The sequence below is a fragment of the Argiope bruennichi genome, chromosome 1, assembly GCF_947563725.1.
Source record: "Argiope bruennichi chromosome 1, qqArgBrue1.1, whole genome shotgun sequence".
NCBI classification, from domain to species: Eukaryota; Metazoa; Arthropoda; class Arachnida; order Araneae; family Araneidae; genus Argiope; species Argiope bruennichi.
The window spans coordinates 33,009,088-33,111,369 of NC_079151.1; the positions used below are offsets into that span (position 1 = coordinate 33,009,088).

A 102,282-nucleotide genomic window follows, 5' to 3' on the forward strand; every position below is an offset into this window, starting at 1 on the left:
GATAATTCTAAAAATGTTTTTTTCAATTATCTTTTTAGATGTAACTGATATATTATATTTTAGATGTAACTTTTTATATGTAACTTAAATTTCTCTGAAGTACTAAAGCAACAAGAAAATTTCGTGGCATTTAATGAAATAATTAATTGTTTATTAATAAACAACAATAAAATATTTTCATCTCGAACGAAGATGTGTATAGCAACCAGTAAAAAATTAAACGGAATATTTTCATTTATTATATATATATATTTCATATAAAAGTAATGAAAGAGATTTGCCATTAACATAAGTTAACGAATCACTTAATTTCACGTAATTTTGCTTAATAAAATAAAAAATAAATAGCAAATAAAAATTTTTAAAGAGAATTTTTTAATACAATAATTAATAATAACATTCCAATTTCTAATACATCAATATGTCTATATGGTCATAAACCATTTTTTAGTAATTTGTTTACTGAAACCAATTCTCTCTTAATAAGTAAAAATTGTATTTTCCTTCTTAAAAGTTTATATAATTTTCAAGTACGAATTCCTTATTTCATTTGACTGAAGGCACTAAAATATTCATGTATTTTTAATGAATTTCATGAATGCATCAGCTTTATTCTTCGCTAATGCTATTTATTACAATTACGAATTTTATGCATTGCCTCAATATGATAGCGAAGCATTTCAATAATATTTACAAATATTACAATTTGATGTTTTTATTGTGTAGCGCATATTTGAGAAACAAATTTAAATATTATTCTCTTTTACAGGAATTTATGAGCTAATTCCTATGCAAAACCGAACATAATTTATACGAAAATGGCTTTCCGTCTTCCTAATGGCAATGTAATCTAAGCGTAGAGAACTACACTCAGGAACGCACCAAACCATTTCTTATTTTTAACATATTACCTGCAAAACGTTTCGAATTCACTTGGCAAAACAAAAAATTGACTGTATTGTTGCATCTTCCAAACGTAAATAAACAAAATGAGAGAAATATGGTGAAGAGAAAGTGATCTATCTGGCCGGCATTGTTTGGCCCGTCTCAAATTATTCACGAACCCGGAGACGAAAACGAGCCGTTGAAAACCTGAATTCCATTTTTACGTCGTCTGAGATTTGAAATTCGCGTCCGTCGCTCCCTGATTTCGTCGACCCCGAGCGCTCTTCTCATGCAGCGGCACGTGAAGGTCACCGGGGGTAGAACGACCGGTTTTTCAGCCCTCCCCTTTCTTCTCCCTCCCCCTTAAACACCTCTCCCTCCTTACCTGCGGCCAACAACCACCAAACGAAAGTTTTTCGTTGTTGTGCTTGAATGCTCCTCTATGATGACGTCACTCGCTTCTCTTCCAACACACAACCGCCATTTCATTTCAAATAACTATTTCTTTATTCTTTTCTCTTTTATTTTTATTTTTGCAAACGATTTTTTTTTTCTTTTATAACACTGCACGTGCCTCGAGCTTTTAGCTTGTTGCTGTATTTTCTCTGCGAACAATTGAGTTTTCATGAAAAGAACTGGTCCTTTCGAATCTCAGGGGCACCTGTTCGTTAGAATGAATTGTACAACAGGTTGTTGCTCAACAAATTCGTTCTCGATTTTTATGAAGCTTCCTTTTTGTATTTTAATTCGAAATGATAAAAAAAAGACATATTTAAAACTGAATAACGGTTATTGTTTCTTGTGCTGACTAACCATTGTGACCAAACCTACCACACAAATTCATTTCTGTTTTTAAAAAAATGGCTCTGAAAAGAAATAGCCCCAAAGGGCAGTTGCACCTGTTACTGTGCCCTTTTCTTTGGGGCCACGGATATTGAGAAATCAGTTTTTCTCGAATGAAATCAGAGAATTTTTGGTGATGAAATATAATAGTCTTAAAAGTAAGTATTAAATGCTGCCATGACACAGGACCGGTTTCAGGTAATTGATCTCTCAAACTGAAGAGGCCTTACATTTTGAGTAAATTTCACATCAGCGTTAGGATATATTTAAAATAATAATATAAAAGTAATATTTAAAATCTTGCAGATGCAAACGTCAGATTATATTTCTATGTGAGTCAAAAGTATTGCATTTCTTTGTTTCATAGGGCAATAAATTATGTATTCCAGTATATTATATATAGTATTATTATCTATTTTGAACTCTTTCTCTCCTGAACAAATAATTTATTTTGCCTAACCTACAACTTAAATGGTTCAAATTCATGAAGGTTTCTTAAGAGAAAAGGAACCTTCATAAAAATATTCAAAAATGGATAGCAAGTCTATTTAAAGATAAAAATAAAATGAATTATAAGAAAAAAATAAGAATACGCCAATGAATATTTACTTTTTCGTATACAAAGTACACAAAGAAAAAGGGTTGTAACTAAAAAAAATAAATAAATAAAGTTTCAGACCTTTCCAAGTCCGAAAAAACACATTTTCAGAAACATATCTGCCCATCTGTGAATACAATAATTCAGACAGTTGAAATTCGGCAAGTGAATTTTACACCAAATATTGCGATTTTTTTAAAAATTTTGAACGGAATCCATTCCCATGAAGCTTGCCTCTCTGTCCAAGTGCAAATAAATGCAATAGATTTAAAATACAAAAAGTTACATTGATAAGGTTTGACACACAGTTAAAGTTAACATCTAAAATATGGATCCATATCAAATTTTGAATCAATTCCGACAAAGGGTTGACTGTCTGTCTATTTGTGCGTTCATATACTTGTAAACGTATTCAATAAAGTACTGATCTATATGGAGGAAATTTGGTTTGTGATGAAACTAAAATTGTAGTTATGTATTATATTTTGGTTTCAACAAGTCAAAAAAGGTGGGTTTGTTTGGTTTTCTGCGTTATACTGCATAAATTACAATTATAGTATGTAGGAACTTTGAAAATAAAAATTTGAGCATTCGAGGTGTTTGTATATTGCCCATGATCCCAACTTTTTATGTTTGAGCAGGGCCAGATTATCACGTAGGAAAAGTAGGCAACTGCCTAAGGATCCCGCAGCATTAAGGGCTCCAGAAATTTCTGTTTATTACTGTACGATATTTTCTGAGTATATTAATTTTATATTTTCATTTAATTGACAAACATCATGCACACAGATTAATTCAAATCAAGTGTCTATTAACACAAAAATATTATTCTAGTATTCCTAATTATTATCTTTTACACGTTTTGTATTATACATTAAAAAAAAATTTTTTAAATCATTTTAATTTATATTAAAATGTCAGATTCTCTAATTAAATAGCATTTGAATTATCTTCATAAGATTTTTGTTCACAGTTTTGCTTAAAATTTGAATTTTGAAATTTTTTATAAAGAAAAATATTGCGGCCAACATTTCTGAAAGAGCCTCATAATTAAATGTTTTGTCATTTTATCAATAAAGATCAATAAAAATTATTTGGTGTAGAAAATTAGAAACTTGGAAAGAGTGTCTTTGTCTTACCTATGGATCACTAGAGGGCTTAATCCAGCACTGTGCGGGAGGGAGGTATGACATCACTATATTAGGAATTACGCGAGAAAAATTAGGGGGGGGGGACACTTCTGACGTTTATTATTCGAAATCAAAGGTAAACATGAAAAAAACTTATTTGGAAATTGGCATTAATAGAAGTTATTCCCAATTGATTAGTTCGAAATTTTTTTCTTCAACAATTGGAGAACTTTGACAAGTGCGGAACGTTACAACTTCTAACACGAGTAGTTTATTCTACTAAGTTTTTCGTTTCTTCCTACTAGAGGAGTTCTCTTATCTGTCTGTCCCTCTGGTTAAAAAATGTATACATTGTTCAAAACTGTGAATGCTCATATTTCAGAGTCCAAAGATGAGCGTTCTGTATTTCGTAGTATAATGGAGGAGACAGAGCATATATTTTAGATTCCTTTTTCTCGGCCGACTGTAACCAAAATTTGACGCAGAATTACAAATGACAAGAGTAGATATTAGATTTCACTTATTTGAATCGTTGCATTTTTGAGTCTGAAGTTTACAGCCGTTTAATATACTGAACAACAGACGGTAGACCCATTAACGTTTTGGTTCGAAGCTCCATATGCTAACACTGAACATCAATTTTTATCCGCTCAGCTCTTCACTTTCAATTGTGTTCACTTGCATTTGGACAGACAGATAAATCTCGTATGAATGTATTTCATTCAAATTTTGATAGAAATCCACAAAGTTAGCGCAGAAATCCCGTACTAAGTTTTATCCGTCCAGCGCAAAGTATTTTTGAGTTATCGAGCTCAGATACAGACAGCGATAATCAGACATTATACCAAGAATGTATCTTACGAACTCAAGGACGTCTGAAACTTGGCGTCTGGAGTTCGATTGTATTAACGATTATAATACTTTTTTTGTATGTTTTTTATAGTGTATACGAAAGTAAAAGTGATTCATTTGAAATGAATGAAATCCTCGAATAACACACAAATTAAGAGCAATAAATGCATTATAGAAATCAGGGAGACACGTTATACAATAAGAAATAAGCGTGAGTTGTCTTCACAAAACTTTCTCACATATTATCTAATAAACTTGCCATGTCACAGAACGCCTTACATGACAGTGGTGTACAATAGTTACGAAATATTGGCGAGAATTTACCACTTTTACTGAATCTATCGTGCCATACTTGGCGAGTTATTTGGTGATTAATCTCTGCCATCTGCTTTAATAGTATTCAAAAATCGAATTTGTGTTTCAAATTCGTTTTTCTCAACCCATTGAAACATAAATTTGATACAAAACTGCGCTTGTAGACACAAAATCCCATACCAAATTTGATATATTTGTCATTCCGTTTTTGAATTATCGCGTTTACAAGTTTCTGAAAATACAGACCGACAGACAGTCAACCTGTAGTTGGATTTGGCTCAAAATTTGACGTGTCTTCACTATATCTGTGTACCTAATTTTATCTATCTAGCTCTCTTCGTTTTGTAATTATCGTGTTAACTTATATTCGAACAGTCGGTCAGATGGACTTTCTCAGAACAGAGCTTACTCAAAATATGATCGAGATATGCACATTTGGTGTAAATACCGTATACCAAATTCCAACCGTTCAGCTCAAAGCGTTTTTGCATTATCATTATCACAAACGGGGGGGACATTTTTCAAAAATGTGTTTTTCGAACTCAGAAGGTCTAAAACTCGGAGATTCGTCAAAATATTGAAACAAAAACTATAGTAATCGTCATACTTTCTCTATATTACGTATTCGAAAAAATAAAAATGCCTTATTTGGAATTAGAGAAATTTTAAATAGTGTTTACTTATATTCCGTTTACTTATATTTATCCGTATATTTTCGTTGCAAAAGATATTTCATACGTGGATATCGTATCCGATAAGATTGCAGAATCTTTAACTTTTTAGATTTTTAAATCTCTTTTTTTCGATGGATTTTTATAGACATATAAATTTAAACTTTGCGATTTTTTCCCTTTATATTAAACGTGTAAAAAAAAAATGTGGATATTTGAAACGTTTTTCAAATTTTAAGTTCTAACTTTATTAACAAAAAGATATTTTTGTTTCTAGTTTTCATCTATAGATTTGAATCTGAATTGTTTGTAACATTAATGAATAACTTTTTAAAAAAATATTGCATGTGATTATACCAAAAAATAGTATCAGTGATCAATTGTAGTCATGAGTAAATAAATATCTTGAGTAAGTTAATGATGCTAATTCATGATGAGAAAAAGGAAAAACATCATCACAATCCGAAAATGACCGATTTTCTACTGTTTGGTCCAGACTGAAAACTGTCTGACTTTCGGAGCAAATATCATTTATTGTCCTAATTTTCACTTTATAAGTAAATAATTAGTCTAAAAAAATATATTCATAGGAAAGATAAACTATAGTTAAAAAAGTTTAGTTTCTGAAAAAGAAATTTCCTAGAACATAGAAAAAAAAACCTAGTAAAGTTTCTTTCCTACTCAATTTACAATTTTTTTAAAGATTTTTATGGTTATTTTTACTATTTTATTTATAATTTTTTTTGTGCTTCCGGGGGGGAGGGGTAGATTTCGATACGCACGTGTAATGATTACAAGTGGTAGACGGATAAGAAACTGGAAAGTGAGTAGACATTTTTTCTTTAAAAAAAAAAAGAAAGTTATTTTTAAAAATGCATATCTTTCTAGAATTTTCGTAACGAAACGATCTGATGAAAATGATTCATTCCCAATTTTTGACATTTTGAGCGGAATTCAGATTTTTTACCATTATCAATATTTTAAAATATGTAAATAGTTCATATTGGAAAATTAAAAGAACTGAGACTCAAATTTAATTTTAAAAAAAATCATTTCTTTTGAAAATTATTCATTTTTGTTATACTTAGGGTAGACCTGTCTGAATGTCAATGTAAAATGTCCAACCGTTAAGAATAGTCTAGACTTCTCTTAATATCTAGAATACAACTTTTCATTGACCTTCCTCACCGCCCCCCCCCTTCCTTTGTTCCAAAAATTTTTTTCGAGACACCACTCAAGCGTGCGAATGTTTTACAAGATCCCTGAGGCATTTAGGAAAACAAATAGGAGAAAAAACATTAAAAAATTGCAGTAATTAAGATAAATGTATTAAATACATTTACTTGCAAAATGTTAATGAAACGCTTGAAATTAAGATGTTTATTAAAATCTAAAAACCAATATACATCAGTGCTAACAATCCTTTATAATAAAAATACCCTGCACTCAATCTCTGTTGGTATCAGAGACCCATGATTTCAAACTTAGCATCCTCAATTGATTCAGAAAATCTGATCAATTGACGAAAATATTTCAAACATATCAATTTTCCGTAATTTTGAGAAAAAGTAATTATATATAGATATATAATTAATATAAAAACTATATAGTTATTATTATTATAAATTATATATAAAAGATATATAGTCATCATTATAATTTTGGAACAGAGTCTCCTGTTTTATATTCGTTCTATATCAAACGGATTCGTTAAAGATACTCTTAGGATCTTCACAATTGTGTAATATGGGCTACAAGTTCCCTTTCAACCACAAACCGAGAGTTCCTTTCAAAACTCTTCCTCGCTTCTGACGCCGACTTTCGGGCGCCGTCACCTGTTCTTTGCAATTCTTCCGGCGGGCAGGTGTGATCCTCCCTCCTTTTTCATCCCCCTTCTGCTTCTTTATGGGTGGCGGGGATTTTGTCTACAATGTTTACAGTCAGCATTGGTTTTTGGTTGTGTTCAGTATTTTAAAGTGAAATGAAGTGAAGAACTTTCTATAAATATACTTTAATAAATGATATTGTTACTGTAATATTGAAATCCTGAATGTAATGTTTAATTGTTTATTAAGGATGATAATTCATTGAAAATTTAGATAATTGACTGAAGCTTTTAAAATAATTTTCGTTTTATTCATTCTCCGCTTTATAAATAGGAATTAAAAAATAGCGAACTTTTCCAACACCAATCCTCCCTTTTTTTGGGGGTGAGGTGGGTACATTTTCTGAAAATTAGCACTGTGATACTTTTGTTTTCATTTTTATTATAATAATAATTAAATAAATATCAGCATTTACAAATAAATTGTTAATTTGCTTGTAACAGCAAACAAATCGGAATAATTTTAAGCATTTTCTTTTTATGGTTAGTTTTACTTTAGTTTTCTCATGTAATATTTAGTTATAAATATAAAAAAGATTTCTCGGTCATGGTTTGCAAAATTTTCTTAGTAATCAAAATCTACATGAGGAAATTCTAGTTATTCAAATGCATGCTATACAAATATATATAAGTCATTTTTATTAAAAATGCTGCGTTGCTATAAAATAAAAGTTCTGTTATTTTCTTCTTAATGAGTGCATTTAGTTCAAAATTAAGATATCCTCATGATATTGCTCAGCAGACAGAGTATCGTACAGCATAGTAGAGATATCGTATAATATCTTGTGATAATAGGGAAGATTAAGCTGTAAAAGAAAACTATATGCATTAATTTCTTCCAGATTCGAATAAAACCATCTTTTTTTTTTCTTTTTTTTAAAGATTCTAAAGACTTCGAGTTAATAATTATAAGAAGAAGAAGAACAATAGTTTTTTAAAATTCTCATCAATATTGAGTAATTTGTAATGATGCCCAGATCACGTGTCTTGTCTGCCCCATCCCTCCTCCAGCAATGTCACAAAATGGAGCCACAAATACTGAATGGCACTCTGACTAGGGTCCTTTAGAAACAGAGCCCAATCGGGGATATTCAATCCAAGCAGCGAAACGCATGTTTACGAGAAACCCGTATACTACCAAGTGTTCAGAACAATCCATGTCATATATAAATAAAATTCAACGTGACATGGCAGAAACTGTGAACTTAATTAAAATTGTCTTCGTGCTTTCATTTCTTATTAATTTAAAGAAACCTCCGAGGAATTTCTTGGAGAAGTCGTCTATCTGTCAGTCTTTTTAAGGCGAAAAGAAAAGGCGGTTGAAGCAGCGTCTCTCCTTTCATGTCTGATTGCGTGGTTTTACGACAGGATATAGATTGAGAATTCTAGTCATAAAAACGATACTTTCGTTGAATCAGAAATTCAAAGTAGCTACCGCTTCTATTGTTTTTTGCTGGAATATACAACATTTTTTTAAAGGATTTATTAGTTAATTTTGAAATAAAAATTAATCTCTAGGCCTATCAAAATAAATTTATTCCTAATGTGGCTGAAGGATTGGCCAGATTATAAAAAACCGGAGAGGCCGGAGTTCTATAAATTCATTTTTTTCCCCACCAATATCAGAATCTTTTGATCTTTAGATCTGTACTTACGCATGCTTATAAAAACAATAATTCAAAAACGCAGTAAGTAAATGAAATTTGGTATATAATCTTCTTTTTGAAATTATAATTTTGTATTAAAATTTGGTTTCGTTCGATGGGAAAAATAAGTCGTCGAAAATGCATAGTTAATTTTCTATACTTTATTACGAAGCACAAAACTCTCATTTGTGAGACTCTTGAAATAAATATCTAAATACTCACGGTTTTGCCTAAGATTCTCTATTTTATAGGGTGAACAATAACACCTTTATACATATCTGAGTGAATATGCGAGAAAGTTTCGATGAGACTTCTACCGCTGGATTAAATTAATTTCATACTTTTCATCTTTTTTAGCTGCAATTTCGAAAACTATTATCTGAAGAAAATTATTTCCTTTCGCAATCATGAAATTTATTTTCTGTTTAGAATTTCTAAAAATTTAGTTCATTCCAAGAATCGTGCGGTTTTTCTTTCTTGTAATGTTTTGTAAATTTACTTATCATTATGGCAGTGATAACTTGCTCACAGATAACTTACTCAATAATTTGTTGGATAGATTGGCAACGCACATGTGAATAAACGCAGTAGCTAAAAATGTGACTATAGGAGGTATAAAAATGTGACTATCCTGGCTATTCTTGGACATCAAACTGGCTCCATACTTAAACCAAAAAATGAAAAGAAGGATATATTCTACAATTTACAATGAATTATTTTAATCAATTTTTAAAAAATATCCGTCTTGTCAATATTTTTTTTAAAATATGAGCTATTTGCTTATAACTAAAATTTGGAACTGTGTGGAATGTTTAATTCACATTCGGTTCAAATCTCTTATACTTTTTCAAACCATGGCAAGCTCTCGGAATTCAGGATTGTTCTCACTGATTCGGAAACTTGTGTTTGCCCTAATCCAATAGAACATTAATAATTATAAATGCTATTAACTATAAATTTAAATAATAAGGAAAAACAAAAAACGAGTCTCCCAGCATCAAACATTGGCCCGATTTCGCCGATTTTGTTTCATATGAAAGATTATGATTTCCATATATGTTATTAAGGATCGGATGCCTTCAACCGCCCTCTTGTTTCGAGAGAAATCGAAAAACGGTGTCTCGCAATATATTCTCTATGGGGAAACCCGCGACAAAGTTTGCCAGCAAAATCCATTGAACTTTCGAAAAATTTCAATTTTAGATAAAAATTCGGGGTTTTAAATATATCTACCCCTCCAATTAACTTCTGTTTTCAGGAGATATCTCTAAAACATTGATCCTCCACTTTTTATAGGGAGAAATCACGGCACAGCTCCCCATCCATTGTATCATCTCCTACTCTTTCTTATCCATCATCAGCCCTATAGAAAAGTTATCGCTAAATAAAAGATTGACAGAGCACGGTAGTTGGTTAGTTATATTAGCATTCCGTTTTAAAGCAAAACTTAAAGCACATTTTGAACAGCTGTCAGATGACTTCTGAACTGGCACCCCACTCTCCAAACTTCCACACCGCACCAGCGGGAGGGCGTTTGTCTCCGAAGGATTTAACGTGCACCAAACCCTCTTACACGACGGTTCTTGGGAAGAATTGGGTCTCGAACCAGAAACCCTCCGGTTCCGAAGCCGTGCCCTTATTGCCAGGCTACCACGGCCCGTGGTAGGCTTGTGAGAATCAATACTTGGATCGTCTTCATCAATTAATTTGACCGTTATGCAAATATAGCTGGTAACATTTAACATTTATTTTTAATAGCAATTTTGTGATGAAATGCAGTTGGTTTGCATGACTAGATTCATACTATTAATATGATAGACGAACAACAGGTCGCTTAAGGTAGTTAGTAATTCATAATTATAGGACAATCAAAAATGATTCTTATTTTCTTATTCGATCGTCGATTCAAATAAAATGAAGCGTCTAAATTTGACAGTCCCATCATCCCACCGAAGATAGGATCTTGCTGAGACATAAGCAACGAACCAAGACCTGAGACTGTATCTGTCTCACGGTTACCAAAGAAAGCCAAAAAAGCTGAGAGTCTCTTTCAAGAGTGTGAGAATTCAGTCTTCAATCCTCATTAACGCGACTCGTCAAATGAACCTTTTTATTTCCGTTGCACTTGAATGAACTCATTTAAAAAAAAACTGAAAGTATCATAACATGACGATTTTCTGTTTATGAACTGTGTGGCTACGTGGAACTCAAAATCGCTTTAATCAATTGTAATGATGCATGTCATATAAAGGGGCATAATTCTGTAACTGCAGTTTCATGATTTAAAACTATAGTTTTATTTTTTAGGCAGAGACACATTACTATCGATTTAATCCATGAAGTTTGGAATAGGAACAAAGGTAAAGTTCTGTCGCTCGTCTTTCTTTTTTTTTTTTTTTTTTTTTTTTTTGCATATTTCGCTTTTGAGTTTAAATTCGTCGTCGATTTAAAATTTGTTGATTTTTTTTTTTAATGCCAATGTGAATTTTCGTATTTTGCAAACTCTGAACAGAGAGAACAGAAACTGCATTGTGAACCCTTCTTGTAATAAATTCGTAAATTGAATTTCACATTTCAATGCATTTTTAACATGCTAATGATTTGTTTTAAGTTAAAGTTTTTTACTTTATTAAAAATGCATTTATTTTTATTTAGATATTACGACTCCAGACTGCATACACGTTTATATATATATTGAAACAGACATTACATTACATTATCAACATTACTAATTCAATAAAGCAGCTTTATTTAAGGTAAACATGGTTTATTATATATTCTTTTAATTCAGGGCTCAATGGCTAATTTGTAAACGTTTAATAATAAAAATATATGTGTAAAATGGTCTAAACGAAGTAAATAATTATATTTCATGTAACTTGAGTCAATAAATGCTCTAATAAATTACAAATATTAAACTTTTATCTGTATCCTTTGCTCTATGAATCATATTTAACAAAATATTCTTGAGAAACTAATATTTTAAATAAAAAGGGCTGTAATCCAGTCAATTAAATCAATCAGTAAAACTGACTGGTTTTTGAAAATTTGAATAACACTATTCTATAAAAGCGGGTGATTTTAAACCACTTCATTGACCATCTCAAAGAACATGCACCAATAATCTCCAAGGCTTTCTCAGGAGTGATTGGCCAAAAATTATGAAAATATTGTTTTGTTTTAAAATTGTAATATGCCAACTTCATAAATAGGTCAGATTTCACCGCAGAAAATAGAAACATTTATTTATTTAAAAGCTGGAGTATCAAGAATATTTCGGCCAAAAGATGTTTAAAATTTAAATTTCATAATTTTTTAAAGTATATTTATAGACCGGTTCAAAATAATATATTATTATTGACATCATATAAATCCTTTTGAAAATAAAACTAAAAACCGAATTTTACGATAAATCAGAGAATTCTTCTTAATTCAATAATTCTTTGAAATAATAAATAAAAGAAATTATTCTGTAATGGTTACAAGACTTCAATGCCAAAGGACTTTGCTTTCCGTTCTTATATTTTAAAAAAAGACATGCTTGGTTTCAGTAAAAATGTTTTTATATTAATTGCAATTTAATCATTTTCACTTTTATTTAAAGTAGAAATTTTGCAAGCGCTGACAAAAAATGAAAGAGAGATACGCAGAACGTCTTAAGGCCTCCATAATAATATGACTGAATTATATGATTATCAAAATTTGAAGCTTAAAATGTTTTTCTGAAGAATCTATTATGAGATCAAATTACATAAAATATTTTATTGAAAATTTTAGTGAGCATTTATACTAGCGAATCGGCTAGTCGCCAAAGGCGGCTAGTTTATAAATATTTTAGAAATCAGACCAAATATACTTGATAAATATTAATAGCAATCGAATAACTTATAATTTATAGAATTTGTATTTTTTACAACCTTACGTTTTTAGCAACTAAGAAAATAAATTAATTTCTTGTAATCGATCTTCTTGCTGCCTTTCTCAACTGACAATGCTAGGCAGCTAGGCCTTGTCTGCCTAGTCAGAAATCTGACACTATTTATGGTATAACCAAGTCCACAGCCTATTCAACCACAGTTTCAACCTATGAGCTAGCTGCACATTGACACAATTCCAGTCGTTTAAAAATAACTTTCCTTGAAATAATTAACAAATAGAGAGATAATTTTTTGGAAAAAATTTCTTCTTCCTTACCAAACGCGGGCAACACTTTATCCGGAACTGGCAATAAAATCTCAGTTTCATCCTGCCGTAGAAAAAAAAAACAAGAGTTTCTTTCATTTTAAAGAAGAATTCGCCAGTGTTGTAGAAAAAAGAGCATATTTAACAAAATGAATGCAGCGGAAAAGGAGTGTACAATCGGTTCTTTTATTATGACAACGTAATTTATTCTATCTCGATTGTGCATCGTAAACTGCTGTCTCATTTTATTAGAAATACTCGTGTCATATGGAAAAGCATCCGATACGTCAACAGGGACGAGTTATGCGTTTATTCAGAATTCAATAAAAATGAGATTCATTACTTTGGTAAAAGCATTTTCACCAATGTAATGAATTATGAAGGTCTTTTAATGTATGAGAAGTGTAAAAGAAAAGATGTTAAAATGTTTTTCATGCTTTTGATGTTCAATTCCTCAAACTGTAAGCTTATGTCTGCAGATGGTATTGGGTTATATAAAATTCCAGAACAGTGGAAACTCACACAAGGCCTTTTTATTCGTGGATATTTATTTGTATATAAAGCAATCAAAAAAGATATTTGAATTTTTTTTAGCTTCAGCGCGAGTTAGAAAGAGAGAAAGAGTGAAGGGGATTTGGGCAAAATTTAAAGATGTCAGTAAATAAAATAAAAAATTCCTTATCAATAGATAATGTTAAAAGGCTTCAAAAATGCAAAGTAAGATGGATGATTTTTAGCATGCAATCTTACCATCAAAATTGATGATTTTTAATGCAAATTTCGGACGCCTCTTTTCTCTTCCAGATTTCCAAAACCATATATATATTTATTGGTTTTAATTTATTGGTAAGAGGGATAATTTTTAGTATACTATCTTACCATTAAAACTGTTGGTTTGTAGGCATAGATTAAGATCTATAGGAACCCTCAGGCAATGCAAATTTCGGACACCTTTTTTCTTTTACAGATTTTTCGAAACCATATATATATATATATATATATATATATATATATATACATATTATTAGTTTTAATTTATATAAGCAGTTCTTAAGCTACAAATTTTAGTACAAACTGAAATAAAATATTTCATTCTGAACCTTTGAGATAGTTGGTTTCAATATCTGGCGTATAAAAAAATTAAATTAATTATAAAATCCTTTTTAAAGAAAATGGCATACTAGTTAGAAAGTTATTTTTGGTGCATTTTAAGAATTCAAATGTAAAGTTTGTTAAGAAAGTTGAGTTATAAGTTAGTCAGAAAACTGCAAGAAAATTGTATTTAATGATTTGAATAGGAAAGCATTAAAGGAAAATCCTAAAAATAAATTTCACATCATAAAATTTAAATTTTTACCGTATGCTTGGCGCAGTATAACCAAACATGGTTCTTGCGCCATTAAACCACAAACAAACAAACAAACAAACATAAAATTTAAATGATATTTGATTTTAATTTGAATATATTTAAATGAATGACTCTTGTCATCCAAATGAATAAAAAGGATTACTTTATAAATGATGCAAGAAAGAAAAATTATTTGTGCCTTTGGTCCTCCGCAAAACTGTACTACCCTTAGGCAGTTTGTATATTTGATATTCCGGTTCAGTAGGTTTGAGTTAAATTTTCGTTATAATCATAGAAAATGTCTGTCTATTTATTCATCTATGTAATTTGTAAATGGCAGGTCAAAAGCACAATGAGCTACTAGATGAATAACTACCGAGAAAGTAGATAAATGAAGTTTGGTATTCTTTTCACATCATGCAAAGGCACCTGAGATGTAAGCATTATGACATACCTGACGAAAATCTATTTATTAAAACCCTATTTTCTGTTCTTACCCTTTATTTCAATCCACCCCCCTCCCCCTCTCAGCAAATGCATTCGTTTTTTTTTTTTTTTTTTTTTTGTTCCCAAACTTTCGAAAGCAAATTTATTTTTATATATAGATTTTACTTTAATCTCTCTATAAGACAGTTTTAAACAGCAAATTTTTACTGATTGAAATAATAATAACAACAATAAATTAATGGCCTGAGATTTTCAAGATAACTGATTAAAGTTATCTCTAGCATTAAAAATCCAAAATTCAATTATTTTATTAGCAAAATCTAAATATTATTTAAATATAGGATCCGAAATTTTGTTTGAACAGTGAAGTAATATATATATATTTTAGAATCATAAAACAACATAATATTAAACGTGCAAAACGAATTAATTAGAAATGCTGTTAAAATAAGATTTCTAAAATTTAAACGATACTTCATTTTAATTCCAAAAGATTCGAGTGTACCGCCTTCCTAAATTAATAGAAAGCACAAAAATTAAATTACCTTGAAAATGTTTTTAAAAAGTTGTCAAGGCTTTGGGGGTCCCTAAAGTTGCTGTCCCCAAAGTAGTTGCTTGCTTTACTTATTTTATAATTCAGTCCTACTTATTATTTCTGTTTTAATTCACTGTTTCATAAAGCGCGGATTTATGTAACACAGCATTTGTTAAAAATGTAGCCGCAATGCCGTACGTGATAATAGGGCCAGGCTTAGGCCTATATAAATGCTATCCAAAAAGAAAAGTGGATTCTCGTATTTGAGCGTTTTGTGCTTTCCAATATACAAAAGAAATTTGTGTGAAATTTTAGATATCTTTGATTCGAACATTTAAAACCAAAATTTTACACAAAACTATCATTTTAATAACAAGATCACATATCATATTTCACTTATCTAAATTTTTGCGTTTTTCTCTTCTTAGGATTCGATATGAATTTATATTTTATATGCTAAAAAGATAGTGCAGATGTTATTTAAAATATTTTACGACTATTGCTTAACTTGCAATTGGACAGACATGGAGACTTTTTTGAATGAATTTCATTCAAAATTTGACAACCCACAAATTTTGAGTAAAAACTCAAATTCCGGATTTCATATATCTAGCTCAAAGCATTTGTGAGTTATTATATTCATATACAGACATAATTCCAGAAATGTGTTTCTCGGATTCTGTTAAACCTAAAACATAGAAATTCATCAAAATTTCAAAAGTAGATTTTTTTTTTTTTTTTTACTATATATATTATGATGCATTCTCTTTATATTATATTTCGTATATGAGAAAATAATTTATTATTTAAAAAATTCTATTAATGCAAAATTTTAACATTTGGGACAAGGTCTTGATCGAGGTACTTAGGAGAATGGTTCGAATAGGCGCAATTAGTTCAACTGGCTAAAAGGTTTACGCTGCAGTGTCACATTTCTGCATGGAAACAATTACCAATTTTTTTTTACAAGAATTCAGATGTGTTAAATCTAACTTCTACTCAGCTGAATTGTTGGAAGTGCATTTCTGGAAGATCTGGGTTCGTGGTTAGAGAATCACAAATCCGAATCCAATTTTTATCGAAGTTCTAACATTATAAAAACCTATCACATAGTGAATTTAAAAAGGCTAACAGGTCGCAGTGGCCTGATGGTAAAGACTCTGCTTCGAAACCGAAGGATTTCAGGTTCGAGACCCAATTCCACCGAAGAACTGTCGTGTAAGAGTGTAAATCCGTCGGGGTCAAATGTCCTCCCACTGGTGTGATGTAAAAGTTTGGAGAGGGAGTTCCGGATCAGGTGTCGCCCTCGTCATCTGAACGCGGTTCAAAGTTCCAAGTGCCGTCCTAAAATAGCCCTAGTGTTGCTCTAAAATGGGACATTAATGTAACTGAACTTAAAAAAATCTAAATGTCAATAGCAGGATTGTCAAATGTTCTGGCTTGTAAAGTGCTCACATATACATACATGAATATGCCCACGTACTCCACATTTTCTCTTATTATTTTAGAAAAACTCTAGTATATTTTTAGTATTATTCAGTATATTTTATGAAATTAACATACGTAAAATGCTAATAAAATGAGTTTTTTTTTTACACGAAACTCTATAATTCGGCATGTTTGTTCATTCGAGGGTTTTCTAATCCAATATCTGCTGGCTCACAAAGGGACTGCCGTAAACGCAAACGTTTGGAGTTTAATAGACTGATTGAAATTAGATCGTTTTGTTGAGTGCTAGTTCAAGTGTGGAACCGGATTGGAGAGACCTGGGAAAAAGAGCGCAATGCGATTCAAATTTGTCATGCGACCGAGTGAGGTGACTATGGTATGTGGATGTTATATAAGTAGTTATAATGCGGTGAAATGATTAAGCACAAAGGTGGATAAAAAAACTCGGGTAAAAAGACAAGAACGTTAAGGTAGTTTGAGTGGCAGTGACCATTTAGTGGTAGCATAAGGGAATTTGTATTTGCTATTGCAGTGTGCGTAGTAAGTTCGTTGAGCAATTGTAGGATTGGCGTGATCTTTTATTTTCATAAACAAGTTTCTGGATAATTTGGATATGAAGGTCTCAATATCCTCAATTTTGAGATCATTATGAATGACGTCGTTACGAACATACCAAGGTGCATTAGTTATCCTTCTTAGAATTTTGTTAAGGAGTAATATTTTGAATATCTTATGCAGCACTGCAGGTTTCTGAGTTGACGAGACACCACTTGTTAAGAGTTCCAATTATTCTTCGTCTTTATACCTAATCCTTTTATTACCATTTTTCTCGGAACTCCACCGTCGAAATCTCTTGATGATCCTATCTGATTCTCGTGATCTGGCGAGCAGACGTAGACTAATAGCCTGAAATATGCAGTGCGTGGAGAACAGACAGGTGTACGCACGAAAACTCTCAGAAACTTTCTCTCGCTTTCTTTCTTTTAAAACTGAGCAGAAAGCCTTTCCTTTTCTATTCATTTGTTTACACCAGAGATGTCCGATAGCAGGCCGTTGAGCCTCGGTTTTACGCACCTGATTCATTCATGCGTTGAGCATTGTCTTATGCGTTCGGTGATGAGGGGTGGCAATGCACCCCTGCATCACAATGAATGCTGGGAGATTTCATTGTTTTTTTTTTATATTTTTGTTTGGGCCTGAAGATGAGAGATCTCATTAATTAGTCACTCGTGTACATTAGGTTGCACATCACTTTTTAGACAAACGTCCTATTCGTATTTGAAGGACAGTGGAGTAGCTAAAGAGAGGTAAGGGATATGAAATTTCTGCGTTACTGGCTTTCGAGAAGAAACACGATTACAAAAAGCAGTCGATCCTCTATACTTTGAATATAAAATTTTCTGGGGAAGAAATTTTTCATTGTTTTTCTTGCTAAATATAGTCATTGGTAGTTAACTTTTTTTAGCATTAAAAAAGATTTTTAAAAAAATTGAATTGTTGAAGAATTTTATTTAAAAAAATATACAAATTTGTATGCAATTTACAGATTGACTGATAAATGTAATTTCTAGATAGTAATTTACATTCGAAAATGTATGTTCGAATACAAAAAAGAACTTAACTAATCAGGGTAAGTTTTAGTTTAGATAGTACAGTCACAATTTTTACAATTTTAGCCCCAGATGTAAATAAAATGGTTCCGATTCTCTCTCTCTCTTTTTCTTTTCTTTCTTCCTTTTTCTTGTGATTATATATTTCACATTTACAATTTCAGAAAAAGACTATTTAAACTTCATTCTTTTTTTTAATGAGTTTCCAAAAAAAAAAAAAAAAAAAAAAAAAATTCTTTCCGGCTTTTACTGTAAGTAGAGTATGGGCGTTTTCGCCATAGAGCTGATATATCAGTATCTCAGCTTTGTGGTTTTCGTCGTATGTATGATGTAAGTTGAAAAAAAAAAAAAAAATACTGTTGCGTCAGAAAAAAAATTATCTATATTCATGTTTTTGATGAACATGTTCGGGGAAAGTTAATTATCTATTGGATATGCTTATTTTATTATATTCGAAAATTCTTTAAGAAGCTGTGTAATAACCTTTTCTACGTATTTTTATAAGCAAACTGCCTTTCAAGTTAATGCATTCTACTCAGTAGCGTAATTAAATATTTTGCAATGAACATTATAAAGTTTCTCTTTTAAAAATTTTGATCAAAAACTAATAGTCAATTTAATTTCACATTTCTATACATTGCTAGCTTAACAACATATAATTATTTATTTGAGATCGTAATTATTTATTTTGGAAAATATTTTTTATTTTAGAACTTTGTGAAAATATGCTTTTATTTATTAATTATAACAATCAGCATCTATCAGCAAATATAGATCTGCCGATGTAGCAAATGTAGATTCATCAGCAAATTCATTTCGTGATATTCTCTGAGATATTCCCTCTTCTGTCTGCATTTTAGCTTTTATCATTATCTCTAAGAGTTGATCTTAAATGACTGATTACCTTTAATGTTCTTACCACCGGTTGAGATTTTTTTTTCTTCAATAATTTCATTCTTGCATTTTTTTGCAGATGTTTTAGATAAAATATGTATGAACTATAAGTATTATTTTGAAGTATATTGCTGATTTTAAGTTGCATTGAGAATTTTTTAATTCTAACAGCCATTTATTGATTTGGATTAGAAATAAAAAAAAATGTTCGAAAGATTATACATAAATACTAATACTATTAGTACATTCTATAATCCCGACATGAATGGATAAGAAATATATATTCACTAATCACTTACAGTTGAAATATAATTATGGATACCCAAATTATAATCCTGGTATTTAAAGAATTTATCAACTTTTTGATTTAACACATGCGTGATATATCTACATTCTTCCGATTTATATTAAACTATATTTCATCAGCAAAGCGAGATTCCATTAATTATTCGCTGATCTCATGTACTTCTACTATTTTTCATGTTTTAATGCGCTTTCCACAAAAATCCATAATTTACAGAGTATCATACTTGCATTTCTTGATGATAGAGTTGCTTCAAGTGTTGCCAATGCATTTTTGAAATCCATTTGATTCTTTGAAACAATTAATTATTCAGCGATGAGTTATTATTCGTTCATTTTACTTTATTCTCAGGGTCAAATATATAATTCTGAGTTCTTATAAATTATTAAAGGGCGGGGTAATATGAATAATAATAAATAATAAAAGCTTGCAGCTTTTTATTTGAGAGTATTTTGATATTTTCTGTTCTAGAACATTCCTGATATACAATATGTACGATTGGTTAGTCTGATTTATTCGGGAAGTTGCTTGTCTGAAGGAGATTCTAATTGTATACTTTCGCTTCTAAAGTTTGACTGATTTATCAAACATTTTATTGGATAACCGAAATAATTCATTTAACATAATTTCCTAATTGCCTCCAGAAATGATGCATTGTGTTAAAATTTGACTTTATCGGAATTTAAATATTTTTCGTGAAAAAGGTCTGTTATAGATCAGTTCACTGTGAAAGCGAATATCACTTTTAGAAATGTTCGGAACTAATTTATTCCCTATGGTATAAGCTGGGAACTTATAATTAGTACACCTGGAGAAAATTGTTATAATTTAAATGTAATGAGAGCCTTTATCAGGTAAGGTATCGGGGATCAAATGATATATTGTCCATTCTTCTATCTTACTGATACTGATGAATCAAAGCCAAACTGTGATTGTCGAAAACCTTTCTCTTGAAATCAAAACTCCGTTGGCTAAATTTCTGATTATTAGCTCGGGGCACTGCTAAATTAAAACACGCAACAGTTAAGCTTAGGTGACATTTTTCATCTTCTTGTATATTAAAAAACAGTCATGCTAAAAAAAAATTTAGTCTAATGTCGAGATTTTGATGCATTTTCACGTTTCAGACGGGAAATCAAATTTTTGGAAGTCTATTTGTCTGTGAATACAATAATTCAAAATTTTATGAGCTATCTAATGAAATTTGTTATGCAGTTTTTGCAACAGATTTGTAGATTTCTGTTAAATTATTGAATGAAACTCATTTGTCTGTTTGACCAAATGTTTGTAGATACAAAAACGCAAAAGCTAGACAGATAAAATTAGATGCGCAGATTTAGAATCTTAAATGTAAATCTATATTTAATATTCATCTATATTAATCTTTCAACGTATTGACCAATCGTGTTCTGTATATTCTCATGGATATAAACGCGATATCTCAATAATGCAATAGTTTATATAGATGAAATTTGGTATGTGCTTTTATTGCCAAAATGTTAGCCCTTTGTCCAAATCTAGTTAATCGAACCTCTGTTTTCTTCATTATACACGAAGCACAAAATACTCATGCGCGTGATTCTAAATATAATTCCTCTTGACATTCACGATTTTGCTCAAGATTCCAAGCTTAAAGTCGCTACGATTCTTACATTACCTAATCAGTGGAGTACCGAGGATAAATGACGCCCGAGGCATAATATTCTTATTTGGCCACCTTGGTGAAATTCTCTTTAAAAGATCATATGAAAACACTAATGTTTTGCTATTATAGCATCCCCTCCCTCCTATGGATAACTATACGCCCTTGTCGCTGCCTCTCTGCAGCTAATGTGTGAGGACGTGACCAGGATAAAAATTAAGGAACTGGGCAGAATAATAATAAAAATCTGAAAAACAGCGAGAAAAGTGAAAGGTTAAAAAAATTTTAATGAAGGAAGGGAAAAAAAATGAAGGAAGATGTGCTTTAACACTTTAAAAGCTTTTTTTGCAGATTTGTTTTTCCACAAAGAAAAACGTTAAAGGTGGATGATATTCTATGAATGAAAATTTAAAAAAATTCTTCAAAAAATATTTTGAAATCATTTTTTTTTTTCATATTTTATAGGTTAGGTGACTTATAAGTAAAAGCCGATGTACTGGCTTATCTGGTGCATCAATTTTGTTGAAGCATCAATCCATATGAAAGAAAGGGCAAAGAAATCATCACAATCATTTTAAACAAGATAAATGTATAAAGAAAAGCATTTGCAAGAAAATTTTATATACATTATTAACTTATGTTTTGATGTTTAATTTTGTATTGAATTAGACATTGTTATCCTACTTTTAACAAATCATAAAAATTTATTTATTTTAAAATAATATTATACAATAAGAATATATAAAATACTATTGGAAACAATGAAAGAAACACGGGGGTGGTGGATTCAAACATTGAAGAATATTATAAAAAGTCTTTAAAAACAATATAGATAAATGTACATAAGTGCTCTAATATGCACCTCGGAAAGATCTTTTGAAATTTTATTTAAATAAAAATTGAGTGAAATTTTATCAATTTTCCTCGATAAGTTTAATAAATACGTATTACAATACAAACATTTTTTAGATCATTTATAAATTTAAAAAAATTGAGTTTCCAATGGTGCTAGTTTTTGTGTGTGTGTGTGGGTGGGTGTTATGTAATTTTTTTTAAATATTTAATCTAAAATATTTTTAAGTAAACTAAATTATTTTGAAATATTTTATACGTATTTAACAACAAAAGATTATATTGTTGAAGCGAAACTCAAATCACTTTCATTGTTACTCCTAATATTTTATCGTGCTTTTTTTTTTTTAATTGTTAATCAAGGTTTGGCATATTTTTGTATATTAGGTTTCAGTATATGGTATGATTTTAATAAAATTTTTAAAAATTTGTTGTACATTCTATCAAGGTTTAACTTTAGAATCAAGCAATGGTGAAATTTTTTTTTTTTAAGTGCGCCCATTTTTAAATACAGTTGCTTTTTCCTTTGATATAATTGGGTGCATAAAGATATAGACGGAAAATTAGGGAGATGAAAAGCACAATAAACATATTGTTTAAGGCTTGTAAAATAATATGCGATATGTCAACTAAAATTTGAAGTTTAAACATATTTTGCAGATTAGTTTAGTTATATTAACGTCCCGTTTGAAGCAACACTTGGGCTATTTTGGGACGGATCTCGTAATTTTGAACCGCGGTCAGATGACGAAACACATATTTTGCTGAAGAAACCATTAGTTACGCAAAATATTGTATTGAAATTTTTAGCAATCCTTAATCCAACTGATATTTCATTAAACTAGTCAACAAATGAAAGAATCTCCATTTTTGAGTTTAGAAACTATGAATGTTAAAAAAAGATACAAAAATCCACTAGATTTTCAGAATATTTATTATGAAATTCTTACAACAAAAAAACTGACAGTGTAATTAAATTTAATAAAAGCACTCTGAAATAATATTACGTTTCAAAGCTCTGATTGGCACGTCAAAAAAGAATGCAATTAAATATTCCAAGACAATCAGTCATGGCATTAATAACTGAAGATAAAAATATTTTAAAGTAAATAAATATTTTTCGGAATTTTCATTTATAAATATTGGAAATATTATGCCTATTAGTGGAAGTTATATTCTAAGGAAAATTATGATTAGTTCTAAAATTAAACCATCTTTCGTTTGCAGCACAAACAACTATTAATAATTTAGTAACTGATTTTGGAAAAAGTATGCATTAGAATGTTTTTATAATGTTTTTCGAAAGCAACTACATTTCGAAAAATAATTCCTTCTTGCGTAACCGTATCTAATTTGCCTTTCATCGGCAAGACTGTAAATGAATAAATTTTGCTGAGTGCGCGGATTCGATTTTGATTACAGCAGAGGAAGGCTAAATGTTCGGTAAATATCATAATCTAAATCTGTTAATTGACATTTAGCAGACGATTCCTTTTCAGACATTTTATAACTGTTACTATTTTTATTTCTGCTAAAATATTATTAAAAGGTAAAAGCAAATGATTTTTCTTTGATAAACATATTTTGTTAATATTATTTGGTTTATTTTTTGTATAATAGCTGATGATCCATTGTAAACCTTCTGGAATCTGGCAATGTTTGTAAGATATGCTGTTAAGTTGAAAGAATAAACAAGCCGATGGAATTCTAAAATGCTTGGAGTATTATTTTAGTTTTAAGAATTTAAGATGCTCTGCAAGCTATAGTTTGAAGCTTAAGAAAACGGACAGTTTTCTAGAAAGCATGCAAAAGCTAAACCTAGATATTTTTAGAGGAAATCTGCTAGAAATATGTAATCTGTGTATCGATTTCGCGAGTATTTATTTAACTAATTTCTCTTGTGAAAAGTTCGAGAAATTCATCACAAATATGGCGAGCCTTTTGAGCTAAAAATGTATAAAGAAGTCAACTAATATCTATTTATGAATTTAAAAAATTTACAAATTAATTAACGATTAAAGTACTATTTTCTCGAAAGCGGCGTTACTTTTCATTCCCTTTTGCGAATTAAAAGTACTGTAATTGTTTCCTTTTTTTCCCCCTTATTTCATCCATTTTTTGAACACAATATTAAAGGATGAAGAATATTATCAAAAAAATTGGGAAATATCCTTTAGATTTAAACACATTTTTGCAGATCACTATGGCTGATACATAGAATCTGATTTGTTAGCCATCTGAAGCTATAAAATTTTTTTTAATGTTTCAAAAATTCAAAAATTTTGATAGAAATTCTGAACTGAATTATGGAATATATCTCTAACGTTCGGAAACTTCTATAGTCATCGAACGAGAACTTTCAGTGATAATTTTAATTAAAAATGCTTTTCACCCAATACGATACTTCTGTAAAAGGATTTCGCATATAAAACCATCTGTAATTCTGAGCGGAGTTAAAAAATACTACCGCCCTTTTGACCTTCGTTTTTTTAGGATACGAAATTTAACTTTTACTTTCCCATCTATCAAGCGGGAAAAAAATTTATTGTTTAAATTTTTTTATCGGTGTGCAAATAAAGTTAAACATGAATGAAAACCAGGTATGCGATTTCATTTACATTTTTTTTTTTTTTTTTTGCTAGGTTGTAACTTAAGGTTAATGAGTTGAGATCTGCAATTTGTATTATTTTATATTCAAATCGACTTTACAGATTAGTTTTGATTTGAGTGTTAGTGAACATGATAGACTGAGAAAATCCCATAGATAGAAAATAAAATATTTCAGATTACTATATAGGTATATATTTCCATCTAAAGTGTTCTACAAATATACATTTATATATACTTTTATTTCTTAAGCATTCTGCCAATGTGCATGAGATTTTCTGTAACGAATTTCATTAATGAATCTATGGCAATCATATCCAGATATTGCTAACAAAATCACAACCCGTAAAAAATGGACACATAATCTCTTGGTTTGAGAAATATGGAAAACCTTTGTAAAACACAGTATCTTAGAGTATGTAAGTCTAATCTTATCTAATCGCTGATTCCCAGACTGTCATAGGACTGTCGCCAAACAAGGTATATAGTAAATAGTAATAGAATATGGCAAAAGTTTAAAATTAGCTATTTGCGATCCTTCCAAGCCAATGCATGCCATACCCGGAAACTAAAACAAGGTATGGGTGTCAATTTTTTAGCCATTCGAAAATGTATATTTCCCAAATTCTATCATTCCATTTTGGTGTGGTGCGAGTTCTTGGAGCTATCATAACTGGTCGGGAAAAAAAATAAAGAAAACGAATTTTCTGGAAAAAAAAATTGAATATTCTTGTCACCTTCGGTGATCAACTGTTTGTTTTCCCACGATATTAATAGCATTAATTTAGTAACGTCAACCACCTTTGATGTTCACATTTTATCACATCAAATAAAAACACTATTTTAAATTATATTTCCCAATACATATGGAGCATTCTAATAGATTAACTAGACTTGCAAAGTAGTGAAATTCATTGACGAATTCAGTTCGGTTGTTGAGCCTGGTGACAGTGTTTAAGACTTCATTTAGAAAGTGGGTGGAATAGTTAAATAGCAGATTTGTATCTAGAGATAATCAGCTATCATATGAAATAAAAATTAATGTAATCGCTGCAGTGATTGGATTTGGAGATTCTATTAAACGTTTTCTTTCTTTCTTTTTTTATGTCAAATCTGCAGGGAAGTTGTACTTTGAGATTTCGGGCGAAAATGGAGGGTGATGAGGGATAGGCGATCATTGATGAGTTATCTCCAGAGATCACGTACTTTCAGAGGATTAAAAATCGACGAAATTGGATCAGTGATTGGGACTGTAAGACTAGTTCTTTGACATTCCAAATTGTTTTTAATATAAAGATAGAGTTCTAGACGAGTATTAAATTACGAAATTTATTACAGTTCTGTCTACTAAAGACTTGCATTATGAGTAAACTTTCTTTATTATTATTTACTTATATAAAAAATGCATTATTAATATTATATTTAATGATAGATTGAATTCCGACATTATGTATTTTATTCAGAATGACAGCCAATAGTAGAGAGCAAAAACTGCAGATACAATCAGTGGCGAATATAGGCATTTTGCGCCCATAGACCAAACACTTTATGATGTTTTCTTTTAGTAAACTGGTCAGTTCAGTTTAACAATTCGACATATTTTTTTTACTAAATTAATATTTTAATGACTCACTTTAATTTATTTTACTCATTGGATTGTGTGGTATCCATATTAACATACAATATTATTTAGTAAATGTTTGGTCTTTATAGTTATTATTGCAATAACTCAGCAAACGTACTGAAATCGATCGGAACTTCAACTATTATACTTGATAATGTATTAATAGTTTACCAGTATTTTACAATTCAGGGAATTTGTATTATTTTTTAACAAGTTTGTATGGAACTAGGCTAATAACATTTTTTAATCAACATACATGTTGTGCCTTTCAACGCAGTGGGTCAATTTTTTATAGTTGGTATTCGTCACTAGATACTATTCGTTTTTAAGTGAAAATATTAAAAAAAAAAAAAAAAAAAAAAACAGAAGTTAGAATAATGCTGCAGATAATGAAAACCATGAACATATCTTATCAAAAAGAAAACACTTTCGATTAATAATGCTTAGTATTATTAACTATTAAGAAAACATTATTTAATCCATATCAATTTGGCATTCTGTTAATAAAAAATTGTATTTAATGAAAATGCTTCTTTTATTAAATACAAATAATTTTTATCGTAATAAGTATTTATGTCCTTTTTTATATATTAGAATTTTTTTTTTTTTAAATTTTGACGTCTTACAATTTTTTTTATACCAATTCTTTATTTTGTATATTATTGCTAGATTTCTTTAACATGCAAATTTTTAAGAGCCTAAAAACCATGTCATTAAATTGTTACCAGCATATACTTAAAAAAAAAAATTAGAAAGTGTCAATCATCAGTTGAAAGCAGTGTTGTAGCCAATACAATTTCCCGCGCTTTTTACTACCGAAAACAACTATGTGTGGAATTGCCATACTTTTAATACTCAAAAATCGTCAACTTATATTTCCTACATAATAATCGCGATTAATAAGCTGCATTATCACCCACAGCCAATGTTACGTTTCTCAATTTCAGAAAAAATAGAAGATGGCAAACCTATTTAAGAAGGGGGGTGGAACACTAGTCTGTAACCATTGCTTCATAATGTAATGAGCACACACTAGTTGGTAACCATTGCTTCACAATGTAATCCTTATTTTAAAAAATCAGCATGCACCGTTAGCTTGACATTTGATGAGCGACGCCTCTACTTCTATTATTTTTGTCTCTATTGTCATTGTAGTGCGAGGGTGGTTGACGTAGAAGATAATCACATTATGAAAAGAAGACATATGAAAGAAAAAGGTTTTGAATGGGGCCATGCGGGTTAGAGGAGTATCATCCTAGCCGGTTTATTTATGTTGACGCCCAAAGTACAGTTTTTTTTTATATTGTATAATGAAAAACAACATACATAATATTTTTAAGGGTGATCTAAGAAGAGTCGGCATGTAACTAATTGGCATGATGTATAAACATTTGTCTTCACCCCTGTATAATTTTCGAATTCCTGCGAATTCCAAAGCAATTGACCTATCTCTTGAAAATAAGAAAACCGCGATACTTGTAAAAAAAATGTATAAAATAATTTTTTAAACCAAGAAATTATTTAAATTTCTACTAACAGTTTTTTTGAAATCGGAAATTTTTTTTGAAGCTACATTTCATTAAAAAAAAAACAACTTATGATTCCACAATTGGATAATAAGCACTGTAGACTTTAGACTACCTGGATAATCTAATTATTCCTTATTCCGTACTATTCAGTTTCGTTCTTTCCCGCTGGTGCGGTGTGGAAGTTTGGAGAGGGTGTGTACCAGCTCAGGTGTAGACCTCGTCATTTGACCGCGGTTCAAAATGACGAGGTTACCTTCCAAAATAGCCCTTGTGTTGCTTAAAAAATCCCGGGACGTTAATATACTAAAACTCTTTACTATTCAGTCTAACCGTGCTGTAATTCCTGAAAAATTTGTTCTTAGCGAGATGAGGAATAATCTTTTTTGTAAGAAATACACCTATTGGTTAGGCTAATGTCTGTTTAACACATATTCATGCGTTCATGATTTCATATATCCGGCAAACTAGTTAGATAGCATAAAATTTATCTTTAATTGTGTACAATATTTTTGTACTTATGGGATTTTTTTAAAAAATCTTTTCGCATGCGGATACAGTTACAATATTTTCTCTTTAACCGAGGAAGTATTGTTTCCGTTAAAATAATTCGATCTTGAAATTTTGGCGAATTTCAACGTGGCAAACTTTTCCGAGTTCGAAAAACGAATGATTGGAAATATGTTCATCTCCCCCTCTGCTTATGAGTTTGTGAATACGATAATAAACATTCGCAGAAAGTTTGTCTTGCTGCCTGAGTAAAGAGGAATACGTTAACTATAAATCGTAAAGAACTAGATGGATAAAATTTGGTGCGAAGTTTTAGCATGTAAAATTTTGAATCATATCCATCAAGGAATTAATTGCCTATCAGTGAATATTCTTAAATATGTAAATGCGACATTAAAAATGCAGCTACTTATTAATAAATTGAAATAAAATTTGAAATATTACATTGTTACGAAAATTATAATTCTACGTCAAGTTTTGGTTACAAAAGGTCGAAAGAAAAGCATACAAAATGCATATTCGGTTTTCTCCGCTTTATTATGGAGCATATACACCCATGTGCAGAATTTTGAAAATAAAAATCTGAGCACTCATGATATTTATGGCCTTGTTCAGATCTATTTTTTTATGCTTGTCGCAGGAAGATAGAGAACAACTTTAGTAGGAAATATGCAAGAAAGATTCATGGTTAACATTCCCCTGATTCTGTTTAAAAATTTTAAAATATTCGATCTAGAACGCGTCAGACAGTTATAAAATATTAGCTACGCCCTCCTACATTAGAAAATACGCAAAAGTTTGGTCTTCAATGCAATAAATGTATTCTTATTAGTAAGGGTAGGATAGGAAATCTCTAGCCTCCTAGCTTTTTTGTTATTCGACCTACTTTCGGCCATATTTGGGCAGAAATGGAAACCTATTACTGCTATAAAAATGCTTTCATAAATGATAAATGAAAAATTGAATTTAAACAGTGTTTCAGGAAATTTTATTTAAATTTCTGAAATTAGAATGCCTTTTATGAACTAATTCTAACTGTGCATCGAGATGCAAAAACCAACAAAACTTACATAAATTACTTCAACTTCCATGGAATTACTGTGGTGACTCGTGGAACAATTGCCGCTTCAATATCAAAATGCATCCGGTTCGAATCTCGATTTCACAGTAAATCCGCCATCCATATGCTGCTAGAGCTTATTAAATGTGTCTTCATCAAATGCGATCTTAAAGAGGGGCATCCGGTTCGAATCTTAACCTCCTTGATTTACATTAATGTTTTTTTAATCCTGTCTTTGCTCTAAGTAGAATAATTTGTGACTGTTGCCACATTCTAGCTGCTAAAATATTACATTTAAAAATAGTCAAAAACAAGTATTGAAATAAAGAAGAAAAAACACAACAAAATAATCGTTTTCAATTAAATTTGCAATTACTTACGTAATATAATATTCAATAAATATTTTTTTAAAAAAGAAAATCTAAATTCAAATTTCGACTTTTGATAAAATTTGAATATACGTAGTTAGAATCGTTCTCTTGTGTTTTTCGAATATTGAGAACTTGTTTATTTTTCATGTTTTACAAGCCCAATCCAACAAAACTTTTTAAGAAATTTATTTTATAAAGACGATAGCTTTAATTTTATTTTGGGTTATTTATACTTTTCTCAAAATTTGTCCAAGTATTCTTACTTTTATATTTGCGCTCTCTGTTTTTAAGTGATGTCCATTGATTTTTAACATGTAACTGCCGTGATTAGTTGCTTATAAGAAAATCGGATGGAATTAAATAAAGCGACCGATAGTTACAGAATAGTCCAGGATAATCACGATTTAAAACTTCTTGCCCCGATTGTAATCGTTAAAAAATTAGAGCTAGACATTTTAACGAATCTTTCAGACTTCTCTGAATCCGAAAAATATCTTTCTGGAATCATGTCTATCTGGCTGCGAATACAATAATGTTTTGAGTGTGACGCATGATATTTGGTTTGGGGTTTTTACACAATTTGTAGATTTTTTTCAAATTTTAAACGAAATCCATTCGTTGGAAGTATGTCTGCCTGTTTATTCAACTGAGCGCAATAACTATCAAAGTCAAGAAATAAAATTTTGTAAGAAGTTTTAATATCTAAAGTTTAGATCTGTTTTAAGCCATATTTGTAAAGTGGTCGCCATATTTATCGTTTGTCTCTTTGTATATTTTCTTGCAAAATAAAATTCTAAAGCAAAATATAGTTTTGCCAATATTCACAACATCTTTATTAGGGAATATTAGAAATAATTGCGAGCATCATTGCCACTGTTTTTTTATGTGATTTTATATAATTCTTAGACAAAACTAGTTAGTTAAGTAAAATTTTTTGTGTGAGCTTGTAATTAAAATTGTAGATTTTAGTCATATTTTTTTTTCAACCGGTGTAAAAAAAATTCTTCAAAAATTCTTCCATTCACTTTTTCTTACAATTTGGTGAGGCACAAAATGTTTCATATGCAGGACTGAAAAAAATTCTCAGCTTTGCTTATGTCCATGACAATTTTATTAGGGAATATGAAAAAAAACGCGCACCACTCCCGCTGTTTTTTTTTTTTTTTATGTAAGTATTAAAGCTCAAAGTAAGTAAGTATTAAAGCTCATATTAAAAAAAAATTAAACCAAATTGAATTAAACTTTAAGTAAAGATTTTTTCTGTCCAGTTTTACTTTGCTTAGAATATAGCAACTCTAAATTATTATGACTAATGTTGACGGATTTGCCTCAAATCTGATAATAATAATAACAGTAAAAGTAATTGTTAATCTAAATTTCTTGATCTCTACCTGTTTTGTTTATTGTTTTCATAATTAATTCTTTTGTAGTTTCTGATATTAATTAAAATTCTGATTTTGATTCCAGTGTAAACCTGATCATTTGAAACGCCCCGGATTAAATCGAAAGGATCAGAAAATATGATGACATCAGACTGATAAACTTCCTGTGGTCAGTGGTAGAAATCAGACTGGTATAGTGGTGAAGTCACTATATTTGTTTAAATGGCGTGGGCAATACGCTGAAATCTTCTGAACTTAGTGTAAACAAAAGAACAGTTTGCTCAAGAAGTAACTCGATTTGAAATAGTCGTGAAGGCGATAAGATAGAGTCTCGAAGGGATAAGCACATATTTCATGTTTAATTTGAATGGACAATGATGACCATTTGTGTGACATCAGAGACACGTGACAAACATAATGGTGCATAACATCGATAAAATTTTTTCGTTATGTTATGCTCTACTGCAATGCTGCATCTCTTCTTTTTTTGTTTCGAATCGTCGTCACAAAGTAATCGGTGAAACATTCAGCCTCAAGATTTTGACGAATCTCCCCACATTGGGGACCTTCCCTAGGAAGAAAAACACATTTTTAGAATTGTCTGTCCGTCCGTCTGTGAAGACTTTTAATTAAAGAATATTTTGAACTGGACACATAAGATTTGGTATACGGTCTATACACCAAATTTGCAGATTTCTATCAAATGTTGAAGAAAACTTGAATTTAACTGTTTGAATCCAAATGAACATGATTACTACAAACTTAAAAAACTATATCAATAAAATTCAGTATGCAGGTTTAGCATCTAAAATGTAGATCTATTTAAATTTTTTAATTGGATCTACCGTCAAAGGGTCGACTGTCTGTCGGTCTGTACATTCGGATTTATCGCAATGTATACGCGATAAATCCAAAACATAATGATTTTGTGAAATTTGGTACATGTTTCTAATTTTGTAGCTCTGTGTCAAATTTGGTACATGTTTCTACTTTTGATACCTCAATGTAAACATACAACGAACTTTAATCGTGTAACTTTAAACGAGTAATTCTTGTATATATATATAAATTTTTTTTTCTTGTATCTCGGAAAGGTTCTAACATTGTGGATCAAATTTTATATTTAGATAAGGTTTTGCTTTTTAAATTTTTCTATAAATGGGTGTCTTTCCTGAAAAAAAGCGATTTTACTCAAAAAAAAAAAATTATTCTTTTCTAACTATATATTGGCATATAGCTATACATGAACTACGTATGAAAGATGTAATAATGGTCTCCCATGCATTTTGCTCATGCCCCATCCCGCATTTGCAATTCAATTAGATTTCGCTTGTAACTTTAAACGAGCCATAGAATAGGATATTATTTACGATTATATATATATATATGAACTGCTGAACAAAGTTTAATCTCACAAGTACTATTTTATAAGTCATAGAATTTCTAAAAAAAATTTATATTTTAATCGTCTTATCAAACGGTCCCAGACAGATGTCTAACTGGAAAAATATTATTGGTGATAAATCATAATCTGATAATTCAAAATTAATAAAAAAGAAGAATTAAACCATTTCAGAAATATTTATTTTAATATAACCATTATCTAATATCACCAATCTTTAAAATTGCAACAGTCATAACAAAGATATTTAACTTCGTTAACAAGAACAAGTTTGCCGTATATTCTGGTAACTTTCGATTAGAATGAATTATCTTTTACGCTGAATTATCAAAGTACGTTGCTTATCGCCATTTTAGTTACATTTGTTTAATCAGTTGTGATGATTATCTCTTATCTTAATTTTTATTTCAAAACCAGTGTGATTTTGGCTCCTTACTGTTTTAATTATATAAATACGTTTATCACTTCATAATGAAATTTAAATATTTTTAAAACGTATTTCCGTTAAGAGAAATCTAAAATGTGTATAAAAATCAGTAAAAGAGTATAAAATTTATATTCCAAATGTACTCTTTATTATTTTATTTTATTATTATTATCTGTAATGTTAATTTAATATTTTTTAAGTATATTTCATTTCTTTTAAAAAAATTTATATCTGTGATAAAACAATGCCCACAGTTAATACTTTCTCCTAATTTTTTATTAATACTTCTTTTAAAGAATGTAGCTCACATAAAAATCAATATTAAAAAAATTAAATAAGGACATTTTAAATATTTCTTCCTTAAAAAAAATCGTTTTCTATTTTCCAACGTCTTCCAATTTCTGTTACACAGATAAGTGTGATTGAGGAGGAGAATTCCTCCCCCTTAGCCCTGCTTCTATTTTTGACCTAGGAATTCTATGGTTGCATTCCACCCCTCAGCCATCCCCCGTAGCCTCCAGGAAACTACGCAGCCGTTGGAAAAAATTTCCTAAAGTGGTAACGATCTTTCCTTGCAACGAGTGGGAAGAAGTATTGGAAGCCACCCCTCCCATTTTGGGGACAAGTTCGTAAAAGGAGGGGGGAGGAATAAAGGGAGCAGGAGATTGTGAAAACACCGTGACCTTGAGTCTTCCCCCTCTTTCACCTGTAGCTCGTAGGTTGCCAGAACTTTGAACTTGATATGAGGGAGAAAAGTTTTCCCGCCATTTAGTTTCCAGGAAGAGGCAACTAGAGTAAACATTTTATCGCCAAATAAATTCTCGCCAAATTGGCTGCACATTTCGTTTTCGCAAACTGAGCGTGGAAGGTTGATTCACATCTTGATTGAATTAATAAAAAAACCAGATGAGACATGAGGGTTATAGTATGAGTCAGCTTATATCCGGAATAATTTGAAACCGGGAAAAATAGATTATTCGATGAGTAGTAGAACAGTTTTATAGAAAATTAAATTGATCTTTCCGTTTTCTTATTTTCTTTTTATAAGTTAACTGTTTTAGAAAAATGAATTCTGTTTCCGCAGGATGGCACAAATTAAAAAATAAATGGTAGTCTTACTGTTAGAAATAATTTTGATTTTATTGAAAATAATTTTTGAAACAATGTTCCATATTTCGTTTAAAACAACTTCATTTTAATTTCAGTTCTAATCACTTTCTCGTATACGAACAGAAAATATTGTAAGTATCCAAAATGTTTAGGTTTGAATACTTTGATTCATTTCTTTTAATGAGGCAGAAAAACATATTTTTGGGATTATGTCTGTGCAAACATACGATTAAAACTTCTACAAAATTATGAATTTTATAAAAATTTGCAACACACATTATGCAAAAATCTACATTGCTGAAATAATATATAAAACTTTGCGGAAGTTTTCACTGAAATTCGGTCTCTTGAAATTGAAAACTCATTGCATGAAAAGTAGTCATACATTCAATATTCCGTACTCTTTTATTTCAAAATTTTTTATGTCGTATTTTTTTCACAAGACTTATTGCAGGCAGTGTGATTAATCGGTTATTAATAACAACCATTAAAAGTAATTTATCGCTTTATTATAGTGATAAATTATTATTCTTAATAATAGAGTAATCACATTGACAATAGTATCTACAATACAACTTGGATAAAAAAAGGATTAGATGAAATTTCTTGAAAAAAATAGATATTTTTTTTAAGCCGTGAATTTCAATGAATTCTGAATTGCTGTTTCTAAATTAAACATTTATTTAATCTTGTTTTGGGCGTTTGAAGCAGGAACTGTATGTTTGTAAGTGAATTATGGATTGCAATTTCTAAATCAAATATTAATTCAATCTTGTGTAACTTAGTGAGAATTTTAGTAGATACAGAATAAATAATGATTGAAACATTATTTCTCCTAGTTTTAGGAATGCAGTGATCTTTTCAGAATCGAATTTCTACATATAAGAAAATATATATATATATATTGTTTTTTTGACACATTCTTTTTATTCTATTAGTAAATGAATTTTTTAAAAATACGAATGCATTTTCAAGCTCATGTTATTGTTTACTTTTATGATTTCTTAAGCGGTTAAGCCTGTTTTTGTTAGTACTAATACAAATAGCATTGAAAAAAAAAAAATATGAAATTTGATTTTGCTAGGATCAGATTATAAATATTCAGTTGCCTAAAGGTGTCCAAGATTTTTTGCAGTATTTTAAAAAGTTATTTAATTATAAATGCCTTGCAACTGAACTTTTAAGATCAAGCATTATTTAAATAAATTTTGGTATATTAATTTAGTAACATTCCTACTTCCTTACGATTTGCAATTTTTATATTATATTGTAATACTAAAACACAATCGTAAAGAGCTTTACAATTTAAAAAGATGTCCGATTCTATTACTAACCCTTTGCACTCGAAAAAGTAATTCGATGCATAATTATTCAGCTAATACAAAGACTTGTTTATTGCTCCGAAATATAAATATATACCATTGTTTTATGTTGAATCCCCCCCCCGTTTAATTAATTTATATATTCTTACTACTCTGCAGGTATTTTTAACGATCAAAATTAAATATATAAAACGTCAAAATGACACACCCTCTTGAATGGTGACTTAGAGTTCACCATTCGTGTGCAAAGGATTTAATATCATGTAGATTTTATTCAGAAAAGTTTTGTCATTTTTATGCTATTTTGCTTAAAATTATTTTAAAGTTTTAGTTATTAATTTTCTTTATACTCGATATACCAAAAAAAGCTTTTTAGAAACTAGTCTACAACTAAGCATTTTGACGAAATTATCAACTTGCATAAAGATTAAATTAAAATCGATTAAAGAAAAAAAAATTGGTTTTGAAAACTGGAAAGAAAAGGGATCTAGAGATTTGGATTGTCTAAGGAAGGAGTTTCTCCATCGCCTCAATCCATATTAAATTTTTACCATACAAAATAAATAAAAAAAACCCGTCGTCAACAAAATTTTATTCACCTTAAAAACCACAAAGTTAGAACAAACCGGATATGAACTTTTCCGACATTTTTTTTTCCTTCACTCCTCCCACTTTGTACCGAGGAATTCAAGTCCGTTGGAAGGTTTTATCGTCTGGTTCGACGTGCTCAGGTTATGCAGGAGTCGTTTAACCGTCTTTTGAATGAGACCAGAGGCTTATATTTGGGGACGTATCTATTGCAATGGCTCCAAGCCTTGAAGATGTCCTGAGAGGGCTATTTAAGGTGATATTACCAAATCCGGAGTCTTGACTATTTTTTGAAAGTTTCAACTTTGCGATGATAATATTCTTAACTCTCGATTTGGGAGGTAAATTGAAATCGCGGAATTCGAAACTGCATTTCACTTATAAAGAATTTCGTAATTAATTTCATACAAAAGAACAGGGAACATTCATTCGCAAGCAGACATATATTCTAATGAAACAAAATTAAAAATTAATTTTAGAATTAATTAAAAATTAGTTTTTTGGCACCATGTTACAAAGTTACTTTTGTACTATTTTAAAATTGCTTAGTTCAGTTTTTTTTTTTTTAGATACAAAGTGAGGTGAGATGAATCAGTTCTTGAGAGTTCTTTGCTTAAATTTGGAAGCTCAGAATGATCAGTAAAACATTTTAATATTTTTTCATTTTAATTTTCAATAAATGGATGAAAAGCATGTATAATATTAACAAGCATTCAAGATGAGGAACTGTAGTAAAAGTGGTCCATGGAATGTAAATCAGTAAATTAACCCTAAGGTATTTATCAATAGGATCTTGTTCAAGAATATGTTCAAGAATATTTTATAGTTTACAATATCCTCTTTTTTTTGCACATACTATGTAAAATGACACTTGCTGTAAAACAAAACTTGAGATGTATAATGAGTCAATATTTCACAAAACTAAACTAGGAGAAAAAAAAAACCTGCAGTGTCCAGACTACAAATACCTAATTTAAAACATTACAATTTAAAGTAAATATTCATTCTTCACTACTATCGCATTATTTAACTTTTATTTTAAAGTTCAGATACATGCACCACAAAAATCTTAAAACTTTATGACAGAAATGAAATAAAAAGTACTGCTAATGAGCTGACACACACAAAAAAAAGCCCCCAGAAAGATGATTTTAATATTTGGAAATCACAAGTAAATTTTTGGAATATATCGATTTGAAATGGATTCTTATATCCTGCACAGATAAAAATGATTACAAACAACTATTTTTCATCAATTTACATTGACTATAAATCATAATTCTAAGATTTTTTTAGTTCTCTATTCAAGTTTCAACAAGGAACTAAATTGGTCTTAAATGAAAAAAACTTTAAATGAAAAAAAAAAAAAAAAGTTAAATTGTTTTTTTTGCAGTTAAATTTTTTTCACCTTTGTTGAATTTTTAATGAATCAGAACTAAATGTTTTAATTACTGAAAATATATATTAACTAAATTATTATTGCTCTCACTTTCTTAGTTTGTATAATCAAATTTATTGAATCTGAATTTTTCAAAGATAAATATGACAATGAATGAAAAATTAATAACTGGGATCTGTTAAATTGAGGATAAGAGATTTTTGAAGACTCAAGATGGTTTAAGCTATGTAATAATTCACCAAAATGGAGATTTCATTTTTAAAATTATTTAAACATCTATTAATTTTGAATTCTTCTATGACAGATAATATATTCCTTTATATTGTAAAAAATCATTTTCACATCATATCAAATATTAAAGGATTTGTGAATTTTAACAGAAAATTTTATGGTACTGGTTGCTAAAAATTACACTTCTTCATGCACTTTTGGATTTATCCATTGCAAATATATGATGTATTTAAATGAAGAAGAGGCTTCATTTAGCAATGGTATTCCATGTAGTAAAATTCTGAGTTTCTTTGGTACATGACTATGCATATTAATTGAAATATAGTATAAATGTTTAATAATAACTACTTTGATAAAGCAACAAAACAATGGTGTGCAATGGATTCCTCTGAACATGATCAAAATGCAGTAATATAATTTCTGTCAGCAGAAGCATCAAGATGTTAGTGGAACCCACATTTATTATAGAAAATGTATAGGATTGCATATAGGCTAAGAAATGCAGTTTTTCTGAGTGTAAAGTAAATTTTACTTAAGTGAAAATTGTACACTTAAGACATACATTCAGTTTTACACGTATTTACGGTAAATATCAGTAGCACTAACAGTGGCTGACAAAAATTTGAAGAGCAAGCTAGCAACAGAATAAGAGACATTTTCGCCAACAAAAATCTATTTGTGCAAGTGTTATTTTAAGGAAGCATGTTGCATTGATGTTGGAAAAAAAAATGAATGCCAGCTAAAAAGTTACATATGAATGAACAAATTTAAAAATATATTATTTAGAGTGAACTAACCAAATAATTTATTATGATTATGAAATGATGTTTCTTTTTTTTTTTTTAAAAAATTTAGATAAAGGGAGAAAGGACTTCACAAAAATAAAAACAATTGTAAATACAATAAACAGCTATAAAATTTTATTTATCTTCTTCTCCGATTGCCTCCAACATTTTGTCTTGATTTAAAGTTTTTTGCACCCATATTACGATTAAATTTTAGTTGGTTTTTCTTTTTTTGATGTCCCGTGAATTTTTCTTTTTGGTTTTTAGATTTTATTCCAAATTCATCTTTAGGTTTTCGTCTGTTTTTATTCTTTTGATGATCCATTAGTCTTTCTTTTCTACTTCTAGCTTTATATATTTCTTCTGTAGTTTTTAATTCTCTCCTGGGTGGTCTGTGAGACTTCTCTTGAGAACCTGGAAAGAATAGTTACATTTATTTTTCAATACTACATAGTTTAAATTGTTGAATTAAACCTTTGAAATTTCAGAACAGCAATCTGTGAAAAACAGTGATCTTTTAAAGGAAAGCTTACAAATGACGAGCAAATAGGATCCCTACACAAAGCTGAATATAAATAAATTAAATGCTCAACATAATAAAATGAAATTTCACAGTTGTCTTCTTTATAATCCGTTAGAATAGACAATAACTATTGAAGTCGAAACATTTTTGCCATTGCATAATCCCCTTCCTCCTAGGATGCTTGTGATTATGAGTATTGAAGATTTGTACAGCTAATGTTACGCTTAATGAAATTTAAAAAACACCGAAAACAGCACTCAATATTTTTTTGAGGTCACAGAAAACTACAAAAGGGAACACATTTCAAAGTTTGCTAAACAAATTAGTTTAATTACAAATTTAATTACGGAATTTGCAATTTCAAAAAAGAAATACACTTAAGTATAAGTTTTTATGCAAATTTAAAAATAGGGCAAGATTTCATATTTACTCTTTATTGCCATTGTTTAGTTTTATATTATTAGCAATATTTTTTCATTGTAGAAACTATAGTTTATCAGGATTTATTTATTTTTACCTAAAAATTTGTTTTTGAAACTTAATATATTATGGATACTATATAAAGAACTGTATCTGGCTATTCATGCTTGCATATATTTCATCTTTTTTCCCCCTTCTTTCTTACTTTCTTTTTTTTGAGTTGTGTTTTTTAAAGTTTGTATCTCATTCAAGCACCTTTATTTTATTATTACGAAATGTATATAATTTCTTGTTTTGGCCTTATGAATCTGTTTAAATTGACAATTGATACAAACTACTGCATTTTTTTAAATTAGAATTTACCTTTTGATCAATGTTTAAACAATGATCAAACAATGTAATTTTAACCAATTTCTTTCCATTACTGGAATGAGATTTTTTTTGCAATATCTGTTTAATATGGGGAAGATTTGGAACTCATATTTCGGATCCTTACAGATAACAAAACCTAAATCTTCAGAAGTGTTAATATCAACATGGATCGGCAGGATATCATTTATTGTCTTATGAAAATAAATTCAGATTTCTGAACTATAGTTCTGGACTTCCCATTCAACTATGTGAGCTTCTTATATTATTATTAAATGTGTCACTATAACAAAACTTTTGTCAAAGAATGCTGATACAAACTTTGAATGGAAGATGATGATAAAAATAATAAGCCAAGCAAGTGATATTCAAATACTTTCAAAACATTTTCTATTAACAGCTGTTCAAGTATAATATCCAATAAATCAACTATTGCAGTTGAATGCCTGATGTAATTGCAACTGAAGTAAAAAAAGGATGTTATTAAAACAAATGGGAAACAACAGCAATCTGGTTCAATAGACAGTTTATTAGCCAAAAATTACTTTTGGTTATATTAAAAAAACAGCTGCAATTTTTGTTTTAAATATGGTCTTGTATTTTACAAATTAATCAAATTCATAATTCTATAAAAATCAAAATTAATTCCAAACATTAAAAGGAACTACTCTTTACCCAAAAGTATGATAGGTCACATTAATGAAATAACTTTTAGAAAATTCTATAACATTTTGTTCAATATTTCTATAGCAGTATATCTATTGCATTAATTATTAGATTTTGGAGAATTTTATATCGAAATACTACAGCTAAAGCTTGTCATCTTAACAAAACAGATGATTCATCAAAGTAAGTTAAAACCAGTAAAATTGTGCCATTACATGGAAAAATACATGGAACATTTTATTTTAGATACATGATACATTTTATACATGGTTAATCCTTAAATGATAGAATTTCACCATAAAAATATAAAATAAATCTATTCTATATAGAGACTCAAATGCAATCTCAGAATTCAGTAAACTTTAGTGACATTAGATACATCTTAAGCTTTTATTTGAAAATAATAATAATAATAATTCATCAATTTGACCACAAACACTTCATAACTTTTTTATTTGCCACTTGATTTTCCATCTTTTTTTGGTCCGTTCAATCTATATAAAAACTAAATAGGTATGAGTTTTAATTTAAAAGTAAAGTGTTTAAGCATTAAGTGTTAAGCATAACGGTATTAATAGCAACTTCTTGATATTTTTAATACTGAAATGAAAAATAAAAGACATTTTTTGGAGAAATATCCTAAGCAGCAGACAAGATGATAAATTGGCACAACGATTTTAAAGTATAGAGAAATAGTAATACCATACCTTTGAACTGACGGGGCATACGATGTTGTCTACCAAAATCACCTTCATTTTCATCATCATCACCATTTTGTTGGTAACGAATCTTATTCTTCTCTTGCCATTTTTTGTATCTAATATTTTGTTAAGTTGATAGTAATGCACAAAATAGCAAACTGAATTACTGCATGATTGATAGATATTTTTTTTTCTCCTTTAACAAAATTAAATCTTTCTGAAATTTCAAAAATAATGCTCACAAAATGTAATACTTATGAAAGTGAGGAAGAAAAGTACAAAAATTTATTAAATATTGATAAAATGCATTAATATATAATAATATTAAAATATTAATATAATAATATTAAAATTATTTCTGAAAAGAGGAATAAAAAAAATTAAGATAGTAATAAGTTCAATCTATTCACTGAGATGAATATTCATGAATATGTATGATAGTAAAAACATTCACTTATAAAAATAATATAAGTTAAAAAAATGTTTGCAAGGAGCCAAATTTGAGAAGAAACATGAATCATTATAATTTGTTGTTCACTGGCACAAAGGAAAAAAAAATGTAAAATCAAAATATCACATTTTTTTTTGTTTTGTTTTAATAGGTTTATTATATATTATTACGATTTTCTCAACATTTTTCATGCCATAGGCAAGGTTGCAAAAGTATTACTAGTTCACATAAAAAAGTTCAGTGGTATTAGTAAAAGAGTAATATATATTAATGCAATCAAAATCTATTTACACTCAATAACAACAGAAAAATTAGCAAGATTCAGAAAAGTAACAGTGACTGTAGCACCAATGAATGATGTATTACATTCTAATACATATTATATGGAAGTATATTTCAGATGGCTTTAAAATGCATTATTAAAAAAAAATCGAATTTTTCAATTGAAAATAGATATTGAACAAGTTCAAGGAATATAAAAATTGCTGAAGAAAAACCATTCATAATTTAAAACTGAAAAGAGAGAAAGAAAAGAAAAGAAAAAAAAAAAAAAAACCCTAAAAGGATACATGTCAGATTTGTAAGTCTTTGGAATCCAAACTCCACTTTCTGTCTTCATTTTCTTTGATTTTTCATTATCATTGTCTTGGACAAATTTTTTCTTTTTCCGATCCCTATAAAAATCAATATGAATTATTTAAAACTTTTCTAAAAATTTATGATTGGAGAGGGAGGGGGGAAGAGTCAATTTTGTCTTATAATTATTTCTTTTATCTATCTGCAGCACAAGGGAAATAATTTTGAAGCTGAAAAATGAATATAATGTACTTTTTTGTGTGCATTTTATTTAAATTTCCAAGCAAATACGAATAACAATATATGCACAAAGGATTGTATTAGATTATATTTATTTACAATGGTATCCATTTTGAAATGCACAAGAACTAAATTAAGGTCAAACATTCCGATTTGAAACTGTATACTGATGATGAGGACATAATTGTTTAGGATCTCACTGTCATTTTGTATTTTCATCAATGCATAAAGTAAAGTACATAGTTAAAAGTCTTTTAATCATAGCCTAAAAATGAATAAATATGAAATCTTAAGAAGGGATGGATGATAATAAAATTTATAGAAATTGGTGAAGATTCATAATACATCCAACGTTACTTGAAAGTATCACTTTAATTATCATCATGGGAAAAAAATAACAAGCAGCATTTGAAGTTTTCCCATTCCACATAAGACAAAAAGGTAGCGAATGAACTGCAAGTTTGTATCTTTGTAAGTTTGTCTTTAGTGATAAATATGATTGAAATTGTAGCATTACCTCTGCAAACAAATGAAAGTTATATTTTTATAGGATAAAATTAAAATTTTACATAATGAAATGAATAAAAAAAAATTTCAAAACTTTTTATGGTATAACTATGATGTAAATCAATAGTTAAGAAAAGTAAAACAATAAAATACAATAACTTCAGTAAATCATGAGTACAGCATATAACTTCTCATTAAAAGTATTATGTAAAGATTTAAAATTGTGTGATAAATCAAAATCAAAAATGAACCAGCAATTCTGTTATACTGTTTCCTTATTCAAATTAAAATAACAATAAAAAATACTTTAAATTAATAAATAGAAAGAAATGTCTTCTGTTTTGTCCACAAGAAATATTTTTTTCGATACACAGGACATTTCAAAACTCTAAGTATTTATATCAAGGAGTTACAGACCACAATAAGACAAGCAGAAATCACTATATAATGAATGCATACTCAAAACAACTTGTTAAGCAGTAGAGGGCATTTTTTTAACAATAACTAGTGTAATTTCAATTAGAATTTCAACTGGTAAGCAATATATTACAAGTTTATAGAAGGATAATTTAACTGAATTGACAGGAACTACGAGGAGTTCAGAGTTTGACTATAAGGATAAAAAAAGAATGCGATCAATGAGAGCTTTTAGATGAGGTAACACAAATCTGGTTCAAAAGCAGATAATGACACAAACTAAAAATCACTTTTTAATCTTTCACCTCTAAGTAATAATTGCTATCAAAAGAATTTTCATGACAAAAGCCATTTGTTAAGAAAAGACAATAATTCTCCTGACATGAATCCCCTTCTATCACCAATAATATTCTTCTTCATTGTATAATAATTTATGTTTCATGATAACTACCCCCTAAAATAATCATTACAGGGTTTGAAATAACTTGTACAAATTATGTTAGAGGTATTGTAACACCCTTAATCTCATAGTTACCTTAACAATAACCATCTCATATCAGTAAGTATATGAGATGTAACTTCGAGAAATAAGTAGGAGAAGAGTTCTTTTATAATCCCTTCTGCATGACTAGGCAGAAAGTACAAATGAAAAAAATTCTTAATTTAATCATGATCAGAATTAGACAGACATATTTGTTACATTAAAGAAAAAAGGATTGCATCGAAGCATTCAGAGCCTATACAGCTTCGATAAGTGGATTTTATTAAAATTTACTTGAACAAACATTTCTTTTAATCATGTGTTTTTTTTATTCGATACTGTAACCTCCAGTTGAATAGTTAAAAGTTACAGAAATTACACTCTTAGTGGCACTATTTTTATATAATCAATCAATTCAAAGGTTAAGATGAAGTTTGAATTCAAGTGGTTCGAAAATAATTTTAAAAATAAGGAAAATGGATTTATCACATATATTTATATACCTATCAAGTAATATGTTTTGTAAATGTTCAATAAGGATATTATAGGATAAGATAATGTTAAGTAAATGGAATTTTAAAATATATTGTTTCTTTCCTAATTCTGTAGGAAAGAAACAATAATCTTTCCTAATAAAAATTTCTTACCATCGTTTAATATTTTTCAGCTTCTTCATTGATTCATTTTCATCACCAGTAAAGTCTAAAACAGCATCAGCAGCCTGACGCTCAAATGTGGATTCCAATCCTAAACTGCAAAAATGGAAGAAAAATATTAAAAATTCCCATTTATAATAAAGGAAACTGCATATATGTCTATTGGTGTTTTACAAAGTCAGCCATTTCAACTAGAGTTACCAAATTTATTATACACCTATTTTGGAAAGTGAGAATGTGCACCTCAGAGCAATTTTTCTTGAAATTTTAATACGAAATTAAATCAGTTTTTTAAACCTTTAAAAAAATTGTTTTTATTATGATATTAATTAAACTGCATTACAATTTTTTAATAATGATTATATATTTAATTTTCAACAAGATATTTTATTATTCTTTGAAATTACAACCATTTTTGTTTTACCATATATTAAATTTTGCCATTTTCATTGTTTAATTTTGTTATTCAATGGTTAAAACTAAATAAGATTGGCCATAAGTTATCAGGCCAATTTATATGAATTAGAAAGTAAAATTGCATTACTGCAAAACGCAACAGACAGTTTGAACTAAATATGATGTCATGAGATTTCACTTCATTAGGAAGGTTCAATTTGCATAATATACAGAATAAGTATAAAATCACTAGAATAACATAAATTTAAATTCTGTTTCAAGTTTAGATGTTTAAATATTTATTTGAGAGAATCATGAAAGGTGAGATTAACTTAAATGGAACACAATTAATATTCCCTGAAAAACAAATTGTCATCAAAAGTGGTTAGTATAAAAATAAATAGAACAATATTTTGAAAGATAAGAAAAGAAATTACCCTTTTTCTTTGTAATGTTCTGATGATACATAAGTTAAATAATGTTCATCATCTCTGAAGGCACTTTTTTTCAAGTATGCAGGCTCATTTTTTTTTACAGTAACATTTTGATTAAAACTCTGAAACAAAAATCATTTCAAAAATATATTTTCCAAAACTAAACTTTAGTAATTTTTAAGAACATTATTATTATTTTTCAAAAAAAGTAAAACATCATATAAAAATATATAATAAATTTTCTCCTGTCAAGGTATTTAAACTTGCTTTGAATTCTATTGTTTCAATTATCGTCAAATTCTTGCAAATTGAAGACTATAATGCAAACCTATATATTTTGAAACAGTAAATTAGATTCAATATTGCATTCAAATAAAGCATATTTTTCTCTTTGGGCTACAGTTTTACTGCAATCAGGGCACCCGCTTTTTTGCAATTCTTCAAAATAGGGGATAGGAGGATTTTAACTGTAAAACTAATAAAATAATACAAATATCCAAACTTTAAGTTTAAATATATAAGATTGCCTTAAAATAACTTTCCTTGCTTGAAAATTCCTGAAATTATAACTAATTAATAGAATGAAACCAAATACTATATGCATATGGCAAAAGACAGGAGAAATGAATGCCACAAAAACAATATTGTTTAAAATAATATTATATAAAAAGTCATTAATAAGAGACTTTTTACATAACTGAAATGAAAATAGACCATGAAAGCACAGAAATATTAGGCAAAATAAATTTTGCATAATAATAAGCATTCGAGAGATAACACACACACACACACATATATATATATATATAGAAATAAAGGATATGAAATACGAAAATGCAGAAAATAGTATTTTTTAATTAATATTCGAATCTCTGCTCCACATCAACATTCATGGTAGTATTTATATACTGATTTTTCATTCAGCTTCCAGCCTGCATAAAAAATAACATCCAGATTTTTAATGGTCTAATCCATTCATTAGTTTTAGCTGCAAATATTTTTAATCAGGGTGATAAATTTTATGACACCTTACAATGTCATTCAGGAAATTATATGAATATTCATATGCTAATATGAATTTTCTAATGTAGCAATGTTTTCATATTTCTTTAAGAACACATCTTTCCCTAGATTATTTGATAAATACTAGGTTTGCTTTTTTTTAAAACTGAGCAACATATAGTATTTCCTATTTTTTCTATATTTCATATAGATAACATAGTAAAATGGCAAACAGAAAGCACAATATCTTTTACGAAAGTACCAAAATAGGAAACATTCAATTAGTATTATATTTCTTTGATAATTATGAATATTCAGTCATAATAGCAATCATTTTGCAATTTAGCAGTATTCAGCTACTTAAAATTATTTACTTATCCACTGAATAAATTTAAAAAAAAAATCTAAAAAGAAATTGAGTTTTTTTAAAAAACAAATATATGAATTTTTAGCATTTTAAACCTGCTATATACCTGTTCGTTAAAATTGCACAATAGAATTATTTGATTTTCAGAAAATACAAGTAATAAGAAAGTCAAGAATCAAGAATATTAAAAAATTTGTAGTTATTGAAGGTTCAAATAATTAGAAATACAATCAACTCTACATTTACTGCTGAAGTATGCTTTCAACATCCATGTATTAATTACAATGTTTCAAACTTCAACCTCTAATTAAAAAAAAGGTTGTAAGTGAGTGGAAGAAACCTTTTTTTAAACATTTGCTTATCGAAGCAATGATATATTCATTTTCAATAGAATAATATATCCTATTTATAAGCAGAGAAGGTCCACAAATTATTTAAAGAAGAAATCCAGTGTAGAAATATCAAAGCATTTCATGGTATAAATATGAAAAAGATGTTTTAAGGAATCAAACTCGTGAATCATTTTATTACTATTTTTTACATAATCCTACAAGCAGTCCACAACAACAAATAAAAGATAATTGAATCAATATATGACATAAAACAAGTTAAAATTGCAAACAAAAGACTTAAATTATGTACATTAATATACAGAAGGTTTTAAAACTCTTGTTTCTGAACTCCCAAAGGAAAGGAAGAAACAATTTTGCACTTTTTCCTTTTATTAAAATAATTAGTATAAAAAAAATTTTGCTTTCAAATAATTATTCATCAAATTTCAAATAAAATGTTTATGAGGAAGAAAATTTTCCTTGTATCGTTTGCATGTGTGTATGTGTATATATATATATATATATATATATATATATATATATATATATGAAGCAAAAATTACCCTTGATATTTTCATTTATAAATAGAGTGGAAAAAGCATGCATACAGAAAAACAGAAAGACCCATGTAATAATATTTTAAAAATATTTATAACAATCCCCTTAAAAAATACAAATCTTAATAAATAACTTCTAAACAAAATAAAATATACCTTCAAATCATCTTCATCTGCTGAAACTAATGTATTTTTAGCTTTTTCAACCGGTTCATTTTCTTGTGATTCTTCTTCTGCTGTTTGTTTCACAAATCTAGAATGCATTTTTCTTTTTTCTCTCATAACAACATTTGCTTGAGTTTTTGCCAAAGGCCCTAGTTCAAAAATGGTCTGTAAAAAGAAATAATTCATTTTAAAGACACATAAAAAGTTGATAAAATTGGAAAGTCAATCAATTTTAATTTGATTACACACTATTAAAAATTTTTAAGCATATAATCATTTTATTACAGTATAAAATACAGAAAGTATGGGCTAAAGGCATGCAAGAGTACATGTTTTGAAAATATCAAACATCATTAAAAGCACTGCATAAATAATTTATTTAGTAACACTTTAAATGCTACGTGGCTTAAAATAAAGTATTATGCAAGTATTTGCAAAATCACTAATGGTACCAAACTCATGCGCAGTTCTGTAATTACTTTGTGTAATTTAAGCCATTACTTTGGGTATCTTCTAAATTTATAAAGAGTAAATATGAACAGAAATTATAATCAATGGTCCTAAAAATGAGAAATAACTTTTTGAAGTAGAATGAAATGCAATATATGAAGATAGTAATCAACAAAGCCATGAGCACTTACAGTTCACTTGCTACATATAAAATTTAAACAAAACTTAAGGATTAAAAATAACTCTTTTTATTACTTTCTTTTAATTTACAAGCAATAAGCATATATATGACAAAAAAGTATAAAAACAAATGAGAAAATACAAGTAAAAATGTAACAACAAAAATAAAGTGAATGTTGAATATGTATGTAACACAGAATTTGAAGAAGAAAGTATAGAGCCCTCCTCCCTAAATATTTTCAACTCTTCAGACTTACAATAAAATTCAATTCAAGTTTTTGTCAAGAAATCTTGGCATGGAAAATGAATAGCTTGTGAATAATAGAAATTAAAATTCTAGTGAAGATAAGAGTTCAATTAATTAAGAAATTATTTTTAAAACAAAAATTAGAAATAGTACAAATATAAAAATTAAAGCATATCCATCTTTACCATGAATAAAAATCATAATACAAACAGTTGTTTTCAAGCATTAGAAAATGATTGCTTGTTTAACTTTTATTATGCATTTATTTATTTAAAATTTTTTGTTAAAAATAAAAGTTATAAAAATACTGATGGCAGACAAAGTATTTTGTAACTTTAACAATAAAATTGCATGATCTTCTCACAATTTTTTAAAAATTGTAATGAAGAAAAAACATCAATAATATTATGAAATCAAATAACAATTAAAAGCACAATATGATTAAAAACATTGATTATTTTGACAATGATATACGAAATCCAAAACAATAAAATACTAGGATATTAATTTAATCGCACAACATTTTGTTAATACAATTGAAAGAAATTACAAGGTAAAATACATAAAAGTTTATATCTTACAGTATTAGGCCTATAACTCTTCATTTTAGCCAACATTTTATTTTTTTCCAGCTCTGCATCATCTATATAAAAAAAGAGAGTCAAATTTAAAAAGGACTAACCAAAAGGACCTAAAATAATTATAAAGAGAAAGTATTTTATTGATTATTAATATTGATGATTTGATTTCTTTGGCAAAGACATTGTAATTTTAAAGAAAATATAATAGAACATAGACAAATAGCATATCCAAAATTCGCAGAAAGCAAATAGAAGATTAATACCACAAGACTGCTTTATCTATATATTACAGCCCCCGATAGAGCATTTAAAAAATCTTCACAATATCCATCTTAAGGAAACAAAAATATGACAATCTCTCAAAAAGAAAACTTTAAATTGAATGCAATTTTTGTTTGGTGACAAGTTTTGAGTTGAAAATGGAATCAAAATCCTACTCTACTTATTTAAAAGAAAATATCATGAACACTAGAAAATACTGATATATCAGAACAAATTTTGCCAACATATGTGGAATTGTAGGCTTCAGCTAAATATTTGTGTCCATACTTCCTATAATCTGATAAAAAAAAGGGAAGGAAGGGTGGGGAAATGATTAAAGATTAGAAAAAGATAAAAAAAAAATATTCTCAGGAATATAATTTGTTGTTATATTTTTAATATAATGCTTGTCATTATATTTTCAGTTAAAAAAACTCATGTAACTATTCCTATTTAACACATTAGCTGCCATGATCTCCATTTAGGGATTTTGGAATTTCACATACGGCCACTTGGTGCCAAAAATAAATTTGAGAATTTAGTTTCATTCATTTCATCAGTCAATATTGTGTGCAAAAGAGAATGAGTATTCATTGCTTCATTTGTTTACAACAAGTGAACCAATTTGAAATTCATATGTAACTTGAAAGGAACAGAATTATCATATTTGAAGCATTATATTTTTGATTTGGTTTTTTATAATGAAATTCTGTAAATAATATGTATTTTAAGATGTTATAGTAACAATCTGTTACTTACTCAGTCCTTTGCTTTCATTAAAATTATTTACTGACCATTTTATAACAATCCCTTTTTTACAAATATCAAATACTTTCCAAACAAAATTTAATTCAGTATAATTATATTGCTATGCAAATTTTTGTGTATATAACTTATCTGATGAAATATTTCAAAAGGTAGTTAGTGTGGTAAATATATATATATATACACAGCAAAAAATGAAACTTATCAATACTATATTAACAGAGTAACAAAATATTAATAAATTTTCCAAATATATATTCCATTATATGAATCTTTGAAAAGTCTATTTTGCCTAATATTTAATAATAATTCAGACTACCAAAGATGACAAAATCGAGCAAATTTTTATGATGATTACAATATTTTGTTTGCATAATTTATACAAATTAATCCTCACTGTACAAATCTTTCAATTACAAAAGAAAAACACAATAACTTTGTCATTTTATTTGTAAACATGCAAAGTAAATACATTTTTTCTTCTTAACCATACAAATTTTGAGATGAATAAATAAACTATCTTTAGTATACTATATATTACTTATACATTGATACAGTTAAATGGTAAATGATAAATTGAAATGTTAAAATGTTGATTTTGGACAAAAAAATATATACTAGTAAAGAGAAGGTGTATTTTCCTAACCTTTGAAAAGAGGATGGATTTCTACGGTAGCAAAAGAAAATTTCTTCATCCGCCTAATAGATTCACTAGAAGCAGCAGGTCTTGACTTAAGATATTGCTGATATGCATTTCGAGACACTTTCAATGTGCTCTTTAAATCAAAATATCTTTCATGCCAGTTATGAAGGAGATCAGCCTCATCATCAATAACTGTCTGTGGAACACAACCACACACTCCATCTAAAAGCAGTATATATAAACAAATTAAAATTCATTTAAGAAATATACACAAACAACTATTATATTAGATGTATAATGATAAATTGAAATATAGAAGTGCACAAAAAAATTTGGATTATATGTTGCAATCAGTGTTTTTGGTATGAAAAACAATAATTACACTGGATATAAACATCTTAAATGGCTGTAAATAATAGAAAATACTTGCAGTGTTGGAATAAACACAGAAATTTGAAGAAAAAGAATTAAAAGAAGAAAGAATATCTGTACTGTTAGAAATAAAGAATTGTTTCAGCAAATTTTTACATAAAAAAAAAGGGTGACACAATTTTGTTACACATCTTTGAACATCAAATTCCAAACATCTCTATACTCTGCTTCAAAAGAGAGTGTCCAACAAACTAAGAATTACATTACATTAAGCATGAACTATTGTAATTAGGAAAATCATTGCTTATTTAAAAAAAAAAAAAATCTCATTAAAAAATACTATACATGCATTTAGAGAAGGAAACATACTCCTTTGTAAATGGAGGGATGACAATGCATTGCAGTTAATACATAAAACAGAAATACTACCATCAAAAGAGAATATATGCATCAAACAATTTCTCATATAAATAAAACAACTCAAATTTTTATAATTGATTCAATATTTTGATTTTCCAGTCGTTTTGATAAATTGGCAGATTCATCAGAAATTAATTTTTTTCCCCACCATTCCCTAAGTAATAATTTAAAAAAATTCTTCAAAAGATTCAAAATATAAATAGAAATCTTTTTTTTTTCTTTTTAATTTTTATGTAGCACATACAAAATGTTTTTTAGGCAAGGAAAGCACACACTGCTAAGTTATACTTGTTTTATTCTAATATCTTCAATCTTTTTCACTGGGAATTACTTGAGTATTAGCTATATGAAATTTTTAAAAAAAAAAAAAAAAAAAAAACATCCCTCACTCAAGATTCAGTTACAACTATTATAGACAAAATAAAATATATCCAAGTCTTACCAAAACTAGAAGCAAAGAGATCTAAATGATATCTGTAATTAACAGTAGAAACTGAAATAAGGCGAATTGCACATTTAATTCGCCGAATATTTAGAAAAGAGATCCTTAAATTTTTTTTTAAAGAAATAGTTCACAGTCTAGACAAAATAAAGCATGTATAAGATTATTTTAACCAAGATTTAATTTAATCAAAAATCAGATTAATAAATATTGAACAAGACTTAATGATGTGGGAGAAATCAAAATTAAGAGGGGGAGGTGTATTCTTTTAAAACCGAGAGAGAGAGGGTAAGATTGGGAGTTTTTCTTCAGTAAAATTCTTTTTCCTGTTAAAATATCTGTAAGTTCTTTTTGATAATCAAGTATTTAAAAAGCTAAGTGAAAAAAAAAAAAAAAAAAAACCTGAGTATATAGGTAACCATAATCTATATATTTTAAAAGAATTTATAGCCTTTTCTCTATAGACATAACCCTTAAAAAAACACCCTATATTAGAAATTATAGAAGCAAAATTATTTCACTTAAAATTTTAAAACAAGACTTTAATTTTTATTAATCAAGATTAAAATCTTTTGGGCATACAATAAATCAGGCAATATGATATAACAACATTACCTTCATCTTGCATATCTGGTTTAGCAAATTTAATAGACTTTCCTAAGAATAAATGCAAGTCTAATAAATAAGGTGTTTCATCTGGTGCTACTAAAGAAAAAGCTCTGCCACTTCTTCCAGCTCGAGCAACTCTTCCTGTAAAATAATTTACCAATTACTATCTCAAAATAAATAAAAGCACATACAATTAAAAGTTAAAAAACAAACAAACAAAGTATTCTTACCAACTCTATGAACAAACAATTTGGGTTTGAATGGAAAATTGAAGTTTATAACATTATCCAGAAGAGGAATATCTATACCTCGAGCAGCTATATCAGTTACCAGCAAAATTCCAACCTTTTTGGTGCGAAATTTAGCTATATGAATAGTTCTTGCCATTTGATCTAAGCTACTGTATATATAGCTGCAAGGAATACTTGCTTTTTCTAATACCTAATAATAGGAAGAAAAAAAAAAAAAAAAAAAACCCTGAAAATTACTAAAATTTTACAAAAGTTACTTATATGTATTCAAACATGATTATGCCAATGAATTATAAAATCAGATACTCACACTTAATATTATACTATAGAAAGTGAAAAACTGCTTTTTTTTTTTCTCCAAATGGCTTATTATTGTTAAATCTTACTTTCATATTTTTTGCTCCATTGTAATAATTTCTAGAATAACTATTCAAAAAAATTATATTTAAAAAGTTATTTCTTCCATAATGTTTCATTATCCTGATTTTTTTTCCTTCATCCTTTTATTTCCATTAATTTCAAAAACATTTTAAATTGTAACTATTATTTGCAAATAGGTAATTGTATTAAATATTTTCAAAGGTATTAAAGTAGTAACAAGAAATATCTTTCAAAATGTATCTAATATTTACATAAATGTAACTTCATATTTACATATACTTTAGAAAAGTATCTTTTATTAAGATAATTTACATGGTATTTCAGAAAAATGCCCTCTTTCATTAATGTATCTAGGTTAAAATACGATACAAAATAATTTCATTTACATGATTTTGTGTTTTTGAATTATTTGTCCATATTATATATACATTGGATTAAATTCAAATTTTTTTATCAGACTCATGGAAATGTAAATTCAAAATCCCATTAAGAAATAAGAAACAATTAATTCAACAATTGCATTTCTAACAAATGTGGTGTTGTATCTGGTATTACTGAGAAGAAAGCTCCCTCACTACTTCAAACGTTTTTTTTTGCTAATATATATATATATATATCATATTACTCATATCAGAGAAGGGAACAAGATTTGGATAATAAAATATTTGGTTTAAAAAATGTCTCAAAACAAGATTATTGGTTACTCTATGCAATTAAGAGCTATATAATACAAGGAGAAAAGAATATTTTGCCCTTTTTTTCTTCTGTAATAACAAAAATTGATTATTTAATGGCTTGGTTTAAAATAAATTGCTGATTCTTAACAGTCTTATTTTTCTCTATTTTATCTTTAGTTTTACTATAAAATATGCTTATAACAATGCATACACAAACCATTTACTAAATTGTAGAAAATATGATAAGGAAAATTCTCTATGGGATCAGAATTTAAAAATCTGGATGTTAATCTCCAAATTTCATTTCCATTATATTGCACATCTATACTACTACACATTAAACTTTTCTTCACAACAAATTTAATGAATGCAGATATATCAAATAACTTTACAGCATGCAAAATATATAATAAATCAAAAAATGAAAAAGAAAAATAATATCCTTACTTCTTTCATGTATTCAACATGATGCTTTGTAGCAAGAAACACAACAGTAAGTTCTTTCTCTAAATCCACAACATTTTTTAAGAGATAAAGTAAAACAGCAGTCTTGTCATCTGTGCGACACAGAAAGTATGAAGTCTAAATAACAACAATTAAAAATAAATACATATTTTTAAAAAAATAGATTATTTTCAATTAAAGCAATATATAATAAAACATAATACAAAATGCTATACCTTGAGATTTTCACTTATTTGTAAATCTACATCCAGACGTATTAACACCGGATCTTCAACACCAAGTTTAACAAAATCTACTAATATTTTCGGTAAAGTAGCAGAAAAAAGTAGAGTCTGTCTTTCAGTTGGTAGTCTATTCAAAACTTCTTGTAACTGATCTTGAAAACCCATCTCAAATAGCCTGTAAAATAATTGTCTTTTTTCACAAATCTGCATATACAAACTGCATTTCAAATTCGTAATTCATCAAAAATATTTAATTTAGCATGTGATAATGTTAGCATTTAGCATAAATGTTTTTATGAGTAACAAGAAAGGCTGAATTTTTCTAGATATATGTTAAAAAAATAGCCTTTTAAAAATTACTCCATTACAAAAGAAATAAAATATGATATACTGAAAAATGCAGATATAGGTAAAATTGAAATGCTATTCAACCTTCTCTATTGAAATGATTTGAATTATTTTATTGGAAGGAAAAAAAACATATTTTTTATCAACTAAATGATAATTAACAAAGTAACTCGTTTTTAAAAATGTTCTGATAAGTCAGCAAGTTAAGAGAGCTTATTTATAATTTATTATTGCAATAAATAATAAAATCAAGATACAGTACACTCCCGATTATCCGCGGAATCGGGTGGCGGGGTCGCTGCGGTTAACAAAAATTGCGGATAATCCGAAAAATGCTAAAAACGGGTATAGCAAAAGAGAGAACAGTCATTCCAACTTTGAAAAATCGTTTTATGTACAGTAAATAAACAGCAGGAAATGTTTAACTAATGCTTAATATTTTAGAATATCACTCAAAACTAACCTAAAATACATTTTGTTAATGAAAACAGAAAAGCGCTCCGCGGATAATCGGGAGTCTATTGTATATCAATTTATTTTAGACAACATATAGCCATGAAAATCATCGCTCAAGTATAGTGGATCACAATTTCATTAATCCACTACTCACTCATTCTTCAAGATATTAAATAATCAGTTTTAACATGGCGAAAAAAGTTACACTTTTGAATTTGGAAATAGGTGTTTTGAAAAGAACTGTTAAAATAGATATACATTAATTTATGCTTAATGGGCATTCTACTTTTAATAGTTTGACAGAAAGTGACAAAATAATTTGATTACTTTTTACAAAATGTATTTCTTTACTTACATTTAATGGAAAAATTTTTTATAAAAGGAACAGAATATATCAACACTTAACATGCAATACAACTATGAAAGTTAATGAAAGATTAATGATAAAGTTTTTTTTATGCTGGTTATTGCCCTCTTTCTAGAAGCTAATAAACAACAATGCAGAGGCATGAATTTCCCATACAAGTTTTAAAAAGTATTCTGCATTTAATTCATGCAATATTTGGAAAACAACTTAATTTTAATTTTATGTATATTATACTACTTAAATATTCAACATTTCCTAAAGCAACTTTGAAATATTATTTCATTACTTTTTAACCATTTTTTCTCCTAATATGAAATATATACTTATGAAACATATGATGTTTGTAAATACTGCAAACTGAAATTGACAGCATGTATAAATAAGGCTAGAGATAATATAATGAAATTTAATGTGGTTGAAAATTTTGAAATATTAAATTTAAGAAAACCATTTTCAGCTCATATATGCAAGTTTATAAATCAAATATTTTTTAATGATTAAAATAAAACTTTTGTTTAAACACAACAATCATTTTTAAATCACTATTCAGGACTAACTTAACATTAACATTTTTAATCAGTATTCAGGACTAACTTATGGATCTGATTGCACAGTTTATATATATATATATTGTCAATTCATTTTACTCTGAAATATATTGAACAGAATTTGTTAGTTGGCAATCAGCAAACAGATAGTTCAAGGGAGGGGGGGGGGGGAGAGACAAGAAAAGATAAATAATTCACCTATCAGCTTCATCAAAGACAACATATTCAACAGAAGAAAGTTTTAAATCCATTTCTACAACCAGATGAAGGAAGCGTCCAGGAGTTGCAATGATGATATCAGGACTTTCATGCATTGCAGCAAACTGGTCTTCTATTTTATCACCTCCCAAGATTAAAGTTGCTTTAAGACCTGTATTGATTGCCAGCTTTAATAAAAAAAATGTACATAATATATCAATTATAAAGTTACATGAAAAGAAATAACCTTAAATTTAATTACAATTTTTAAAGCATTTTCATAATTTATTAACATGAAAAATCCATTAAAGCCTACTCCAAACACATCTTATAATTTCGATAAAGTAATTTTTAGTTCATGTTTAAAAGAAATTCATAGCAGAATTAAAAAAAAATCTTATGCAATAATAAAAAATATTCACCCATCTTTTTTCTTTCTTTTTTTAAAGCAAATTTTATTTATTCCTATCAAAATTTGAAACAGATATTTTTCAAAAATAAATTTGTTTAAATGCTAGTTTTTAATTTTTGTAATGGCAACTCTTAAATTTGAATAGCAAATTCTATTTTAGCTTAGATTACAAAAAGAGAATCCATATTTGTTTGGTTATTCAAGTTATGAGAATTCAACACTTACTTGCATTTCAGAAAAAGTAATTAAATTATTTAGCAAATTAAGGACATGATATGAGATACTTCAATTTATGTTACCTTTGACTGACAAAAACATTTAGTTCCTAAGTGATTAAATAAACACCTTGCAATGAAAAATATTCTAAAACTTTTTAAAAAAATCATTATTTACATAAATTTTTTCACTATCAGAATTTGAGATTAACTCAAATGTTTATCAACATGAATTATATTATATATATTTTTATTTGATTAATTTATCCTGAAGATAAATACATGAACTTAACACATTTTCAATTATACTATTCTACCATATTAGTAATTAAACTATACCGATGAATCAATTCCTATTGCACTAAAAGTAAATTTTGAAACAAATTGACAATCAATATAATTAGAGAAGAATCTCTCAACTTTTAAGATATTTAAATCTTTAATTTCCAAATTCTCTTCAAAAATTCTTATATTTGTTCTCACATTTTTTTTAAAAATATGATTTTAAAATGAGTTTGATTTAATGAAGGTGCTTGAATTTCAGCAATTGTAAATAAATCTACAATTATCTATTTAACAAAAAAATTGAAAAGAATTTCAAAACAATCAGTAAAAGCTAAAGAAGAACAAAAATTTACTCGTATCTCATTTATTTTTAATATTTTGTCCACTTTAAAAATTTTACATGCCACTACAAATGAAAACTTTTATTATCTTTTAAACAGTAAATTCAAATGTCTCACCTCTTTAGTAAACTTAAGAGTCTGCATGGCTAATTCTCTGGTCGGTGAAAAAATAAGTGCTCTTGCACCTGATTTTGGAATTCTGCTTTTTAATCTTTCCAACATAGGAATGAGGAAAGCTGCTGTTTTACCACTTCCTGTTCTGGCCATTGCAACAACATTTTTTCCTTCCATTATTACTGGTATTGCCTAAAAATTGAAATTATGATAAAAGAAAATATTTAATATGAAACTGATAATATAATATGCTATAAAATTTTTACAACACTGCAAGAATTTGAAATTGATTTTATCTTTATTAAACAGAATTTTTTAAATTAAGTTTCATAATTTTTCTGAACTATTTCCTAATTTGTTTAAAGATTTTAAAATGATCTAAAATAAATAATCTCCTGATTGAAAGCAAACAGAAAACCCTTTTATGAAAATAAATAAATAAATAAAAGTGAGAAAATTCTTTAAATATTTTTTGTTAATTAAAATCTGCAGTAAAGCATTCTAAATAATGAACACTTATTAAAAAATTAGTTTTCAAATTAAAAAAATTCTGTGCTATCTCTATATGCAAAACAAGCTATTTGAACTATTTTTTTCTTCTAAAGTTTATTTGCAAGCAGACTTAATAAAATTAACAATAGTTAATAAGTGTTTTTATTTTTTCCCTCACACACAATGGGTATATACATTTATATATTATTTTGTTTAGACATAAGAAGAGTGTTAACATTTTATTTCTTCAAACTTTGTTTCTGAAGTAGTCATGATTAATTAATACAAAAATTTTTGTAAAAAGGCATTTTATGTATATTTTGTTTGTTTAATTAAGAAGATTCATGTTACTTTTCATGTTAATTAAGAAGATTCATGTTACTTAAAGCAAAATATGAGCATGAAATCCAAGAACACAATATTAGAATATACAATTTAAATTCCTCCAAATTAAGTAACATAGAACTTACATAGAAAGAATGAAAATGCTTTTACTCATTTGAGAAATTTAAATAAAAGGAATTAAAAAGCTTAGACAATATAATAAAATGAAAATAATATCTATTTAAGGAAAATCTAATATGTGAAACAAAAGCATGGATAATGGAAAAAACTTAGTCATTAACCATAATTTCTTATAAAATCAAAAACAGCAGCTATAGCATTAAATGACATATTAAATCTTTCATTTACAATAGTAATTTTTTAGGCAAGGCAAATAAAGATAAATTTTTCATATTTTGCAACAAACTCTTAAACAGGCACAAATTATTAAAGCATTGGTATTCTGATTTCCCACCAGCATTAAATGATAAATAGAGCATGTGACATATTTTAAAATTTAAGTGTTTAGAGGAAACTAGGTATTAATAACTAACTGATATACAGTATACATTTCTTTTGCAAGCAGATTTCTATGCAAAAAAACCCCAAAAAAACTATAACATCCATTTTTGGAAAAATGCAAATTCAATTTTTATCCAGTTTATCCAAAGAAATTGCAAACTTTAGAATGAAAGAACTGAAGATCCCTTATTGACCAATGAAAATCTACAAAATGTTCAATTCTTTCATTGTCTTTCCAAATTAAAAATATTATTTCAACCTCTGCAATATTTCATTAATTTTACACAGAATGCATAAAATAAAATAAGGCTATTGAAATTGCAATTAAATATTTTTATATAAAAGTATAATATATCAGTAAATGACACTGATAAACATAGATACTAGATCGCATGAATTTAATTCTTTTAAATACTGAAATTTTTTTAGGAGATTTAAACTAAATTTTAAAACAAATACCTTTCTTTGGATAGGTGTAGGAACTTTATAACCCTTTTTCAAAACAGCTCGAAAAACATTTTTACTGAGATCTAGAAATAAAATATAGAATCTTAAATATATATTACAATCTAAATAATTAAATACAAATAATTATATTAGAACTTCTTAATATAATTATAGGATCAAACGAAAGGTAACATGAACAAATATAAGTAAATAAATAGAAATCTACTAAATTCAGAATTAAATTTTAAAATTCAGAAATATGTCTATTTATACAATCTTACATCTGTTAACAAAATATATAATGTAGTAAGATTTATAAAGTGTGATATATGGCGAGACTAATTAATCAAATGAAGAATAATTTAATTTTCTTCTACCACAATAAAGAAGCTACAATTAGAAGTCTAACACTGCAAGTAAACAATAACAAAAGAAAGAGAGGCCTGAGATTCTTGGACTTTTGAGTCTATCCTGTATTTCCTATTAGTTTAGACATGCATTTTCCATTTCTTTTGGAATTTAACTACTCTTTTTTAATTTAATAAGTATAAAGAGATCCAATTCCACATATCAGAAATTAAAATTAATTGAAAAAATGTCCCATAGAAAATATTTGAGTTAAAGATTTCCAAAAGCAATATTAATAAATTAGACATTATCTATAATATAAAGTATAAAATACATATATCTATCTGTTGACCACAAGAGATAAACAGTGAATGGTAGAGACTTGAAATTTGTATGACATTCTATGGTTTATTTCTAGGTAAAATGTGCTATTTTCAACCTTCAAAATTAATTTAAAAATATTAAATTACATAATAAAATATAAAATAAAATTTGTCAATTACTTTGGTAATATTTACTTCATAAAAACTATTTTTGCACCATTTTAAAGAGAAACAATTTTATTAATACTAATTTCATCATAATTAAATCTTTTCTCTAATTTTAACAACACTTCAAAAGTCATTTTAAATACATTTCATTACAATTCAAACCGATATATTATTTCCTTCATTAATATCTTTTTACCACATTTTAAGTTATAATAAAAAAATATTAATTTCTTCGGACATTAACTTCAAGGCAGAATTTTTATTTCTCCCCTTTATTTCATAGCAAATAATATACTTCCTACTATACACGTGAAGCAATCCAATCATACTAATTTGATCATGTGATTTCTTTTCTTTAATAGCTTTTTAAAATCCTGTTACAAAGGTCATTGAAATTTACTTTGTATAGAATAATGAAAAAATGTTTTATTTAATTTTTATATTAAAAACTTAATCAATTAACAATCTCTCTAACATTATTCTTTTTATAAATGCACCGCAGGAAAAGAATGGAATTTTAATTTGCATGTCTTTCCATAGTACATTAAAAGCAGTCACGGTAAAAGTAAACTCAAGAAAAGGAGGGGGGGGGGGGAATAAATAAAAAATAAAAGTGAAATGCATATTATTTAATGAGCTGTGGAGATGAAAGAATGAGATGGTTAAAAAAGCAAATAAAATGTTTAATTTACTTCAAAGACTTAAACAGTCACAATGAAATTTCTGAAAATATTTACTTTATAAATGCCTCAAAAGAAAGAGACAAGTATTTAATACTACACATCTCACTATAGCACATAAAGAGCAGACACAAGGCAAGTAAGATGTAACCTGTGAATAATGAAGAAATTCATGATTTTGACTTCAATGACAAGTGGATGAATCTGTTGAAGAAACTATACAGCAATTATGGACAGGGGAATACAACCAATTATGGAGAAATATAGACAAAAAAGTAAAAAACTTATTAAATGATACTAATTTGGAAGAGACGTCACTATTAGGACAACTGCAGAGCCAATAATAATGATCAGAATGAACTTATCTAAAAAGAAATTGAAAACACTCTCTTTAATGTAATTTGAAATTTAAAACTATTCACATGCAATTCTCACGGGATCATTTTTTTTAATACTTTAATTTCTTTCACGGTTGCAAGTGCAATTATTTGAGTTGAGAGAGCTGCTAATAGTTTTAATGCTGATTTTTTTCTCTCATCTTAATAGCAATGTTCCTACTCATGCAGAAAGTAAAGTTCTAGGGTGTTATTTAAATTAAAATATCTATGTAGTGTCCATTGTATTCAGTATTTTTGCTATTATATTCCTGCAGCTGTTATGGCTACATAATGCTTTTAATATAAAAATAGTACATTGTGCCAATTTCAGATGCAACAGTGGATATGTACATAATTGCTGATCAAGATTTAAACTTCCATCTCTAAGCTAATAACATTGTGAGAGAAGAATCCTGAACTGATGATTTTAGAAATAACATCAATCAGTGGATTGAAAAATGTTTTTACCAAAACAACATACGAGTTGTAATAACTTATTATAAGTATTTTTTATTAAATAGAACTACAGAATGTTGTTGAGATATTCTTGAGTGAAAAGAAGTGGAAGGAATTTTTATGGTTACAACATTCCATTCTCTTTTTTGAATCCTAAACTGAGTTTCCATACAAACACTGACTTAAATAAATTCCATACTGATTTTAGGCCATATAAATTATAATAATGCTTCTAACAGTGACCTATATGAAAAAAAAATACAAGTAAATAATGTTACTAATCACTAAAAACCACAAAGTTTCTAAGTAATAATTTTAGAACTACCAATATGAACTACATATATTTAGATCAAACTTATATAGATATATCTGTGAGTATAAAACAAAAAAATGTATTAAGCAAGGCTATAGCACTCAACATAATAATAAAAAAACAAGATTGAAAAAAAAAAAATATTTTAAATTAATGTCAATATTTTTCTCTTACTTAGAGATTGAAATCCTCCTGATTTCTTTTTCTTTTTTTCATTATCCTGAGGTATTATCTGAGAAATATCCCTAGAAGAAATATATATATACAAAATTTAAACAACAAAATAATAAATATTTTTTTGAATATTTATTAAAAACACAACTTTATCAGAAGAATTGATTTATACTAATAGAAACTTTCATTTGCAAAATATCATTTTAATAAATGAAAAAAATAATAAAATGCATAAAAACTGGTGACGACTTATTCACATCTTATAAACAAAGTTGAAGTATATTCTATTATTTTTTAATAGAAATGAGTGGTCTATTTTTAAAGAAAAAAATTTAATTAAAATTGGCAATGTTTTTTTTTTTTTTTTTTATAGGCAGGGACAAAGTTTGAAAAAAAAACAAACTCTGCTATCTAGAGATCAATTTGGGACACTACACGATAATTGTCGGACAAAATTGTGAACTATCATTCCTTCATCTACTAATTATAGCAAAGGCTTATAGTAAATTATTGTATGTATTCTGCAAATTCTGTAAAAAAAGAAAGTGTAAACAAATTTGGAAAAAAATTTGTCGATCATAACTTAGTAAAAACATAAATATCATATTTGTTACATTAGTAATATACTAATCTATTAAAGAAGTTATAAGTTATTAGACTGGCAATCTTGTTAGCTTCCTTTTTCTATTTAAACAGAAGAATCAAGTTTCTCAACAAGCATGTAAAATTCATCATACATCTGTCATCTTGGATGGCTATAAAGTGTAGCATATGGCTTCACTTTTGAAAATAAGCTGTAATCAGATGGAGACAAAGATAAATAACACACACACACACACACACACACACACACACACACACACACACACACACACACACACACACACACACACACACACACACACACACACACACACACACACACACACACACACACACACACACACACACACACACAATAAAAAATCAAGAACAATATGGCAGCTGGATACGAGACAAGTATTGCAAAATAATTAAAAATGAAAATCCTGTCATTAATGGCAACAAAAATTATCAAAGAAAATGTCAAAATAAATCTAGTTATCTCAGAATTACACAAAAACATAAAAAAAAAGTCAAAAATTAAAAAAAAATAAAATAGATAAACAGCAAAAACCAAAAAATTACTAAATAGGAAAGGGGGGGGGGGAAATGAAAACACGATCTTCTCCAGGCTGACTGGTAAAATCATAGGCATACTTTTGTTGCTACACTCAAACAAACTATCCGTTCAAACTGACTTTTTAATAAAATGATCCATTTTTGCCTGTCTTGTGACAAACCAGTTGAAACCAAGCTCTTGGTCACTTCTCTTAACCAGACTCATTTTCCCATTGCAAGTTGGACACCTATACTCTTTAGTAATCAAGAATCCATGGAAAAATGAATACTGCATTTGTCCCCATTCCTTAAATGGAAAAGCTCATAGAAACACATCAAACCAGCTTACAGTTTGACTGCACGTTACAAAGCAAAGTGAAAGATGCCATAGTAGGATTTAAAGAAAGAGTGAGTTAAAACAGAATTACCTGCAACAGCAAGAGATAAAAACTGACTGATACTCTGAAATCATGAGCTGAGTGAAATAACAGGCAAGTAAAAACGAACCCCCCCCCCTCCCACTGCAAGGAGAAATATAAATTCGGAGCAAATGAAATTGCAGCAGCAACATGAATTCGAATTTGAGAACTGGTTGCTATAAACAATAATAATTTAAAATTAATAAATTTTTTCACTTTTAGGGTTATTAGAAAATATACAGAAGGCTGCCACATTTGACGACTTACAACATCAAAAAAGTTATATCTTGGTGCAAATTGACACCATATAACTGATTCTTCTTATTTTTTTCTTCCTTACTCATAATCTTTTATTCAAAACTCAATTCAATATTTTCAGAAAATCAAATAGCTCAAGATATAAACAAGTCGGTAAGAAATTTTTAAAAAACAATGTTAACACATTTAAGAGCAATATACATACATTTTGAGTGATAGCCTTATTTTCAGATAAATTTCGCACTTGAATTTTGCCCCTTTTAAAAAATGAGTTCAGAATCTTAAGAACAAATCCAAATAAAAAAATGTTACAAATTCCGCATTGGTTAGCTATAACTTTATGATCTTCACTAAAACTCTAGAATTACATTTATTGAAGCTTGGAGATGTCAAACTGTACTAAGACTCTTAAATTTAACCTGACAAAGATTTTATCTCAATTCACAGATTAAAAAAAAAAAAAAAAGCATTCTTACCATTATTTCAAATTTATTTGAATTCTGCAAATTACTTTTCAATCTCAACATTTAATAATTTGAATAAAGTTTACAAACACCTATTTTTAAAACTACTACTCCAGTTCCTTAATAATAATATTATCATAATAAGTATTTTGGCTTCCCAATGAATTTAAATATTAGTCAGAAACAGTTACAAGTTATTTTATTAATTTATAATATCTTTTTAGTCTGAAATTATAGACATATTATTTTTGAATTTTTTGAATTTGATAAAATTTAAAATTATTCATTAATATCCAAGATCATACAATCTAGTTTTTCATCCAAGGTATCAAAAGTAGTCCCCATTCACTTCCAAAACTGCAAAGAATAAAGGGATAATTTCTACCATAAGTCCATAGGGAAAAGTTCATATGGTAGAATATGTCCTGAAAGGAGCAGTACACTTCAAATAGAATTAATTTAAATGATTTTCAATATTCATGTCAATATCTTGAAACATGTTACTGCCAATTAACAATTTTTTGTCTAAAGTTACTATAGTTATTATATTTCAATGAACATTCATTTAGCAATATCTTGTAAAACTATACATCTCAACAATTAGAGAATAATAGTTAATTCAAATAAACGCGCATGTCTGAACTTCGTCACACAATGACTATGTCACTATTAAATTCTTTGTTAACTTCTATTTAGTCTCTATTCAGTTAAAAGAAATTAAAAAAAAAAAAAAAAGGACACTGAAAATAAATGAGAGTATTAAAATAGAAATCATGATAAAACAAAAACTTTCTTTTATTATTTTTAAACTTGTATATTTTAAAAGATTTATTTAGGTACAAATTAAGTTCTTATATTAATATATCTTATAACATCCTTCTGAACTGAAAGACAAAGAAGTTCAGAATTCTCAGAGCTTAAGGTGCACATAATCATATCACAGTGAAAGGTTTCTACTATTTAAAACACATAAAACACACATGCACCCATGCAAATCTTATGCGTTCTTAGCTGAAGTGAATGATCATTTATATGCCAGAACAATCTGAATTTTAGTAGTCAACTTTTGAATTACAGTTAAAAAAATTAATATAAGTTTTCAAAAAATTTAAACTAAAAGCATTGAATTTTTGATACTTTTACTATTTACAGTGATAAAGAATATAACTTTCTTTTATAGTAAATAACTCAGTTCCATTTTAATTCTTTTAATATTATTGAATTCTATATGTGGGCTATCGTTAATATCAAAGATAAAATGATTAAGTATTTTAGATTTTCAATATTGACATATCTCTGAAAATGATTAAAGCATCTCAGGCAATTCAGAAAAAGTAGTAACAAATTTTTAAATAATAACGAATAACCTTTCTTTTGATGAAGATAATATATATTACTCCCATCTAAAGCAATAATATATAAAGAAGAATATAACATATATAGAAATTCCTATTGCATTATTGAAATTCGTAATATTCTATCTAAAAAAATAATTTAACTTTAATGTCAGGCTTGGATCATGATAAAAGTTTGAAAATCAGCTGTTCCAATTCCTTAAATATTTTCAACACCGAAAATAAAAATGAATCTAAAATATTTCATATGAAACTATAGCTGCGTTTGGAAACTACATTTAAACTATATTTTTAAAAATTAGTAATAAGGCAATCCTTGTGCACCACAACGTACAGCACAAGGCTTACAGAAGTAAGTAGAAACAACTGCATACATAGATAAAAACAACAGGAATGGGGGGGGGGGAAGGAAGCATAAATAGAAAAGACTAATTAAAAACTGAAGCAACAAAGGCAATAAATTTACAGAATGTGAAAAAATCCATTATGTAGTCGACCAAAATACAAAGTGGAGGTGTGGAAACTTAATATTACAGGCATCAAGGTCCACAATAAAACCCCCTCTGCCTTCAGTAAGTTCGGAACAGTAAAAAAGTAAGTGTTCAACAATTTGAACTCCACCCATGCTGCAAGAGCACAGATCAGTGTCCGATAATCCAAATAGTAATTGAAATTACCGTTAAGTGTAAATCACTGAAAAAATGCTTATTATTTAACCTTTGAGAAATTGTGGGGAAGAATAATTTAGTTAAATAGGCAGTTGATGAATTCTAGTACAGCTCATTCCATAAGAGAATGTCTTTTTGTGACTCTCATTTTGAAGGTGAGATTTGGAGATGCTCACAGGATCAATGATGTTTAGCTTTGTAGCTTGTTTTGCAAGCCAATCGGCTCTTTCATTACCTGAAATGCCAGAATTACCTCAGACATATGAAAAACAGACACTAATTCCTCTAGCTTTAAGCTTGTGAAGAGTTATTTCAAAATTCACTAAAATTTCTTTGCAGGAAGTAATATTACTAAGCAAAAATAAGGTTGAAAGAGAATCAATATACATAAGAAACCTGGACGACACAGTACAGTGGTTAAACATTTAAATTATTAATAATAAAAAACATTTTAAAATATTTAGAAATTATTTAACTTTCATTTTGTAATATGGTATGCACATTATTTCATTGCAGGTCAAATGTCCATCAGTTGGTGTAGTGCAGAAGTTTGAAAGATCTGGTCACCAATTATGGTGTCAAATTTGTCCTACCAAAGTTTAAAATCATGAAATCTGTCACAAATAGTAATATTATTGACCAGAAATGGGCGTTAATATAATAAATATTCATTTATGAATGCTTACATTCTATTTATATCAATAACAAATCTTGCCATAAAAATGGACGACATAAATAAGATCAAAGTTCTCTGTGTATGGAAAAAAAAAAATATCTGAGAAATATTTTTCATGATGTCACAGAAATTTTCAAAGACGCGTCATGAAATATTATCAACAATGTTTATCGAACATGACATACATTATGGAAACATGAGGTAGATAAGATGGAAAACATTCATTCATTTCAACACGGTAAATCCATTGAACCTCGAAAAGTGTTCATCAATATTTTCTCAGAAAGAATAGACAAAAGGTACTTACATTTTTACACTCTGTAATTTCTTTTCACAGTTCACTTCAGAGTAACACAAGCATAACAAAATACAAGCACATGGACATTGAATGAAAATCGTTTCCACGAAAATGTAGCAACAGTGAAGTCAACAGTGAAATCGATTAACAAGGATGGAAATTGGCAACCACATATCAAATAGATAAGGCATTCCCTTATCAGACAAATGACGATATTTTTACCTTTCGGAAAGATAAATTATAGAAAAAGTTATAACAGATGCAGATTCTCATGATATTTTCTTTTACGCAGTTATCTTTCTTTTTCCTGCAGAATACAGGTTGAAATTTCCTCAGATTACGAAACTGCTTCAATTCTGAAGATATTTCTGTACTGGATATTATAAATTTTTATATGTGGTGAGCTATCCTTTCTTTTGAATTTTCATCAATTTTTAAGAATATTTTTCCATGTTTTCAATCGAACATTTGTATCATTTGTACAAGGCCGATGCAAGGTTATTGATTTTTTTAAATCACTGGGAAAACTACTACTGCAATCACTACACCAGTATTATTCTGTTATTGGATGACGAATATGGAAGGTATGTGATTTTGGAAGGAAGCTTGAGATGTTTTTCCCCCTAACTCAAAAGTGACGTTTGGCTGACCCAGGGTCGATGAAGTACATATTTACATTCATTTTGTCCATCATTTAATGACGTAAATAAAATATTTCTAAAAATAGCATCAGTTGTTGCAATGAGAACAGAAAATGAAAAATCTGCTATTAGGCTTAAACTGTATGTTACAATTTGTTTTCATTTGGTGACATTGTTAGTCTGACGCTAAAATTTTTAAATACCCTGATATGTACTCTTGTAGCTACATTCCTGGTAAGTTGGACCAAAATAAAACACTCGTTTTCACATTATCCAGCATCAATAATATTATTTATATATGTAACTTATTTAGGTGTAATGACGTTGTCAGATCTGAAAATGTTGTGTTTTTCCTGTTTGTATTTTAATGATATTGAAATTTTGAGTTCATGACTTATTCATCATCATATAGGAAATAAATGATCATCCATTTTTTAAATTAATGTGGATTTTACATGGCTAGCTTAACAAAAATTTATAATTAATAAAAAATACCAATATTGATTTTATATTGTAAACAAACTACCAATCATGAACAATACAGTTATTTGATAATCAACAAATTACAATAGCAGTCGGAAAGAAAGTAAAAAGTTTGTATAATTTGTTTTCTCGTATTTATTATTCTATAATTATTCTTTACAATTCCATTAATCATTTTTATTGATTTCTTGCCAAACATATATGGCTACTTAAATATGTGTGGATTCTTTGCAGTGATCGTTTTTTCTCTCCATATATAAATTTTATGATTTTGACTAGATTCAATTTCGGTAAAATTTCAAGAAGTGTTGATTTTTTAAAATTGTAATTATTACTACTTACTATGATTTAAACATTGCCATATGAAGGTGATAAATAGATTATCTAAATGCTATAAATATATTTATGCAGCTATATATTTATTTTACTAGGAAATGATTTATTGTGTTAATTTTCTTAGAAATAATTTGAAATAATTGACTTCATAGCATCTTATTTGTACTGCTAAATATGAAAAATAAAGTTTTTTTTTTTTTTCTTATTCAAATTATTTAAAAACATTTTTGTTATCGTATTGTAATATTTAGTAAACTTTTTTTGGAAAATTATTGATATAAAGTAATATCTGTTTTTGTTATGAATCAATTTGGTTATTATAGATAATTAATATTTTTTTTATTATGTTTAAAAACTGCGTTTAAATATGGTTAATTTGTGGAAAAGAAATGGAAAAACCAGATAGGGCAGATATATTACAGAATATTATAGTCATTAATACCATTTAAAAGAGTTTTTTTTTTCAAACAGCAGAATTTCAGGAATTTAATGGTATTTATTTATAAATGGTGAAGGATGGGGAATAATTTTGACATCTTCTAATATAATCAGTGTAAACAGATGTTTATTTTATTCTCGTAAGCTGGAATCATACTCACTGGGTTGTAATGCCAATTGGTTTTGGTGTTACATTTGGTGAATTTTGGCTCTTTCACCATTAATTAATAACTGCCAGATTTCAATTTACATGGAATATAAAGTGAACTTATATTCAGAATCTTGTAAAATATCCATGATTTTTTTTCACTTATAGTTTTTGATTCATATTTATTTCCTATAAATTATAAAATTCCATATATTTATTTTTTAGCTTACAATGAGAATTTCTTCACATCTCTTGGAAAGTGCTTAGTATGTTCTGTTTAATAAATTTTGTGGGTTACCACAAATTTAAACTAAAATTTTAGAATATCGTTATGTTCATCTTATTGTTTTTTTAATTTTTCGGCTGTATTCATAACTTTCTGAACTGCAAATTGCAATATGGTTTAGTGGATTGTCATATTTTGGACGATTTATTGAATTGATATATAGTGATTAAATGTTTAGCATTAGTCAAGATAGCTCCGATTTTTTACTGCTTCTTCCTGATCCCCTTCCCCCTTATTCTAACTCAATAACCTACATTACCCTGCTTTCCCAAATTGTACAATTGGGCTGCCTAGCATGGATTGAAATCTATATCTGAATGCTTCAAGTAAAATGCGTTATGTCCAAGTTGAAGACTACATAAATTCTTACTTGATTTCGTATATTTTGAAATATAAACAATATTTCAAAATAAACTTCTTTTTATAACTCAGTTTATAATTATTTTGTAGTAATTTGATCAGATAGTTAATCTTTCCTTCCTAGCATGAAATAAATTTTTTTTAGAATAATAATTCTTTACTTAGAGAAAGATTCATTATTGTATTTTTTTAAAACATTAGCAATAGTAATAATCCTTTGAATTTTGACAAACCATTATAAATTTTGCGTTGTTTCAAATTCTTTTTACATTACTTTTGATTATTCTCAATTTTTTGTTAAATTTATTTTCTTAGATTTAAGATAACTAAATGTTTTTTGATGATATTAGCCTTATTGCACAATAATTTTTTTTGTCACATTATGTCTCAGAATGAGATATGGAGTTTAAATTTTACCATAACATACATTTTTTAAAATTTATTTCTGTTTTAAGAGAATTCAGTCTATTCTGTCAAGTAATGATAAAATCTGTAATTTTTAATCATGATTAAAATATTTAAAATAATTCTAATAAGATTTTTTAAAAAAAATATCTTGTTTGTATATGAATTTGATACCCTTAGCAATTGGCTTTTTTAATCATTTGTTGAATAATGTCAAATTTGTTAAGTTATTTCATTTAAGCATCTTTAGAAATTTTAAAGGGTGGTTATCTAAAATTTTCTTTTTTGATGACATAAATTTCCAAATTCTTTTTAAAATTTATTTTGTTGCTTTTCCTCTGTTTGTCATCACTCTATCTTCATAATTGAGGCAACTATACTGCAAAATTTAGAATATGTTTATTGGACCTGCTGCAATCATTGAAGATTAAGCAAATGTAAAAGGGGATGTAGATATTTTTTTTTTTTTTTTGCTTAATTCATGAAATAAGTTTTAAACTATTAATAAAGAAATAAATATTTTAAAGATATATTATTAAAGAAAAAATTTTCAAAATCAGTTTTTTAAAATAAAATATGGCTACATTTCTTTTCATTATGAATTATTTACATAGTACTCATAAGTTTAAAAAAAGTGGATTTGGGATTACAATTTGAGATAATTAATTCAAATTTAGAAATAATGAGATTATTATTTATTTTTTCAGACTGGGTCAAAGAAATAAGATGTCTCGGATATTATTTATAGAATTGGTCATTTTAGTATGTAATATCATAAATAATACTATAAATAAATAATTTAATTAATTAAAACTACAAGCATTTTTATTACTTAAAAACTGTCAAAACAACATAAGTTTATAATGAAATATAGCTATCTTATTAATGAAAATACTATAAACTTTTTCTCCCCACCTTCTTGTACTGATATTTAATTTTAACTTATGATTCTAAGTTTTATATGTATATTCAGTTATTTTATAATATCACTAGGTTTACTTGATTAGTTTTGTAGTTCATACCATACAAGTTTTTATAATGAGAAGCTTAAGCCATAGAAAAATATTTTAAAAATTATATTGCAGTTTTTGGTTTTGAAATTGTATATTATGTTTACAGTGAATGACACATTTGCTTTGCATTTCATGCGATAAATTACTTATAATGAAGAAGCATTTAAAATCTAAGCAGGCAAACAGAAAAGAAAAATTATAATTTTAAGAATTTCTTACCTGATTTCTTATTTGATTTGGGTTTTTTGTAAAAATTATTACTATTGTGTATTTTTCTAAAAAGTAGGAATACTAAATAATTTTTGTATATATTTATTTTGTTTCAGATAAATTTTAGTAGCAGTTACATAAATCTACAAAAAATGGCAGGATCATCTTCTGGTTTCAACAGCTCAAATACTAACAAAAAACATGGATTAAGCCGTTTTTCTTTAGCTCGCTTGTTCAACATAACTACATATACACATAGAACTACAGGTCAACGTTGCTCTTCAAATTTTGACAATGATAGGAGGTCTGAGAGCAGTTCTGTTGGATTTGGATCTGGAATGCCTGCAAAGGTAAATCTTATGGTTTGATATATATTTGTATTTTAACCGAATTGATATAATATTAGATTTCTAGTTTGAATACCTGTTTCTTTCATTTTATAATTTTATTTCATGATTTGCATTATAATTGTGACAATTTTACTTTAAAAAATTAACTTCTTATAAAAGTACTAGATTATTTTAATAAGATTATTTATATTATTTATTTATACTTTCTGTTACTTAATGATTTTATTCTGAGATTTCATGATGTATATCATCCTAGATACCTTTTTAACTTAGGTACCTTTAAAACACAAAATATTACATATATGCATGTAATAAAATTTTGAAGGGAAAAAAATCAAATGAAATAAATAAATTAATAAATAATTTACAGTAAATTTAAATTAAAAATTATGTTAGATTTGCTGTAAAGTAAAATTTTATTTGTAGCGTTTTTAGGCACAATCATTCTAAACATGCACAAGATTGTTCATTTATAAACATGTACCTATATAGTACTATAATGGCTTCTATGTTGGTACTTAAATTTAAGTGCTATTCATGTTTCATTTGATTATTGATTTTGATTCTTATTAAATGCTAAATTTTCTTTGCAAGTTTTATATAGGCAATGAACTTATTGCTATTTTTATATATTTAAAAGCTGTGTTTAGTTATAGTTGAATGTATTTAGATTGTAGTAAATTTCTGTCATTTCCTTCTTGTCTTAAATTCGTTTTAAACATCTATGTCAAACTTTTATGTTTCTTTTTCTTTTATAACATTTTATTCATTAGAATTGCCATTTGTTACTTATGTTTTTTACTATAAGACTTCTTAAACTTTTGATTTTAACTTGTATTTAGTTAAAAAAAAAGACATAAAGTTTCTAATCACTTGAATTGAAATTTCTCTTCTGAGTTATATAGGGTTCTTGTGCTTCATAGAGTCTAATTTCAGTAACTTTAATTGCCCAACATGAAGTAATGCATCAAAATTATATGATTAAAATAAATGTTTGAAATGCCTGCGCAGTTAAAGATCTGTAAGGTAGGGAAGGTATTTGACAGACCTTTTGAAGGTATATAAGTTCTGAATTCTTTTATAAGAAATTCATTTTCTGTTCTTTTTCTTTTCTTTGTCCTGATGAGCATGTCCTTTGAATTCCGGTCATGGTTCAAATAAAGAATTTAAGAAAGTTATTGAAAAATTGCTTCTTATTTGGAGTAATGCTTCCACATTTATTCAACTATGAATTCTGCATTTATCTGATATATTTGACTAAAACAGTTAATTGTTCTAGCTGAATATATAAATTGAAAGTATCAGATTTATAGGAAGAGTAAACTTTAGTTTTCATATTTTGATAATTTATTACTTATCAAGTATGTTGTTAAATAAAAATAACAGTAATAAGTGTTATATATATTCAGATTGTACTTAAGGAGAAATGAAAAAAGAGATGAAGATTCCAGAAAAGAACTATAAAGAATTGTCTAACAGCTTTTGACAAATTCATTTTGAATATTAAAAAAATAGAAAAGCTGGATAATCTGTTATATTTTTCTTCTTCTGTTATATCTTTCTAAAAATTTTTTCCTGTAATTGTCACAAGATATTAAAAATTTCTAATGTATAAAGCACCCCTGGATATGGGGTCCATAGCATAATTTTAGCATTTACCTTTGGCATAGCATAATTTTTAAAATTATATCTTAAATTGCTCCAAGGTATGATATGAATGTAACATAAGATTGAATTTTTTCATTTGATTTTTTCAGAAAATTTATGTAACTAAGGCATTTATGTTTATTTAAATTCAGTGAATAAAATTATAATGAACTTTTTCAGCAAACTCAACAGAATAATAAAGATACCAATCGCTTTCCTGTGGCTGGTCCATCATCTTCTAGCTCAGAGTCTATTAAAAATATTAATGTAGAAAATACTGAAACCTCTCAAGATGGTTTAAAAACATGGCTGAAAGAGTTTTTGGAATGCCCACTTTGCTTGTTTGAGTTACCACGTCAGAGCTTTCCTGAGTTAAGATCATGTAATCATCGTGCTTGCTATCGTTGTTTGCGACAGTACTTAAAAATAGAAATAACTGAGAGTAGGTGAGTAAATGTTTATTTTGTTTTTAAAAACAATAGTTTATATTTGTAATATTTAATTATTCTGATAGTAGAAATTAATTTTGTTTTCATCCTTTTCACAGAGTTAATATATCATGCCCTGAATGCACAGAACCAATTCATCCTAGTGACATATGCATGATAATAAATGATGACATTCTTCTTGGGAAGTATGAATCTTTTATGCTAAGAAGAGTGTTAATTACTGAACCAGATGCAAGATGGTGTCCAGCACCAGATTGTGGGTAAGGAACATTTTATTTTAGTTGATTTGGAAATGAGTACAAAAATAGAATCGACTTTCAACTGCACATTTTGTCTGAAATTGACTAATGGACTGTACTATGAATTATTCGATACTAGCCGTCTTTGGCAAGCAGCCGGTTCGGCAAATGTTAATGTTCATTTAAATTTTAATAATTAAATATTTTACGCAATACCTACTTTAATAGGTTCTTTATCAAAATATTTTAAAACTTCAAATTTTGATAGTCATATAATTCACACTCATAATATTATAAAGGCCTTCAGGCATAGTGTAATATGTATCTCTCTCTGATTTTCTGTTAGCTCCTGTAGAATTTATGCTTTAAATTAAAGTGGAAAGGATTAATCTGCAATTAATATATTTTTACTGAAACAAAGCATTTTTTAATAATATGATTACTGAAAACAGAGTCACTGAGCGTTTAAACTTTGGTCACTAAAGAATATCTTTCTTAATTATGTAATATCTCAAGAATTTGTCAACAAAATTTTCTTAGATTCATCATGAGCAGATCGATTAATTAACAATGTTTAATTTTAAATGCATCAAACACTAAGAAAATAAAATGAATTGTTTAAAATAATTGGCCAAAAACAGGTTTGAAAAACGACGTACTTAAAACTGTAAGCATATACAAAAAATATATAATTAACATAAATACAATTTAATTACAAAAGCATACAACTAACCTAAAAATAATTTAAATCAAGTCAGCATCCATTGATAATAGTTGTCAACAATCAGAACTCGATGTGCATGCATGAATTTTCAATGCATTATAGTAACGCAAATGCATGAATTTATCTACGCCAGTTGGAGTAACGCTATGCAGATTAGAAATTTTTAATTTCCTTTATTCTGTTTTATTTTAATTCAAAAGTACTAAAGAATGAATCTGAAAGATCAATTAATTAACAATGTTTAATTTTAAATGCATCAAACATTAAGAAAATAAACAGAATCATTTGAAATCATCGGCCGAAAAATCTTAAACCTAGCCTCATTAGCATGGAGAAAATAAAAAGATTTTTTTGGCAGGAAAGTTAATTTTTAATTAATAATTAAAATTCTAATTAAAAATTCGAAAAAAGGGACCCCAGGTGCAAATTCCCGACCTCCAAGATATACATGTACCAAATTTGGTAGCTGTAGGTCAAACGGTCTGGTCCATAGATCACCAACACACACACACACATTGAGCTTTATATAAGTATAGATTCATCTTTACATTATGTAATTTTTCTTATTATGTAGTATAGTTCCAGTTTTCGGAAATGTTTTTGGAATGAAGCAATTTAAATTGATTTAGATAAATTGAAGAATAAAAAGTTTTATATCATGAATTGTTCTGTTGAATTTAGGTAAGAGTTAAAAAAATATAAATCTATAAAAAGGGAATAGCATCATTATATAAGAGGTGTAGAAGATTCTTCTTTTATAATTAAAGTAGTTGTGTATTTATTTTATCAGAATTATTTCTTCTGTTTAATATTTTTCACTTGCCTACTTATTATTTTTATGAAAAATAAATAAATATTGGGAGTGTTAAACATAAGTTTTCTTTTCCTGCTTAATAAATGTAGAATAAATAGTAAAAATTCTTTTTAAATGTAGAATATGTATTAAAGATCTTTTCTTCTGGAATATAGATTATATAATGAACATAATAATCTCATGCATAAATATGGTATGTAATATACATATTTAATATATAGAAATCTTTTAAAAATATTTTACAATATTCTGTTAACTCTTTAAAAATTTTACTGTAAATCCCCCCCCCCCCATTTTAAATAGAAATTTATTTTTTAATGTTTTTTTATTTTAAACTGTTATCGTAGATAATTTTTCCTCAGTGGACACTTAAGAGGCCTTTATTAGCTATAATGTTTTCTTTTATACTTATTTATGGGGCGCTGTTTTTATAAGGAATCCTCTTTTTTTTTGTTTTATTTCTTAATTTTTTAAGATATGATCTTTAATTGGATTTTTTATGTGTCCATTGAAGTTTTTAGTGGATATTAAAAATTTCCCACAATGCATTATTGAAAGGATATTATCCTCTTGAATAATTTCTTTGTTTATTTATATAACTATTTTATGAAATATTCATTAATTTTTATTCAATTTGCAAACAATTGTTTATGGACCATTTTCATATAATTGTGACAATGGCAGTTTTATTTACAAAATATAACAATTGAGCGTCGAAAAACTTTCTATGTGTTTATAATATGCCATTACTGCTCTCAAATCCGCAACTGTCTTAAATGTCTTGTTAATAGCTTACAACTGTACTAAAATTTTTTGCTTTTAATATTGTAATATCAGTTATGTGTTGTGAGTGCACTTAACTTATATAGTCAATTATTTATAAACATCTGCATATGAAATAATTTATCATAAGAAATTGAAATTTAACACTGATGAAAAATAAATTGGCTGATAATTGAAAACTAATTTTATATTAATTCTTTCCAAATTATATAATATTGGAGAAAACAGTGGATTAAATAACAAGAATATATGTAGCTTTATATATAGTCATATAAATGATGTGTATATTTAATAAATACATGTATTGGTGCTGTAGGTATGCAGTTATTGCCAGAGGTTGCGCTGGCTGCCCAAAACTGAAATGTGAACGGCCTGGTTGCAATACATTTTTTTGCTACCATTGTAAACAAGAATGGCATCCCAACCAAACTTGTGATGCTGCACGTGCTCAAAGGGCCCACCATTATGCAAATCCAAGATCGTCTTCTGTATCCTTTAGCCAGGACTCAATAGTACAAAGTATGTTTTATAATTTTATGTTTATAATTTATTGTACTTGAATGTTTGGGGAAAAATACAAAATCATGGAAATACAGTAAATGAAATTATTCGTGTAATCTATAATGAAGGAAATTTTAATGTTGGGAAAAGTTATTTAAGGTAATATTATTTTATTTCTACAAACAAATCAACAAGACAACAGAAAACTTTTATGATATCTTTATTTTTAAACAGATTATGTATAATTATTTAATGTTTTAAGTCTTTAAGAAAAAAGCTTTTAAATAGCAAAAACATTTTAAATTTTAAAAAGTTGTGTATATGTTTGCTGATATTCAGCTTCATTTTTGTTTTTGATTTTTTTTAGTAATTTGTTTTAATAAAAAGATTTGTTAGATGTTGAATCTTTGTTTTTGGATATTACCAGAACCTTGTTTGTTGTAAATCTATCTATTCTTTGTTTCTAATACAGACAGACATATTAGGTAACAACATATTATTAAGCATTACATTTTGTGTATCAAAAATAACAAAATTGCGGTAGTTTTCCCCAACTGTTTGATGTTTTTTTAAATACAAAGTTATTTGTATATTTAAATGTTTGCTTATTTAATAAAAAAATATTTAAAGTTTTAATTTTAAATGATAATTTTATAAAGATGGAGTATTTCTTGTATATTTAACTCTTTTACCTAGCTAAAACTGGCAGTGCAAGTTTTATTTCGGTAAACCAGTTTTTGAAACAAAAACTGGTGCACCAAAACTTATTCAAATCAGTAATTCAGAAATTGTAAGGCTTCTCAAATTATATATATATATATATACTCTTCATCGATTTGAATGAAAAGAAATATTAAATGTAAGAATATTAAGCATAATCTGAAATTTTTGAGAAATTTATTTACCGAGGTAGATTTTTTGGGAAATTTTATATTCAAATTAGGTATTATTTGTGATGTTAATGGGTATGTAATTCTTTTAAAAGTGGACTGACTTTTATTCTGAAAAATAAAATGAAAAATGCTTTATACGAATATATAATTTATTGGGTAATTAGGCCTGATTAAAGGATTCAAAATGTAGGAGGAATGACAAATCATTGTGAATTTTATAGTAATATACTTGAGTTTTGAAATTTCTTGCACATTTATATTTTCAGTAAAATGCAAAATTTTAGTATTTTTGTGATCTTATAATCAATTAACAAATTTTCAGTTCCATACATGACATGCTTCATAACTCTTAATTTGATAAAAAGATAAGATTTCAAGATTCCATAATAATGAATTTTGAAATAAAAATAATCAATAAAAAATAAGAAATAAAATTATGCTCTTTTTCTTTTTTAGTACACTAGTAAAAATTGTTTTTTATTTAATTTGCATTTTAACAAAATTAGTGCTCCATATGGTTTGTGCAAAAACTTATAAAATAAAATGCAAGACATTAAATTTTAATTCCAAGGGATAAAGTATGTTATATTAATGTCTTATTAAGCACATGCCATTAATATCATTTCATTGAAAAAAATTATTTTTAAAATTCTTAATCGTAGCATTTGAGAAATAAATTTTTACGATTTGTTTGCGAGGAAATTTTCTAAGCATTTCCAAAATTTTAAAACTGGGAAATTCCCCGATACATATGTTAGGATTTTAATTTTTTAATTAAATAGCCACAAAAATAATATTAATGAAAAAAAAATCATTAACCCACTAATTTTTTAAGCCAAATAAAAAAAATTGAAAAAGAAATACTTTAATCATAATTTTATCTTTAGAATTTTAAAATGTATCTCTGAAGGTATATGATAATATCTACCAAACCTAATGTAGATGATTTCCCACTCTATGAATAATATTTAATTTGTTTTATTTCTTATTTTATTAAATCAATAAAAAATATTCCTTTCTTGATAATTGGGTTTTATGAGAGATTTAAGTTGAAATTCGATTAATCCTAAAGACTTATTTTAGAATCAATAGTCATGTAAAATAATATATAATTGTCAATCAGATATTGTGAGTTAATTGCAGCAATTATATTCAGCATATCTTATGCATAAATGAACTTACAATGTCTTAACTTTCCAGTTAATTTCTTTTCATGAGAAGGGATATAGACATATCGAATTTTGTTTGATTTACATACAAAAGCTCATGCATTCTTAAAGAATTCATTTCCTTCTATTTTTGCTGTTTTTGATTGTGTTTAAAGAGGATGTATGTGGTTTTCATACAGAAACATAAATCTCTTTCTATGAAGGAAATCTTTTAATCTGCTTGAAATATTAATACAAAATCTGCTGTCAAATCAATAAAAAAAATAATAATAATGTATTGCTTTTTTTATTTGTTTTCTGCAATATTTTGTTTATTTCTGATGTATCTTGATTTCTGAATAGCTGGTGATGACATCAAACCTTGCCCATGTTGTAAAGTTTTGATTATAAAAATGGATGATGGTTCCTGCAATCATATGACATGTAGTGTCTGTGGTACAGAATTTTGCTGGTTATGTATGAAAGAGATATCTGATCTACATTATTTGAGGTTAGTTTTTAAAATTGAATCTGAGTTTTTTTTTCTTTTTCTTTTTTTCTTTTTTTCCAAAATTGAGCTTGATAAGTATTGGAAAAGCAGCTGTGTATTTTAACATTATGCTGCCCGGTGACACAATGTTAGTATAATGCAAAATATCGGCAAATGCCAATGACACATCAGTGTCATACAAATTTTTATTTATTTCATGAATTATTTTATTTTATTTTTATTATTTATTTTTCATATCATGAAATTATTTATTTATTTAATGAAAATGAAAGTTATGATATCTTAAAAACCTCATAGTGACAGAAGCCCTACCAGTGTCAAACAAAAAAATTGTGGTTAAATGTGCAAATGGCATAGTGTTCATATGAAGATCCATGGCTTATATTGGTTTTGTTTAAGCTGTATCTAAATAAGCTTTTTGTTTTTTAAGATACAATAATTTCTGATGACTTTTTTAATTTAATTATTGCATGTATAAAATAAGAGTTATAACCTGATAGTAAGCTTGAGAGACTAAGTTTTCAAGTTTAAATAGTTAAAAATAATTTTTATAAAAAATTCTGCTGTTTATTAGCATTAAGTTTTTTTAAAGTAGATTTGTTTATTTATCTTAGTCAGTTTCTCTGTAAATTTCTTGATTAATATTGCAGGTTATAAATTAGTTACTGTTTTATGGCTGAAATGTTGAGTAAATTATTATTATTTTTTTTTATTTCAGTCCATCTGGTTGCACTTTTTGGGGTAAAAAGCCTTGGAGTCGCAAGAAGAAAATTATGTGGCAACTTGGAATGTTAGTTGGGGCTCCTGTTGGCATTGCTCTGATTGCTGGTATTGCTGTCCCTGCCATTATTATTGGAATTCCAGTCTGGGTTGGTCGGAAGGTATGAATAATTTTTTTATTTTTCCATATCTTTTCCTCCCTAAGCAAAATTTGAATTTAAAAAAAATGTATTTAATTAAATTCTGAATAATATTTTTAGTTTTATATGAATATATTTATATATAAATTTACATCTCGAAAATTACATATTTTTCAAAATTAAGGTAACATCGACATGTGTAGGAACATTTTTGTCTTCATTTCGTGAATAAATTTTGTAAATGATAAAATTTTTCTATATAAAATAATTATTTATTTATATTTGCTTTAATGCCTAAAATGTGTAATTTTATGTGTGAATTTTTTTTAAGTTCCTTGAAAAATTTTTTAAATCCCTTGAATTTTTTTATCTATAATAGGAAGACCCCAAATATATTTATATTATAGTCCAAAAATAATTTCCTAATTTCTCAAACTCTGACTTCACTATGACTAATTTCTTACTTGCTCAAGCTATTAATTTTTCTACAGAATCAACATGCTGAATCAACTAATTCTTTTCTAGAACTATAAAAGATCCAAATACATTTCCACAAACTTTCTTTTCTTCCTTCCTGTTCAGTATATTGCACTTTGCTCTTGCCATGACTTGGACAAAGGATTTTAATATTTGAATAATAATAATGATGATGATTCTTTATAAAATTTGACTTCTTTAAAAAAATGTTGAAGAATAAGTAAAAAGTAAAAGAACTAAACGACTGTGTCTTCAAAGCATTTTCGTACACACACTCACATGCACACACACATACCAAAATTTGTTAATGGGAAAGGTTTATAAATCAAATTTCATCACAGTGTTTAAGACATATCACAGTTGTTTTGATATTAGAGTGATCAATTATCATAGATTTTGAAATTTATTTAATATTTTACTTTGTTGTAGTTCACTTTCTTTTTTAATAAGTTTGTTTCATTATTTTTCATTAAAATAGATACTTCTTATATATGTGCTTTTTCTACTATCTCTCCTTAGTTTTCTTTTAATTAATAATTTCTATGAATTATTTTGATTTAAACCTTTGATAAAGTAAAACACATTTTTTTTATAATTTTGATATACTGTTTGACTGAGTTTAATGAAGTTTTTATTTAAACTATTTTCTTTTTTAGCTACATGCAAAGTATACTCGACCTGCAACTAGTAGACATAGTAGAAATCTTATTGTAACAGCTGGTGTTGTTGGTTCAGTTGTTGTGTCTCCAATTTTAGCTGGCATTGCAGTTGGTGAGTTATAATAACATCTAAATAATACTTTTCACTTTGATTTTTACTTATTGTAATCACAAATATATTTCTTGCATTATATTTTAATGCCTTCACAACTTTTATTAAAGGCAGTTTGAGTATACCATGTATTAAAGCCTTATAAACATTACAGGGAGACAGGCCTGTATAAGACAAGTGCTGTATCGAAAATAATCTTTAAAGTTTTCATTTCATATAGATTGACATCTCTGAAATGCTGAATATTTTGAAATGTATTATTAATTCTGCTATTAATTTATTTTACTAATATAATTCACATATGTGGGATTTGAAAAAGGGGGAAAGTGATATATATTCTCCTTGGAAAATGTAATATAGAAAACTATTGTGAAATCAGTTTAATTTACAATTGGCAAAGTTATAAAATTTTTAAAAAATATTATGATCATGAAATCTTTATGAAATGAAATGGCATATGGATGTATTATATAACATTTAAATGGTATTAAGTTCTGAAATTCCACTTATTTTAAAACAAGGTGGTCATCTACCTGGGAATTGTCAGGGAATTCCAGAGGTAGGAAAATTTATATTTTGCTGGCCATTTATCATAAGTAGAATGAAACAGTAGTAATGATTAGTTTTCATAGTAACATGAAGACTAGTTATTTATTGATATTCAGAAACAGAGACTATCCACATTGTATGCACGGAGCAAGTGGTGCGACGTTTACATTTAAATTTCCAAGAGATCGAAATTTCAGCTTGAATAAGATCGCCAGTGCAGATTTTAGTAATCCTTCACATCTAAGATGTAGCTGCCATTCATCTAGCTTATGATGGATTCTGCTCCAAATTATGCTGGCTGATTTGAATCATTTAACCAGTAAGTTTTGATTATCATTATCTATGTTACTTTTATGTTCTTTATTATATTTATAAATATGTTATTTTAAAAATTTATTTTTTCACTGCTATTTTTTGCATACTTTATCCTATTATAATGATAATTCAATGATATTAGAATTTGTTAATTCAATGTTTTTAGATTGAATCATGATGGACATTCGATTGAGCATTCATGCTCTTAGTCAAAACACTGTAAGAACAGTGAAGTTGATTATGCTAATGCTAAGAACTTGAATAATCTCAAAATAGAGATTAATCACTATATCAAAATTATTGTATGTGTTTATATTTTTTTTTTAAAGTTAAATTGATCTGCAAAATTAGTGAAAACAGTTTTGCCTTGACTTTCTGTCAGAAGGGCAATATTACCAAGGCCAACTCTAGTTGCTATTTTTTTTTTTTTTTTCGTCTTCCCATTTTTAATGTCCATCTTTTATTTAGAAGAAAATAATTTTTCCTTTGAATATCAAATCTATCTTAGCACAAAAGTGTGAATTTTATATTATTGATTTTTAAATTTATTTTAAATAACATGTAAAATATTGATCTAGCATTATAATCCAGAAATAATTAACGTACTGTAAATAATAATTTTACTTTCCTTAAATATTCATTTTTTTGTTGTACTGTAGTTATTTAATATCAGTACATTACAAAAGTTAAGTAATTTTTAACCGCATTTTTTTTTCTCTTTCAGGTGAAAGCTGTATACAATCACTTAGACATGCTGTATAAAGAAAGTTTTTTCCCCCAAATACATGCTTTTCTGTACCAGTGTATTCAATTTGGTTTTTATATAGTCATCCATGATAAATTTTCTGGTGGCTGTAAAATTTGCATTCCAATTTCAGCCTCAATAACATAGGAAAGGAAGCTTTAACAAGTCATATGAGAAATAGAGCATTTGACAATTATAAAACACATAAATCTTACAAAACTTATTAGTTCTCCATTAGTTGTACCATGCCAATGATGACCTTTAAGACTCCACCTCAGTTCCTGCCAATACTTAGCAGCAGCCTTGTTTATTCAGATTTGTTTTTATGCCTCAAAGTGGGTGGGCGTAGTCAGTATGCGATATCTAATACACATTTTATCGTCCTTTGTTTCCAAGCAACCACACTGCATCTATACTCTAGTTACAAGTTACAGAATTTAAATATCTTGTAATATATGGATTGGCTTCATATTTAACAATAAAATTTGTGAATTAGGTATAGGAAGTATCTAATCTAGTTGTAGGATATGATGAAAATTTGAACAAAGTGTAGAAGAATAATAAATGGATGATGTCGTTCAATTTTGGGACAGTGGGAAAAGTGAAATGAAAAGTAAAATAATGATATTCCTGGCATCAGTATTCTTGAATCATTCATGAGCCAAAGATCTGATGACAAGATTTAGCTCTAAATGATATGTATAATATAAAAGATTATCCAAATATCTGTAGTTGGTCCAAATATTCAACTAAAGTTTAAATTGTTTAAAGTTTTAAACAATTTAAAAAAGGAGCTTAGTAATTCAACATCAGAGCCTTAGTAATTTAACATTCTTTAACTTAGGAAGCTGTGGCTTGTTCTCCCTTCATTATACATTTAAAGCAGTTTACACTGCTGCTTAATGAGACGTTGTTGTATATCATGCAAGCTTTGTTTCTTTTTTTTTAATGAACTAATTTGTTTAACAATTATACATTGCCAGCTGGTTCTGAGATATTCCCGAAAAAATTTTGTTTAGTGAGATGAGGAGAAAATGTGCATATTGATATACATGATGTTTTTAAAAAATCTAAACCCTTTTCTAAAAGCTCTCGAATAGCATCTTCAGTAGCTTTAAAATCATTGCAATTATTTTTGAATAATTTATAAATTTTTACCTCCATTTTGAGCTATTTTTTAAGCAGCATATTTTGCACAGTAATCCTTCAATTACTGATGCTGGTATATTCAATGAAAATAATTCAAAAATTATATAAGAATTTTATCTGAACTATGCTGTGTAGAGCTGTACTTAAAAAATAAGTGAAATATCATCTTTTGTGGTTGATAATTTAAAAACCTTTTGATTACCTTTACAAAAAGTTGTGAGAAAAGGTGATTGTGAATGCTCACTCCTAAAATTTAAACTAACACAAAGAATTTCGTGTTTAAATCTTATAGTAGCAACCAATGGGGGAAAAAAAAATAATAATGCTTTAAATAGTTTTTCGTTATGTTTGAAATTCTGCTTTAAAATAATTGGATATCAGGGAATGAAGACCACAAAATATCAATTTCAAAATGTAATTAAACATCCTGGAATGAATTGTTCAAAAAGTTTCAGATTATATCATTTTTGGATAAGTATAATTGATTTCTAACATGAATATCTCAGGGGTGTTTGTGCTCCGGGGAAACCCCGGAATTCCGGGGATTTTGAACTTCGATACCCGGAAATTCCGGGGATCGTCGTTCAAAAGGAAGTAGGAATAATAATGAATTATTTATTTTGATCTGGGTAATTTTGTTTGCTTTGAAGGCAGAAAACGCAAGGTCAGTGTGTGTGGTGAAAACTTTTCCTTTCTTTCTCCAAAGGCAGTGATAATGCGTGAAAAGGGGGAAAAACTTCTTTTTTGTTCTTTCCTTATTGTGAGTTATGACTCATTCCCCCGGTTCTCGGACATTCTCTTCTGGATTCTTTTCGGCAAGTAGGCGCGGCAGAAAAAAAAGGGAGAGACTTCGTTCGACCAGATGTGCGATCACGTGACCTGGGTTCAAAGGTCTTAATTTTGCAAAAAAAGTAATTCTTTGAACTTTTATAATTAGGTCATTCAATACTTCATAATCGTAATTTTTCATTCCCCCCCCCCTTCTCGAAACTCCAAAATGTCGGTAGTAAGTCCGTAAAAGTTTCCGGGGATTTTTTGGGGTCCCACAAACACCCCTGATATCTAGAATTAAAATGTAATTTTTGTCAGTGTAAATTGAATTTAGCACATTACAATACTAAGCACTGTAAGATTATTTTCTGTTATTAAATAATGTTTTTGTTGTAGTCCTATTGAAGGAAGTGCAATTGCTTTTCACTTAGGTTTATGATACAGTAATTTCAATAGGAGGCATTTTTTTCACTAGAAATCGGCAGTGAATGCGCGCATTCTGCATGTAAGCGCATTCTTTTTTGTACAGAAAGAACTTTTTACATTTATATTTTTCAAGCATGTATAACTTGTCTGCCGATTCTTGCATTTTGTTTATCATTGTATAGCCATTATTGTGATTTTTTTTCCTAAGATGTTATTTCTGTACGAAAAAAATACTGGTTGTTCACAATGTTCTTCTTATAATTGTAGTATTAATCAATGAATTTAAAACTATTTGTTTTTCATGGTATAAGTACCTATTTCCTTTTATTATTTAAAAGATACAATACTTTTTTTGATGAAAATTTACTATATAACTGTATTCAGATGTGGAAGACCACAGGAATTTGACTTCATGCCAGAGAGATTGAGAGAGACTGGAAATATCCTTATCTACTAGTTGGCATCCATATTAAATATGTTTGAGGATTTAATATTAAATAGAAGTTTCAACCAAAATAGGAACTATTCTCAAAATCATTTAGCTGAATTGTGAAATATGGGACAGTATTGTCAATATTTTTTTTCAGGGTTCTTTTTAAATTTATTATTATTATTTTTATTATTTTTTTGTGTATGCATTCTCTTCTCTGACTATTTTGATAAACATTTTGAATTGGAATCTTTTTGCTAGGACATAGGATCTTCAAAGCTTAAGCTGGAAGTGGATGCTCATATTTCCTTTCAAAATTTATTTTCATTTTGTGCATCCTTAAAACTTCATTAAGCTAAGCAAGATGATTATACAAGAAATTTAAGTTAATAATAAATATATTAAATTAAATTTGTTATAATAAGTACATATTTGTCCTATAATTTTCTCTCAAATAATGTCTCGCTCAAAAAAACAAAAAAAAAACAAAAAACCCCACCATTTCGTTGTTTTTTAAAACATATGCCACAGAAATTTACAGAATTCATTTTTACTATCATTTTTTAAAAGTTTATACTTTTAAAACATTTCTTTTATGCAATTAAAAAAATTATAATATAAACCAACTTTCCTCTTTAATACAGATGGATTAAGCATTCTTCCAATGTACAGGCAATTTTTTTTATTGTGAATGGTAGGCTAAAAGTATATGCAGTATTACATTCTGAATGATTTATTTTATTTTGATATAATAGTTCTTTTAGTTTAAAAGTGCATGCTATTATTGTTAATATTTTCTTTCAGCCATTTTTCATTTTTTTGTTTCCAAAAAAATGTTTGTTTTGTTTTTTGTTAGCAAAATTAGTGTTCAGTTTTGAAGTGTGGGTAAATGATATGAATGGGGAAAAAAAAAAAAAAAACTAACTACAAGGAAACAAGTTATTTCATTCTTAAGCTAATATGCATATGATTTCATACTACATTTTTCTTTGATACTAAATCTGTGTCAATCAGTTCTGAAAGGTGATTGGTGGATTAAAAGCTTATATAGATAGGCATCTTCTAGTGATGTGTAGTTGATTGATATATTCAAAAGAAAATGCAGATATATTTCACAAAAAATAAGTTTCACAAACTTATTAAGGGAAAAATGATTTTGTTTTTATTTTTTGAACATTGAATTTTATTTATTTTCTTTAATTTTAGTGAGAAATGAAACTATTTTTCACATATTATTAGAATGTATGCATTAAATAAAAGGATGAGAACATTCTGAAAAGTTTAGATAATCCATAAAAAGTCGGAGGTTTTTTTTTTCTGATTTTAAATTTTGAAATGTTAGGGAAAATCAAATATGGAAATAATGGCCACCTAGTAAAAAAAAGTGTGGAAAATTATAATTTTTCTTGGCCTTATGCCTTTTTATCATTTTTTCTTCTTTTAAAAATAGTATAGGGATTTTAGTTTTACTCTTATATTTTAATCAGTCTTATATATATTTTTTATTTTTTAGCTCTTCAATATGTTTTTTTTCTTCTTTCTTTTCTTTTTTAAATTTAACATTACAATCTGTAAAGTAAATATTCTCACTATGCATCAATCAGATATAATGATTTTCTATCCAGGTATTGGTGTGCCAATATTACTTGCTTATGTTTATGGTGTTGTACCTGTATCTCTTTGTCGATCTGGTGGCTGTGGTGTATCTACATCTGCTTCTGGTGTCAGGATTGAGTTTGATGAAGAAAATGAGATTGGAATGGGAAATAATCCATCTGCTGGCAACTATGGTATGAGGTTATCTTTTAAAAATGCTTTCAGAAACTAGGAAAGAATATGTTACATAAATTTAATTATTTGGAAAAGGTGGCTGGCTTAGTCATTTTAAACTTACAATTTTTTTTTTAATTTGAAAGTAAAACCGTGATTTTAAAATTCTCTTTGGAAAACTTTGTGTCTGAAATTCTTATTATACAAAAATGTTAAGAAAAATGTTCCTTTGTTGCATAAATATTTATCAAATATATCTTCAAATTTAAGTTGTTGCTTATGTAGCCTGTAAAGTTTTGTAGGTATTTTGAAACACAAAAATAAAAAAAAGAAAGAAAAAAAGACATATTTATATGATATGGAATTATTATTTTAGCCACAAAATGATTCCACAATTCAAAAAATTGCAAGTAAGTCATTTTTAATTAATTCGAAAGAACTGCATTAACCTTTTTATCAGAGAACTTGCCAATAATGTCAAATTATTACCTTTTCAACTGTAGGATTAACAAACATTGTAATAGTCATTTCAAATGTAAGTACTGAATTTTGTTACTAAGCATGAATGATCTCCATTTAATTTGATTTTTTATCATGCATTGTAGGAACTTAATGGGGAGGGAGAGAATGATACCTAGTTTACAATAAGTTTATTAGGATATACTTTTTTGATATTTTTGAGAGAACTGTTTGTGTATGTTTTTAAAGTTTTTGAGTATAAACTTTAACTGATTTATGAAATTTGAATTGTTGACTAGGTGAGGAAACAAGCTCTGAAAGCGAATAAGAATGAATGATGATCTATTTTTTGAAGTGAACTATAAAATTGAAGAAGTGCTTATAAACAAATGTAAAATTTGAGAGAAAATATCTGCCTGTGCTATTTTTTGAATCAATTTTATGTAAAATTTGTACCAAGCAAGAATGAATAAATGGTATTCTAATATAATGTTATTATTTCTTTCAGTTTTGCTGGTATTAAAACAAATTTTGTTAGACTTCATTTGTAAAAAAAGAAAGAAAAGGGGGAAAAAACTTTTTATAGTACATTTATTTGTTCTATATTTTTATAATTTTATGAGAACTGTTTGTGAAACTAACATTTAAATAAGCATACAGTTACATTTATACCGATTGATGAATTTCCAAAAACAGTGGAAATGGACTTGACAATTTTTTAAAAAATAAAATATTTAGGAATAATTTTTGTTGATTACAATATATTCATTGTATTGTTATTTTCTTTTGTTATATATTATATTGCATATTAACATATAGATTTGTGATACACAATGAATAATTTATATAGTACTTATTATAAATTATAATAAAAATTACATATATCCTTAATGAAATGCTCACAGAATTAGTCCATTCCTTTTATTTTACTTTTATAGTGAAATATTTTGAGTGATGAATAATTTAATTAAAAAGTATAGTATTAATATATGAATTTATATTTCTTATGAAAATAATGTTCTTTCAAAGATTGCTTTGATATAGAGTGTATTGAATATTATATTCATTTCATATTCAGACAACTATATTTTTTACAACTTACAATGACTGTAATATCATCTGTGAGATTTTTAATATATCTAAGATGGAGCAAATATTCTTTTCAATTTTTGACGAAATTTTGGTGATAAAACTAAGAATGCTTGCACGTTTTTCTGCATATTTCAGTTATTTTCGTGAGACTAATTAACAGCGTATTTTGTTTTAAGGATTTTATAATAATTTATTTCATTTACACCTTATGTTAAATATTTAAACTATAACATTTGTAATCGTGATAATCAAATGAAATCATGAAAATTTATGACCTAACAAATTTTTGTGTGTTAAATTCTAAAAAAGAGAGACAAAGAATATATTTAGAAAAAGTTCTTATTCAACTGTTATGAAATAAGAATAAAGAATTTTAAAAAAATGATTGAAATATGTATAATATTTTGAGAATGAATAATAAATTTTTAATCCATAAAGAATATATTGTTTATGAAATTTGCATGAAAAATTAAAAAATATATATATTGCTTATTTATTTTGTTGCATAGATTTGATTAAAGAATGAAGATAAAATATGCTACTTTATGAATCATTGCTATCAGTTTTTATTACAATATAAATTCTGTGAGTTAAGAAAAAAAGAAAATCCTGAAAATCATACGTGTTTATTCGAACATCCTCCTGATAAAAGTATCCCCCTCTCCCTTTTAAACTAGTGAATGAAAAGTGTATGAAGAATAATAATACTTTCAAAAGCTTTCAGTTCTGACTCATTTTGATTGAAATTAAGCTGATTAAAAAAATTTTTTTTGTTAGGTTGTCAGTATCTTAATATTATAAGTGTGTATTATGGCTATTTGATTACTAGAACCAAACAATTATGAGACTTAATTTTTTTTAGTTATTATGAGTTGTTAAATATCCTGTTGACTTACCTTTTCTTTTAGTGGGTGATGATCTGGTTTATTGCTTATCTTATTGTGAATATACAGTTGTTTTTATCTTTAAAAATATTTTTATAAAAAAATTTAAAAAATCCTGAGTGTGTATTAATCATTTTTTATACACTTAAAGCATGATATGGGCAACTTGGAAAGATATTTTAATTTTATATTAGTTTCAAATAACTAAAGTTTGGGTATATTTTAAATGTTGCTGGAATTATAATCAAAATCTTTGAAAAGATTGGATTTAATTCTCCATTTTTATATAAATTTGCAAATTATGCTCTATTTGTATTTTTGGTTTTAACTTTATTATATTTTTAAAATATTTATCAATATCTAGAATTTATTTTTTTACTTTGTTATAAATGTTGAATAATTAATATTTTTAAAGATTTAAAAAAAAATAGCCAACAGCTTGATAGTTAATTTGTGTATGAAATATTTGCCAAAAAAGACAATCAAAAATTGATTTATCCTATTTTTAATGTTAATTCTTTAAATCATTTTTTATGTCTATGTCCAATAAAATATTTCTGGAATTTAATTCTAGATGGAGCAAGTGTTGATACTAATGCAAGTCAAAGGGGTGTAAATCCAAGTATTGGTGAAGTTTCCCTTGGTATGTCTGCCAGTTTAAGTTTAGGCAGTGGTAGTCACTTGGATCGCATAGCATTGAATCAAGACAGAGAAGATGATCCTGAAAGTGCCAGCAATGTAGCTCTTGCTGGAAGTATAGCAAGTGCTTCTTTGATGGGTGCAGCAGGAAAGTGAGTTAATCTTATTTTACACTGATACTTTTATAATTAAATTTGTAGAAAATTTAAATAGGAAAGAAACTTTTTGATAATTTTGTGTATATGTAAATTTATTCTTTACCTTGTTAAGAAACAATATTTGCTTTCTAGTTAATAATCATGATTACTGTTCACTTTATGATAAGAAATGCCTTTGACCGATAACATTTCAATAAAATAACTTCTGCTGTGGTTTATTCTACTGTTGAACCAGAATTCAGAAAATTTACCCTTCTCTTTGGCTCAACATATTTGCTGCTAATATCTATGCCAATCATTCAGGTTATCTGATTGGGTGATTCCTTTGTTACTTTTTAACTGCAAAAGAATCTTCTAATTTGATAACCTCTCTAAATAAATTATATAATAAATGTGTCATTGGCAGACTGAGTTTTTAATAACTATTGAACAATTGCAACTCTAAATTTTTAGTTTTTAAATTGAGGATTTAATTATATATAGTTAAAGGAAGTTATTTGTAAGTTTCCAATGGAAAATATATATTCAGCTTTGATAATTTCTTATTAAATGTAATATAATGTGCAAAATAATTTTCATTACAGCAATGTCCTCTAAATCTCAAAAATTTTTTTAGCATTTTAAGTGATATCTTTCAAGTTATAAGATTTTTTTTAATTATCTAAAGTTACTGCTCTACTAGGACAAATTTCACAAATCATTTTGTATTTTTATTAAAATTATAAACTAAATCATAAATGAATATTCTTGATAAATAAAGAATATTGATTCTGAAATAAAGCTGTCTTATTGCACTTGTACTTAGTTTTTTTCTTTCTCATCCAAGATTTTTAAAAAATGTAGTTCATTTGTCACTTAAAAAATATTAGTTATTAAAAATTAATTAATTGTACTTTATTCTTAAACTTTTTTTTTATTTGCTTTTAAAAGAGTTTTTCAATAAGGAATATTAAATGTGATAATCTTGAGCTTCTATGAATTTCCTGAAAAATTGACTAATATTATAATATAGAAGTAGAGTACAAATTAAATGATATGCCATCAAAGGCATTTGATATCAAGACTGAAATTGACGCAGGGATGTGTTCTGTCTGAAATTCTTTTCATACTGTTATAGATTAGGTAATAAGAGAAACAATAAATAATAATAATAATAAAAAAATTGGAATTTGAGAATTTAGTTCCTTGTGGGAGAAATTTAGATTTTACTGACAATATTATTTTCAAATTTTATGGACATCTAAAAAAAAAAAAAGCTATGGGGATTGAAGAATATTGTTGAACAGATATATTTGAAAATAAATTAAAACAAAAGTGATGAAAATAAATATTAAAAATAATGATTAACTTTTAATAAATAAAACTTAAATCAAAAAGATTGTTTGTTTTTCATACCTTGGAGTGAGTTACAATACACAATGGAAAGTGCATATGTAGAAATGAAGCTAAAATTGAAGAAGCCTATCTATTCAGAACAATGCCTAGTTACTGGAATGCTTCAAATCTAAGCAGTAAACTCAAATTGTATGCGCTTAATGCAAAAATATTAGTAATCTTACTTTGTGGTAGTGAAACTTACTAAATCACGAGAAAAAATATTAATGGCCTTCCTAAATACGCCTCAGAATCGTTTGTAAAATATATTAGAGAAATGAAATTTCCAATATTGAAGCATATAGGAAAACTGCTAAAATTAAAAAAATAGCATGGGACATGGATTAAACAAATTCTTGGGATGTCATCAAATGCTAATGCAAGAGTTGTCCTGACATGGGCACAGAGTGGGAAAAATGGAGGCTAATGGCTATATGGTCAGAGAGAAATGAAATTTTTTGGGGTAGCTGAGTTGGGAATATGCCAAGGAGGCAGTGTTAGACTGGTTGGATGGCATGAGACCTTGTATAAACAGAAATAATAATTATTAAATGTGATGCATTTATAATTTATAAGTAGTTGTTGGTATTTTCTTTTAATAAACTTCTTTTGGAAAAATCACATAACTAATGTATGATTTCCATTCTTAATTGTATTATTGTGAGTCTTTTTTTTTTTTTTTTTTTTGTCGTTGTTTTCATGTAATAGTGTTTTGTCAGTATAATAAAAGCTCTTGTTTTTTAATTGGTAAAAATATAATCCTTTTTTTAAGTTCTGTTTCTCTTACGAAATTAAATTCAAATCCTTAACTTTGGAACCAATGGGAACTATTTTTAAAATTTTGGGCTAAAATAAAAAATAACTTACTACTTTAATTAACTCACATGTAAAATGCTTAATGTAAAACTTCTTTGTCAATTCATTTTGAATCTTATGTCAATGGTAATATAGTTTGAGAAGCATAAAATTATATAACTTGCTGAATTTAAATTTTGAATATACATTATCTGAATAAATCGTTCTATTTTTATTTCATTAGATGCTGATTTTTATTATGCTTCTTTTATTTTGAGAAGATGTGTACATTTTTAAAAAAAATAAAATTATTAGCACTGCAGCATTTTTTTACCCACTATTTATTTTATTTGTTTTAATGCCAATTCTTAAAATTTAATTTTTATTGTTATATAATAATTACAGATTAGAAGTTCAAGCAGATGTTTCTTCTAATAAACGTTTTAGCCTGAGTAGTCACAGTGAAACAGCCTCAGCTACTGTCAGCACAAACATGTCACTTGCTGATGATGCTAGTATGAAGGCTTTAGCAGGATCCATTTTAGGATACAGGTAAAATGTTAGTTTTAGATTTTCCAATTTTGTTTTATTTCTTTTTTTTCCCCCTTATTTTGATATTTTAATTTTGATTGTGTGTTGAAACTTATGCAAGTTTCTTAATTTTCAGGGACAGCTCTGCTGTCACGCCTGTAGAAGTCCATGTTGATGCACAAAATTCCGATCCGATGACAGAAACTGTTTCTCTTGGGAAATCTGAAGCTAGTTTCAATTTGCATGAATATTTTCAATTAGCTGGTGCTTCTGTGGATAAAATAGACAGCACATCTCTTTCTCAAGTATCTTGTGGCGACAGCGCACATTACCCAGCTTTGCGCTTAAAACTATCCAAAAGCAGTAAAAAAAGACACCATAGCAGTACTGTTCCAGAAGTAGCTGAATTTGATTGCCAGAAAAATGCAGATTCTGTCTCTCTTCAATCTGAAAACCATTTTTTGCCAAGTCATGTGCAATTCAATGAACTCAAAGAATGTTGTGTAAGTTTCATTGATGAAAGTCCATCTGCTGACAGTCTGACTAAACCTGCAGACTGCAGTTCAGATTCCGAGGAACTGACCTTGAAATGTTATCCAACTAATTATGCTCATGGAAAAATCCACTCTGTCAAACAGCCTGTGTGCAAGGAAATTGCAAATTTAAAACAGTCCCATGAAATAAAATCAGTTACAAGATCCATCAGTTTCTGCAACAGCTGTACGTCTACTCATCGGTCTTGCTGCCCCTCTGTTTTCCAAAATGGAGCTGTTCCCAACAAAGCTACTGGAAAGCATTTCCCAACAGAAATAAGTTCTGAATCGAATGCCTTATCTAACAGAGCTTATAAATCTCCTTGCAGTTTGCAGGATATTTCCATTGAAGTTATTCCTGTCAGAGATGACTTGAATTGCAGTCCCTCCTTAAAGACAGTTCCTGCTTCTGCGAGCTCCAAACCACTGCTTGAATCAATCCAAGGCCATAAAATGCACTTGCAAGCTGACAAGCAAGAGTGTAGTGTAGACATTTTTCATTTATCTCAACCTTGTAACAAACATTTTAGGCAAGGAAAAGACAATAGAACATATCTATATCCTGAATCTAATAAAGCAGACAGTGAAGTTACCAGCAATTTCAAAATGCTATAGATGTACATTAATATGTAATAATACTTGTGCAGCGTGAATATCCGCTTAAATATTTTAAAAACTAATTATGCTATCAGGATCAATAATTGTGATAATGTGTAATATGTAAGTCTTTGTAATTTTTTATACATGTTATAAGTAACGTGGTGTTCATTTTGATCCTAAGAATTCCCTGTGTTGCTTGAAGAAGTGAAAATCTTTTGTGTGCAACATTTGTTTTTGTTCCTATGAAATGCAAAGCTGGGGTTTTGCTCCAAGAAAAAAAAAATTGGTGCCGGTTTTTTGTTTCTTCCCCTAGATGTCTACCTGGTTATCAATGGATTGATTTAGGCTTACTGGATGTATGTAATGAAACTGAACCGTTACAATCCTAAGTTGAGCATGATTTATACTGCATGCTACAATGTATTAAATGTTTATGATTTTGAATTTTGCCAGTGAAATAGTTTATTTTCCTGTTAAATGTACTGGCGAGCTTGTATAGATATTATTCAAGTTATATATTGTAATAAATATTTTACAAAATTTCAATTTTGTTATGATTATTTTAGTATTCAAAAAGTTTTGAAAATAACTCACTCTAGTCATTAGATATATTATAAAATTTTTATAATACAATATAGTCTGAAAAAAATGCATTGCATGCACTTGAGGCATGTTTTTATAATAACTTTATTTTGTATTCAGTTTGAAATTTTAAATTGTCATGTTCATTATTTTTTCTTCATGATTAGTTTTGAGCTTTAGATTGAAGGTTATTTAATAAAATTTTCATATAAAGGAGTGAGAAAGCATACCTTTGAGTAAATCAATATTTTTCTCTGATTTAGCCAGAATGAAAAGTATTGGAGCAGTATTAACATCTGATATGTATATAATTGCTAAACTTGGATTTTATAACTTAAAAAATAATTGATATTGGTGGTTCTGTGTTATGCTTAATTGAAAAATAACCATTTTGGAGAAAGGTAATTAATAGTTTAATGATTGATGTTGTAAATAATTTTCATTTATTATTTTATTCTATCATAAAGTGATTATTTACATAATTATTTTAACTGTTATCAAGATATTCTATCATTTATTCTATAATGAATTGAATAGTTGTCTAACTTTAATGTGTATATTCCTAATATGATTCCAGTAGATGTGTCCTTAAAATCAATTATAATTTTAAAAAAGAACATCCATATAGCATCTGTAGAATATCAATTCATCAATCCATCATATCCAGATTAATTGAAGTGTTAATAAATGTTTCTAAAGTTTTGTAAGATTTGAAAAGAGAAAATATTTGAATTTTGTGAGTAAAAATCATTCACTTCATTTGTAAAGCTACAATTCTTTTTTGAAATATCAGAATTCATTTAAATATTGTAGCTAAGCTTTTCAATACCATTCATTTATTGAAATATCTAGAAATTATAATTATTTTGAATTGGGATGCTTATAGTATCAAAAGTAACTGGAAAAGTATACCATAAAACTTTTCACTGATAAATTGCTACTATTTGGCAAAATTAGTCTAATGGGGGATATAAAATTTAAAATAATGATTATACTAATTTTGGATGAAAACAGAAAATGAATTTTAAAAAGCTACCCACGGAAATATTTCAAATATTTATATGCAAAATAAATTATGTATGTCTTGCTATTTTTTTTACTTAAAATTAGCCAAAAATAGCTGTGAAAAAATTAAACACTTTTCTAAAAAAAAATTTGTTTCAAAGATTATGAAAAATATTATATTATATTATTCAATGTTACACTTTTCTAATATTTTGTTACTTTTCATGTAATGCTGTTATTTAAAATTTCTGTAATTTAAATGTTAAGCTTGCTATATAAATGTTTTAATACATTACATATGCATAGCATGCTAATTATTATTACCTATTTCTTAAATTTACAAAATTGTGTGAAGTAATATTGATGAGCAATTTGTCTGTGTATATACTTTGTCCTAAAAATTTGTTGTGATGCAGATCTCTGCGGAGAATAACAAAATTTTGCTTTTTGGGGCTACAAATGAAAATATTTTAATTTATCAAAATTAAATGTTAATGACAAATTTCATTAAAGAGAAATTAACACTTTTCTGCAACCTCTCTTGTATTATTGGTTAAAGTGTGTTATGCACTATTGTTGAGATAGTGGATTTCACTGCATGTTGCATATAGATCAGAAAATATAAAATCCAACATATATTTGAAGAAGAGAATCTTTTTAGAAAGTGAGTTCATTTTTCAATTCTTTGAAAACTAAACATTTTATGAAATCCTTAAAATAGACAGAACAGTACATATTAAAATGTTCTCCATCCTATAAATCATAAAAGTTGCATGCTTAATCATAGACCGATATTTAGTTTCTAAACTATTAATGATACACATATAGTTTCAATTGGTAAAATGTCAATTACGCTGTGTCATTATGATCGAAATTTGATTTCCTGTAAAGTCCTCCTGTCTTATCAATCATATTTAGTGAAGTATTCTTAACACTATGACATTTTAAATAAAACAAAAAATTTTGTGGTTAAAATTAATCTGGTATGAAAATAACTATTTTACAAAATTATGGTCAAATACACTGTTTCAGTAGAGAATTTAAGGGATTGTTTGTGTACTGAAATTATGCATAGTGATACTTATTCAAATTATTTTTGAAATAATTTTATACATGACCCCCCCCCCAATTAAGTTATACAGCAATAACTTAGTCAATTTTTATAAAACAAGTGGATTTTTTATTATCATACATTTTATCCTATTAACAATTTGTTCTTAAATATGATTGAAAAGACTGGAGGATCATATAAAAAATATCCATAAATTTTTCAGAAATGCATTCGTTGATATAAACAACATAAAATATAATTACTTTTCATTTAAAGCATTGTATATGTAATAGTACAGAAATTAACTTTTGGGTAACAATAAGAGTAGATATCATTTATGTAATTTGATATAAATTTGTGTTTAAAATCAGAATATCAATGTTCCTGAACAAAATATTTTTTAAAGTTAACTGCCTGGAAAAAAAAAGATAATTTTCCTGCTAATTGATTTATTTTTCTTGAGTTATTGGTATCTAATTCTTTCTATCAATATATATATATATATTCTTAATGTGATTTTGAATATTAAAAAATGTTTTTTATTTTATTCTCTTTTAAAATAATGAAAGTAGTTATCTGAATAATTCCATTTAAATTAATAATAAAACTGAACTCCAACACTCGTCAATTATGAAATAGGCTTTTTTTTTGTTTGGTTTTTTTTGTCAGTCAATGAATACTTGATCATTTTTAAAAGATCAACTGCCTTCATTTGCATGACAAACAGAGAAAGATCTAATATTTTTCAATTTATTTTGAAACTAGAGATTTATTAATAATAACATCTGTTAAAAAGAATTAAAAATTTATCAAATTAAGAAAGAACTGTGGTTATTGACTTCTTAAAAATGTGTAATCTGCTAATGTAAAATGACTTGCATGCAAAATAATAAAATCATGCGACAGCTGTATACTTTTCCCACATGATTAATCAGCCCTTTTATGATGTTTAAATTCATGATGATGAAATGATAGCGATAAAAGTATTGGCGGAAATTTAAATATATGAAAAAAAAAAAGTTTTGCTGAATGCAGTTACTTAGTTCCATAAAAATATTACAAAAAATTTAATCTCTTCCGATGAAAATAAAAGATAAAAACAATTTAAACTGGACAAATTTGAATTCATTTGATATACCTTTGATTCTGTATATTCTAAGCTCAGCTAGAGTGCGTGTGAAAGGGGATAGTAACATGAGCATGACGTCATTGACACCTATTTTAGTGGAGGTGGTGTTACAGAAACAAAATATTTTTTTCATTCGGGACGAGAACAATGCTGTGATCAGGTACCAATCTTTTGTAGTGTTAATTATCATGGCATCTCAATCGCCGATGTATTGTAGAAAGCGAGTAAGTATAATAGCAAGTGGTTGATGATGATTGGAATCAAATACATTCATAAAGAGGGAAAGTAAATAGATTTCGAATGTATTATTACTAGTGTGAGCAAAGTTTTTTTTAGCCAATTGCGAAACAACTTCTGGTATTTTGATGTTAGCACTTTAAATGATGTATTCATGCAGGGTTCCTAGGGAATCTATCTGCAATGTCAAGTTTGCAAATCAAGGCTAGCTGCTAATTTTCTTTCGTCATTTTCATGGTAATGAGGGAATGGAAATGCAATTTTCACTTTGGGACTTAAAGCATAGTTACACATTGCTTCTATAGGCAGTGGCATAGAACAAGTAGACAAGAGATTATAGAGACATTGGACACCAGTCTTAAAGGGGGGGAACTTCGTTCCATGGGGATAAAATATTAGAACCTTTATTCCGCTTTCTTAAGGAGAAATATTGAAAAGGAGCAACAAAATATTTTTATGTCTTGCATGTCACTTATCCTCAATACACCAACCACTTATAGGGAAATATTGAATGATGACACGAAATGTTTAGTGTAAAAAAACAAGCATGGTTGAAGTTAAGAAACTGGCTTATGCTACCTGAAAAACAAGACTTTGCTATGAGGGCGTTTGTTTGCTAGTTCCAAACGACTAGAGGGGGGAGAGATGAAAAATCAACAGGATGTAGTCATATAAATGAAAAAAAAGCAAACAAAAGAAAAACACTGTTTAAAATTAATTTTAATACATTTTAAAACTAGAGAGGAAATTTAAACCGCAACTGTATCAATGCCGTACCATTGAAAATAAATGAGCCTGAGCCAATAAAAGCCATATATGTAATTATTTGTTTTACTTGGGATATGGAGAGAATACCCACTAAATGTGACGAAGGCTCTGTTTGTCAATTAAAAAAAATACAAACTGGAATGTGGAACCCCCAGTAGTATTACCCTGTTTAACCCTTAACTGGGGACGTGCGGTCTGTGAGACCGCTAGCGATGGATTTTTGGTCACCCCTATTCTATTTTTAGCTCAGTTGAATGGATTGACCCTGTAGCTTCCTGTTTTGTGACTTTCAATACACGTGCACTTTTTCAACCGATTTCAGCGGATGCTTTTTAAAATAATTGAGTTATTTATTTGAGTGTGGTCTCTCAATATATTGGCAGTTTTTCATACTAATACATTCATTAAAAAATTTAATTTGAGTGTAAATGAAATGCGGTCTTGTACACCACACCTGCCCAATTAAATCCTAAAATTTCACCTCTACAGTTAAGGTTTTATAACGCATGCAAAATATTCTCCAATATATTATTCAATCATTTAATATCTTTTGTAACAAAAATTACTGGATCATATCAATGTGGCTTCATAAGAGGAAGACTTACTATAGATCAAATATATTCTTTATCAGACAGAATATAGAAAAAAAATATCATGGTTTAATATTAAAATCTATCACTTTTTTTATAGATTTTAAAGCTGAATATGATAGCATCAGAAGAGATAAGCTATACCACGCAATGAATGAACTTGGAATTACTGTAAAATCAACCAGATTGGGCGAGGAGATACCAAAATAAAATGCAGATTCAAAATTAAGAATATACTATCAGAAGCTTTCTACATTAAGAAAGGATTGCGACAGAGTGACGCACCATCATGGCTGCTCTTTTATATAGTTTTTGTAAAGGTCGTGAGAGATGCAGGGATTACTACGAACGGAAATATTTTTTTTTATCGATCTATTCAGATTCTGGCAGATACCGACGACATAAATATCATTGTCAAAACAAACAGAACGTAATTCAAACATTTGTAACTTTTGAATTAGCTTCCAAAGACATGACCCTAACAATAAATGAAACAAAATCCAAATGTTTACAAATAACTAAAAGAAAACTTCTTCAATTCCTTGAAATAAACGATTGCAAGTTTGAACAGGTCACAAAATTCAAATACATTTGAACACTGAATGAAAATTAAAAGAAATAATGACATAAATCCAGAAATCATTAGCAGCATGGCAAACAGAAATTTTTATGAGCTAAAAAGATTTCTTAAATCAAAATTTCTGAGTCGAACAATAAAAATCAGTATTTATAAAACCTTGAATCGACCACTTATTTTGCATGGACACTAACCAATGCAGCAGAAGATAAATTGTTAGAGTATTTGGGAGGAAAATTTTAAGAAAAATCTATGGTGCTGTAGACGAAAACAATGTATGGCGAATATTTTACAACCATGAACGACTCAAAAAATTTAAAGAACCCGACATCATTAAAGCTTATCATATCGGGGTGGGGGGATCATACACTTACAAAGATTAGAGGATTGCAATCCAGTAAGAAAGTTGATCATTTCGGAAGCCTACGGGTGTAAGAAAAGAGGTCGACCACCCTTTAAATGGCTTGACAACGTTGAAAAAGATCTCAACTTGCTGCATATTTATAAAAGTATTTGAAATAATTATTTGGATACTAAATTATTCATTATCCTACGAATCATATGATAGGATGGAGATGATTAGGATCGGAGGATGGAGATGATGTTTGGAAATACTTTTAAGGAAGACAGGGTTATTGCTGGCAAAAAAAAAAAAAAAAAAGAAAAAAGGAAAGATAGAAAAGAATCGATCAGTACCCATCAAACAAAATAGCATGCTTTTCTTCAAAAGATCGCGAAAGCGGTTTGGTGTTTGGATCGCGAAAGCGGATTTATTTGGAATTATTTGTCC

The 102,282-nt window shown here is 27.7% G+C and overlaps 2 protein-coding genes across 6 annotated transcripts; one reads left to right on the forward strand and one right to left on the reverse strand.

The window, feature by feature from the left end:
- Positions 1-38,545: 38,545 nt before the first annotated feature.
- Positions 38,546-68,113, reverse strand: LOC129965896 (ATP-dependent RNA helicase DDX54-like). Of its 2 annotated transcripts, none has more exons than XM_056080177.1 (17): positions 67,856-68,113; positions 62,569-62,639; positions 59,742-59,812; positions 57,948-58,136; positions 56,578-56,765; positions 54,652-54,835; positions 54,419-54,553; positions 52,893-53,103; positions 52,669-52,803; positions 50,823-51,041; positions 49,151-49,212; positions 47,684-47,857; positions 45,273-45,391; positions 44,431-44,535; positions 42,132-42,236; positions 41,118-41,227; positions 38,546-38,846 (listed from the first exon to the last, which is right to left on the reverse strand). In XM_056080177.1, coding segments are annotated over exons 1-17 (2,355 nt in total). In that variant the 5' UTR covers positions 67,858-68,113; the 3' UTR covers positions 38,546-38,571. The 2 variants fall into 2 exon arrangements, with proteins under 2 accessions (XP_055936152.1, XP_055936143.1); XM_056080168.1 differs by lacking the exon at positions 67,856-68,113 and adding an exon at positions 67,559-67,617.
- LOC129965875 (E3 ubiquitin-protein ligase RNF19B-like) lies at positions 68,095-96,099 on the forward strand. 4 transcript variants are annotated; one of them, XM_056080147.1, is made up of 12 exons: positions 68,095-68,245; positions 72,283-72,516; positions 74,344-74,609; positions 74,711-74,872; positions 77,489-77,691; positions 80,078-80,225; positions 80,944-81,106; positions 82,219-82,333; positions 88,344-88,508; positions 91,498-91,714; positions 94,295-94,441; positions 94,557-96,099. In XM_056080147.1, exons 2-12 carry the CDS (start codon positions 72,319-72,321, stop codon positions 95,566-95,568), a joined length of 2,796 nt encoding a protein of 931 aa, XP_055936122.1. In that variant the 5' UTR covers positions 68,095-68,245; positions 72,283-72,318; the 3' UTR covers positions 95,569-96,099. The 4 variants fall into 4 exon arrangements, with proteins under 4 accessions (XP_055936122.1, XP_055936131.1, XP_055936113.1 ...); XM_056080156.1 differs by lacking the exon at positions 68,095-68,245 and adding an exon at positions 68,311-68,430; XM_056080138.1 differs by lacking the exon at positions 68,095-68,245 and adding an exon at positions 68,387-68,510.
- Positions 96,100-102,282: the final 6,183 nt, after the last annotated feature.

What these genes read in the sequence shown, in the direction of transcription:
- LOC129965875 (XM_056080147.1), top strand. Translation starts at nt 72,319, where the DNA reads ATGGCAGGATCATCTTCTGGTTTCAACAGCTCAAATACTAACAAAAAA. An exon ending in CCAGGACTCAATAGTACAAA is followed by an intron (nt 77,692 to 80,077) that starts GTATGTTTTATA and finishes ATTTCTGAATAG; the next exon opens with CTGGTGATGACATCAAACCT. An exon ending in CAGTCTGGGTTGGTCGGAAG is followed by an intron (nt 81,107 to 82,218) that starts GTATGAATAATT and finishes TTTCTTTTTTAG; the next exon opens with CTACATGCAAAGTATACTCG.
- LOC129965896 (XM_056080168.1), bottom strand. Translation starts at nt 67,605, where the DNA reads ATGTCGTCCATTTTTATGGCAAGATTTGTTATTGATATAAATAGAAT. An exon ending in GTCTTTGATGAAGCTGATAG is followed by an intron (nt 54,836 to 56,577) that starts GTGAATTATTTA and finishes ATTATTTTACAG; the next exon opens with GCTATTTGAGATGGGTTTTC. An exon ending in TATGCCCCGTCAGTTCAAAG is followed by an intron (nt 38,847 to 41,117) that starts GTATGGTATTAC and finishes TATTCTTTCCAG; the next exon opens with GTTCTCAAGAGAAGTCTCAC.